General features: G+C 40.2%; 1 protein-coding gene across 1 annotated transcript; it reads right to left on the bottom strand.

Moving 5' to 3' along the window:
* Positions 1 to 41367: 41367 nt before the first annotated feature.
* PTN (pleiotrophin) lies at positions 41368 to 118957 on the bottom strand. Its single transcript, XM_053978138.1, has 5 exons — positions 118677 to 118957; positions 65358 to 65467; positions 63721 to 63894; positions 62504 to 62665; positions 41368 to 48132 (listed from the first exon to the last, which is right to left on the bottom strand). Exons 2-5 carry the CDS (start codon positions 65464 to 65466, stop codon positions 48080 to 48082), a joined length of 498 nt encoding a protein of 165 aa, XP_053834113.1. The 5' UTR covers position 65467; positions 118677 to 118957; the 3' UTR covers positions 41368 to 48079.
* Between the last annotated feature and the right edge of the window lie 2939 nt (positions 118958 to 121896).

A 121896-nucleotide genomic window follows, 5' to 3' on the forward strand; every position in this document is an offset into this window, starting at 1 on the left:
TTGGAACCCTGTTCAATTTTAGGACTATCTGTAATGAGATGCCAACACAAATGAAGGTGGATTCTGAACCCTTTTTCTCTCCTGAAGTTGCAACATGCAAATTTTTGAAAGTAATAAGATGAGGTGATTACTGCAGTCATCCAGCTGAGATATTTTTTAGATGTCACTATTTCTTTTAGAAATAAAACGATTCAGACAGACGCTCAGACAATCAAAAGCACATACTGAATCTTCTTTGAAACTTAATCCATTTGCAAGCTTCTCATTTTACACTAAATGAAGGAGTGTTCAAGGAACTGCATTTTTAACAGTGTGTTGGATTCACCACACAGTAAGAAAGCACAAGGGATGCCACTCCAGAATGCCATCTCTGTGGTTTTAGGTGCACAACTTCTATATATCCCTGGGAGCTTTCCTCATCTATGGCATGCTTAGTAGGAAACAAAGAAGTGGATATTTTGAAAGCAAATCATCAAATACTTATGGTTAAAATCTTCTTATAACCTTTGCCTTTCATCTCTGTGGAAATATTAATGAGTACAGAGAGCTGTCCCTTAAAATAAAATTATAAAATTCTCACTAGAAAAAGAGTGAAACTGGGCAGGATAATTTATTTCCTGTGCTGAAATCATCACTAATACTGGTGAAATTCAGCATTTGTTTTCTCTTTTAGCCAGCTATAACCCTATTTAGTAATGAGGTGGTCTGGTACTAATTAGCCTTCATTAGCTATTTATTAACCATAACTACTGAACATCTATGTAAATAACAATTTTCTGTAATCTCTCTAGAACTAAGACTGCTACTTAACAAATTCTCAAGGGAAAAAAGGGACATATCAGCCCAGGGCTTGCATGCCCTTCAGTATTGGGAAATGTAGCAGAGTGTGAGTTCAGATTATTTTCTCAAAACCCTAACAATTAAGCTCAGATGTTAAGACATAGATTCTTTTAGTGGTGAGATAAATAAAATACATATTTGAGTCAAGCAGAGGTATTTGTCAAATTTTTCTCAAAAATTACACACGAGGAAAAAAGGAAGTAAAAAATTTAAAGGAATAATTGAAATACTTTTAGGAAAATGTAAAAAAAAAAGGAATATATTTGAAAATTTGCCTACCTTATGGTTTAGTAAGTGGTAAAATTAAGAAAAGGAATAGGAAAACAAGCCTTGTTTCATTTAAGTAGATTTTAACAGAATGTCTAGTGAGAAAACATTTTTCTTGACCTATTTTTTTATTATCATTAATATTAGATTAATTTAAGAGGCAGGAAATAATTGCAAAATCTTAACTTCAATAGTCATCTACTCTGACCTTTGTAGAAGTGGTACCATGAGTTACCATCCAGAGATTCCTGCTGCAAGTTCAGAAATTCCACTTGAATTAAAACTGTTTTTATAGAAAAACTTTCTCCTGGATCTTGAGACAATTTAAAAATAATCCTGGTTTAGTGACAGGTTTGCTGGCAGATATAATCAATTTCTCTTAAAAATGCTTCAGTGATTGAATATTCTTAGCTTAAACATTTGCCATTGATTTCTGTTCTGAGTTTGAGTAGCTTCAACTCCCAGCCATGACAGCCATTTGCAGATTTTTATATTTTCAGAAGGTTAAAATGTTGTCTCCTAGTAAATCTGCTCTTCTCACAGGCACTTATCTACAGTGAACAGGCATCATTTACCTTTAAAGATAAAAGAAAAAGACATTTTACAGTAAAAAAAAAATAAAAATTCCAGGACTCCAGTATTCCTTGTAGCTCTTTTCTAGACTTCTCAGTTTGTCAATATGCTTTTAAAAGTATGAAACAGAGCTGACTGGGAACCCTGTTTTATTTGAAACTCCTTTCTCAATATAAAACAAAGCTTTCAATGGAAACACGTGGATTTACAGGAGATTGCCAAACTGCCTCAGAATTACACCAACAATGTAAATATTTTCTAGGAACATGGCTGATATGTATACAAGTCATCCAAGTTCAAAGCAGGGATCTCAAATCTTTAATTCTGGTAATCCAAGGGATTCACCTAATACAGCAGTGCTCTACATTGATTGTCCCCACTTGGAGTTATTGCACTTTTTGTAACTCACTGAAGCTCAGTGGACCCAAACTGAGAACATTGCAGTTCATTGTGCCTTGCACAAGTGCTTTCCTGGCACTGCTCCTGGCACAAAAGTCTTGGGCTCAAATTCCTGATCCAAATCCAGCAAAGCAGATACCCTCAAACCTTGACCCATGTCCAGGTGGGAAGACCACCATCTTGGGTGTCCTGAGGGACTGTCCAAAGGGACAAACATGTCCAGGCCCTGCTGCAGCACTCCCACAGGATGGGACTTCTGCCATGGCCGGGAAAAGAGTTGGCTGTGGCTGGGGACCATCACGGAGGCTCAGATGCACCAGGTGCCAAGGTGCACCCAGGCTCCCTGGAGGCACCCCTGGAGTTTGAGACACTCAATCCAACCACTGAATTTAAGTCCACGATGTCCCAGGGGAGTGAAACTACTACTTAGCACAGGCTGCTTTCAATGCCTTTGAGTTCTCTAGCTTTCACACAACAAATATCAGACAACTTTAGTTTGCAGGGCTAAAACAATGACTGTGCCTGGAAACACCCTGAGAAACACAATCTCTGCTTTTCAGATCAGGTTTACTTATAAAAGCTGTGTACAGTCTTGCTACATGTGGTGGTAACAGTGGCTCTGCTTGTGACTGATCTTTATTTACACAATCAAGGACTGCTTAAGTGGCTCTTGTCTTGCTAATACACCATCCTTAGAGCTCATGTTGCAAAGATATTCACCCTGATCCTTCAGCCCTTTATCTCAATCATGATTTCTAAACACAGCCTTTATCTTATATAAGTAAGGTCTAAAATTTTCATTCCTAGATGAGCAACCTTGCATTTAGCAGTACTGAAAAAAAGGTGGTAGTTGTCCAGCTGAGCCCCCTATGCCATCACCAATGTGCAGCTTTTGAACATTTCCACACACCTCATCCTTCTAGCTGGAGACAAGATTTCCACAGCTGCTGTGGTTGAGGGAACTGTACAAAGGGAAAGGGATCAGGACAAAGAGCATGTCAACAGGAAACCCAGGGAGACCCAGGGAGATTTGCCCTTACTTGCATATTGAAAAGCAACCCCAAAAATTGCCATGAAGATTTCTAGCTCTTAATCACCTACCACTTATCTTTTCCACTCAGGAAAACCAGACCTTTGAGAAATGTGGAGCATCCCAAATCTTCTAAAGTCCTCTTTTACTCTGGAACTTGGCATTAACACCATTCATTCCTCCTGCAGCTTCAGTTCTTCACATAGGCAGGCAGTTTCAAAAGCAGTCACAGCCTTCTCCCTCTCTCTGTGACAAGAAACAAGAAAGCAGTCCAGACAGGAGATTTTATATGTCTGGAAGGAGGGTTTGCCTATGTTTTTCCAAAATACAGATATAATTACTGTGCCTCAGGCAAAGAGGAAGAGGGACAGAGAAAGAATATGTGCCTATAGGCGCATAGCACACTAGGTCCTGTACAATTCTTCTAGGTAAAGGCATTCTTCAGCTGTTGCATGCCCCAAATCACATGAGAGCCAGGTTCTTATTTGTCTCAAGCACAGGGTAGCATTTAAAGTTTAGTGTGGATTTTTTAATGACTATCCAGCTTGTGCTGTTTATTTCACTACTCGTTCCAGCCTCCTAATATAGAGCAACTTTCCCAGAAAAATGTTAGGAGGCAGTGAAGTGACTCTATCCCAGGTAACATGGGTGTCCAAAGGAATCTCTTCTGTTTGGCGTGTACTGTATGAAATTCTATTCACAATTTCTCTCTATGCAGTGCAGTTTTTCAAGGATATACACAAGTAGTCTTATAGGATTACACCTCGTGCATGCAAGTTTCTGTAGAGTTTCTCTTTTCAGTATAGAATCCCAATGGCTCATTTTGTCAGAGCATCGTGCTAACACCAAGGTTGTGGGATTGATCCCTGGATGGACTATTCCCTGCAGAGCTGGGCTTCATGAACCTTGTGGGTTCCTTTCAACACAGAATATTCTGTGAGTGTGTGACACAGTAGAACACTTGTAATTTGTCAGCTTGAAGGACTTTCATCAGTGTCCCTTTTTCCAATTTATCTCTGAATGCACAGGAGACTTATTCACACCTCCTTCTTTCCCAAGAAGAAAACTCCATCTCTCAAGAAAGCAATTCCTGAACCATTTACTGTGCTGCTGACTCCTGCATTATCCCTCCATTTCAAAAGACAATAACTTTCAGTGTTGGGGTTTTTTTGCTTGCAGACACGCAAAAAGTTTTTCTTGGAAATGCAGTCTTCTGCAAAGTTCATTTTTGCCAGCTGTTTTCTCCTCTGCCTTTTGTTCATCTCCCTTAAGCCAACAGACTTTCAGGGCCAACAGAGCCCAGCCAGAAGGAGCAGGGTTTACCCCTGCATGGAAAAGCATGCCATGAGTACACAAGACAGTGTTTTCAATATATACAAGGGTTGTGATTACAGGTTAATCCAGGGTGTCTCAATCTCTACCGGTAACACTCTTACACTTTTCATTTAAATATGTTCCTGGGTAGTTTTAGAGATTAAATTTTAAACTGATGATATTAGGGATTTTTTTCTTTTAAATCCCAAATATTTCTATTCAGCCTCCTCAACACTATTATCCTTTAACTGTAGTGAAAGCTATCTCTTGGTTTTACAGGTTTCTTAATACATGCAAATAAAATTCCCAGGGAAAACAGACAGCTTCTATGAAAGCAATATTTAAGAGAGGGAGCTAACATACCCATAAAATTATATTTCAACAGGAAGATTTTCACTAAATGTAATAATTTCTTTTAAAAGTGGTTATATGTTCTTGGTCTCACAACCCACTGCACATGCAAAGAGAACACACAGCAAGGTGTGTACCTTCCCTGAGGTGGTGGTCAAAGGGAAGGACTTTGATGAAGTGCCTGAAAAAGACACCTAGACAGCTTGTACCAAACAAGAGTGTCTCTCTCTCTCACCCCTTTCACAACCCCAGCCCTGCACCCCCAGGTCCCACGGGCTGAGGCTGCTGTTACACAGGCACAACATCCTTCCTGCAAAACAATCAGCATCACAGCAGATTAGCATAAACCCCTTCTCTTTCCCAGAGTGGGGAATTTCTTGATTACCATAAGCTGTAACCTCATTAAACTATCACAAGGAAAATAATATTTCTGACATTCTCAGTGCTTTTGGTTTTTTAATTCGTTCATCCTCAGCAGGAGCAGTTATGGAGAGCGTGGGAGGACAACTCCTCTTAACCAGAAGCAGCCTTCAAGGGCAAACAGCTCTGATCCAGACTCCTGAGGAAGGGGGAAGAGGCAATCCCCAAAGGAAGTAAATCTTCAAAGGCTAGCATCAAGACTATTCTGGGGAAAAGCAAAGTGCGTTAAACTCAAGTCTAACATCCCTTTTTTCCTCAATTTTCAGCTCCTAAAACAAATAAAAATGTAAAATTACTTGGGTTTTTTTTCCTTTTTTTACTGAGCTACTCTTTTTGGACTCCTTTACAAACAAACTCCAAAACTGGTATTGATGATGCTGCAGAAAATGAACAGTGTATGAGTCAGGCTGAATACAAAAGGTGGGTAAAATACTGGCAACGTTGTGAAAGATGAGGTGGCAGCAGAGCAGTGGAAACACTCACATGCAGCTACTGGCTTAGCAGTTTGCAGTGGTTATGGTGTCTGTGGAGAGCAGCACTCCAGCTGAGTTGAGCCAATGAACCCCTGTTTACTTCAGACAGCTTGTTCCAAGCTTTCACAGAAAACAGGTGGTGGCTTAGGGAGAAATGTGATGAATTTTAAGTAGCAATACAAGTGCAGGTCTTCCTCCATTTAAAGTAACGCCTGGCTGCTCTTTCCAAACACTACATAAATTATTGGGCAGCCTGAGCTAGGGAGGGTGTGGAATCCAGCCTTGAGGTAGTTCATCTCCTCCAGCAATGCTCTCCTGATCAGTGGAATAAGTGGGTATCAAACAGGAATTCCATTTTTAGAAAATACCTTGTTTTCATTCTGCATTGGATTAAAGGCCAGAACACTGTGAGATACTCAGTAAAATCAGACAGATTGTGCTCAAAGATGTTCAGGTCCCTGCTGCTCTGGAATTTGTTTCATCCCAGGCACAAGCACCCCACAGCAAGCCATAATGTCATTCTCCATGGGGTTATCCATTTGGCAGCGCTGCACATTCCTTGCACACGCAGCAATTAACGTTTGAGCAAAAAAGAACATGAACCGGACAGGTTCTGTGCCTCCCACATGTTGACATTAGCTGAGAACCAAGAGAGTTCAAGTAACCCACCCCAAGCAACTGTAAGAGATAAAAAGAATTTTTGTTTGAAACTGCAGTGCAATGACTAAATAAGTAAATAGTACCTCATACATATCCTGTCTCATGGAGATATAAAAGGCTTGCAGCCAACAATTACACTGAAAAGTGCATGTGATATGAAAGATTATACAATGTAAATGTAAAGATTCTTTCTAAAGAATTTAATTTACTAGGGCAGAAACCTTACCCAAGCAACTTAAATTCTTGAGCTAGAGTCACAGAGATATTTTTAAGGTATTAAAAGATGAGAATCTGTTCCTCTGCTTAATGAGCATGGGATTAATAGAAGGACAGCATTTTCTCCATGGTGGTCTTTCTTTTATTTTTATTATTTGCATAAACTTATATCAATAAATATCTTATTTAAGGTGGCAAAATATCAGAGTATTCTTTTATCTTAATTGAAGCAATTTATTAAATTTTGATCAGCTGCTTTTTGAACAGACTAAACTCTTCTGACCTTTGTCCACAAAGTGTCCCAGTTATCTAACTTCCTAATATAATAAGTTTTTCTGGCATAAGTGGCCACTATTGCTTCCCATTTATATAAAATTACTATCACCATTTTTATCCTCCATCCATAATGGTTTCCACATATTATTTCCTACACTGTCCTTTAGAAGGTCTTACACTTTAGAAGGACCTACCAAAAGGCTTAGAATTGATTGATGGCTTTACTAATGAACACATTCTCTTTGACCAGAAGTCTGCTCAGTCTGATGTGCCAACTTGGCAAATCTTCAGTACCCTGCAAGAAAAAAAAAAAAAAAAAAAAAAAAAAAAAGAAAACAACAACCCATAAACAAAAATTACTCAGTTCTGGAAGATATATCTCAAATAACATTTATTCCCGTATATTTACAAATCATTAAAATAATGCTCTCTGTTCTGCTTTAGTGAGGCTTTGAATTTTTAAGTAAAAGAAAAACACAGACAGAAATAGCACAAACTTTTTAAAACAACTTGCTAACTTAGTGAATGCTTCTAATCAGCGGCTATGACATTTCACTTAGAATTAGTTAGTACAAAGTATCCAAGTCCCCTCTAGGATACTTTGGGGCTTTTATTGTCCTAAGTTTACACAATCAAAGAACAAAACTTGTGCCCTCAAGTCATCTAAAAACTATTTCAGTAATTTCACTATTTTCATGCAATTTTGCTCTTCATGCAGAGTGCATTTCTGCATTAATTGTGAATGAAAAATTAGTCATATTCAAATTCCAAATAGCCCACAGGCCTTGGCTGGCTTTTCTATGGTTCCTTCCATTAAGCAATCATGACAATTTTAGAAGCTCAGTTTTGGGTAAGAAGTCAGCTCTTTATCAATTAATGAACTGACAGTGAATCACCAAGGCACATATGTTATGTCCCTGAAAAGAACATGCATTTACATTGTCATGGCTGAGACCCCCAGTTAATTCAGTGTAAGGGCAGAGAATGCTCCAATTTTCAGTTTCCTCCAGCACACTGAGCAAGGACTCATACCCTAGGAAAACAGGAGTTGCTTAGCTCTGTTTTAGACTGAACATGCACCTAAGTCTATATTAGGTAGATGTAATTATTGCCATATATTAAAAGGGATTTTTTGTGTCCTTTTTGAACTGCTGTAAACAAATTCTGCTTCAAGACAGAAATGCTAAGCCCAAAAAGACACATTTTAGTGTCAGGGGTACATGGACTGTGGGCCATGCCCTACATTGGGGCAACACAAAGGACTCCTGCCTGCTAACCCTTGTGGAGAGCTCAGCTCCACACAGCTGCTGCCTCACACCCCAAGTGGGATAGGGAAAAAAACTGAGGAGTAAAAATGAGAAACTTTTGTTGGCTGAGATAAAAACAGCTCACTTGGTAAAGCAAAAGTTGCACAGCTAAGCAAAGCAAATTAAGGACTTCATCCACTACTTCCCATCTGCAGGCAGGTGTTTAGCCATGTCCAGGAAAGCAGGGCTCCTTCACACCTAAGTAGTTAGGGAAGACAAATACCATAAATCTGAATACCCCAGTCCCGTTTCTCCCCCCCAGCTCTAATTTCTGAACACAACATCATATAGCATGGAATATTCTTCCATGGTCAGCTGTCCCCACTGTGATCTTTCCCACCTTCTTGTGCCTCCTCTGGTGGGCAAAGTAAGAAACAGAAAGGTCTTCGATCCTATCCTTACGTTCTCAGCTCTGTTCTGATCACAAAACCCAAACAGCAATGTAGAAGCTACTGTATAGAATTTTTTTTCTATATTTTTTCAAGTTTCTAGCTGAAATGGAATGTAGAGGCATACAAACTTTGATTCAATTGTTTAATTTTATGTTGTGGATCCCAGGCATGGTTCCTGATTTTGCTTTGCCTTCCATTTTCTCTCCACACCTGCAAGAGGGAAGCTGATAAATTGAGATTATAAACATGAGCTATTTTCTGTTGGAAACACAGGCATGTCATAGGAAAGCACTGTAAGCAGGTGGCTTTCTGAAGCCAAACACCATGTAGGTGTGAGCTGCCCAGGCTGCCCTGCACAATTACTCGATCTCAGACCTGTCCATTTTCTGCCCCAGTGCAAGACAGAGATTGACAGAAAGGCTTGACTGGGCTGCTTGTGCTACAACTCATCTACTGTGTCAACTCTGAAGCTGATGGAGGCGATAATTCCTTTCCAGATTTTAATTAGAAAGATTGAAACCACCACCACCTTCTTCCCTAGCTTTCTTTTTTTCCTTTACTGGTGATATGAGGGAGAAATCAAATGCTGTCCTTTGCATGCAGTCAGTCACTGATTAAATGCAGTCACCTCCCTCTATGTACGTCCACAGTCTTAATACATTTACAAAGTGTCACACAAAACAAATATTAGCCCTAGGCAACAGAGGAAAGGAAAATAAAGTTTAGCAAAACAAATGTACTTATACTCATGGGTCCCAAAGACTTCTCCTAGCTTATTACAAGATCCAACAAAATCTAATGAAACTTCAAGAGGATTCTAGAAAACAATCATCATGTTGTTACTCTGCGGATAGTCTCAAAAGAATGAAGCTAACAGAGAAGGCACTTGAAAAGAAAATAAAACATCTCTTTTAAATTGAGTGTGCTAAATGTCACAAAGCCAGTAGGAGTATCTTATTTCCACTAAATGCAGGAAGAATGGGAAACACATTTTTCCTGATAAACAACCCTGGTGCTAAAGCAAGTGAGATAATTACAGGTACACTTGTCTTGGGGATGGCACATACCACGGGGGAAATGAAAGACATTCAGATGTCCCAGCTCATTCACACCTTTCTTCTATATTCCTGGAGATCATAAATTACAGGAGCCTACTGGGAAAGGGCTCTCTAAGCTCTTCCTTATTTTCCCTGTCTCCTTAGGATATTGCCAAATCTATACAATGCTATAACCCCCTTTCAAATCCTTTCTAAATGTTAACAAGTTGCCCCTAATAACACTGACATGATAAAGTCTAGCACTTGCCTAATTGCTCCTCCCTGTGTGGATATTAAATCCTGAAGGTGAGAAAGTAAAAAGATTTTATACATTTATGGTTACAGTGAAACAGGAAAATCTTCGCTTGCTCTTACATAGTGTGGAAGCATGTGTATGTGTGCCTATATATTGTGTATGTGTGCCCATTTATTGTGTATGTGTGCTGTGTGATCCCTGGGTGAGGGTTTGATTGTGGGTCTCTTTTTGTGGCTTACATTTCCAGCAGGTTGTCTGGTGGCATCTGATAATTTATGAATGTTTATTTATTGCGCACTAAAATTTTCCTTTGAAGATTCCCATTGTCCTGTTGTGGTTGCTGCCCATAGGAACTGCCCATGGCCCATAGGTTGCTGCAGGGAAAAGGGAGAGCTTGTTTCCAGTGTCAATTTATCTGCAATAAAACTGCTGTCACTGTCACACCAGAGAAATAAATCTGGAATTTGTGGCTACTATGCAGGTTATTATAAAATAGGTCAGTGACACTTTGACAAATGAACTGCATTCATTCTTGCCTTACACTAGAGCTGCAGGGGACTTCAACTTCCTTGAGATATACAGGAAATAACAAGGTGGAGTTATTTAAATATTATCAGGTAAAAACATACAGTGTGGCTGAAATCCATCTTCACCTTCAGGGTCTCCTTGCATGACATCTAAATTAAGTAAATTCCCCATCAATTGAGACAAGATTTTTTCTCAATGCAGAATCTAAGGAACAGTGGATACCACTCCAGGATACAACAAGGATGATGTCTCAGAAGCATCTTTGGCCTGTTACAGCCTTTCCTCACCAGTGTAATTGTTTCAGGAGTGGATTTCCAAGGACAGAGGAAAAGACATCACTTAGGATGTTGTGACACATCCCTCTAACTCCGTCCCGTGCACTCTCAGTGTAATGACATGCCCTGACGCCTTGTAAGAGATCACAATCAGGGAGTACGGTAATTGTGCCAAGACTAATTAAGAGAATTTATGAAATCAGAAATTTGAAGTCATTGCAGAGATTAATCCAAATTAGAAGAGTTCTAATAAAAGCTAGACTGATACAGATGATGGATAGCTAGTTTTTTTCCTCTCTCTTAGAGTTTTTTATTTTATTTCTTCATTCCCTTAGTTAAAGTCTAGTTCAAATCATTGAAAGAGATGCTTGTTCAATAGACTCTTAAAAATATTATTTTGTATTTCTTGTTAATTCAAATTATTCACCTTTTTGGGGGAGAAAGAGTTGTAGGTGGATGAGGAAAAAAAAAGCATCTTTATGTGTAGACACTAGTTTATCCATGCAGCACTTCAAAGATGGAGATACTGACCGTGAATTTTTGCTTTTATCTACAACATTGAAAATTTGAAAAACAAACAAAACAGAAATCCTGCAATCATTTCTTGAAAAAGCAAATTTTCCATTTCCCTAAGAAAGGCCATTTGGGAAAGCAAAAATAATGTAATGTGAATATGTCATGCTTTCTTTACACCAAGAAGACATTATATAAACCAGCATCACCATAAGTTTAGTCATAGAAGTTTTCTCCTTGAAATTTCAGAACAGTGCCAGTATTTATTTTTCCATTGGGTTCATCCTTAAGCTGTTGCTGAATATGCACAAATAAATTCCTGCCATATATATTCACCTTAAACAGCAACAGTTTAATTGCTCTGGCTGTAAAATACTATAAATCAACATTAACAAAGAAGTTGTGCCTTCATTGCAAGCATTCCTCAAACAAAAACACTACAAGCATTCAAGTGTAGTAGCCCAGGCAACTGGGTAGTAGCCCAGAATTCGGTTTTGGGGCACGCTAAGAAAAAAAAAAGTTAAAATAAAGCCCAGTCACCAATAAAAATTCTTCAACAAAAATGAGTGGCTGATTCTTCTATGAGCATTTCCTCACAGATACATCCATAAATAATCCCAGAGTGCTGCTGTGACAGTCTAGCATGGCCAACAGCACAATACAGATCACATTATTTTCAGGACTGAATTATCTCTGTTTGGACAAGCATGTTCTCTGTGGAAGAATAATAATTTTTAATGCTGCAGTTTTCAAGAATGAAGAATCCATCACAATTCAGTAGAAATTCATTCATGGTTTAAAATATGCTTTACATTTTAGGAATTGTCTTTCAGAAATGCCATTTGAAATGTTCGGGTTACTAAATGGCTTGAAGTTCAGAAAAAATCAAATATTCTTTTTGCAGAAGAGAACATATTGCTTTCCTAGAATACTTTTTATTTATTATGTTGGGTTTTTCAGTATTTCAATAATACAACTCTCAAACTGGCAGATCTGTCTGACCTTCAGTGTGTTTGAGGTGTATTATAGAGGCCCAGAGTACTTTTGCTTTTCCTTTAGTATTTGCACCACTTGGAACTGAGAACAACGTATGTGTGCTGGCTAGCACTCCCATGAAGGAACCTGGAGTGATGGGAATGTTTTACCTCACCAGACAGTAGTAAAAGCTGCTGTTTCTTCTTGCAATAAGGCACTTCTCCTTGTTTGACCCTGCATTTAATGTCAAAATAAAATCTTGCTAAGGATGACACAAGCTCAGTGTAATTTTTCTTCACTAGAAGCTCACATGCAGTCAAAGGAGGAGATGGCTTCAGAGAAGGAAAGATCCAATTAAATTGTAAATATCTATAAGATTAGTGTGAAATAAATTGGTTTATGTCCTATGATTAAAAAAGAGCTAAGATTTCAGTTTCTAGTGTAGCCATTGATCCTGCTGTGTGGCACAGACACAGCCCACACATTTGTGGGCTCCTTATGTATATGATAAGTCAAAGAAACAGCACAGCAGCAGCCCTATCCGTCCATTTCATAAGTATATTTGTGTATCTTACACCCCATACTCTGCACAAATATACTAAATGCAGCCAATATCAGTAATTTTGTAGACTGAAAAATGGCAGTCAACAACTACTGCATGCATTTATCTATTTCAGATTTTAAAAAAAGACAATTTTTGTCATGTTTTATTTTACATACTAAGGAAAAAAATCCTGCTTTTTTTCCCAGTGCATGTTATTTTTCTTCCAGTTTAATGCTTGCCTTTCAAAGCCCCTTTAAAGGGAAGTTTTGGCATGTTAAAAAAAAATGTGAAAAAAGAGGGTTTTGCAAAAATTTTAAATAAAATATAGCTCCTCTGTGGCAACACTAAATAGCTTTTGCAAAACAATTACACTAAACAGGCTTACCTCTCCTAATATTAAAAAATTGACCCAAGGATATTGACAACACGTTATTTCAAACAAATAAGAGAACTAATTGATGGTTGTGCTGAGCTTTGGTTCACCAAAGGATCTTGTGAGAAAGTATTTCCAGCTCAAGAGAAACTGAGTGCTGAGATTTTTGCCTGGGGAGCCCAGGAGGCCAGTGCCATGTAGGATCCAGAGCAATTCAATTAATTTAAACAAAATGACAACCAAGGCTTCTCTAAGATTTTGGCTTTGTCAGAGCAAGGGCTGCAGACAAGATACAGTCACTATGTTCTTCTTCACAGAAGAGAAAATATTGTAATCTCTAATGCAAGGAACTAATAATTGTTTGGAAACTTTTCAGATAGGAACATTTGGAAGAAGAATTCAGTGTATATCAGACTGATGGTTTTTCTCTGCCACCTCCCACTGTCACTGACAGTTGTTAGTGACAATGAAATCATCCAGCAGATGCTGTATTGCTTTAAACCCTCAGAGCTACAATGCTACACCATGTACTTTTAACATTTTAACATCACTGACATAATTTTCATAGCTCTTCATGGCACAGTGCACATCCACATGCCCACAAGTCAGACAGAAATCTCCCAGGTTTATTTACCCACTGTCATCCTTTATGTAAAGTGAGTGAAAATGTCAGCAAGTGGAAGAGTGGTGGCTACAGGTGACTACAAATAGCCCCATTTAATCCAAAACTTGGGTACTAGGAGGATTTACCAAAGATCATGTTAAAGGCATGGGTCTAACAGAAAATACTATATCTTCTTCACAATATTCTTCACAATATTTCCAAGTGGACTTAACATCTCAAGATGCTATCTGTGTTGAAACCCAGCACTGCTCAAATCATGTCTTGTTTTCTGAACCTGAACCATCCTTTTAAACACTCCCATAGTCCTTAGTTATACGGTCAAAACTCCTTGTACAGGTAGATATCACCAGAAGATCAACCTTAGAGAAAGAAGTCCTCCAAAGAAAAATAGTCACAGTAGAACTCAAGATTCAAGTTTTATTTCATCTCCTAAAATTGATTCTTTTATTGTTTTCTTTTTTATTTTTCTTCCCTAAATGTGTTATTTTCTTTTCATCATATTTCTTGCTACTATGAAAGTCCCTTCCCTTCCCTTCCCTTCCCTTCCCTTCCCTTCCCTTCCCTTCCCTTCCCTTCCCTTCCCTTCCCTTCCCTTCCCTTCCCTTCCCTTCCCTTCCCTTCCCTTCCCTTCCCTTCCCTTCCCTTCCCTTCCCTTCCCTTCCCTTCCCTTCCCTTCCCTTCCCTTCCCTTCCCTTCCCTTCCCACATTTAGTATTGATTCAGTCTGGAGGATTTTGTGCTAATGTAGAACAAGGACATGACTTTGAAGGTATCACTATGAAGGTTTATCACCATACTCTGTGGGCCACAATGTGCTAAAAGGCACAAATGCCTGAGGCTGGGGCAGCTTACATGGCACAAATGACAAGTCATAATAAATGATAGCCTGTTTCTAAGGATGAACTCATTTAGCTTGTCTGGCTGTGAGTTTAAAAATAATTATAAATAAAAAATAAACTGACATACTGTACAGCCAAAACAGAAATTGAGTAGGGAACAAAACAGCACCATATTGCCTGCAATTCCAACACTTTCTGAATTGACTTGAGATTACTTTTTTCAAACAAACACCAATTTTTTTCCCCTTTTGGAAGTGAAATCAGTTCTCTGTGGCTGAAGTTTCTTGTCTTTCCTCATTACTTTTTGCTACCATTTCAACAGCATGGAAGTGCATTGCTACTAGCTAGACATCACAAAACTGGGCTGAAGAGCCTGTGCCAAGAGGCAGATGAGGTATTTCCCTCGGAGTGCTGTGCTGGAGCTAGGTATGCAGACAGGAGGAACCAGAACTGCTGACTGATCAGGTAGAGCTGGGACACACAGGCAGAACTGCTGACAGCAAGGGAATGTGGCTAGAAGGTCTCTGACTGGAAAAAAAAAAAAAAGGGGGACCAGCCTATGGGCCTGTACAAGCTCTTAATCCAGCTCTGTTTTTTCCTTTATCATTCTCTTTTTCCTTGCAAAGATTTTTCTTCCTTTCTAAATAGACTAAATCAAAACTTGAAAGAGAGGAATGATCTTAAAGCAAACCCTCCTCTAGTCCCTGAAGGCAATATTTAGTAAAACCAAAAAAGGTTATGAAAGCAAATCAAGCCACTACTAAAAGTCTGAACAGTTGCAGGAATAAATATTATTTATATTGATTTGGCCAAAGCCTATGTTAGTGCTTCCAAATTGTCAAAAGCCACTCCATAAATTCTCTGTTGAACTTTCCTCTTGCCCTCAGAAGAAGGGCTCCTTCATTCACAGTATTCTTGCTACATTAATTCCTCCTTTTCTTTCTGTAACTATCCTGTAAAGGCTAACATCAACAAGGTAAAACTAGCAAAGAGGATCCACATCTATAAATTTAATTTAGGACTGGTTAGTCTCCCAGGCATGATCATTCCCTAGCACAGAGTTTTTACATTTTACCTAAGCTTCAATTAACTAGACTTTCTTCTTCTGGTGCACATGGAAAATGGATTCTTGAAAAAATATATAAAAGACTATTTATATATGAAAAAATATTTACTGTACAAGTAACTTCATCACTGAGGCTGACTCCTCTTAGACCACACCTGTTAGTGTTAGTAGGAGTACCACAGCTGTAATTTATTCCTGGTACAAATGAGTGAGCCCACAGATTTAGTCCCTGGAGGAGTATTTGTTTCCCTACTGTTGCCTTTGGAGATGGCAAAGTTGGTATGGCACAGTTCCTTAAATCTTCCAATCTGACCCTGCAAAGTCATATTTGAAGTGAGGATTACTTTCCTGTTCCAGCTGGATAAGACACCACAGTTGTTATATCAGCAATTCAGACATTTCAGGTCACCATGAAGAAGAACATACAACAAACCTCATTAAAGGCCTTAGTGCCTCCTTCTGAAATGCTGATACCTCAGAGATCAAAGACCCTACCAGGATATGGTCTCATGGTTTCAAAGCAGTAGGATTTCCACTTTGGAAAGCCCCTATTTGTCCACAGTCAATTGCTGTGTGCATTTTTATTGTCCCTGCAGTGATGCCAGCCCTTCTGTATTTACCAGCCTCTAATGTCAACTCTGGCTTCTGTATTTTTTCTGTATTTTCCCTTCTTCTATTTCCCAGCTTCTAATGTCAACTCTGGCTTCCATTAGCTATGGAAAGGTGGTTATCACTAATCCTACTAATAACAGCAGCTTGCCAGGCCTCACTTGCTTAATGGATTTGCAAAATGCACACAGCTACTGATTTCCTTCATTTGCTGTCAAAACTAAGGTCAAAAATAATCTCAGGAGACCCCAAACTTGACCTTTTCCAAATATTATGCTTGTCAAATTTTACTGCAGAAGATGAATTATCAATGCAAGCAGTGAGAGAGCAGTGGCTCGATGTGTTCAATGCCTCGCACTGATTCAGATGAAGGGATGTTTGCATGTCAGCACAAATCAGAATCAGAAAAGAGGGTGATCTGTCAGTGGTGCTCACAACAGACATGCCAGCTCCTGTCCAAAATGGACCTGTTACCATTAGCATTTCCCTGAATTTGTTCTTCACTTTCTATGTGCAAGAGCAATGAAGCACACAGGAAAGTAATGCCATCCATATTGCCTCTCACTCCACTACAATAAGCTTTGCTTTTAAAATACTATTACAGGCTCTATTCATTGTGGGAAAGAATTGAGAATTGTGCAGGAAACCTATTTCCCCTCAGGGAAGGAGTAAGACATAATTTCATTCCTTAACATTATAAATTATGATGTTTTTTCCTTTTCCTTTTTTTTTTTTTTTTTTTTTTAATTTGAGAGGTTAGAAAATGCTGTGGAGATTAATAACATCACTGTTATTAATTATAACCCACCAAAATACATATTTCTACAATAAGGAGGGAGTATTCTCAGTGGGAGATTATTCTGGAGAAGAGAAATTACTTAGGAAATAACCATGCCTGGGTCAATTGACAGAAAGCAATTAGTTTTTTCCCCAGCATGTAGGAAACAGGCAGTAGTATAATTGACTCACTGTACTTTTTGAAATAAACCAGTGAGATAATGCACAGAAAACAAAACTGTGAGAACTTGTGTCAAATTAGTCAAATCCTGAAAAATAAAATTATAGCAAAGAAATACATCAAGACTGAGGTAGGTAAAAAGACCCGACATCAGTAGCAGATTAGACAACTAGACTGACAGACCACTTATAAATAATGATGCAAATGTACTTACCATACACAGCATGTGAAAATATTTCACCTTTTGATCTCACCCTCAGGTGTTACATATTCTGTTTACTCTGGGCATGTACATGCATGAGGAAAGTGACACAGTTATTTTATAAACAGTCTACACATGTTGTCCATGTGATACAAGCACACCTGCATTAGAAATAGAATATAATTTCCAAACAGAATTACATTCTGGACCTAAAAAAAAATGCTCACAGGGAGAGGCTGTAGGGTGCTGAGAATATTTTTAGAGTTCACAGACAGTCTGGAATCCATAATCCATCTTTTCACTAGCAAAATAGTGAATGTAAATTGAGGCGTTATTCCACCAGTTTTTGTGGCAGGCCAGTGGCACCTGCCCTGGAAAGTCAGAAGATGAGTACATGATTTAATCTGGAAAAGATGTCAGTCAAACCAGAATTCCTTTCCTTACCACAACCATTCCATGCCCATGCTCAACCAAAAAGAAAAAATGAGGGAAAAAAGTAAAGAAATCAAACCCAATGTGACTCAGTTTTCAGACACTTCAGTTTCATCTCAGTGTATCCTTCATGGTTTGTGGCATTTAATTATGTTTCTAGTGCTTTGATGGTCGTTTTTAAAATAATAGTACATTAAATTAAAGTGTATAGTTCTACTAACTGATCTATGCTTCTTCTGTACCTTATATTTCCTGCAAAGTTTTCAGGCCACAATAAAAATGCATTTTTTGTCACTAGTGGAAATAAGTGATGCTAAATATTGTCTGGAACAGGAGACCAGTGATTTTCAATTAACATTAAATAGGAAACTGTTTAATATAAATTGTTATTAAATGGGCAAATTAGCTTTTAAATTAAAGCTAATAGGGTAGGCAAAGTTTTCCATTAAGCAAGCCAATATTAAATGTATTCAATCTTTTATGGTATCCACTATTCTGTTTCCTCAGCTGAAAGATGTTTCTTGATAAATAGGCATTTATGCAGTTTATGCCCCTTCAGCTACCAACTTCGTCTGATCTCTATTATAAAAATTCAGTGGATAAGGCATCCTTGCAAATTTTGATCGGCTTTAATTCTATGGCTCCTGCCAACTAATTATCCTCATTTTGAACTTCCTCTTTGAGCTTCATCTCACACGTACCATTAACTGCTTTTTGCTGTTCCACAATGAGGAGCAGTGAAAACATCATGTTCGATGCTTCTCCAGTTTAGATGAGGGCCAACTGCTGATGTTAATGAAACAGTACTGCATAGAGAAAAAACAAATGCAGAAAAAGGCTTGATATTTAAAAAATTCTCAGAACATAACCCTCATTATAGGAGCTGGTAGCTTCTAAGATTCAGGAATAATTTTTTTTAAAATGAGCAGTGTGTGAATCAAAAAATGGTCATGTCAGGATATTTATTTACTTTCTACCATCTGAATAATAAATGGATGTTGAGTTGCATGGGGGGAAGGTACATGCCATGAGTTTTACTCAAACAGAAAACCTAGCAGGAATATATGTGTTGGACCATATCTGAAACCTACATGTTTGGAAAGAGATGAGAGAGTACCAGACAAGTCTGTACCTCTGAGATTCTGAAGCTCCTCTGAAAACTTGTTTGTTGGGTATGTTAGGATACAGCTTGAAATCTGAATTATTCATAACCAAAAAGCCATGGATTTTTTTTAGCCCCTAGATGGGCCTTCAGTCATAAAGTGAACAAGACTTCTTGCAACTCTGACTCCCATCTCCTGCTGTCACAGAGTTCATGTTCTTAAACTCCTTTAACAACTTTATCAAACTAACTTGAAAGTTAGCATGGCAGTCTCACAAAAGAAGCAGATGTGTGTAGCTTCTTGAGTTAGGAATTCAAGTATCTCCCCAGAAGGGGACCAGAGACATAGGTGGTGTATTAATGAAATCAAAGCATAAATATACTTACATTTTAAAAGAAAGTTTTCATTTTTCTCTACCTAAAGATGGGGTGTTCCATAGCCTAAAATGTATTTTTCAGTGAGTTTCCAAAAGCATTCTGAAATAGTCTCACATAGGTGAGCTAGTTTACCTGCAGTAAGAAGCAATTCTTGCCACCTAAATGTATAAACATTTAGTCTTGCTGAATTGTCTCCGGAGAGAAAACAGAACTGCATTATAGAGGAATTTTGTGCAAAACAACTTGTCCTGTGTTTGTGAAGAGGCAGCATGTTAGAAAACTGGTGTGACAGTTTGATGGGTTTCCATGGAAACTGCTAGACTTGAATGCATGGGTGCACAAGCAAGCTTGCCAGGTGCCCATGATGGTTCAGAGGAAGGAAAAATTACATTTCCATGACAGCCATAGATTAGCTGAGCAAGTCTCTTTCCAAAGTGATGTACTTGCAAAAATAGATAAGCACCAACCAGACTAAAATTTGTTTGTACTTTATACAGCAAACTGTGTTATTTGATCCCCCTTTGAAAATGGCCAGATTGCAGTTTCTGCCCATTGAGTGTTTGACTCAAGAGTCTATGGTCTTCTGCTGCAAGGTAATTTTATGGAAAAAAAAAAAAATTAATAACCCAGCAGGTAGAATGAAGAAACCAAAACTGAAATGGAAGAATCATTCCCTCAAAGATAGCCGCACAAGCATTTCTGACACCAGTGAGATATGTAATAGAATAAACCAAAAATAGGGCTTATTTGATAATCCTTTACATTCATTGCACTTGTCTGCTGGCCTGTTTCTAAAAATCTGAACATAACTAGGCCATCAGCTACTGCAAATCACTATTACTTTGATGAAATAATGAAACAGTAATACAACAGTACTGAGTGTAATACTGAAAGCTTCTTTAAACTGGAGCTCTTACAGAGTGTTCTTCAATGAGCAGATATAGGTTAGGACCAGGGAAAAGGCTGAATTGTACCTGGTGGCTCCTCTGTGCTTTCTCATTGTGAGACTGCTGACTTTTTCATTCACTCTCTGAGCAGAACTTAGGACTAAACAATGCAAATACCAAAATGTCACTGTCACACCAAGAGAGAAAGGTGATGAACAATTCAGGAGATAATGGCAGGGAGCCTTAGACCCCTGAAAAATTATGTAGGAATATACTTTGGGATCCAAAAGGTAAGAAGCCTTTCAGATGCCTCTTTAAAAAGATTAGTGGTATCTGAACAAAATCTCACAGAAATCAATTCACCAGTTTCATCTGACAAGGAATTTAGTTTTATATACAGGGTAATACTCAGGGAGCAGAAAAATGGGCTGTATAGAAGATGGGTAAGAGGAATTATAGAGATCTTGAAGTATCTGGATTAAGTCCAAAGAACACAGTGCAAGGGTAAAAGCTCAGATGTTTTGCTGTTTTGCCTAGATCCATGAGTTTCTTGCACAGTTGGAAGTGAAAACCTTGCCAGTACAAAAGATTTGTCTAGTACTCAGAGTTTCTGAGAAAACCAACTTTTCAACAGACTGCCTTCAGGTATTGTGCTCTGGGAAACAGTTCTTGTGTGTCCACACACCTGGAGGATATAATTACATCCTTGGAGCTTGCTTCTTGAAGGGAGTCTACACGCAAGGCAGTTACAAAGGGCAACAAAGAAAACTGTAACTTACTGAGCCCAAAGAAACCTTACAACTACTTAGGCTTCTTCCTACAGGAGTCAGGACAGCCTAGTAAGTCACCAAGGTGTCCATCAAGGCATCACTGAACAAAAGCTAAGGACTCTCTGGGCTCTGTCATTGCCCAGAAGGGTCTTACTCTTACACAGCTGTTAGATAATGAGATCAGATTTTGGATCACTGTAACTATCAATTAAAGCCTCACCTATAACAAGTCCAACAACTTGGAACAATTTTTTTAATGGATCATCGGGCATATACATAAAATGGCTTTGTACCCTCCTCAGCTACAGTGAAGACTATTCTTCAGTCACTTAGATTATTCATTACACTCAAATTCAGATGTCTGAAGTACTACCTGTATGGATTTACCTGTGGTTCAGATGTCTGAACTCCCAGCACAGTCACTGGAGAGTTTTTCCATTTGTCCACACACTCTGTTTCAGTTATCCTATGGTATCTTTCCCAGCTTTCATTTATATGCTGAATAGCACAGGGCACCTTTGTGTCATGTGCCATACCTGCCAGTGCAATTCAGGTACCTTAAAAGAATTTCTGTTGGTTAGATATTCATAAAAAAAGCTAAATAAAACACTGATTCTCCTCTGATTTGGATGGATACTCATCCACCCAACTCACACAAGATCTCTCTTTCATATTCCTAGTGCAGGTGTCTACAATCTGGAGCTGAATATCATCCTCACTTCCAGCCTTTCTTTCTAAACCATCCTTATAGGTCTTTATCCTTGGCCACACACCAAATGGTATCTCCAGCATCAAGTATTCATGTCAATAATAAGTAATTGTTTAAAGAAAAAAAATGTATTCCACACAGTAGTCTCCTAATTTTATATGCATATGGCTTTATACTGATTCAATGATAACGGTGTAAAAAGACCAGGAGCAGAAAGATTAACAGCAATGCTCAATAGAAGCCTCTGCCCAAACATTTTTTTTTAAATCCTTACTTGCTGTTTAAAGCACAATTTCTTTTCAGAACCTGTGGGTCTTTCATAAAGGAGTGGGTTACCATAAAGAAGTGGGTAACTGCATCTACTTTAAAAGTTGATCTCAGCCTTTATGAAGGGCCCAGCTAGGAGTCCTTCAGAGGGGTGGCTGCTGAGACACACTAGTCCTGCTGCCAATGGGCCACTGGTGTTTTGGGAGCAGAGGAGGTATGAATGAGTGTTACCACCACACAGAGGGCAGCTGGCAGAGGTACAAAGCAGCCTGTGAGCCCCATACATTGTCCAGCGGGCTGCAAACAGGACAAAGTAACAGCTTCAAAAAAGGCACAAGTAAGTGTTCAGTACACAAGTCCATTATAGCACATTGTACTTTTCCATTCTTTCATTTGACTAAATCACAGCTTCAGGATAAAATGATGTGACAAAAAGAACCTTGTACAAATGTATTTAGTATAATGGCTGAATGAGCTGACTCCAGGAGAATCTTGCACGTTCTAGCAATTTTTTCTTTCTGGCTTTTCTTGACACTAATTCTGTCACTGGCTTCCTATAACACATAAATGATATGGAAATTAAAGCATGAGTGAAGATCAAACAAAAAGTCACAGTACTTGAACACTATTATTCTTACTTTCCTGGGTGAAGTAATTTGTATTAAATTATGCCAACTAAGTTACCCTAAACAAATGTCAATGTTGAAAACTAAAGACAAAATATTAGACAACAAGGTGCTGGCTAAAGGATTTCCAGGACATTTTTCAGTTAATAAGACACATAAATTTTCCATATTTAGAAGACAAAGTTCAAATCAGGAAGCCTCAAAGTACAATATTTTTGACAGGGAGCAAATACACAAGCTGTCAGTGGCACCCCATAACTTCCCTTTTGATTACATGCATGTAATGTTCACTATAGTTCTTATCTCTCTACTGATAAGAAGCCTTTGCCACGTAGAAGATTCACTAACTTACCTGCTCCTAGCTGCAAATGACATGCTGCAACCCTTTCAAACTTATCAGAAAATAGTGGTCACATAATGAGGTTTGAATATAACAAGAGCTTGTTCTACACTGGGTATAATCATTCTCTTTGTGGAATAAGAGTATCATAAAAGCATATGAACATAAAAATTATGAAAACAAGTAGGGAAACACAAAACAATTCTGGAAAATTGGGCAGTGAACTGGGTGGCGGGCATCTGAGTGTCAAGATTTTTAAACTCACATAGCATGCATTCTTACAAATTATTATCCAAATACTGCAGTCAAATGAGAATGTCTCAATATATAATGCCATTCCCTCAAGTTTTGTACAGGGTTGCTCAAAAAAGATCCTTAGAAAAGGTTTCCACAGACCTGGGACACGCTTAGAATTTAGGTTCTACACTTTTCACTCATGCTGAAACAAGACACTGTGAAAAAATAACTTTGGCTGAGTGACAGCAAATTAATGAGTCCTATGAATAATGCATCAACCAGAGCGATAACATTCTTGGCTTTAGTGAAACAAGACAGGAATCTGGTGAAGAGCTAAAGCATGTCATGGACTACTTGCAAGCCCTCTTTACTTTCTAAAACTCTCCTCAGCTGTTTTGGGTGTATTTTGCAAGGAACAGCAAACACTCCCAGCTGAAATAATTATCACTTCTGCAGATGTTGGGGGATTTTCCTTCTGGGAAGAACTGGACTCATAAGGTAGGAGCAGCTTGTATTTTCATGGAAGTTTCACTTGGAATGCAGATATGCTATGTTGTGAACCGGTAACCTGAATAAGGGACACAGATGTGCTCAATGTAAAATGTACATTCAGTTTGTCTGACCTAATTCTTCAGAGTCAGCCACAGCTGAGGTACCTCAGGAACAGAACAACCATACCAGGAGCCATCTAAGGACTTGCAAATCCTCTGCATTATTCATTATAGAATTATACACATATTTTTGGAATTTAACCAAGCAACAAATAGATGCAATGGTTTAAAACAAAATCTATACTTACATGTTGGCATGTCCTACAAGTCTTCCAGAATTGGGCCAAAAGCCAGTAAGAAAAGTTGCCCTCATCAGGGACTCATGTGCTCTGGTGCAGCTTTATAACACGTGTAGCACGAGTTGGGAAAATGGATTTCCCATTGTAGATGGAGACATGGCTCACTTCTCAGTAACACTTCATAAATGTAGGCTGTTCAATTAAAGCTTGACTGCAACAGGATTCTTTTAGATTGGCTCACTGCATCCCTCAGACTCACACAAGCATTGGCGTGCTGGCTGGAAGAGATCTCTGGATGCCTCTGGTCCTGTCCCACATAGGAGGCAGGGCTGTTGCCAGCATTAGATAGATCAGCTGTTGCTTTGCCTGGCTGAGTCCCAGGAACTTCCAAGGACAGACAGTCCCTGACCACTCTGGTAACCTGTTCCAGTGCTGCACCAGCCTCACAATGAAGATTTTTCCTAATGTTCAACCTGAACCTGCCAAGCTGCAGCATGTGATTTTTGTCCCTTTTTATACCACTTGCCACTGTTGAGAAGAGTTTGTCTCAGGCAAGTTTCTTTGGATTGGAACTTTGCTGTTCGGCATGTTAAGCATTCCCCCAGTTTAGCATCATCTGTGAATTTGCTAAGGGTATGTTCTGTCCCCAAAGTTGAGAAATTAATGTTAATACAAGCTACAGCAATTAGTACTGATTAGAGTTTATTTTGTGGTGCTCCCATAGCTCATGTGAGAAAAATGAAGTGTCCCAGTCAGGATTTCTAGCTCTCAAGAAACATCCAAGTCTGGAATGCCAGAGTCCCCAAAGCAGAAACATCTGCTGGAGAGTTCTTGCTTGTTGCAGCACATGTACTCAGGATGACTGCAAAATGAAGACAGAAAAATACATGCTCAAAAAGAACTAGTGACAGCAGAACACTAAACTGGCTAATAAAATGTGGATGAGAAGCAGCAGAGTAGACAGTATTTGCCATTTTCATTTGTCTGTATCAGGTTTTTTTTATCCTCCCCAATGCACAACGTAACTTTTGGTACCTCAGAAGAAGAAACTGAAAACAAAAGTTTGCATCTACTATTTTAGCCATAGGTTTCTACATACATGTTTAGGAATCATTTTTTCACTACCAGGAGAATGCAGGTGAGTGATAGCTGATGATATCTGGTTGGAAAATGTGTACATTTCTAGGGACCAGGCTCAGTCTGCACTCAGATGAGAAAGAAAACAAACCACCTCTTGTGCTGTGCACAGCCTAATGTTTTCTTAGAGCAGTTTTCCTTATTCATTCTTCTTTTCTCCTCTAGAAAAGGCATCAAACAGGCTATTTTCACTCAGCACGGGGGATTGTATTTCATTAGATTAGAAGATATCTCCATTTTGCTTGACTCTACCTTTCACATATTTTTCCTGAGGACAAGAAAGTTTCAGTGTGCAATATCACATCATATCTTTGTTGCAGTTTGGTCAAGGCAAGGGAAAAGAATACTTGAGATCCACAAGAGGGAAGTTCTTTGGATAGAACTGAAAACTTACATGTCTCCAGAAACAAACTCATACTTTTTTTTTTTCTCCTGAAAGAGAGTATTAAAACTTAAAAAATAGGTCCCTCAAGCCTGAATGAGAACTTGGTGAGTGACCAGGATTATTTTCAGGGAACACGTTGATCCTAACAGAGCAAGCCTCCTCTGTGCTATCAGAAAATACACTTACATGGTTTTACCACCAAGAGGCTCCCATGCATTCTTTAACAACTCCTATGACTTGAAAATCAGTGTTCCTCACATTATAAGCTAGCCTGTGATTCTGTAGGACCACTGAGGAAGAACAGTCTGATCCTCTGGTGACAATACCAGATGTTTCCCTGGGTCCATCAACATCCACTCTGTTCTTGCATGCTCAGAGTAGTGGCATAATCAGCCCTCCTTGCACTAATAAACAGTTAATCCACAGAGGTGGAATAGCTACAGCCCTTGAGATTTGTTTCTCTATTCAAATAATCTGATGCATGCAGTTCACTCTCTGCTGTTAATCAAGCTTATTTAGGCTCACACATGCTAGTGTTATAAATCACCTCGTAACAATTTGCGGGGGAGGGGGAAATTTTTATTTTATTTTATTTTATTTTATTTTATTTTATTTTATTTTATTTTTCTATTTTATTTTATTCTATTTTCTTAGAACTGGTTTAGTTGCTCACTAAACCTGAAATACCTTTTTGAAACATCTCCACTCAAGCTATGTTAAAAGGCTCAGTGAGCACCTGGAGGGAGAAGAAGCATGAAGTGATCACAGTAATTTAGCCTCTTATGTTAAAATTTGACCTTCAATGTAAAGCTTTGACTACCCTTGAGCCCTACACAAAAGCATTTTACCAGAAAGAGCAAACCCGGAAAGAAGTATCTCTCCTCAGGATGATGTTTTTCCTTGCAATTCTGAGTCAAGGAGAACCTGAGAAATTCTCCTTTGGCACCAGGAACGCACTGATATCTACTTTCCCAGCATATGGTGTCTTCACTCATTTTTCCTCCTCTTGTTCCACAGTGTGGTGCTAAGCTGTGCAATCCTTCCTTGCAGTGAAGAGCATTTACTCAAGTGGGAATTACACATGCAAGCAAGAACTCACTACCAAAAGTAGCTGTGGCAAAGGGTTGGTTTACATTTGTGTTCACTCCAGGCTCAGCTGGAAGAGCAGGGCACGTTGTGGATTCCAGCTGAAGTGCAGGGGGAAGTCACCTACCTTCTCTAGGCCTGTGCCTCACCAGCTGCTGTCAGAGTAGGCTTTGTGTATTTGATTTGGCCTTTGCCATCAATTTGTACAAATTATTCCTGAGCTAAGTGTCTATAATGCATGAACTCACAGGTCCATTTCCTTGCAGGTGTGTGCTCAGCAGAGATTATCTATAAAAGCTGCCATCAGCTATTGTCAAATCAGAAACCAGAAATATTATTAGTGAGAATTGTGGTTCTTTTTTCAAGCAGCTATGAATCAATGCTCTATTGTTTGTTTATTGAGTTAGAGGATATTGGCAAAATGATACCAGTATGCCCAAGGAATGTTCTTTGCTCCTTTTTTTTTATAATGCCACTGCAGGCACTGTTATTTTGAAACCTCACTTCCTCTGGATTAAGACAACCTGCACTGCAGGGCATCTCAAAAGAACTAAAGTGATGAGAATATCTCAATACAATGGTCAGGCAGAATGGAGAAATGTCCCTTGCTCTAAAAGCTGCTGGAAGAACTGTTTCTTGTACAATTTCTGCCCTGCCACCAGCAGCTCCAGGAGCTCTGATCTCCTGGCAAAACAAAACCAGAGCTCAGGAGCTGGGGACAAGAGGACAAAGGGAAGGTAGTGCTCATCTGGACACGAACTGGGGGAGAAGAAACTGTAGCTGATGAAGAGCCATAACAAATTCCCCTGGTGGCTGCTCATCCAGTGACAAGAAGGCTGCATAAATGTTTGCCAGAAAACTGCAAAAAAAATCTCTGGAGCAAGATGGCTCCTGAGTGATTTCCTGCTCCTGAGTGAATCTGCTATAACTTAGGAGAAAGAGGAGTTCCTACAGCAGCTGTTTAAGAAAGAGTTTGACAACTACTGAAAATTAGCTTGGCTCCTATCTGCCATCTAGAAAGGCAGCAACTGAGAAAAAAGATGAGACATTTTTTCCAGCTGTAAACTCAAATGCATATCGAGATAGTGGCAGAAGAAAGTCTGTTTATGTTTAATCACAGTGCATTTGTATCCCTGGGTATTCTGATGATTAAATGTTACTTATTACTTGCTACGTTTGGCAAAATAAAAGGTGTCAGAACCAAAGAGGCAAATGAGCTGAAATTTTGCTGTTACAAAAGCAGATTGCTTTCTGCAGATCTCTCTTTTCATCACGTCTCTTCTCCCCACCTTGGTTGCATAACCCATAAAACACTATCTTTCATCCTAAATACGCCAACAGTTGTAATTGCACCTGGTAGGGAGCTGGAGACCTGCACAAGAAAGTAACAAATCCAGAATGCCTCTCCAAATCTCTTCAGTTAAGAATTGCCTAAGTTATATGAAAAGGTAAAAGAAGGCACTGTCTGATTTAGTGCTCTCCTGATGCAGTCAATGTCTGAATGACATCACTGGTGTAGAGAGGTCTGCTTCTGCTGCTGAGCACTGACCAACAAAACTTTCCAGCTTACTTACTTACCAGGGGTTTGCATCTTGCATGGCAAAAGAGAGAAGCTCCTTTTCCTTCACTCACCCTGCAATGAGAGCTTTTAGACTCGTTAAAATATTTTTATCTCAGGAACAGAGCAGTCTCTTGTAGCACCTGTTTACCAGGCAGACGATGCAGAGGAGCAGGCCAACTGGAGCCATGGTATTAATAGTGGTGAAGAAAAGAACATTATCATGTCTAATACAGTTATGGACAGATGGCCTGCTTGTAGCACAGTAATCCTTCAATCCAGTTTCAGTCAGTAAAGTAAGTCCTCTGCCTCAAAATAAAACACTCCAAAGAATGACTCAAGGACCTCCTGCTTCCTTTCTAGGGGCAAGTCTCATTACAAAAATAAGTTTTCACTTTTTTGGCTGTTTAAATCAGTAAAACTTTCTTACATTGAAGTATGCAACTTACCATCATATTTTTCTATGGTTATACTGCTTTCCTGTTGAATGTGACTCCCTCTGCTCCATTTTAGCTGCCTGCCCTGCCTCAGTTGCAAGGTGTCTGTGAGAACCCCTGCGGAATGCAGCAGCTTGCAGCAAAACCCTTACAGGAACAATTCCCCTGCTCCCTCCCACCATCATTCCCCCAGTGTCTGTGAAATCTCAGCAGTTAGGACTTGTCAGGCTGCACTACAGCTTTGCATAGCTCAGTTTGAAAGAAGCCAGACGAGGTTAAAAAAAGGGAAAATTTTACCATGTACTCTCTTTTTTGACAAGTTGATGGTTTTATATGGGAAAGATAAGAATGCAATGATTTTTTTTTCTTTTTTAAAAAGGAAGCAGTAATTAGAGAGAATGTATGGGGGGAGGTAATCACGTGGCAGCCGAGAGGCAGTGAATCACTGCTGGCATGTGTCATGACAGCATCTTTGGACTGTGCAAAAATGCCTTACATTAAAAAGCTCTGTGTACCCTCGAGTTGCTTGGTGATGGGCTGGGCACACTGGCCATTCTGAGACAGGGTTGAAGGCAGATTGAATGTTTTTGGACTGCTTTTAAATCTTATTGGCTTCCTAGCAAGTGCATTCACACTGTACAGTTTTAAATATGACCTTGGAAGGGCAAAATGTAAGGCACACTGTGGCAGGGTGCCCTCCCAAACTGTCACAGCTCCAAGTTCCTCCATGCATTCAAATCCAACAAACCAAACCCTGAATTCCCTGCTTTCCCTGCTCCATCTCTACAATGATTAATAAGAGCAGAAGTTTCTGTGCTGTCTTCTCTTTCATCTCTCACACAGACTTGTATTTAGATTGTTGCTAATGGCTGTTGCTGCTGTTTCCCCAGCACCTTAGAAATCTTTGCAGAATCCAAAACTCACATTTTCCTTTCTACACCTACTGCCAAATCCCTTTATTACTGCTTTTTCTGGCTGGTACTGCACTATAATTCAGTGACCTACTGTTTGGAGCATGCTCACACCTGCATGGACTATAACATCTCTCAGGTAACCTCTAAGCTCTGTAGTTCAGCAGCAGCCTTGCTATTATAAACAGAGTAAATAATCCATGTAATAGTGTAGCTGAAGAGCTGCATTGGCCAGTCTATAAGATATTATGATTAAAATTATCTCAGATATCCATATGATATTTTCAAAGTACAAAACAAATATAATCCTAATTTACCAGGGATCACCATGCGCACGTATTCCCTCCTTCCCATGTACCTTGTTTAGAAATAAAAAATCAGTATGTTAGAGCTGAAAATTTAAAAACACTAAATCAGAAACAGAAGATACTCATCCCTTGGCAAGCTGTGTCCATCTATAAAGAAAAATAAAGATTTCATGTGCTGAAAAGTGCATGAGACTGAACTCTGTACTAAGGTGGTTAATTTTCCTCTTTGCACCATTTCCTGGTGTGTTTTGGAATCATGGCTGGTGTGAGGATTATAATTTCAATCTCTTCATTTTATGACTACCACTTATTTAAATCCTCATCTGTGAGGCTGCACGCAACTTCACCTCAGCCAGCTCCTCTGCTTAAAAGTGTGACCCTTGCCCACTGCCACCCACAGCAGCAGAGTGAGGCAGTGGGGGTGAAAAGCAATGGCCCCACAAAGGGGACCAGCCCAGCCCTGTACAGCTGCCATGCTCAGCCAGGTTGCTGCTAACAGGGCTCTGAAAGGGCTGGCTGGAGCTGGGACTAGAAGGTAGCTCTGTTGTCTGATAAAGTAAGTGGATGTGCTGCATGTCCTTGTGATCTGTGATGCTGGATTCCCCATCTTTCATGATTCAATCAATTTTTTGTTGCAGAGAATAGGGGGTGGAGAACAGGAGGGAAGAGCCTGGATAAAAAGCTCTTTCATTCTTCCATCCTTTGGACAGTCTAGTTTGGTTTATTTTATCTTGACTGTAGGAAAGGATAAAATATCCTGCTTTGGGACTTGTGTAAACATTATTAGCAAAAAGATTTTGTTTGCTCTTCCCTTCATGACTGAAAGATACAAGCCATTAAAATCAGCTGTCAATTTTAGAAATGCTCTTGACTGTGCATTTTAGATACAGCTGCACCTAACAGTTGTCATTGTTCAAAAAGCCAGGCACCAATAACAGCCTGGCCAAAGAAGTATACAAGACTAACACAAAGCAGCAAATAAAATACTGCTGATGTAAAAGTAAAATACTGTTGATGTAACAGCAGCCACACCACCCTTTTTCTTCCCTCTTCTCTTCTTTGTTCCGCCTGGACCCGGGCTCATTCCTGTTCCCTCCCTGGCAGCACTGAGTACCCTTCCTCCCTAGAGATGCCCAGTTCCTCTCCCTGTTGACATGTCTGAGCCTCACTTTCAGTTGTCATTGTGATCTCTTTCCCAGTAAGTGGGACACTGACCTGCTTCATGCACAGCATGTTTGCTTGACTCGGGATGCTGCAACCTCTGGTTCTGCCCCTGTGGAAAAATTACTAGATATAGAATTATAATTATTCCAGAATAATTCAACTGATTGAATATTTCTGGAGCATCACTTTGATCTCAGAACATTTGCTATTTAACTAAAGCAGGTTTTTCTGGAGTCAGTTTGTGCAGATGCAAACCTTTCCTCTATCCTTGAACAGTTATTGCACAATTGCTTTTTCTCAGTAACTGTTCTTTCAGTCACCCTACACCATCATGAAATAGAAAAAAATAAAAAAGAATAAAATTCACCACATGAGGAGACTGTGGTCAGACCATTCCTAGGGAAAGCTGGATTAATGAAAAAGCCCTACTCCAGCTTCTTTTTTCTTTGCTGCTCTTAGGAGAAAACTTCCAAATCAGAAAGTGTTTTATGGATGACTTTCACTGCTTTGCTGCCAGGCTGGTAACTGATTCTACCACCTCATTAGCTAATCCATTCCCAAATTAAATATGGACTGGATTCAACAGACACATATACAGGAAGGGGTAAAGTAGATGAGTGTAATGGAAGTGTAATTGGTTTTAATGTGATGTAATGTCAGTAAATGCTCTGCATTAATTAGTGTCCCAGGGCAATCTTTCTGGTCTCCAACCTAACTGCTCATAGACAATGGAGCTTAGGGAGAAATACATACAGAGAAAGCTTTTCCATTATTCCCCTGGTATAAATGACAAATCAAATGACATTGGGATATAAAAAGGACACTGAATAAAGCAAAAAGCCCAGGATGATAGTGTGAGGTTTTTTACATAGTCCATAAGGTACATTTGCTCTCACTTGCCTAAGGTTTTATCAGCTCAATACGATGACTTGCAGCCCTGTTTTTTCCCCATCATACTCTCTTAATCTTCACTTGATTTTCCAGTAAAGATGTCAAGGGATATTACTGTGGCAGATGCAAAAATGGCATGTAAGTCACCACATCACCTGATGGCAAGTACAGCAGGAAATTCCTGAGGGTGGTCAAGCAGAAGAGCTCGGCCACAAGTGCTGCCAGATTAGGGAGGACCAGAAAGGATAAAAGCAACTATGAAGTTGTCCCAGCTAAAAGTTGCCCTGAGCAGTGACCCTGCAAAGTACTGCACCATGTGGCAGGGACCCTTTGGAAAATCAAAATAAAGGTCTGGTGCCTGCACAACAGGCACAGTCTGTCTGGCACCAAAACATCTTCTCTAGTCCACCTAGTAGCTGATCTTTTCTAGCCTTTTTCTTCTGTGGAGGAGAAGATGGCTGTGCTGGGAGAGCCAGTCAGCCCTTAGGATTCCTGCTGGATGCCTGGGAAATCACAGCAGACTGTCTTGGTGTCACTGTTTGCAAAAGGATACCATCTCCAACAGCAGAGACAGCTAAAAGCTGGAAATGTGTTTTCACAGCTACAGCAGTAAGAGGGGATAAATTCATGGAGTTCTCTCTGTCTTGAAAATTGCACGACAATGTAAAGAATGGCAGTAATGAAAAAAAATCAGTAATGATGTATTCAAAAGGGAAATAAGCAAGATCAAATCATTTCATTATAAGCTAATGATGTGTCTTTTGATTGAGTTCACTTGCATCATAGGCCAACTGTATATATTCTTAGCCATAACTGAAGAGAAAAGCTTCAACTTATTATTAGTCCCCTGAATTGCCTGGATTTTTTGATTTTCCTGGAGAGCTTTTGTTCTCTTCAGCAGTGTATGGACACAGTAGTACAATCTCATTGTCTGCTCATGGGGTCAGAGCACACACCAACCCATCAGCAATGGCTGGTTTGCATTCAGAGTATACACCAGTACCTTACAAACAGGTTCAAATTGCAACTACACTACAGGAAAATAAAAATAGATAAACACATTCCCTTGGCAGAAAGACAATTCCCATTTATGTTTCAGAGTATGAAAAATAATTATCTGTGCAGGGGTGTTCACCTGTTACTGAAATTTCCCAGCTTCAAATAAAGAATTTTGTAACTGTTGAAAATGAGGGCATGATGGTTCAATTCCTCTGATTGTCAGGCTTCCATGTAGTTCAGTGGAAATCTAGCCAAAAGCAAAAAGACATGGAGTCTCAGATAAAACCAAAAACTCTCATTAAATCAAAAGTAAAATGTCTTCCACTAATAGTAATTCAGATTATAAGTGGGTTCCCTCTGAATGCATAGATGCCCTTTTTCTGTTAGCTCCCTGGAAAGAACCCAGCAGTGTGGTTTGCTGACAAAAAAAAAAAAAAAAAAAAAAAAAAAAAAAAAAAAAAAAAAAAAAAAAAAGTCAGAATAAATAGCTCATCTATGTCAGTTTTTGAATCTGAAAACGTTATAATTTTTGCCAGCAAGGCAATTCTAATAGTTTCACAGACTCACTTAGAGGTAAAGGCTTTTTTCATGCCATACTGCAAGTGCATAGCTGATAAGCCACGAAGAAGTCACACAACAAATCCCTGCAGGAACAACAGAATTATAGAAGAGTGGGAACAAAAGAAAAAAAAATGAGAATTATTTGCTCATTTAAAAATATTAGTGAGTATAGGATAAACATGACAGCTTAAAAGCACTAAAATGGGACTGATACATGACATTTCAGGCTTTGCTCAATTCTGTGACAGGGCTCCAGAACAGAGGAGGGCAGAAGAAGACATGAAAGGATGGCAGCAGCACTCACCTTCATGGTGTGCAGCAGCAGGACACACTGCCAGGCTCCCTGGGAGTGCCTCTGAGTGCTGGTCCCTCGGGGCTCTTTACTCTCTTTGCTCTCCTTGAGCTCTGTTCCACTGTGCTCACTGACACCAGATTGCTGTGGCAGGGAAACAGAAGGAAATGTTGTTTAATAAAATTGCAGTATGAGACTCAGTGTCTTACAGTTAAGCTTTGAAAACATTACAAAAAACACAAACAACCAGGGCAAACAACCAGGCAGGTGGTGAAGTCTAGCAAGCTCTGTGTGCAGCCTCTACATGGCCAGAAAGTTTTGTGTTCTCATCCCTTTCTCTTTTTCTGGTTATTGTCCCACAACACTTTAGGTTTAGCTGCTATTTTTTGCCTTGTTTTGCCTGTTGGGGCTGGTACTGTGAGGCAGTTTTAGAGGTCAAGCATCATGTCAGCCTTCCGAGTTGTCAATACAGACAGTGACCAGTGGCATCAGGGGAAAGAACAAATTCAGGGCAAGGAAGGCAACCTCTTAACTCCTAATTAAATTGTACTTCCAACTTAGCAGCTACTTCTTGGAGATTTCTTAATTTACAGACAGCAGCTCTGTATTTTTCAGTCCAGAAAGTTTTGGGTTATTTTTCCTATTAATTTGTCCAATCACTATTTCAGCCTGTTTAGATTTTTAACTATGATGGTAACTTGAATAGAAACAGTTCCACAACTTAAGCATACACTGAGTTTTTAATAGAGAACCCAGAGAATCCACATATAAGCCATGTAAAAATATATTTAGATATAGGCTATATATTAAAATCTATAGATGTATATTAAAAAAATTATGACTGGCATAAACATAGTGTAAAACAGTCATCTCCAATGCATTCTCTGCCTGGGACAGATAGAAAATGAGCACTGCAGGGCATCATTAACACAAACAGTGAATAAAGGAATAAAGCAGGCTGAGAACATAAACTGTGTTTCTCTTCACCATCCCACCTCATTTCTTTACAGCCCACTCTTGGGGGAAATGGAGATAAAAGCAGTTCCAAATGCTGCTTGTAAACATGATGCCTCTTGGAGAGCATCCCGCCCCTGGGATGCTGCTGTTGGGTGAAGAATATTCAGGATTAGGTCAAATCCAGGCATTTCCCAGACGGTCAAGAGAGAAAATATCTATCTGAAGCAGGGCTCAGGGCTCTTCCAAACCAGCTTTTTGGAAAAGCAGCTAGTACTAGCTCTTCCTTCACTAGGTTTCCTTTCAGTTGCATAGAAAAGAAGTCGAGATTTCTTTCTAAATATTTCCAACATTCAGGCAATTAAAAAAGGTATGGAAGTTTCTAATTAAAAGAATTCACACATAGAAAGCTAATGAGTGGAGAAAAGCCTTTAGCTCCATCCCTTGACTGTTAAATATGTGTTTTGGAGCCAGCCCTTCTAATGAGGTGAAGATTAGAAAGCAAGTGGCTTGAAAAGGCATAATGTGCTTTGACAGAGAGCAGAGAGCTCTCACCACAGAGGTGAGCTGAAGTCCCTAAGGTCTTGGCAAGACATGAGCATGGCATGTTGACATCTTGCTGGGTGTTTGCAGTGATGAATGATGCTAAGCAAGAGAGTTTATTTCAGCCTCTTCTTCCAAGCCAAAAGGTACCTGCAATCCATTCTCCTGCCCTTTGAAATCTGTCGATGCAGAGCTGTTGACTGTTTTGAGCAGTAGTCTGCCTGATTTTGTGAGTGCTGTTTTGCAAACCTACCTGGCAGACTATGAAAAAAACTTCTCTTTCCCTGGCAAGAGGCCAGGGTGTGCACTGCAAGCACTAGATACACGTAGGAAGAAAACTTATCCTGTCATCTCTCCAACTTGCCAGGCAAAACCCTCCTCCAAACTGTAAACAAAGCTTAAAAGTTCAGTTTACTTGTAGCTCATATTCTTTGCACACTTCACTATGAACCTGCTACCTTTCTTATCCTGTGTTTATTAGTAATTTCTCATTTTGTCCTTTCCTCACACAGTTTAAGCTGTGTGTAGATAGTGGCTATCCCTTTTTGTCACTGAGGTGGAATGACTGAAAATGACCAATCATGTCCATGAATTGTCCAACTCTGTTCCCACAGCATTGCTGTGGTTCAATGTCAAAGACTTCCTTGTGAATAGAAAGTTGTTGGAAAGTTGTAGGAATGTCAGTTTAGTAGTTCCTAAATTACATGCTGGTTGGCAATACAAAAAATCCTATTCTTACACATACAGTTGTTTCATTTTCCATGGATAGGTACAGAGTGTCTCTGCATGTCTAAAGGCAGCTTCTTTTAGTTTAAAATCATTCCCAGTTTACCTATCACTATCTGCCTGTATAAAAAGTCATCCTCTCTCTTTTTTATAAACCTACTCTAAGTATTGAAAGCACAAGGCAAATTCAGCACCCCAACCCTTCTGCTCTAACTTGTAGATGTGGCCTTTCCAGATTAAATGGCTGGATTTGGTGGTATAAAAGGTCTTTTCTAACCTCAATGATTCTCTGGTTCTCTGTGCTTAATTCTGTTTTTCCAAAGCTCTCGGGCACTGGCTGACCCTCTGGATCAATAGCACGGCCAGCCAGCCAGCTGCAGCCCCAGGCCTGCTCTCTTTGGCGTTCACACCTCCCAGCTGGCACTGGCACAGAGAGCTAAATATGTGATTTTGTCCTGGCAGAGGCTCCCACACGCCAGGCATTTGGCTGAGGGCTCCTGTCAGTGCAGCTGCTGATATGGGAGCAGGGGGAAGAGCATCGGGCTGGTGACAGCTCACCCCCCTCAGAGAGCAAGTGAGGAACTGGAGTGTGCAGAAGAGGGGCCTCTGGGTGCTGGGATAATTTGGTTTAAGTTTATGTCGCCCCTTTCAACTGAAGAATTGAAAAGGTGTCCAGATGAGCTTTTCATGGAGAAAAGTATTTAAGGTACAGGTTTGAGGTCTCTCAGGAGATGCTGATTGCCTTGTGGGACAAAGCCCTGAATCTGTCAGCGGGAAAAGCGAGATAAGGAGTGGTCCTGCAGAGCTATTCCCAAACCATCCCCACTCTCACTCCACGGCCCCTTCCTGTGCTCACTTGTTTCCAGGAATTCCTGGCTTGCTGTTGAGAAATGCGGCTTCGCCCTGGTTCCCAGTGGGGCCATGAACGGAGTGGGGGCTCCGCGTCCAGCCGCGCATTCACCCGGAACCTGCTGCATTCCACAGAGTGCCCGGAGCTCGCCGGGGACACGGCTCAGCCTCCCTCCCTCAGCTGGGGCAAAGTGAACAAAAGCAGGGACTTTGGCTCCCCTCTCCTCCATACCAACACCAGGGCCACGGAGGAGGCAGTGAGCTCTCCACTGTCACCTCTCTCCCACCCCTCCCAGCTGTGCTATGTGGGCACTCCTTCCATCTGGAAGGGCAGTTTTGCACTAGGACTTCAGATAATTTCACTCACTGCCACAATACCTGGCTGTAGTCCTCTTGCCTTTTACGTATTCGGGTCCCCACATTCAGAGTTGTTAAGACACTATAATTTTTAAATTCCTGAACACTTTTGAAGTGCTGCCTTCCAGTTTAGCAGCTTGCAACCTTACTGGAAGGGCAAACTACCAAGCAAAACTCGTCAGCCTCAAACACTTCATTTCCCTAAGCTCCCTCAGCATCTAGCAAGGAAAGAGGCCCTTTGTGACATCTTTCAGATTGCTAAACTAGCCCTCTAGTCTGAATCACCTTCTGAATGGACTTGTCATGCTCCATTGACTACAGAGGGAGCTTAAGGACAGCCTCTGAGATTAACCTCTGACCCCACACACAGGGGTGGTGGGTGCTGAGCACTGCCAAACTGCATGAAAGCCTCTGAATCAAAGGTGTTAACTGGGAGCGTATCACTAAACTACAGCATAAATCACAATAATGACTGTTACATCCTTGTTGTAATTGCTGCTAATACATCAGCAAACAAAGTATATTCCTGGATTTAAGATTAGACTGTTTTTCATCTCCCTTGATGAAGACTCTAGAGACCTGTAGGATAAATGCTACAAAGTAGGAATGTGGCTGCCTTTTCCATTGCCTTTTTCTTACTCTGTTGTACCAGTTTATTGTAACCCTTATGTGAAAGGTTGCAGGGCACCCTGCACTAAAAGAAAATTGACTTGTCTTTTTTCTTCGCATGTAAGCAGATAGAGCAGTAGCTTATTTAGGGAGCTTTCCTGATAAGACAGCAAGCAGCAGTTGTGATAACCCAGGCCCAGTTCAAATTCAGCTACTTACAGAACAGTGTTTATCAGAGGGAGTGCATGTTTTGTCTCTGAGACACTCAGTTATACAGGGGGTGTGATGGACCCCTGTCTGCAAAGGAGGACAGCAGCAAAGAGAACAAACATGGCACTTCATTCCCAGCTAAGGATAAATGGAGACCTGGTCTTGCCACTCCTTTTGGCACTGGGAAGTGTCCTGTTGAGTCAGTAGGACTATGTGCACAGCACTCATGTAAATTGTTACAGGACTGAGATATTACATACTTCAGAATCTTTGCACATTATATCATGAGTCTCACCACATTTTCCCATGCTGAAAATGGGCCAGTTCACATTTGGAATATATCCAAAATCAGGTCCTGAATTCAACATAAATCTTTTTTAGTATATCTTGTCAGATATACTAAATATATGTGTGTGTGTGTGTGTGTTGTGTATGACCTGTATCTTTTTATATGTCAGATATACTTGGCTTATCTTGCAACCACCCAGGCAAACCTATATTTGGGACAGGTTTCTTCAGTGTCCTAGTCTGTGTCCCTTCTTGTGTCTTTTTCTAATACGTGTACCCAGTTTTTTGTTGTGTTGATCTTTACACCAGGGATTCTATTCCCACTTTTCAAAACCACTTTTACCCAGAATTTCTTCCCATATCTACTAGTCCACAGACATTTTAAGACTATTTACAACAGTGACTCCATGTAATTGCAGATATAATGGACACATTTCTTCTCAGGTAATCACTTAAACCCTGAATTCTGGGTCAGCAGTGTGAGTCCTAAGCCCAAGGAGAAAGTGGAGGAAAGGAAGAAAGCAAAAAAAGAAAGAAAGAAAGAAATGAAAAGAGAGGAAGGGGAAAATGACAATAGGGATAATATTGCCTTGTGTACATCTCTTTGGCTACTACTTCCACTGTAAATGCTTTGAGAAGGAGTTGGAAGCTGGTTCACCCTTCCAGCTGGAGATTCCATTGCATCAAGCACATCCCCAGGTAGCCACTTCAGCCTGCTGAGCCCCACTGTGCACCCTGGAGCAACACCCACTGCATTTGACCAAGGCTGAACATCTAGATCCCATGAGCATCTCTAGTGAATTGTAGTAAGTAATATTTTTTTTAAAAATCAATGTAATAAAAAAGCTTTCAACCAGAAAGTCCCCACATAATTATACAGGTGCAGAATGCTTTCATTAGGAACAGTAGGGTTTTTAAAATTGAATATCAGGGGAAAAAAAATCTGTATCTCAAAATGCAAGGGTAAGCAAGTTAATTATCATTATGGAAAGATCTTTGCTTTTCCTCCATTCCCAACATAAAACACTTTTCTCTTACTCTGCCTCCAGAAATTCCACTAATAAGCACCAGTAATAAAAACTCCTAAATAGCTGTTAATTAATTGAAAACAATCTTTTTAAGACAGATTTTTTTGGTGTCTTTTGGTCTTGCAAGACTTTATGTACTGAACAGAACAAAAAAAAAATTGTTACTGACCTTTTCAGATCCAAGATTTCATCTTTTGCTCCTGTGGTAGAAATGGTGTAAAGCAGCAAATGAAAAGTGTTAACTAAGAAAGCAGAGACTAAATAAACACAAACAAAAACCATTCTTTGCCAATGAAGACAATAATTTCAGTGATGATTGTGTAGCAACAAAGCCTTCTGTAGATCAGGGTACCCAGTAAGGATGGAGATATTTTTCTGTAAAAGATACTCTCTGTGTGTATGCATATTTATATTTAATGTCAAATCTCATTTGACCACAAATGTAATAATCTTTCTTTCAGAAATGCTCACAGTGAAGATTTTATAACAGAATTGTGTTTTACTACAAGATTACAGGGATTTTTGCTTCCATTTGGGTTTCACTGGATACAATTAGTACCAGCTAACTTAAGAAAAACAGAGAATCTCATGTAGGCAAATTCCCATATCACTATAAAAGAAAATAATGGACCAAAATCTGGATTACTACTTTGTGAGAAGATTTCATCCTGAACATGAGGAGTTCATTTTGCAAATTCTCTGTTCTCAGTGAAAATCAGGCATTGCTGCATCATCTACAAGGCAAGGGATGAAGTGAGTGTGTCTCTGTGTCTGTGCAAGGATGACTATCAGGCATTTGAGTTTTAATTACAAGTCTATCCTGTGCAAGGTCAGAGGGATGATGAAGTGCAAAAAGGCTTTGAACTTCAGCTGTAGTATTGCACCAGATTAGTTCTGAGGTCTCAAAGGTCTCAAAGTGGCTTTGTGCTGCTAGAAGATACTTGCCTGCAGACATCTCACTCTGGTGATCCTCCTTCCATCCACACCCACCTGATGAACCACCATTCCCAAAAGTTTGGAGCACAAATTGGTAGCAGAACTTAGGTCTCTTCTGCATGAAGTCCTCTCCATTCATCTACTCCATACATAACAAACCAAAAAGAGGCCATGTAATGACAGAGATGGCCTCCTAAGACCCTGTTCCAGGAAAGCAACCCAGCCAAAAAGAATGTGTGTAAAAGCTCTGTTCCATGTTTATAGCTCAATCAGCATCTGAGGACAGAGGTGTGAAGGACATGAGAAATCCAGAACTGCGTCTCCAGCATGACGGAGCTTAGGGAAGCTTACCATGACTTGACACACTCCTCAAGCAGCTCACATTTACTGACAGGATGAGATACCTCACATGGAAGTACAAGAGCATCTTAAAAGTCTTTCACTACCCTGTAAGCTAAAAATGTAACTAACTGCCAAGCAGCATATTAAAAAGGAATTAACATTTTTCTTTTGTAATTAAACAATACTGAGTACTTGGTCTCCATTCCAAGGATAGGATTTAAGCTTCTGAGTTCATTAGTGGTTTGAAGAATGTACTGTCAGTTTCCATACCTTACAATACTTCATTTTCTTCCAAACAATTTTAGAAGCCTATCTCAATCTCCTCATCTTGTAAAAAATGTGAAGCATCCCCCTCTTTTGAAAGTGACTGATGGAACATTTTTCATGGAGTAATTAATTAATTATTCTAAGATTTTAACTAATAGTTGGCCACAGGAAAAATCGCAGAGAAATTGTTCTTTGTTCTACTCTTGAGTCTTAATCACCTCTCACCAAACACACACATTAAAGTCACTGTTAAAGTAAATCAGCTGAGCATGACTAGGCTAGGAATAAGGGTACCACTGCTTACCTGATAGCGTAATTTTAAAAAAAAATCAAACTCTTCATCTGTAATCCATCATTGTGTCAATATCACACAGGTTGAAATAACTGTATACTGAAACAAGCTGCTTAAAAGAACTGAAAAGTGCCAGGAAATTGGGACAGACAGGCTTTAGTGGGCACAAACCAAAGAAATGTTTCCTGCTAGATTCAGACCTCTTTCTGGCAGACCTCTTTCTACACACTAAAACTTTTTCTACATTTACAAATCTGTTTGTGTGACAAGCAACACCTATAGCCAACGAAAATTAGTATAATAAAGAGATACCATTATATACTTAGAATTAATTTAAGAAACTCCAGAAACAGTTTCCACAACCAAATGAGGACACCACATGTCTGTGTATTAGTTTATTTAATTCTTTATCGCCACTAAGAGCAAGTAAATTACGCTGATACAATTGGTAAACATATACATTCGCTAGAGCCCCCCAAAAATCCCACAGAGCTAAGGGAAACATCAAGGGATGTTACAGGATTAATGCTTTCCTTCTACAATATGGATATATGGCTTTCATACAAGTTTTAAAAAATTGAAAAGGTAACACACTGCTAGCTTACAAAATCAATATACAAACTGGAAAAAAAAAGGAAAAGGAACAGGAAAAGAAAGTAACCCATAAGAAGATATCATATAGCACTGGTTTAATAGATATATACAGAATTAGAAATCCATTGAACATGATATTCAGGCTTTGTTATTTTGACTTTCATTTCTCCTTTCGGTTTACCACTCAAACTACAAGAATTAATATGATTTCTCTCTTACTTTTATTTTTCTGTCTTATTTTACCCATTTTCTTCACTTTTTAGTGGAAGAGAAAAAGACTTTTCCTGCCTGTGTTTATATGTTCACACTTAACTGAAGCAGTTCGTCCACTTCAAAGCTTTGAACAAAGCCCTTGTGTGTACTTGGTGTGACAGAAGAGAACGTCACTGTGATAGTAAGTAATTTTTGGTCATTACATTGGCATGTGTTTTGCATTTCCCTTGGACACAGCTATCCTTAAACTCAAGTGCTTGCAAGTTGGAAGAAATCTAGCTCCTCATCCTACTTGTGTATCCTCACTTAAACAACAGCACAGGACAAAAAGCTCTTTCATTTCAACCACAGCCTGAAAACGTGGCAGCACTGGTCATGATTCACGTTTGGACTTATGTATGCACCTTTCTAGAGTCTTCTCCCATATATGAATGTATATATATATATATATGCAGTATGCATGTGTGCATATTTAGAGATCAGCTGTGTCTGATGCTGACATCTGTATTAGGTGGATTCTAGCTCCAGGTTGCAGCCTGTCTCTACTTCAGCCTATCTCAGCAATCACAACACACTCTGGACTATCACAGCCATTTCCTTCAGCTTAACAGTCTAGATGAACTACATGATTGTAATATGGGGAGTGCAATGAATGATCTAATGAGAAAAGTTAAATACTGTCTTGCTGCCAGATAGATTAGAGTGAGGGAGTTCGAACAGCAAAATTAATTGAATGAAACTGGCTGTGGGTAAAACAGCCCTGAAGAGGCTACCCAATTTCCCTAGCTTTCCATCACTGAATTCAGGGTTAAAGGTTTTGTACAGTCTTTAACTTTCAATGACCACCTGCAATGGGAATACTTGTGCACCTCCATTTTTAGCTCATCAATAAATCCACTCTTTGGACATGTTTTCAGTTTTGTTGCAGGTGGTTTTTTGTTTGTTTGGTTGGTTGGTTTGTTTTGTTTTGTTTTTTTTCTTTTTGTTATCATGGTTTTTTTAAGAAAGGAGTCAAATCTGTAGGTACAACTTTTACCTATACAACTCACTCACAAAGCCAAATGGTTTAAAGGCTAGGAGATACTTACAGAGTTCTTTAGCCATCTGTGACTCCAAGACATCCAAATTTAAATGGCAAACTGCAGAAAGGGCTAAAGTACAACCTCACCAATGAGATAATAATAGTTGAATTCTCATGCTCAGTTCAGAGTGATGAGGCCACAAGACAGCCATTTGTGAAGAGTGGCAGAAAGGGGGCCATTAGGAAAATGATTTGATTTCAGCATTGTTTAGTTTTGGTCCAAAAGCAAAGTTTGATGCTGCTATGCATGAGACTACTGACATCTTCTCCAAATGCAAACACCCATGGGTGGAAGAGGCTCTCTTCATGCTCTACAGCTGCTCAGGCAAGTCTTTCACTATCCCTGAAACTCTATGCACCACAATAATTTGATGATAAAAGAGGACACATAAAGGATGTAAAGGATACAACTGCTTGCCACTATTTATCTAGTTAAGGTGGTTTTCTGTTTTCTGTGTTTTTTTGTTTGAAGGCAGACACTCCTACATCAATGTCTCTAATTTTTGAGATGATCATTTGATCATTTCTGTCCCCTGAGAAGCCATTACAAGGTCAAGTTATGAGGAAAGTTTTACCAGCAATCCATCCTCCCAGCAAATCCAGGGACTCTCTTTGCTCATTATGATACTTCCTTGTTCATTGTCACACAGTGATTAAAAACTTGCTACTGTATCTTTTAATTACAGAAGGATGCAGATGGAGGAAATCTGTGGTATGGGCTTCCTCAGGCTGTTTTGCAACAATCCAGGAAGAAATGGAAAATATAGTCTCAAGGATGAGGAAAGACCAGCAACATCCACAGAAGATTAACTGAGAAGTAGAGTGCCTTAGCAGAATTGACAGAATAAATGCGATCAAAATTATGGATAAGTGTGGGAAGGCAGGCAACAGGTATAACCTGTCTCTGCAAAACAGAGAACTCAGTCTCAACTTCAGAGAAGTGCTGTCCTAGAGAATTAAAATGGATTGAATAGAACAAGACACCTACCCCCACTGGCATAGTTTCCCCTTAGTAGGATTTGAGAGACATGAAATGTCTCCCAAATGGGAAACATTTTTCATGTGGAGACATGAAATCCCGCTACTGTGGGATATCAAAATGGTTTCCACCTCACCCATATATTGCTTTAGAAAAGTGGTGAGTTTACATTGTTAATGTTGCTGCAGTTCCTAGACTTGAGGTAAAATTACGTTATTGTCCCACCCTCAACATTGACATTAGCCTGTACAGTATTTTCTCCTTTTGACTTTGTCTCCACTTGAACACTTTCTTTTGAGGCTGAAGTGGGACTTTACTTCTCTGTAACACTTTACATTTGATTCATTTTAATTAAGGCACAAATCCGGGAAAGTATAAAAACAAATGTGCCAACCAGTAGTTCTGCCTTCTGCATGTAAGGAACAGGCAATAGAAATTTGTATAAAATGCTCCTGACTTTCTGTCTGTTCTTAACCAACTCTCCAAAGCTGCCTGTTTATACATTTTGTAATTGTTATTCTTTAATTTCTTCTAACTTTTCTCCTTTGAAAAGCAGTTCAGCCCAGAATGTCATTATGGAATTAGAAGATGAAAATCAGTAAATTACCATTTAGTATCTACCTGCATGTACAACAACATTTTCCCTTCCTGGAGCCTTGCCCAGAAGTTTTACTGCACTTAATAGACTGTTAAATAGGCCAGTCTGACAAGCAATGACTCTCATTCACTATGGGAATTTCTGTCAGAAGATATATCTAAGTCAGAAAATGTCCCAGTCCTCAAATACTATTTTAAATCAAGATATAGACAGGCCTAACTGAAAGCAACATTGCCTCAGCTTAGTTAGAGAAAGGGAAGGGAGATATACCCAAATACACCCAAATATATTCAGGTTTAAACTCACTGGAGTCCAGAATCTGGATGCAGATTCATCCATAGCTGATGTTCAGAAACCCACCCATCTCTTTTATAACAGATTTAAGTGCTCAGAAAAAGGCTGTCATATGGGGGATTTTTATCACCTCCCCATTCTCCATTACAGCTGTAGCAAATGAAGATGTAAACCACTCCTCAAGAGGGACATTCATGACGGAAATTTCTGTCCTTTAAACTAGGTAAGCAACACATCTATACTAAGTCATTTTTCATTGTAATAGGATAGCACCAAGAGGGTAAACATGTTTTTCATCTGAAGTAGCTGCTCCCACAGCACTGTCAGACCAGCTTACCCTCCCAAAGCAGGGAGGGTAGAAGATTAGAAAGCAAATATGGAGAAGTTTCAGAATGACTGAACGAGAAAATGATCAGGATGGGTGGGAAGAGGTTTTGTTCAGAATCTTGCCTTTTGCTTTCTTGATAATGTCACTAGTGAAACAAGGGCTCCTTTTAGATACCACAAGCCTCCTTTTAGAGCTGACCTGACTGACCTATTCAATCTTCCTCTGTGTTCTGCCATAAAATACTTTATCACCTCCTGCATAGCTAGACTTTCCACTGAATGTTTTCTTCTGGGTTATTGAAAATTTTCTTCATTTTAGGTTTATAAACTATTATTCCAATTGCTATCAACAATAAGATGCCAATATAGATCCAAACATATGTGTGGATGAGTTGCACATAAGAAATGTTCTCCTATTTCACACCCTTTGCTGAATTTTCTTCTGGTCCTAACATGATATTTTTTGTTTTGTTTCCTTGTTTTCTGTAAACTCTGTCCATGAAGGCCCTATGCCACCACAGGAACCTGACTGGCTTCCTTCAAAATCTATTAGGAATGTTCCTTGAATAAGCCAGATGTGCAGTTAAACAGAAGGACCATGAGGCATCAGAGGAAACACAGGGGAATTTAATTTCTTTATACTCACAGAAGTGGAAATAAGAAGTCACATCTAAGGTTTGCTAAAGGACAATCAAAGTGTTGGTCTCAACATCATTCCCAGTTCCTGCCAGCTCCCTATGAAACATGGACTAGATTAACCAGTGTGAGACAATGGTGCAACAGTGTTGGCACTCAAAGTTGAGCCACTTCAAGTGAACTGATGCAGCATGTAGACAGACAAACCTTTGGTGAGTGAAAAAAAAGTTTCCTTCTCCCTTTGCTTTCAACCAGACCTACCAAACCATTAGTTTAATTCTGAGGCACAAGCACAGGTAGACCTGATTAGACCATGAACAAACCAAATAGCACCCAGAACCACCTAAATATGAGCCTTTATGATTTTAGATTTGGTCATTGCACCTCCACCATGTGTGGGGGACATTTTTAACTATACCACAGACTCAGGTATGTCTAACAGCATGGTCAAAATAACAAGGACATCAACACAGACTGCAAAACACACCCACGGAGTCTGGGAAATAATTGTGAGGCTAGTCTACCTTAAGCTATGTGCAGCCTTGGCTAGGAGGCTTCAGGAGAGTTTGGGAACAGAAGCACTTGCCTCACCGTGAGTCCAGATCAGCCGTACCCTCTGCATGAGAAAAAAGAGGGCAAGCTCTACAGCTGTTACAACTTTTTCTGTATAGAAAAGGGGAGTGATGTTAGTACGAAAAAAAAAAAAAAAAAAAGACTCTCTACTTGTCTACAAGCTAATCCCAAGAGAGAAATGTGATTTACTCAGATGAACAGAGCCTGCTGCAGCTTTACTGAGGTTAGGGTACCATGCAGGAGTACAGGGGAGACTATTCCTCTTGACCAGCAGGCAAGCCTGCAGCCTACAAAAACAGCAAAGTTTATTTCTTGCTGTTGAATTTTAGGATTTAGAATTCTGAAGCATTAATTTTAACTTAATTTGGGCACTGAAATCCCTTATATTTCCTCTAAAAATGTTGGTCTGCTCGTTGTCAGCTTGTTAAACAACCCTTTACTTTGAGACAGACCAGCTATTTGTCAGATCTTTTTCTACTTTGTGACTTCCCTCAGGATTCAGAATAATTTAAATTAGGTAAAACTGAACAAACTGAAAAACAGCTGGTTATAATTTTTCTCTTTTTTTTCCCCTGCAGACTACATTAAAAAAAAAATCACAACTAATTTTATGTTGACTGAGCTTTTCCCAAGGTCTTTTGCTTATATAAAAATGGAAGAAAGCAAAATATACTGGTTTTGTATTTCCCTTCTGTTTTACTAAAAGATAAACCAAAAATTATTTCATTCCTATTGGCTTCAGGTCCCACAAATTGTCCCTTTTTTGGTCAAAAATATGAACTACTTCTGGTGGTTGCCAAGCAGATTTCTCCTTTTATTTCCCACCAGATATACTATTTTTTATCCACCTATAATTAAGATCAACAGGAATATTGCCACTGATACAAAAGAGAGCTGGGTTAGGCAGAATCACAACAATTCCAACTAGATCTTTTATGAAAATTATTTTCCCCTTCTGTCAAAATGAACAAATAAAATACAGCATTTTTCAGCTTTGATAGGTGAAATGGAGGACACTACCATCCACCAACACTGATATGCTGAAAAGTGGAAAGTTCTGTCATCATTCCACTTTGAAAAATCATTGCTAGAAAATAATGAAAAATTAGGACTCTTTTATGTCCAATTGTTGAAAGATTTTAGATTTACTGCCAACATTCAAAATATGGTTAAGGAAAGGAGTGTTACTGTTTTTCACCTGTAGATGGTGACATTTTGGAATGAACATAAAGCACACATCCAAGAAAATCTCATACTTGTAAATACTCAACAAAATGCCCCCATCCTTTCCTTAAACAGTTTCATACAGTTATGCAGATGTAATCAGATATTAAAAAACAGGTCTCAATTTTTCAGATATAAGATCCTAATATGAAATATAAATGCATCCAGCCAGAGTGCTATGTTCACACAGGGTACCACTGGCTTCAGTAGAACCCCACACAGGCTCAGGTTCTGCTTGCATGTACTAATTACCAGATTTACTAATTACAAGACCTATGGCAAGACTTGATTTAAAAAAATTAAAAACCTCTACATTGTTCAATATACAATAGACATAATTTTCTAAATGAGTTTGGAGTCCTTTATTACAGGGCTCTAAAAATTGATATTAGGGTTATACATTAAAAATACTAAAGTAATAAAAAAAAAGGATTTTTTTTTCTGTGTTTGCTTTTTTCCTTCTATGGTACCATTAAGCTATAAATAATTTTAGAATAAAATGCCTAGTATAAATGAAACTGTTAACTGATCATGTTTGCTGATGTCCCTTTCTCACGTTGCCCAAGTTGACTCCATTAATCCAGCATCTTCTCTTGTTTCTTGCCTTCCTTTTTCTTCTTCTTGGATTCTGTCAAGATATAATAAAAACAATAAAAAACTAGTGTCTAGCAGGCACTGCAATAAATTTCATTTAACACCCGTGGAACTTCCCCTTTTCTCTCCATGCACATAAGAATTGTCTCCCCATTTTGAACAAAGACAGGGAAAAAGAGAAGAAAAAGAAGAAAAATAACAGGAAAGGTCACAGCAGTAGAGAAGGTGGAGAGGGAGTTGCACGTTCACTTCAGAACCCTCCCTATCTGAGGGGCTGACTCTGTTTGGCATGCAAAGCATTGTCTCAGGAACTTGCTTGGAAAATAAGAAAACAGCAGGCATCTCCTGGAGAAACCGGGTCACAGCTCAGTGGAGAGCTGGAAGAAAGCATTGCACACACTACCCACACATATACCCTTCCCTTGCTTCCTTTCTGTCTCATTGTGAGCCTTTGGCTTTCTCTGAATATGTGAGCAGCTCCAGAACATGAGGAGAAAGCTCTCTTGTTTCTCCAGCTCCTCCACTGCCAACCCTTCCCCGTTCCCCTGGGACAGACACCTATGTGTGCACTCAGGAGGCAATGGGAGCTTGTCCTGGGGTCCTGGGAGCACGGCCTGTCCAGACAGCTGAGACTGATGGGATGAGCAAAGGACTAAGGAGATCTGCTTCTCTAATTTGGGTTAAATAAGGGAAGGATGGGAAGGCACAAGTAAAAATTTGTGCGTTGTACTACCACCTGCAGAAACTTTCACTGTACTAGGGTAGTGTGGTATTCGACAGGTAAAGGAAATTCACAGAGGGACCTTGGAAATTAAAACAAATTAAGAGGATTAGGTACTCTTGTGTCACATGTCACCTTGTAATGGGGAAAATAACAGCTCTCACTGGGAACACGAGTAAATCCCTATTGATACCAGCACAAAACAGCACAACAGGTATCACAGAGAGATGGAAACAGAGCTTCTGTGAAGTATCTTCCCTGGAACCAGAACAGCATGCAAGCAGACCCGAGTTTGCCTTAACCCAGATTTCATTAATCAAACCAAGCAAAACTATCAAAGAATCACAGAATATGCTGAGTTAGAAGGGATCCAGAAGGATCACTGAGTCCAACTCCTGGCCCTGCACAGGACCACCCAAAAAATCACACCATGTTGCCTGAGAGGGCTGTCCAAGCACTTCTTGAACTTTGCCAATCTTGTTGCCATGAACACCACCTCTGGCTAAATAACAACTATCACCTTGAATGAGAAGAAAAGCACTTAGCCTTTAAGGTGGAACTGTTATTTGTGAATATGATTCTTTTCCCTCTGACTCATTTACATAATGAGTCAGTCTAGGAATCATCAGTTGTGGTAAAAAGAACTTGTTCTCATGAAAGCCAAGGCAACTACACCAACTTCTTTCAGGTATGGATAGGGCCAGGTACCTCCAGCAGAAGGCAAATTTAGGCTACCACATTTCTCTGATGGTTATTTTTCCTTTTTTTCTAGTGTTTCAAACCAACATTTTTTTCTTCACCTGTTATAACAAAACAAAAATTACTTCCAATAATCCTTTAGTCAAAGCAAAACATAATACTTATTTAGTCATATAAGCTGCTCTAAAATCTCTTTCCCTTAAAAACTTTGCTTAAATTTCAAAGGGATAATAATAATTTAATTTCAAAGAGATAATTTAAAAGAAGCAATTTTTTAAATTTAAAAATGAATCTCCCCCCCGTTTTTGCATGTGTGGTGTGCTTGCCTGTGTGTCTGAATGTCTGTAGTCTGGAGCTATTCACAGAATCTGACACTATTTCATAACTTGTCATTAGAAAAAGCAATCTTTCATTGTCTTAGTATCTAATTTGCTTTCAGCTACAGCTTTCCCTCCACCCCTGCAAATTTCCTGCATCCCCCCTCAACCTCTTTTGCCCGCATCCTCCACTTCCTCTAATTTTGCCACTCTGTAAGACTAACCCTCCTGGATTCTGTATTGATTGCACTCTCCCTTATACTTTTTTATTCCCCACATAACACTACTTTCTCTGAAAGAAACAGTGGCATTTTATCAATCAGACTGGCACTGGAATCTGCAAAATTTATTTAGAGCCAGAGCAGGCAGCAGGGTGCTATGCAGACTTGAACCAGATTTACTAAGAGCAAAGGAGACATATAAATGCAGGCAGACTGCTAAGAGGACTCTGCTGAAGAGTCCAGGAGAAGACTGTGGTCTAGAGTCACATGAATGCACCAGCTCCCCATCCTCACTTGACCTGAGGTACCAGACAACCCACTGCTTATTCATTTGCACTTAATGCCTGTGGGTCCACATCTCTTCCTTTCTCAATTCTTCCCCTTTGTCTACCTTGTGCTAATTTGTACATCATCCAAGCTACCATCTACCTCCAAAGACAAATGACTCTGCTTTGGGCCTCAACAGAGTAAAACTGTCATGCGAGTACTTTCAATGAGGGAGGAATTCCTCCCTCATTAAAAGTACTCACATCAGCAAAGCTTCATCTTTCAGACAGGTAATCTGGATTGATGCACAGCATATTTGCTCCATGAAATGACATGCATACACACAATCATGGGAGTATTAAAAAAAAAAAAAAAAAGAAAAAAGGAAACTGCCCAGCCCTTAGGCTCTTTTATAATTCCCACCACAGACACCAATACCCATGTGCTGACCCATGAAAATGCTGACATTCATATGTTCATGCACAAATCTGTTCACAGCTACACTCCACCCGTTTTGATTATGATCGGGCTATGGTATGTCCATGATTAACAATGTATAAAGTTGCCTCAAGATGCACTCTGTTTATGTTTTTTCATTTCTCTACATATTCTTTGCATTTGTGTCATTCAGGCTTTTATTGTCCTCACCTTTGTTCACCCTATGCTACGATTTCCACTTTTATGACAAGCTGCTGGGTCACAGCCACACTGGGAACCACATCACCCTGATCACCCTGCCAGTGCTACCCTCCCCAGAGTAACCAGGAATGACTGAAAGGGTCACCATGCTCAAAAGGCTGACAAGTTCAGAGAACAGTGAGAGTTATCTGCCATCTCATCAGTCCCAAACTCCAGCATCAGCTGTAGCCATTTACCAGTTAAGTGAGGCAAAGATCCCCTAGGTACACTGTCCAACCGTCCCCTTCAGTTTCCTGTTCCATATATGAAAATGACCAAAATTCAATTCGGGTTAGCACAGATTGGATGTTAAGACCTTCAGTTCAGCCATTTCCTACTAGGCATCTTAACATGGTCCCATCAGAAAGTAAGTGACTAAGCAGAGCCCACTGAGACAGCCTTTCTGATGGAGAAGCCACAAAGCTGATTCCACATCTCGCTGGCACTGCAAAGCAGCATGAGCCCAGCAACACTCATCACTGAGCCAGAGGGGAGCAGGAAAAGCTGCCCAGTAAGCAGGGACTGTTCTGAGCAGAACCCTGCCATTTTCAGGAGCTTTGGGCTTACAGCAGCCTCCTTCACCTCACCCACCCCACTGAGTGCAGTATTTCCACAGGCAGAGCCACAGAGCTGTCTACCAGCTGTCCTTTGCCTTCAGGGAATGTGTTTGCTGCAGACAAGTGCCTCCAAAAATACAGAGAGACACTATGGTAAAAACACTTAACCAGATGAAACTCAGGTTCACACCAGCCCACACAGAATTTGAATCTAAATCTACTCACTGCCCTATTTGCTTTCAAGTCAGGCGGCCCACTTGTGCCAGACACCAATTGGCAGTATCTTTATGAGCTATCTATGGTAGAATTCAGGGTTCAGAGAGGCAGAAGCAAAGCAAAAATAAGGATGATAATCCTGGATTTCAGAAGAGCAGATTTTGGTCAATTCAGGGACCTGCTCAGCCAGGCTAAATATCCTGGACCAGGGTACACGCAAAGAGCAAATTCCAAATGCCTGGTAGTCCCTGCAGCGTGCAACCACCAAACATTGCACAGCCACTCTGCTCCCTTCCTGGAACCAGTGGACTTCCAGCAAAATCAAAACCAAACAGCCCTGCAGGAGCAAACTGTGTCAATGCACAGGCACTGGATAATCTAATCCTTCATCATCAGAATAACCCTACAAATTGCTGCAGGACTTAGAACTATTTACAGGATTAAAAACTGGTCATGGATTAGCACTGGACCCACTTTCTGTGGGCCCAAGATGACCAGTAACAAAAATTTCAGTCAGGGTCTTAGAGAGTAAACAAGTTAATTTGATTAGCAGAACTTTCTCTATGTAATTTGGAATCGCAGCAGTCCTCTTTAAACAGTCATCTTCATTCCAGAATCTCATTCTTACTATGGAAGCAGCAAATGAAAATAATTCAGTTGAGCAGGAGCCACATACCATTTGAAGCCATTCTTAATGTATAATGCACAAAAGGGAGGTAATTACATTTTAATGGAAGTCAAGCTTTGTAAACCAAGATTTGCAGGTCTTTATTCTCATTTTTTGAAAACAAGGTAACAATTCACTCATGGCACTGCTGAATTTCTGTGCATAAAAGTCAAGCAGTGTCCCCAAAAGCAATATAAATCATTCAAAATAGCAAAAGCTGTGCTGATAGAAGTTCAGAGTAAAAAAATTCCACATCAGATACAACGTTCAGGATACAATTTTCCCAGGGCCTAGCGCTCACTCAGTCTTACCAAGCTCAGAGGAAGGCGTGTTTTAGAAAGGCCTCTCTACCTCTCAACTGGAGCAAATTTTCCAAAGCATCAGGTTTCTGTGATGGTAAAGGGCAATAGTGCCATGGGGTGCATGGAGCTTCTGAATTTTGGGGATGAAATGCCTGTCCCTGTGGAATGGAGAAGTCTTAACTTTGGTATAATCAAGGATTTTATACCTTGGCACAAAAAATCTCACCTTACAGAGATTCACGCTCCTGTCTAGGAACATAAACTGTATTATTTTGTGATTTCCAGGACTGTAAAAACAACTACCTGAATTTCTGAAAACCCTTTAAACATAGTATTTCTTTTTCTTGTAGAGGAAGAGAACATTTCATGGCTATCTAAATAATTTTCTTCCTTTTTTCCTGTACTATACACAGCATTTATGTATTCCAAATGGTTTAAGATGGAAAAACTATATTATGATAGCAACTTTGCTCCCTAATGAATTCTTCTGAAAAGCCTCTTTGAAAAACACAGTTCTACTGGATGGGGGAAAAAAGCAATAATCCACCAGGTGAACAGCAGCAGAAGGCACCTCTCCAATCAATGAATGACCCTGATGTAACTTTTACGTCATTAATAGATTACAATTGATTGCATCCCTTATATTTTAGCCTCTGCATCTTACCAGCTTTCTCTAGTTATCTGTGTTTCTCAATTTCTTCACACTTGTGCTCACTCCTCTCCATCAGGTTTTGTTCTGCTTCTCACTTTACTAAAGTTTTGTTTAGGACAGACTTTCATTTGTTCCCAGTTGAACACAAGAATAACTTGATTTAGACCTAAAGGCTGCAGCTGCCCCATTTAAGTCACAAAGTCATGCTGCAAAGTTGTGTTAGGAATGGGGAATAGCCAAATTTACATTTGTAACAAAAACTAACATATCTGACAAAGGAATGGAATCAAGTCACCACTCACAGAAAATCTGTCAATAATTTTTCTTTCTCATTGGGACTGCAAGAAGAAATAAGTGTAGGGGAAAATAATTCAATTTGTTGTAATATGAGCCACAAAACTCTGAAATGATCTTAGTCAGAAGCCATTTCTTGAATCTGACATACTGATGTAAGACCTTTAAACCCTTTCCTTTAACATCCCAACTGACCCAACCAGTCAGGATTTACAGGGAGCTTTTATTTAAGAGATAATTTGCTGAAACCAAGGATTTTCATCAGAAAGGTTTCCCTTTGATGATTTTCTTCCATCAAATATTTGGGAGAAAAAGTTTCAAAAGTGCCTATGCAGAGGCACTCAAAAGACCACAAGGACACACGCAATGTCTGACTTTGTTCAATGGCCTAATAGCCCGAAGGCAAAGAACATGAAAGTTTAATCTCATTTTCTTTACATCTAGGTTAGCCCTTAAGATGTTAGCTCTTAAGAGTAAGTGTTCAGAAGATTGCAGTGGATAAACTTTTCAAACCAAGGCTGTTTTGCAACTGGAGTCTGCTCCAGGGGTCTGGCTAACGCTTTCAGAAGTAGTTCACTTTGCTCTTCAGTTGGCTTCTCATCTGCCTCGGGTACATTCACACTACTGCTTCTGTAGGGTAGGGACTTTCTCACTGTTCTTCATCACATTCTGAGCTCAGCACAAGAGGGACACAGTCCCAGCTGGCTCTTCAGCCCCCTCCCTGTCTATGCTGCACACAAGATCCCCCTTAATGCCAGCAAGACAGGTGCAGGCACAGGCTGATATATTAAGAGTTTGCTTGCTGCATTCACATGTCTGCAGGAGACTGGTGGAGACAGAAAGCTTTAATAATCCATTGGGACTTTAGTATATATCTATACTGAAAGTTATTTGTGGTATAATGTCAATAGAGAACCTATTTTATTCAGTTAGCTCTTGAAAAGCAGGCACATGCCCTTTTCAGCTGTGCTTACTGCATCTGCCCCAGATGAGCTCTACCCTTGGGGCATAGGACATGGGGCTGGCTTTGATCAGTGCTCCCCACTCTGCAGAGTCACATGCAAAAGTCTTGCAGTAAGCACAGACAGAAGGAAAGATAGAGAGATGGCAATGTGGAAAATGAGCTGGAGGGATAAAAATGGGGGTGGGGGTGAAGAGAGCTTGAAAGGGAAGGAAGTGAAGAAATAGAAAAGGAAAAGAACAGAACGGAAGGAACAGGACTTTCTTTCTGTGTCACTGCTGGGAACAGTAATGAGGGTGAACATTTGCTGATGGCATACCTTTTATCACAGCAAATCCCATAGCTTAAGGCATTTTCATGGCTCAAGGGCACTAGCTAATGCCAAGGAGGCTGGACTGCTCTTACGAGCCAAGAAAGTGAGGCAATGAGCACATAACAGAATTGACATACACAAGGCTATTTAAGCTTTCACCCACAAAGATCTGCATTAAACCCTAAAAGAAACTCCTGCAGGTACAACAGTGTTAAATGAGAATTTGTCAAATACAGTTCTTCATCTTTTGGGGCAGAACAGAAAATGAAAAAATAATCTGAAATACAAACCAGGGGGTCAGAAAAACATGGAAGTTTAGGTTTGCATGAAACATCCCAATGTTTTTCTTTTCAAAAATACCTATGAAAGATGCAGAACAGCTAAAAATTGAAAAATATTTACTTAAAAAAATATTTCTTCTCTCCCTCTCCTACATGCATTTCCTTCTCCCTGGAATTAGAGTTGTGTCAATCAGATTGATATTATGCTATGATCTGACAAGGCATTCAAATTATTTATCCAAACAGTAAAATTTTTCACAGGTACAAAAGCAATCTCAAGGGAAACTACAGCACAAAGCCTCCAAGAAACATAAGGAAATGGAAGCAGAAAAGCAGCCATTAAAAGACATCCAAACTTTATTAGTTATGGGCTGCACTGGCAGCTTATAAGCAGCTTGAGGCTGGTCCACACTGTAAGCAATTGTGTTTTGTTTTTCTCATATAGATAATTCTCATTCCCACTGAAATTGAGAAACATCATATTTCCTCCTGTCATGGCAGCAAGGAGCCAAATGACAGAGTCATGTCTCAAAGCCTAAAGTTTCCAGTGAGTTTTACTTCACCTTGAAACACAAGCTTTGTCCTCAGACCAGCACTGGGAAACACAACCAAGCATTTAGTGCCCAGTCTCACCCCTCTGGACCACTGTTTCTTCTCTTGGTTTTCACATTTCCCAGCACCATAAGGCATAAATTATTCATGGCAAAACTGTTTCTCACAATGTTTATGCAGTGCTTAGTACAATGGCACCCTTTTTCGGCTGGGGCCTCTGGGCACTCATGCAATAGAAATAATCATGATGATAGCAACAATAATAACAGCCAGCTATGCTTTTTCCACTGGGCACACACTTCCAGTGTCCTATCCCACAGAGCTCAGATCACTGTACTTCACTACAGGCTCCTGGTCAGTGCCAGGGGCTATTCTTCAGTAAACCTGTCTCACCCTCTAGAACAAGAGAAAAACCTCCCAGTTTTACCTTTCAGGTTTTTCTGTAACTATCACAGCTGTTTCCTAATATGAGAGAATCCCTCATTTTTATAACTAATTAGTTTGAGCAGATTCTATTATTCTGCCTCCTGTAATACTAATTATTACACTAGCTGCATGCCTGCACGACTAATGAGTTACATTAAAGCTGGGGAATTCTAAAACCTACAGAGGGAGATACAGCATGACTGTGAAGCCAAAACAGGAGACACCAGCATCTTTCAAACAATAGAAAATCACAGCCCTAACAAGTCATTTCCTCTCACTCTGTGTCCCCTCCAGCTGCTTTGTGCTGTTGCACAAATGCAAAGTTGAGGGAGGGCACCCCAGAAAAAGCAACTTGTCCAACATGCAAAATGAAGTGGTCCAATTTCATCAGTGCAGCGCCCAGTTTGTCTGAGGAACAAATAGCTCAGGAGAGCAAGTCACTCATACACCACTGTCAGCTCCTTGCAACAACTAGCAGTCAAGCCATCCTGCCAAAGCTGGTCAGTCTGTTCTGGCAGCACACTGCAAGATGTTCTCCCAACAGGTAGGTATCTGCCACTGGAGTGCTCAAAAACCACAGGCTGTTTTCTGTTCCTGCCACTGAAGCAAAGACAACTCGAGTCCATCTCTATGATTTGACAAGAAGCTTCCTAAGAGGACCCAAGGTAAAATGGTGTTTAACACTGATGGGAGTCCACTGAGATGACTGACATAAAACCAAGGACCCTGATTAAAGACTGCAGTTCAGACACTCACCTTGAAGTCAATTGTAACATTCTGATAATTTTATTTGCATTATAAAAGGGAGCAGCAGCTACTAGCTACATGCCTGGACCTGCCACTGATACTTAGTCAATCTGGGAAATCATTTAGCCTTTCTGACTTTCAATTACTACTTTTCTTCTAATTAGACTTCCTGAGCTCCAAGGAGTGAAGCAGGACTAGGTAATTGCTGCCTGTAAAGATACACAGATAAAAGAAAAAAGGTAGGGCAGATGATTAATACTTCACTCAGCTCTGAAGTAAAACTCTTCAAATTATATGAAATGATTAAAAATACAGAGTGCAGAAATTTCCTCCATGCAGTAGCATGCACACTGTGCCAAACACAGGGAACTGTACTGACACCTTGCTATGCTCTCAAATGCTAAACCTGATCTGAATGATACAGAAGAGATTACAGCCATTAACAGCTCAGTTAGGTCTTGCCTTCATGTGGGAAATCTTTCCAAACGCTGCATGTTGGAGGATGTGATCTTTGGTTGGCACCCCAATTACTAAAGACAACAGTGGTGTGAGCAGTGTTAATATTTGCCAAACTTAGCACATATTTTTCCTGTGTGGCAAGGACTGAGCTGAGACATGACAAAGTAACTCATAGATGTGATATACTGTAAACTGATAAAGAGTTGGGAAGGGAGATTTATTAAAAAGAGCTAAATACAGCCAGGTGAAAAAGTTACCAGAAAGGAGCATAATTAAAAACAATGAAGGGTACATTGCAGAAAGGGCAAGCAAACAGCTTTTTCTATTTAATTTTATCTTAATCAGAAGAATAAATATCTGAAAGTACAACCATTATAGGGAGAGAGAGAGAAAGAATGAGAGTGACAGAAAGAGTGTAAGAAGAAATAAAGCCCATCAGGCAACCCAGCTCAATGAAAATAAATTCCTCCTCTCTTAGCAGTTAAAGCAAAACGTTTCCTGAGTCCTGACAATACTCCATTCTTCTGCTTTCTGGCTGGCTGGAACCTGAACAGGCATCAATCAAGTTTGGGTGGGTGTGAAGCTGGCCAGATGGAGGATGTCGGAAGTGTTTTGTCCTCCTCAGCGCAAGCTGGCCATTAGAGCAGCCACTAGACAGAAGTGCCTGAGTCTGTCACATCTGTCAGGACAGTTTAGGGACATCTTCAACATCACCAGCCTTGCACACACTGATTAGAATATGCAATTGTGTGTGCTAGAGAACAGGTGCCTGCCTCCACTGGGATTTTTTGATAAAAATCATCCTTTCATCATTTCTAGACTTCGTGACAGGCTTTCTCATGACCTCATTTGTGGACTAAATACACAACAAACCGTGGTGCCTGGGACATCACTATCACACTGCTGACAATCTGTCTGTCCAAATGCACAGTATTCAAGAAGGAAAGATGTTTTTCATCCTGTGTTACCTACACTTTAACCCAGCAGCCCAGGACCAAGCCACTGTCTTTCAGTCTGAGAACATGTTAGCAAAGCTATGGAGAAAAGAGCTTGTCAGGAAGCCAGGTAAGATTAAAACTCCTGTTTCATCATCTGCTCTCATCCTTAAATAAAGTTGTAATCCATAAGACAGCTGCTTAGAAGTAAAAAGTACTTCTAAGCACTTAGATCAGTTGCTAAGAAGAAATTTTTTTGTTTGTTTGTTTCCAAAATAATGGAGAGTGCTTAAAAAGGTTTTAAGCTTTTAAGCTTTTCTATGTATGCTTACTAAAGATAAAAGAAATCCATTAAAACACTTAGGTTACCAGTTTATGAAGAAGGAATTGATTCCCAAAGTTTATGAGCATCTCCTGCTTTAACTTAGCATAAGTTTTGTCAGAGATCATAGAAGTCCTGGAAAACCAAACTATATTTTATCAACAAATCTGTAAAATTATAAACCCTGAGATTGTTTTGCAGGTATGATTTTCCTTTCTGTTAAGAACAGATCCAACTCCTATGAACAGCTGTAGTTTTTGAAATCGTTAAGTGAGAGGAGGGAGACTCATCCTATCAGCAAAGCTGCCATATGTTGATGGGCTGGAAAGGTGGATAAGCAACAGTAGAGCAGCATCTACACTTAAGATCCATCAACTGGCACTTTCCTCAAAGAACAGAGAAAGTGAGGAGGAACTTTAGATACCACATCCCATAAAGGAAATATGTCAGCTGAAATTTGATGCACAACGCTTCATTGGTCAGGCTTAGACAAGATAACCTGTCTTACCCACACAATTCCTGGGGTTCTAAAATAATCACATTAATATTTTTTTTAATTAGGGAGAATTTTGAAGGTCTCAGATACTGCCCATGCAAGCAATGATCAAAATTTAAATTATATTTAGCTAATTTAGTGGGTGTAATGAACAATAAAGGTAGTATTACAATGCTATTTTCTTCTTTCAACACAGATCTGTAGAGGACATGCTTGGAATACTGTTTACATTCCAGTCTCTCCACAACAAAAACTCTTTCGCAATAATAGAAGGAATTTAGGTAAGTCCAATAGTGAGCATGCTTATTGTGGATAAATTCTTACACCAAGAAATACTTAAGTCAGAAGCTTTAAAAGATGGCAAGCGACAAAAAATTAAAAGAAGATATATAAAAGTACCATTGATTGGAGAAGCTAAATAGGGGCTTTTACGGACCTCATTTACAGTATGAAATCAAAAGGAAAATGGATATAATGGAGAGGTTACAAATACAACCTAATATAATAAAAATTTCACCTCACTGGAAAGGGGGTTAGTCAGGAAAATTATGAAAACTGCACTTTATTCTGAATATACTGGTATTTTTCAGTGCAATATTTTCAGTCAGTTCACGTGAACTGACTGAAAATACAGGTACTCTCAGCCTGTTGCTGTCTGAGATGCATTCATTGGTGCACCCCTTGAAAGAAAGACCAGTCAGAGAAGTGACCATTCACAGTGAAACACATTCCTGAACTGCTGAGCCCCTGCTCTGACTGCTCTGCTGCCAGAGCACCCAAATGTCAGAAAGTCCCTGCCCTGCCCTGCTCAGCCAGGCAATCCCAGTAGGAATGGCCAGCCCTTGATCAGCATCCACAGATCTAGCTGGATATCAGTACAGACCTTTCAGACTTCAGAAAATGACCTACTGCTTCCAAATAATGCAACATGGGCCTTCTTTGTTATACTCTTGAGGCACTGATGAAAAGTTAGGGTTGAAAAAGGAGCCTAACATATAACTGTAGACCATTTGAAGTGCTCAGGCCATAACCCAGTTCTTCTCATTTCCAAATAAGGAAATTCATTAAGATTCTGGCTACAGATTGAATGCAGTTTAAATCTTTTCCTTTATCTTAGTTGTGGGTTTGACTTACCTCCAACCTGTAATATCCTTCACCTCAGGAAGAAAACAAATTCTCTCATTCCAGCCAACATGCCAGCACTCCAATTTTTAACTCAGAAATAAAGTTCAGTGGGGCAAAACTTTTCACACAGTACTAATCTGCTTGACCTAATTTCTTCCGCTAGTTCCTCCTCCTGGTGCCAACACACTGCCCAGTGTAGCTCCCGTGTAGTTATACCCACAGATCTGCAATATGGACTTTGTTAGCTCTGAGCCCAGGCAGGCTGTATGCGTGTGACTCCCATGCCTGCTGCTCCTACTAATGCCAAGAGCAGATGAGTGAGCAGGTGGCATGCAGGAAGATTTCTAACGCAGATCAGGAGAGCAGAACTGCCCACAGTTATTATGATTAAAAACCGACATTTGTACCTATTTCTCTTTCTGCATTCCTTCAAATCAAATAAAGCCAGATCTCGTAATTAAGTCAAACCCCACAACTGGTTGCTGTAGTCAGTCCCAATCCAATTTTCAGTCTCAGCTATAACTCACTCCTAGACTCTAGAATCAGTTAAAGTTGACTCCAATCCAGCAATTTCTCAAGCTCTGCCTTTAAAACTCTAATTTGAAAATGAGCCTGTACCACCCAAGAGCACTGCTCTCACAAAACAATGCTGCACCAGTGCTCTGCTTTGTCCCCTCTCCCCCTGTTCTGACAGCCACTGACTGACAGAATATAGATATATGACTCAGTGGAAGCAGGACAAGGCAGAGGCTCGAGGGGCAGAGGCCTTCTGGCAGCACAATAGGAAGCCTCATTCAGTAAAATCCCAAAGGCTACTTAGGCATGGAAACTTAGTGAAAAAAAGAAAACAGCAAAAACATGAAAAAAAGTCCTGCCCCCCAAACTGCTAAACAATAAAATCACACATCTCAAAGCCCTTCCTGCATTCCCATCCAATCACTTCAATCTCTAAATGACGTTTATTGTCACCAGCTCAAGCAACTCAGGTAGTCTCTGAAAATCTAGTTGTGACTTTGCTGCTCCACAGCCTGTCACTATCTGCATAGGTTCCAGACTCATCTGATAACTCCGTGGATGGTGTGCAAGGAAAACCAGTCACATGGATGGATGGATGGATGGATGGATGGATGGATGGATGGATGGATGGATGGATGGATGGATGGACACATGCACACACACACAAAGTGCCTGCAACTTCTCTGGTTACTCAAACAGAGCAAGCCACCTGCAGGTACTCCTCTGATCAATGGTGCACCACAGCCCACAAGTGGAAAATTGCTTGTCCCAGGTGCACCTGTCACACCTAATCACATTTATTTGTATTGCTATCCAAGCATTCAGAGCCTGGAATGTGTCAAACCCTGGTGGTTTTAAGTAAACAAATGTCAGGGTAGCATAGCTTTTATAATCTACTTAAAACACATTACTTTTGTTTCTCAAACAAGATCTCACAGTTTTAGCTCCCACTATAAATCATCCTATACACATAACACCTGCTATTCCACTAAAAGAGTACATTAAAAGGTTTTAATGATTAGAAAAAAAAAAGTTTTTCTAAGGGCCACATGGTAACACAAATGCAGGGCATATGTCTTTCTATGTACCAGGAATTATACTGTCAGTCACACTTAAATAAGACATATATATTCTGTACTGTTCTTCTGGCTATGTTTGAATAAAGAATAAACAGCCCCAAGGGTGTACAGTATTTTCATATTTCAGTGTGCAATGAGAAGAATATCCTTTCAATGCTACTTGTCCAGAAGGAAAGCAGACCTTTTTTCAACTAGTCATTATCCAATACCAACCAAAACCTATATAAAATATGTCTGTATCAGGGGATATCTTTTCATGTTGTTATTATTATTATTCTGTTCCCATCGACGAGTGAGTTACAAAAAGAATCTTTACTCTGGAAGTCTAGGTGTGTAAGCAAACTGGTAACAGTACAGGTGGTCTAAAGTTAAAATTGGAGCTCTAATCTTCAGCTTACTTTTCAAGTGTGAGACAGCCTTGACTATCCAGCTCAGGAATATTCCCTGCCTGAGCCCTGACAGACAGCAGCAGTGCGGAGCTGAGGAAAGGCCAGGAAAGTGCAATATCCTGTACAGCTGAGCTCCCACTGAAGCATGCACGACATCACAAACCCCAGTGATTAAAGTGAACTATCATGCATCTTTCAGCAAATGGAATTTACCTTGAGGCTTGGGTTTGGTAAGCTTCCCACAGGGCTTTGAAATTGTGACAGTCTTCTGGCAGTCAGCGTTATGAAGGGCTCTCTTTAGGTTCCCAGTCCGAGTCTTCAAGGCCGTGTTCAAGTCACATTCTCCCCAGGCCTGGAACTGGTATTTGCACTCCGCTGCAGCAAGGAAGAAAAAGGCAAAATTTAAAACACAATGACTGAGTGTGAAAACAAAAACATTGTGAGTCTAATAGGATATCACGGGCAGTTGGTGCTTACAGACAAAAAGATGTGCAACTGAAGAAAAGAATCACAAGAAAACTTTAAAGATTATTTGCAGTGGTAATTGCAGTCTCCTCCCCTCCCCAGTGCTTTAAAATTTAATCCTCTTGCTTTTGCATGGATATTGCATTTTTTTGGCATATTAAGGGAAATCCATTCAGCTGTGAATATGAACAGCACAACAACAACAAAAAAAAAAAAAAAAAAAGAAAGAAAGAGCAGTTTGAAATGTCATTTACATCCTATATGTTTGTTTCTCCATTTGTGTGATGCCAGAGGTTACCAAATAATGCTTGAACAGTTTCTAGAATGTATGTGCACCCATAAACTTCTCAAGTCTGAAACTGCAGCACTGATTGTATTGGTAAGGTCACAATAATTTCAAAATCATGCAAGCTGTTTACTAGAAAAAAACGCCAAGTTTGCAAGAGTAATAAAATTTGAGTTTTGGACAGACATCTTGTCCAGGACAGATCTGACATATCTTCCCAAATTGGTACATACAAACCTGCTGAACTGAATGGTAAAAATGAAATACACTGGTCTGGAATGATAAAAATACACTGGTCTTCACTCCCTCCTTTCACTGCACACACGGGTAGCCAGCCCCCCACACTCCACATCACACATTGTGAAGCCTGTGATAACCATCACAGAGGTTCACAGCTGTGAACTTGCACTACTGCCCTAAACAAGGCTGAACACCACAGAGAGCAGATTCCAGCATGCAGGAAGGCAGAGTTTATAATAAGCAGCTTATAGGGACTGTCTGCAGAGGAGCTCTGAGGAAGCTGCCTTCTGACACTCTGCATGTTCTAACACTGATGAACCTGAAATACAGGGCTAACGCCTTCACCAAGACATCTGCAGAACTAAGCAGGAAAAACAGGCTTCCTGCTCCACACTCAAAATAAAAACCGAAGTAAACCCCTTAAGAGAGCGATGCTGACCTCCAAATTGCTTCTTCCAGTTGCAGGGAATCTTACACTTCTGAGTCTTGGTGGTTTGTTTGCACTCAGCTCCAGTGCGGGTGCCCTCACGTGTCCCCAGGCCGCAGTCACCACTGGTGGGCACGCAGACACTCCACTGCCATTCCCCACAGTCAGACTTCTTTGCCTTTTTCTCTGGATGAAGACAAGAAACCAAGCAAGAGAAGTGCTCAGTGCCCAAAGCCTATGGAGAAGTTGCCTAAACTTAACCAAAGTCACAGGACCTGGAAGGGCAAGGAAGACATTTGTAACACAATTGCCTTTAAAGCAAAAGGTGTGACATCCTCTTCACAATTCTGCAGAGACAGAATTTGAGTCCAAAGCACGATGGTCATTAAAACTCAGTCCCACTATCATGTTTACTAGTCCATTCAGATATCCTCAAGTGCATTCTCATCTCCAGAAAACTAAAAACCCACAGGGATCACTGACCAAAACATGCAGGAGGGCTCTCACTCAAAAAGCTCTGTCTCCACTAGCTGGGGGCATGCAAATATCCTCAGTTCCAGCTGAAGCACTACACACTAAACAGTGAGAAATGTATGCGCTGAAATTGTGTATCAGAGGATTTGAGCACCTCCAGGAAACAGCTGTGGAATTCAAACTTCTGATTTGCTATACCATGTCACGTTTTATAGCAGAATACTTCAAAAGTAAAGGAGCTACATGGAGAAGTGTACTCAAAGTGCTGTTAATTCAGGTGGGTTTGTTGCTCAGGGAAAATGTAAGGATCATGACTTTATTTAGATCCTTAAACACAAGTCTTATGAGAAAAGATAGCAATGTTATCAAACCCAGGGATTCACAAAAATAATTACTTAGGCCCCTAAATCATCACAAGTAACTGTAAATATACTTATATAATTTTTTTTTCTTCTAGGTCTTGCATGTTTATGTTACCATTTTCTCATATTTCCACAAAGCCAAAATGGTTAAAAAGTTCCTTTTTTTTTACTGGGAACACTAATTCTGACGGATTCACAGTTCATATTATCTGGTATATAAGTTGTCTGAAAATAATAAGACCTTAAGAAAAACACCAAAAAATTCATTCTTAAAAAAATGTCAGAACTGAGTTTGATAGATATGAATTTTCCACCCTGGGCCAGTTTCTCTTATAATGAGGTCTGAGTTCATCACTGACAGTGGATGATGTACTGCTGGATGTCTGGCTGTCTGTGCAACAGCAAGTTAGTACAATTCTTTGTCAGAGGATTTCCATATCACACAGCATCAGTGTAGCACTGTCATATATAACACTGAGTAAGTGACATAACTGCTCTTTCATCACTCCTGTTTGGTTCCCCCTAAGTCAAGCATGAAACTATTCACGGAGCACATTTTAAGCTGCTTTGCAATATCCACTGTGTGATAAACCAAGGATTCCAGTCTCTGGTGCTGTCAAGCTGCCACTTGACATGGAAACCCCTTTCTGCTTCCCTATTTAACACAGAACTATGTGTCACAGCCAAAAATCCTACCCTGATGTCAAAAGGTTAACAAATGACCTGATTTCATAACAAAATCAGAAGCATTTGACATTCTCACACACATGCAATCTATCTTGGAGATTAACTCTGAATTAGACTGGACCTTACCTGGTTTCTCTTTCTTGCCAGCCTCAGTGTTACTCACGGCTGCCAGAAGGAAAACGAGTGCCAGGAGGGCAGCTGTGAACATTCGACGTTGCTGCTGTTGCAGTTGCATTCTGCAGATCAATGACAGAGAGGAAAAAAAAATGGTTAGTAAGATTGCAAAAAGAGGGACTCCAACTAAAGCATTTTTGGGAAGCTCTGCTTCAGGACCACAAGACACAAGCAGGTCAAACATAATTAGCTATTGCCAGAATGGGCAATTATCTCCACTCCAGAGAGAATACAGAGATTTTTAACTATTTACCAGCCTGTGTACCAAATCCCTGATCTACGGCAAGGACGTTATTGGAGGAGTTTTGCCATGGGAAGTTCTGTAACTATTGCTTGCCTTCTAGAAACCTGTTAGAGAATCAAGCATCCTGACAGGTCTGGAACTCCTCTCCTCTTTTCTGACCTCTGTCTGTGTAAATATAAGCAAAACATACACTTCATTTTTCACTTTACCAATTCATATGAGGTAGGGAATACTTTACTGTCCATCTTGCAAGGGTTGAAGTTCTTATTAAGCTTAATTGACATCTGAAAACAGCTTCACAAAAATTTATATAGGTGATATGTGATGCATTTTCTTAATTGTCATTGGCATGTTGCTACATACTTCTTCCTTCCCCTCCAATTAGTGTCTCTTCATAATATAAATTAAGCTAATTGTTTGATGTGCAAAGTAGGCACAGAGATAGGACTTGCACACACTGCTAGAGGCTATCCACAGCATGTTAATAAACCTGAAATCTGGATTTGAAAAGCAAATATTCAAATACAAAATGGTATTAAATTCATTTGCTTGGGATTGAAGCATCATTCACTAACCAGTCACCAAAAGTCATTCTGAGCTTTCCCTTTCCCATTTCTATAATTTTGGCACTGTTTATCAGAACACAAGGCCTTCAATACATAATTTAAAAACAAGCAACCTCCCCCTTTCCTAGAGACATCTCTCTAGTATGCAGCCAGGTACCAACATAGTGGACTAGAGATTGCTTGGATGAAAGGAAGGTTCCTCCAATCTTTTTTTTGTTCTGTTTTTCTTCAAACCAGAACCCATGACATTCATGTTACACCAGCCTTCAGAGGAGGAGTAACAGTGCCACAGTTTTAAAGACAGTCTTTAAAACTCAGCTAGACTGATATTTACAGAGAGTTTAATGGCAGCCTGCTCTCATTTTGCTGAGCACAGCAACCGTGGAGGAAAAATATTTCTGAACATGAACAAAGAACAAAATGTATTTGAAATTTAATTTGGCACTCCCCAGTATTCTCTGCTGGCAATCTCTTGCTCAAATGCAACATAATTATAACTGACATGGAAAACAGGAGAGGAATCCCAAACATGGAGACTTTTAAGTATCTGGCTTTAATATCATTCTAGAAGTCAGATGAGACAACTTAATAGCTGTGTTGAAATAAAATTAATTTGAAGACTGCAAGAGGCCTGGCATTCAAATGTCTGAAAGATCTGTCATTAGCACCAATTACATTTACTTCAAAAGAAAGTATCATTTCCCATGAAAAAGAAAAGACCACCATTGTTTCCAGCAAACTCAAAAAGAGCCCAGAGTAAAGCACGTGAGTTGCCAGAGAGCTTGGATTTGTTTTTGCTTTTCTTCTGCTACATGCTTCCACTCAGAGCTTTTCATGTTTCACAGAAAATTAATAAAATAAATAAAACAGATTTAAAAATACATTAAAAAAGGCAATTAAAAACTAAATATGCAACCTGCCCTTTAGCTCCGCTTACTTCAAATTGCTTTTCCATAATCAAATGAGCACCTCTTTCATGAGGAAAATGCTGAGAGAATTGTGTTTATGCAGTCTGCAAAAGAGAAGGCTTGGGGTGACCTAATTGCAGCCTTCCAGTACCTGAAGGGAGCTCCTGAGAAAGATGAAGAGAAACTTTTTACAAGAGCATGTAGTAACAGAACAAAGAGAAATTAATTCAAATTGAGAGTAGGGTTAGATTAGATATTAGGAAAAAATTCTTTACTGCACCCATGGTGAGGCACTGGAACAGGTTACCCAAGGAAGTTGTGGAAGCCTCATCCCTGGAAGTGTTCAAGGCTAGGTTGGATGGAGTGCTGAGCAACTGGTCTAGCAAAAAGGTGGTTGGAATTAAATGATCCTCAAGGTCCCTTCCAATACAAACCATTCTATGATTCAAATACAGTTGCCATACTATTTAAAAATCCAACTCCACACTCAGTTCCTTGTCTCTTTCCTTCGGAGGAGCTTTCCCACCAGTAACACTGCACATCCCCTAACATCCCATTTTCACTATAATTTGTCTTCTCACTTCATCTCTTCCAATCAGCTTTCCAGAATCCTTTGTTGAAGGAGAGAGTTAATTTCATGGAAGCACATATAGCAGAAGATACAAACACTTTCTCAAGTCACTGACTGCCGGGTGTCAGAAGCTGAAGCAAAGGCAGCACTAGTGGTTTTACTCTGCAGGATGCCACCAAATACAAGAGATGGTCACAGTTTTGGGGCTGCCTCCCACATCCTTGCTGCCCACCCCAGGGACCTGGGATGTGGTCACACAGACCCCAGAGGCTCTCCAGTCACTGGGAGTCATGGATAACTTACTAGGGAAGCTGCCTCATATAAAGTTGACAGGGACTCAAATTTAAATCAGACTGACATTCTTTTCAGCAAAACAGATGGGGAAAATAGTTAGGTTTTGGAGACTGAAACATTCCAGAAGCCCTATAAACAAAACCCCGCAGAGCCTTAATATAGCATCTTTTCCTAAGACTCAAGACTCCCCTACAGCCAAAACACTTGCCAAATGTCTAATGCAAACACTGAACCTGTAGAGATATAGATATTTTGTCTCTCTGGAGAGACCCAGGCTGCTTCCTGCAGTGCCTTTCCTATACCTACAAGTGAAAAGCCATGCTGTACAAATGGAGACCTTGCCTCACACTACACCAACACCTCGAATATGATGTAACCAGAATAACCATAGAAAACCATTTAACTGTTTTGCACAGTTTGCATGGTAAACAGAAAAGGTGGGAGCTCTCACAAAATTACAAGCAGCCTATATGTAGTACTCACAAAATAGCAGGTATTTTTTTCAAAAGGCCAAAAAATGCCATCTATCAGCAAGTATGTGAGTCCAATCTTCAGCTCTTCCTGCAAATATTTTAGTTGGCAGTTAAAAGATAGATTAAGATAACTCACCAAACAATATATTCTACTGTAAATAACTATCCTTTTTTTGTTTACTTTTTCAAAATTCAAAGGGTTGATTCTTCCTTTTTATTAGATTCTTTGATAACATTTTCTGTTCAATCATTGATTTAAAGAACTGCCAGAACTGGTAATAGCAATGAAATAAAAAGTGTTTCACTATATACAAAATGGACTCGTCCTGGATATTTTGATTTTTGTAATGAGCCCTCTGGCTACACCAACAGTAACAAGTAAATCATGTGCCATGAGAGGAAAGCATCTCTAAAATCCTGTATGACAGCCCCTAAACAGAGCAAGGTGGTAGCATTTAAACAAATGGCAGGGGTATTTACAACCACAGAAAGACAAAGATAAAAGTGAAAGAAAGAAAGGAAAGAGATTTTTGAGGTGTGGGCTGCTGCAGACAGCTTCAGAAGAGAGAAAAGGTAAAGAGAGAGAAAGAGAGCTTAGAACAGTTTAAATTGGAAGTTGGAACAACATGAGGAAAAGAGAGTGAGTAATCACATAAAGAGCACCATAACAGGAAAAAGAGAAGAGAGATGTGGTTAATGACAGTTAAACACTAAACCAGAGAGTGTCAAAAAAGCATGAAGTGTATAGTGAAGGGAGAATTTAAGAGCAGTTGAGATACACCATAGCAAGTAGCTTCTTGCAGCAACAATAAAGCATAGGAATTACTTCAGGCTTACAGTTGATTTCACAGTCAATCTCTGCTTGGGAGTAAAAAATGAAAGGAAAATTTTAAAATGGCAGGCAATCAGAGAATTAATGACTTCATCAACCATCCATCCATGGTTTCAATTACATGCTGAGCCTCAGAAAGAGAACCAGGCAGAAATCACTCCATGGCTGCAGTTTCAGGGACCTTTTGAGCAGAGCTTGAGCCTCCTACTCTAAATCCCACACTACCCCAACCTGATTTTACAATCCCACTCAAGTGGACAGCCCAGGCGTATACTTAAACCTTTGGATCTCTGCTAGTGCAAGCCAAGCTTGGCAGAGGGACTCTGCACTCACACAATTAATTCACACCCAGGTACTCCTCAATCTGAACCAGTCTTTCCTGAACACAAGCACTCAGAACAAAGCAGACAACTTTGGATGAAGCTCTACTGGTGAGCAAGAGTTTATTTTTCCTAGCCTGACTGAAGCTGGCATATGTAACACATCCCAGGATCACATATGCCTTTTGCTGTTAATAACTTTTATGCACAAGTCTTTCCTTTCATCTGTTTTTTCCAAAGCAACTGGCAAGGCCCCAGATTACAGAAGCACATATTTCATTATTAGTCCATATGAGTGCAATCTACCACTCTGAACAATCAGGTCTTCTCACATAATTCTAAAAACCTGCCCCTACCCTCCAGCTCTTCCAGTATAACGTGCCAAACACCAGCTGTGTTGATGATACTGTTAAGCTGCTGAAATAGATATTTTTGGGGTTTACTTAAGTTAACAAAATGAATTAAGCATTTATATTTTAGCTTGTAGAGTTATGTATTGAATTTTAACCTTTCACTTAAGAAACCTCTGCCTGGTACAAAGGGCATAAGAAAATGCAAATTTCTGAAGCTTCTTGCATAAAGAACAATATCAGAGGAAGCAAAGAACCCAGATAAAGAAGCTCCTCTGTCTCCAAGCCTATCAAGACTGACAGACGTACTCAGATAAGCACCAAAGGAGCGAAAGCGCACGCGCAGAGAGGAAAAGTTCAAAAGTTCAGTCATGAGGAAGACCACAATCTTCAGCCTCAGGACCACTGAGAGATCCCCCCGTATGACCACCACAGCAAACCACGCGTGCCCAGAAGGGCGTGGACCTATTTAGCATGAGAGGCGAGGACAGGCGGGGCCAGGGGTTGAATATGCATTGAAAAGTTGTGTAATGTATTGCATATGGAACACCTTTGGGAATAAAAGTGTGGGTCAGACTGAGGCTCGGAGCACAAGTTTAGGAGAGCTATCTCACTTGTGTCAGGCGCTCACTTGTGTCACTTCATAACTACCCCAGGTTGTGGAGTCTATTTATTTATTCCGCATATCGCTTCACTGCATCTATAGCAACACTGAAGGTATTGCCATTGCTAATGATGGGCCATAGGCTTTGGAGTGAGTTTGCCAGGGCTCTGGACCAAGGTTTGTCGAGGTTCACCTTTTCTGAGCATTCCTTGGCCTGTCCACAGCTTTGTCACATTTGTTTAGCTGCAACAGCATTTCTTCTAATTGACCAACCAGCTGTGGCTGATTTGAGTTACTTTTCTTTGTCATTGTATGGAGCCACACAGGGTTTGTGACTCTATTATGATAATATCTTATAAAGAAATGCAGGGCTAGTATGTTAGCAGAGGCCTTGAGAAGTGGAGACATAGGATACAGTGCAGAGGAATACAGACATGGAAGATATCAGATGGGGCACCAGCTTATCAACAGAGACACAAACACTTGCTATAAACAACTGTCCCAAGGTCAGATAAAGTAATTCAGACATGGACCTGGACAAAACTGGATATAGGGGTAAGAAAGAGAAAGCAGAAATAGTTTCCAATATACCTAAAAGGTATCCTCTCTAGAAAGTTTGGATATAACAAGACTGCAGACAAATGAAGAGAGAGAAAGGCATCAAAGCATGCTAGCAAACATTAAAAAATAAACAACCCCAGGTTGATCCTAGAGCAAGGAAAAAGAAACCAGCAACATGAACATCCTCCTGGACAAGGACCCCAGAGGATGACAGGTCACCATAACCATCTTTACCACCCACACAATGAAATCATCAACCTGAGGGCTAAGAAGAGCTGGGGAAGGGTCAGCATAACATCAGGAAAAGCAGTTGAATCTAAGTGTATGTATAAAAATTTTACCTGTGGTGGCGGCATTATTGTTAACATTATTATAACACCTGCATAGATACAATCTTTTTCTGCAATAATTACATCTGCACTAATAACAATCCTTGGATTAAACCATTAAGATTTAAATTTTAATAACAACAAATCATTGACTTAATATAACTATATAAAAAAGGTATGGTTCCTCTTTTTCAGTAAAGAATATTTTGAGCTATGACTCCCAACTTCACACACTATTATTTTCATCCCATGACCACAAATAAAAATGCATCCCAGGTGCAGACTTAAGAAGTTCCTGTAACCCATTATTTTTCTTAAAAACACCACTCATTTTGAGTTCTCTTTAAACTTCCTGTCCATTTTAGAACTAACTTTTGCATTAATCCTTCTTTTTTCCTGCTTGAATGAATAATTTCTCATCAACTTCCACAACAATATTTTAATAAATTACAGTTTGATTAGTGCCAGATTAGTCATATCTACAGAATCAGTTTTTAAATGAGCTAGTTTGGGACATCAGTCTCCTTTCAGTAAATACATGCTGTGTTTAATGAAATTTAATATTTAACTCCAGTTCTTAAATTATTCCCTTATTCAAAATGTGCTCTACTTTGCAGTCCATCCAGGGCAGATGCCTACAGCTACCTGGATCTGTTTCTTTCCCTCTTCTTAAATGTAAATATTTTATTTGCTAAACTCTAGTTGTACAATAACAGGAAACAAAATTTGATCCATGGTTTAATGCATCTGAAATGTCACATGCCATTTTTAACAGTAATCAGAGATGTAAACACAAGTTTTCTCTGTAAAAGAAAAATTAAGAGCAGTTGGCTCTTAGGACTTTGGGAGTTTTACCTCAGAAACTCTTGAAGAATCTTTTGCTTCTCCAGGTCTTTATCTCATTCACCACCCAATGCCTGCCCCTGTGTCCTACCTGATCTCCCATATGGAGAACTGAGGCAAAAGCGTACATACTTCTGGAGCCAGACCTTTATGAGCCATGATCTCCCAGCTGTACCATGTTCCCTCTTCCTTCACACGCATACACATTTCCTTTGTTGTTTTTATTTGTGCTAGTAGGGAAATAAAATTTAAAAGCTAGATTTGCTCTTCATTGCCCTTGCAAGATTTAAGTCAGCTTAGTTTATGGTGAGTCTCAGCAATCTTCCATGTCTGGACTTTCAAGACAGTACTTTATAGGATGATCACTGCCAATTGTTTAAATTTCTTCAAGCTCACAATAGCACTTCAGTGGGCTGATCCCCAGTTAGATACAGAATTCTGCTCTACAGCTTTTTCCCCCACTCTTTTTCTTGAGGAAACAAATCTCAATTTTATTTCTAGCTTGATAGAAATAAATTTTAATCAGTCGTTTATTAAAAAATTTGCATCAGTCCAACACACATCACTAGTTTACTTAATTTCACAAAAGCCAACTTTTAAAACTTAAAACTTTAATCAGATCTATATTCATGCTCCTATGCAATATAAAACGAATCAGCTTGCTAACACTCGATACAAATGGTTATTTTTAGGGATAAACTTTAAGATGAGATATAAGATCACACTGAATCAAATTCTAAAATAGCTCAACTTTTTAGAGTTTTATATTAGGCAGTAAAGAAATCACATCAACAAATTTTAGCACCTATTACTATCAGCACCTTTTACCTTCTAATTTAAGTTGTGAAAGATAAACCTTCCTGTTATAAAAGATCTCCTGTTTTACCCATGTATAATCACACAGGGGCTTCTAACGAAAGTTATCCACATCCAACTTGGGGATGTTTTTCCATACTCCTCCAAGAGAAGATTCATATGACTCAAAACTGTCTTATGTATCACAGAATGACAGAGTATGCTGAGTTGGAAAAGACTCATCAGGACCATCGAGTCCACCTACTGGTCCTGCACAGGACACCCCAAGAACGACACCGTGTGCCCCAGAACATTGTCCAGACACTTGAGCTCTGTCAGGCTTGGTGCTGACACTGCTTCCCTGGGGAGCCTGTTCAGTGCCCAACCACCCTCTGAGGGAAAAACTTCTTCCTGATTATCCAACCTAAACCTCTTCCAGCCAACCTCAGGCTGTTTTGTCAAGTCCCATCCCTGATCACGAGAGTGAAGAGAAGCAGTACCTGCCCCTCTGCTTCCCCTCATTGAAGACCACAATGTGGTCTCCCCTCAGTTTCTTCTCCAGGATGAACAAAACAAGTATACCAATAGCTTTTATTTATTTATTTATTTCGTATATATAATTAATTTCCAGCTATATTTCCTTTGCTGTGGTTTCTCTATTTTTGGAACCTTTTCTGGACCTTCAAGTTCTGTTAACCAGTCATGGCTACCACTGCAGAGTGTGTGGGGGCTAACCCAATAATTTTTATTTGCAAGTACTACACCTCTTTCCAGCTTCTCCAACTAATTTCCCAGGCCAGGTGTGGACCTGATATTTCACTCTGTTCTCACCCAAATGTGTTTCAGGTTCCAACTTCTCCTTAACTGCTTTCCATCCTGACTACTGTGGTTTATAATCTAATTTAGTTCTTTGCCTTGTCTACTCTGCCAGTGTAGTGTCATTCTTTTATCCAATGTAAAGTCTTTATTTACCTTAGTTTTCCTTTCCCAAGTATGAAAAGCAGACATAGACATCACATATATTTCTCTGTATACTTTCTCAAGAATAAAGCTCACCAAATTCTTCTCAGAGCTCAAAATCTTGAGTCTCCATCATTTTATCATGCCTTCATGGACCAAAGAAATGCTGTGTTCATTTAAAACTATTACTATAGCCTTAGTGGTCTAAGTCCAAGACTGAGCCAAGATTTAAAGAAAGAAAGAACCTTTAATTATAATAACTGACTGTTCAGCCAAATGGTCTCTCTCTGGCTGAAAAACCAAGTCTTAATCTCATTTATAACAATGGTGATCTTTCAGAATGATTTTGTTAAAGAAAACCTACTACGATAATGATGAAACATTGAATTTTCTTCTTTGGACAAATTAATTAATGCAATTATATTTTCCACTTGGGTGGGTAGGGATGAGTGAGTTGGTCAGTGTATCAAAAACTCCCCCATATTAATTCAGAGACCTTCAGCCACTGCAATTCTGCCCAAAGCAAAAGCTGTGTGCTCATTTTTCATACTTCTGTGACTTTTCTGAGCATGCTTGGTTTCCTTTTGGCCCATAGTAATGAAATTTTGGCAGCTCCACCTCTAACTCCAAACACTGGATGCCAGTACTCTGAACCTGTGTGCTAATAAGACAGTTCAAAGCCATGTAGGAAACTGAAAATAAGCTCCCTGCACTTCAACTCTGGAGCAGAGCCAGCATCCCAACAACAGCCTCCAGGTCCCCATTTCGAAACACAGAACCCAGTGCAGCTGACTGGTTGTCCTGTCTGGGAAAATGATAAGAGAATCAGGGAGTTTCAACTAGCAGCCACTTGTGGGTAGAGAGAGGGGCCACCACACATGGAAGCTGCTCCAGCATTGCTCTCCCTCCACGCAGAAGGGGAAAAGCTGGCAAGCAGCAGCTGGCAGGGAAGAGGCAATTGCTTCAAGGTGAGCCAGTGCTGGAAAGAGTTGGATAAGCAGCAATTTATTCTGCAGTACAGTGGCAAATTTGAAAAACATAAATTTGAGTGTAACTGTCTGTTTGTGACTACAGATCAGCCAGGGAGATGTGAGAAAGGTCTAAAAGGCTGAAATTATATTTGGCAAACTTTCTGTATTTTTAAATTAGCATTTATGCCCAGCTACAGCATAGACTACCATAAGAATGAGCAAGAATTAAACAGTTAGCTAAAAAAGGAAAAAAATCATAGCATGACCCCTCTGATAAGCCCAAGTCAAACACTTCATTTCAAAAACTGCAGTGTGCAGCTCAGCGACAACATTTTTCAACATGTAACCAATTCTATATTCTCTTTTCAACATGGACATTATTAAGGGCCAGAAAAATGAGCAATGAGGATAGCAGTTCCCCTAGTCTTTGATATTTGCTTAGCTGATTGCATATTTGTCTCTCACATCAGGCTAAGGCCAATACACATACTGGGGATATTTTATATTTCTAGTTCCCCAGACACAAATGAATAGTTCAAGTTGATAACAGACAGTTAATAACATGAGTTCTGCCTTTAAATGCTGAGCATAATTTAGATTGGTGTAAGACTCAAGACTCAAGAAAATGGACAGTACAAACAAATACAGATGGAACATTTCTTTCATTTTTTCCAAAAATGTTCCATGGGAGAGCATCAGTTTCCACAGGATAGTAAGTCTTTGAAAGCATTCTTATGAATTAAAACAAATTTATGTGTGGTTTTATGAGCTCACTAATATACAACTGCATTCCCTTCCATTAAAAAAATTAAATAATTAAATAATAAATGTGTAAAGCATTTTACACAAGCTACACAGAGGACCCTAGTGCTTCTTTTATCTGATCAAAGAATAATGAATCACTTATAAAAGGTGCCATTTTCAGGGGTCAAAATTTAGCATTCATGCAGTACAGTCATGAACAAGACATAATGGTAGCAAATAGTTTCTTCCTCAAAGGAAAAGTGCAGTAAGTGGAAACAGAGTGCTAAACAAACACAACAGGCAGCACCTTGATTAAAAGGCCAAAGAATTAAGAATCTGGAGTGGAAATGGGCAAAACTTTCAAGGGGATTAAAAATGTCATGCTTCTCTCTTCCCAGATCTCCAACATAAGATTTTTAAAAAGTTATTTTATTTTTCAGAAAGCCTAGGAAACACATCTAATATTTCTAAATTGTAATAATTGAGAAGGGAAAAATACCCAACTAACAACATAGCAGCAAAAAAAACCCTGATATTAAGAAACCAGTCATGTCTATAAAAGGATGAAAAAACATGCTGTGCTTTCAAAAAAAGCATTACATTTCTTTAATGCAAAAGCGGTGGTTGCTATTTTTTCTGTTGGTCCCCAGTGAGTGTACAGAGATCATTTTCTTAGCCCTGGACTTAAAAAATTTTCTTAGAAATGAGATTTTTGAAATGAACATTGCTGTTGAAATCAGTTTCCTCTCATTCCCTGAGGTCTTATTTTGTTCTCATCCACAACACACATATTTTCTTCCCCTCTTTTGCTCTTTGTGGGTCTGAGCAAGTCTGAATTGATAACTAATACAGTTCTGCAACTTCCTGTTCTATTGACCTTCCACTCCTACTGCTCCAGCTGTGAGGCTGGAGAAACAAAACAAAAACCCAAACCAACCCATATTTCAGTTCATTCTACTATGTTTCCAGATCTTAACTGAAAAAGACATTTTAAGCCACTTGTTATTTCAATTCTTTTCCCCTCCCTGCTCTTCCCTCAACAATCACGGCTGTCATCTCAGTATCGACAAAATCACAGTGGGTTTCTTAGACTTTCATTTCCCTAGGACTAAAGATTAGACACTCCTGGATCTGCTCACCAGGAAGACACAGGAGACTGACCTCCATTCCCTCCAAAGGATTTGTCTCAGTGACAGCAAGGCCAAATTCTGACTGAACTTTCCTCTGCATCCTCTGCATCACTGTTTCTCCCCTTGTGCTGTGGTCAGAAGTACCACAGTGACTGGCAAATTCTCTCTCTATTCCCTTTCAACTCTGTTCTCCCAAGGTGCAAAAGATATAATTACTTGATGATAGCAGAGGGAAAACAAGCTCTTAGTAGTTATTCTTTCTGCCTCTTTTCACACCTCAAACTACCAGTGGTTTTGCTCTACGTAATGATCTTCTGGTTGCCTGAGACTGTTAGAACGCAAAGAATTTTTTCATGGTTTTTCAAAGTCTCTGATAAATGACCAGATCCCAACTACTCCACTACCATGACCATAAGACCAGAAGAGGAAAAATAAATACTATTAGAGAGAGCGTTCTGATATAAAGAATATTGCTGACACCTCCTTGGCTACCTAATGTGTTTTCTTCTACCAGAGATTAATTTGGATACCTCCTGAAAAATGTTAGAGTAAGGAGGGGCATATTCCCATTCACTTGCTGAGCAGAATGCAGAAAAGAGCCTCTCACTGTCCCTGTCTATCCAAGAGAAAGTTTTCTTTACTCATATAAATTCATTTATTGAAACAAAACAAGCTTATGAGACCACATTTTCCTGTCCATTGCAGTTGCAACAACGCCCTGTGGGTATCACAGTCAGGAAGGAAAAAAAAAAAAAAAAAGAGCATTGAAGGAGCAATTTTTGTAACTGAGTCCAGAGCCAAAGATTATTACTAATACTGTGAGGACACAAGCCATGTGCAGATATACTTTGATGTCACCACAGTCCCAGTGGCCACACCACCATTGTGAAAGAATCGTGGTTTGAGAGCTGTTTAAGCTGTGACATGATTTGCATAATGAACAGCTGTACTGTACAAGCCAAACAGATGCCTCCACTGTATTTTTATTTTAATTTTCTCCCTCTGCCCCAATGAAGACATTTTCAGCTCAATGGCAGTAGGAAAATCACAGCATCTGTCACTATCCTCACTTCTGCATCTATGGAACAGGGATAATAGCACTTGCCTCCCTTAAAAGAACACTGAGAAACCCATGATAAAAATGATTATGTGAAGAGGGGATAATTCTATTAGCCAGCATCAGCTGCAGTTTGCTCTACTTTCCTGCATCTCATGCCTGCATGGTTCCAGGTTTTGAGCAGGGTAGCCAGACTCCCTCAAGCAGAGGAGAGCAGCAGGAACACTGTGAAAACTCCCAGTGGCTCAGCATGTTGCTAAAGGAAAGCTGCCAGACTCAGCAAAACCTCCTTATCTTTGATAAACTACCTTTCCTCAAAAGTAAACAAACTTTGGCAAATATTTGAGTTTTGACTTGCCTGAGATGACTGTCAGGTTGGAGAATTTTTACTAGTTTGTTTATTTGGTTTTTTTTAAACTTCAAATCAGGCTCTGGGAAATAGGCCATACTCATAAAGAAAATAACCCTTTTTATTTCTTTTATTCAATATGACTCTGTCTCCTTTGCTGTTTGTCCATTCAGATGACATTCCAAAATATGCAGTACAGTCAGAAAACTAACCTGAAAGCACAGAGCCTCTCACCAATGCTCTATATTAATCTTTCCAAAGTACTCTATGTATACTTTTTTTTTCAGAGAAATTCTTTCTGCTTCAAGTGACAAACATCAGGGCATTGGGACAGCTATGCAAAAATGAATTAGGAAAAAATTAAATAAACTGAAACAAAGGCTATGTGAAATTAAATCTGTGTCTCAGCCTTGTTGTGACACAAGACTAGAATGTGTTTTTAAATCCTTCTCTTCCAAAAACAGTGAGCAGAGGGCAGTAGCTGTGTGGCATGTTATCTCATCTTTGCCAGTCAGCAAACAGCATCTCCAAGGCACAAATGCCCTCCAGTGTGACACCAGTCAGCAAATAAAGCCGAGCCCAGACCTCATGTTCTGCAATTGATTCATGGGAACACAGAATATTTTCGGTTGAAAATACCTTTAAGATCATCAAGTTCAACCATCAACCTAGACTGCCAAGACCACCACTAATCCATATCTCTCTCACGTTACAGGGATGATGATTCAACCACTTCCCTGGGCAGCCTGTTCCTGTGCTTGACAGCCCCTTCAGTGAAGAAATATTTTTTAATACTCAATCTAAACCTTCCCTGGTACAATTTGAAGCCATTTCTACTCATCCTATCACCTGTTACTTGGGAAAAGAGAGTGACCCTGACCTTGCCACAACCTCCTGTCAGGTACTTCACAGCCCTTCCCACTTAGCTAGAACTTTAGGAACTGCCTCACTTGTTCCAGTGCAATTTTATCAACTAAGTTGGACCCTCCCTCAAATTAGTGAAAGAGCATTCACCATATAATTTAATAGTAGCAGAAATGAGTTGGGATGCACTGCCATTTCCTTTTCAGCTCTTGGAGACAGGCCAATGCTCACCGTGACCTTATCAGTGCTAGAAAGGAACAACCTTTTGACAGCTGCAGTGAAGCAGCTTTAGGATGTTCACTGATGGTGTCAGCACCACAAGGTAGTGCTTCCATCCATAGGAGATTTCATGTGTCCTAGAAACAAGCAAGTCAGTGGAAGAAAGTACAATCAACTTCACTTGGCAGAAAAGAAACTGAGGTTTATAGATATAAATCTACTTGCTTGTAATTATCCACAGATGTGTCTGACAGAGAACTTTTTTCAGAGAAAACAGTCTTTCACCTTAATGAGGAAAACACCTTAGACAGAAAAGTCCACTTACAAATATGCCCAGGAAGACCAAGTTGTCCCTGTCCACTCTCTTACCTTATTGGAATAAGTTTCATTTTTCTATCCAAGGTAAAATATGTCAAATGATGCTGTAGCTATGTCATTTCAGCTGATAGAGGATGAAGTCGTACAGCATGTAACTTACCTGAGGTGACACTTCAGTGCAGCCTTTTTGGCTTTTGGACAGTTGATCTTTTTTGTTCCATTCCATAAAAACCTTTCCATTTAAGTCAATACAAAGCTGCATACTTGCAGCAAAATTTTGGTAGCTACAGAGTAAGGCTGCAGTCTGTATTACAACTGAAAGGACACTGTGCCTCAGCTACATTCCAGCAATGCAACAGGTCAAAATACATTCAATTCTTTAAAAGTCTATTTTCATCTACCCAAGCAGGGTGGGAACATGTCTTCATGGCTGATTAGTCCTCTCTGTTATCATCCTTATCTGGTAGAAAGTTGTGGAAAAATTAAGAAACTCTATTCAAATGAAAAATTCTTGTCATCTGACATCTCTGCTCTAAAGTGAGGGACACCATTTCACTCTGTCCTTTCAGTTACCCTTCCAAGTCTCATCATCTCCAATCACAGAAAGTCCTCCCTTCCTCTTTGTTCCTTCACCCTTGTCTACACATTTTTAAAGAGAATGTCCTTATCAGTTCTTCTGCACCTTATGGCTGCTTTAGGTTGCAAAGTTCTCTCAAGACTACTAAAACAACCCTGTTTAAACAAATAAAATAAGATAAAAAGTGCTCCCTCCAAACTGGAAGGTAGCATTCACCAAACCACTGGAAGGTGAGAGCTCCTATGGGAAGTTATGTTCTTCCAAAACCAGACACATATTCTATTCCATCTATGTCTCTGATACTAAAAATAATTTCTAGCATTGGGAGAACATAACACCACAAGGGAAAAAAAAAAAACTGGAGGAGTTATTTATGCTATTAAGTATTTAACAAATTATTTGATGGGAAGATCATACAACAATAATCAGAAAACTGAAATTTCATTGAGTAATGCTAATTCAAAATTTGCAATGCAAAGGTGGAATTCTTCTTAAAATGTGGGCAGGCAAATACACATTTCACACTGTTCCCATTGTCTTCATTTTGCATCTGCTGCAGATCTCAGTATTCAATGTGCAAGTAGGAGACAGAAAATCTGAGGGAGACAAGAGGAGACTTTGGCAGCTAACAGGGAGAACCAGACCCATTGTAACCCTGAAAGTCCAAACAGGAGAACTAGATACTCAAAAAAAGAAAGAAAAAAGTATTGAACAGTGACATTTAAGATCACTATCTTTGGTGGAGAGAGTTAATAGGAAGCTGAGAATAACAAAATGACCCAAGAACTACTTTTCAGTTTACTCAAGATTCATATAAATAAAAATGCAACAGGTCACATGTGAAAAGCTTTCTACAGAGTTGTCTTTCCAAACTACAATGGCTAAAGAGATATTTTAGTTCATTTTTGTTTCTTTGATTTTTTTTTTTTTTTTTGGAATGGTGTCCAGATTCTGCACAGACTTGTGTGATATAAGTCATACTAATGATATAGTGTATCATGACAGTATTACAGAATCAGCCAGGAGATGCCAGAAAGATAAGATGGCATTTAGGAAGGAAGAAGTTGGCATTTTTAACCTCCAAAGGGAGACTACAGCCTGGAGGATGTTGAAATACTGCTGAAAGGCAGGTTTTATTCAAATTGAGTTCTTATTAACATATAAAAATGTAATTTTTTAAAGTTGCATCTATACTACATATCCAAATGCAGTAATAATTAAAAGTAAAAAAGGGAAAAAAACACAGGCTGAGAAAAGCTCAGATTTCTTGATGATCTACTGACTGATTTTTTTTTTTCCCCAGACAGTATCATTTTCCACATCTTTCCAAACCAGACTGGTTTTCAGTAACCAATCTCTTGATGAAGCTCTTTGAGAACCACCCCTTTGGCACTTTGAACAATCAGTTAGTCACACAAACTTCGTGCTAATTTACCAGCAAAAAGTAAAAGAAAGAGAAAAATCATTTATGGCTATGCTTAATTTAAAAACAAAATTTTAAAGCTTGGAATATCTCTCTTCTGTAATTGATAGCTGATGTTTTGATTACTGTTTCCTACTCCTCAAAATAGCCCTAGCTACAGCTCAAAGATTTTTCAGGCAGGCACCTCAATCACCCCTATAGAGAACGTGTTTTATACTACAGATATTTCTGATGGCCTCCAAGGCATTTTCCTGGAAGGTGAGATTATTATGCCCTAGGGAATATTGAAGTATATACCACATGTCTAGGTTGCACAGGAGATGTGGGAAACTACTACTATAAAGTGTCTCATAGGACAATATTTATGGCATTCAGATATGCCAGTTTTGGGCTGAAAAGTCTTTCCCCCTCACTAAATATCATATTCAAAAGACTGCCAGAAAAGGGCAAGGCAGTATGATATAGAGCAGCCTCTCCCTTGTATGAACATACACTTTTAAACTTAACCTGTAGTCGTGCATAGCTACATTGTGTAACTGCATTTCTCAGTGAATAAAATATTTGCCAAGTGCTATTCAACAGAATTTTCTTCAGAATGCATCTCCCAGCAGAGCTGCAAAACAGTCCTGTTTGTCATGAGTGAAAGAAATTGCTTGTAAGCACTTCAACAATCATAGAGGCAGGATTCTTAGGAAAAAGTTCCAAATTTTTCTGCTCTTTGCATGATGCATGCGGGGATACTTAAGAGATTCAAGTGGTAAAACTCCGTAGCCAAATCCATGTTTTCAGACCATGTTTCTAAAGCTGAAACCCAGGTGGTCTCTTTAGAGCCTGCTGCTGAGTGGAGCTCTAGGGATCACAGTGTTTACACCATTTGGGATGTACAATTTTTTCCCTTCCTCATGCAAACTGCCACTTCTCCTCCTCCCAGACTTCTGCACTGCTAATACGTGCAGAAATTCAGTACTGTATTTCCCCATATGAAGAACTTGGCAAGGAAAGACCCTGTGCTCTTGGCAGAAGTTTATCCTGGGATTATGCCAATAAACAATCATTTTCTAGTTGCCACAAGCATCCCATTATTTCGGTTTAGCCATTCAGTCCACTCCAGTTCAGCTCTGTTAGTGCTTCCTTAATAAACCCTTATTATCAGGGGCTTAGGCCTCAGTCATTTGAATTCATGCTCAGCCGGGACTTGGTATTCAGAAACCCAGTCCGAATGTCCTTTAAAAAAATACAATTAAAACCCTTACTTGGCCACAGAGCAGAGACAATGAAATTTCATTGGCTGCAAGCTATATTTGCACTCTTAGAGACTTGAGAAAAGCTGGATATTGAGACTTGTTTTATAAACACTTGGAGGCTTTAGTTCTCACTGAAGAGAAATGCCATGGCAGTCTTTTTGCCTTCATCCTTCTTTGTATCTATAGCCTGTTGTTTACTACACAAATAAATATCTTTCTCTCATCAATTTTTAACACCTGTTCTTGGGGCTAGATTTGGTGGGGGCAGACAGGACCCAAAACCCAAAAGCACCTTGAAGCGCTCATTGAGGTAGGTACAGACTGGGGACAGCACCTGAGACAGCTCCTCCTCCTCCTGGGACACAACCTGGCTGCTCCACGGGTTTGCTGCCTACTGAAGAAGTAGCTCAGGACACTCATCAGTACGGCATGGGATTTACAGCTCTGATCCAGGAACTCCAGTTCTCCTATAAAGTAGCAGGCAGTCTGTAGCACTCAGGGCACCACCTATGCACTGAATTTGTGAGGGGACTGGCTCCAGACTTTGAATTTTAGGTCATCTTCATTTCTGCACAGATCAATTAAGAAAAATAGTTTGCCTGGAGATTAGTTATAACTCCCAGACTGTAAGGTTTGTCACTGAAAAACTCACAACTACCTCCCTCATGTAATCCACTGTCCTAAACCCCTTAAAATTTAATTTGTTCTTGATTTTCTATTCCCTACAATAATGGTGTATAAACCATCAATCACAGTGTTTTGCTGCTCCCAATGTCCCTGTGTGGTGCCTGCTCAGGACAGGAGTAGCAGCATGAATCCCTCAGACAAAGCAAGGGTGGCATCTCTCTGCTCCTCTCCAGCAAGTTCTCTTTGTTCAATTTGGGTCCTCCAAGACACAGTATTTAAATGCAAAAAGGTGTATCACCCATGGTTCAAACTAGTAAGGCTTTACACTGTGTTCCTTCCCTTCCAATACAACCTCCCTCAATATCACACCATCCTTACCACCACAGAGGTAAGCACCAGCGAAACAAATCCTCATCCCCTCCACCCTCTCCTCTCCTTTGCTCTCTGCAATTATAATCAAATATGCAAACCACAGAAAATGGATTTTCTGCCCTGCATCCTAATAAATCTGGCTAGTGCCCTAGAACAAACTGGCTCACAAGATGGGGAATCCACTGATGACTTCTTTTGGAGTTAGGAACTGGGAAAAAATACAAAGTGTGATAAAAAACATACACATTTTGGACATCTAAAGTGAAATCCTTCTCCATTTGGTGCTTCAAGCCTCTCTGCAGGTTACTCCAGAGAATTGTGTGACCTGGGAGGATAGGAAAAGTACACAAGATTTCTCAAAGAGATGCTTTACTTGAGACAGAATCCCTTGTGAACACTTTTTTTTTTCTGTTCCCATAAACTTAACTGAAACTCTTTACTGCTACTGCTGACTGAGGAATTTGGAGACTAGCATGGCAAAAGCAGCTTTCCAGGGACTGTGCTACTACTGTGAGCCGCCAGAGTGGTAATAAAGACGAGTTAGTGTGTGACTGAAAGACCAATTTCATGGGCTCCTCTCTGGGCCCAGGGACCCTTGTCAGAGCAAAGAGCTCCCGAAGGCTCTGGATTCTTCAGTTAGAGCAGAATTACACACACAAGAATCCTGAGACAACAGGAGTGCCATCCACCTCAAATGAAATCATTGTCATATAAACCTCTGAAATTGAAGCTGTCTAGAAATGCACCAGACCTTGTAAGCTTTCAACTGCTCTTTATACTCTTCACGAGGGATTAGAGAGCTGAATATATTTGTAACTCTAAATGGTACTTCCCATTGATCCTTTGTTTCTAATTTCTTCCCAGAGGTTTAATAAGCAGAAAAGTATGCATGATTTTTATAATTTCTGTAAAAAAGGAATTCCGTTTCAATGAGTCTCCCAAGAACACAGTCTATTTTAACTGCTGAGTTTTGTCATTTTTCATTTTTGTGAATTTGCAAGAAATACAGATGGAGGCAAAAGGCCTTAATAAAATTGCAATAGCTGAAGTTAACGGGCAGGTACTGGGGGGGTGGGGGAAGGAAGGAAGAAAAGGTGAGGGATGTTAACCCTTGATAATTTTAGTGAAAAGTTATGACAAGTCTTTACTGGTTTATTTCTGCACAGCTCAAACCTGCAATGTAATCAGTCCATTCTTATACTGGCAACCCCCAATGGGAGTGATTTTTCCAGAAACGCCTCAGGACTTTATTGCAAAATCCCAACCACAAGGCTGGTATAATCTGCCATGAATTAAATGCATGATTTCTCATTAGGGAAGATAACTCAAGGGTCCTCGAGGTAGATGCATTTGCAGTTGCTGTATAGGTGCAATACAGCATTGCCCTCTGCTGGATTTTAAGCTGTCTACTCATGCAAAAGTTGCCTCTGGCTGAGCTAGAGAGGATGATTTTTAAACAAACACAGTGCTAATTACCATAAGGGAATATCCTGCCACCAAATAAGGAATGGAATAGTGAATGAATGCTTATTCCTAAGCATTTTTCCCCCACTGGGCTAGCAGAGCTTCACACAAGGGGTGGTGTTGACTTATTCAGCCCTTCCCTAGCACAGCAACAGTCACAGACTATTATGCATCCCCCAGAGCTCAAGTACTGCAGAGTGACTTGCACACAGATACACAACATCTAAACAATCCAAAACTGAATTGTAGGTGAACTCTGGCTGAATTCTGGTACCTACAAGAGTGGTCAGTCACACATGACTGTCACATCCAACTGTGTGTTACCCAACACACAGCATTCCTACTATATACAACTTCTATGAACTTTTCTGGGCATCTCCTGATGAAAACTCAAGGGCTATTTCCAGTCTCTTCATAGCTATGAATACAGAGTCTGTGGACTGATGTAGGATGCATGTGACAAGAATGAGGAAGGATCTCCTGCTTATGACTAGGATAATTTTCTTCCTAGCAGTGGGTACAGTGCTGCCTTTTGGGTTTAGTATGCAAATAATGTTGATAACACACTGATGTTTCACTTGTTGCTAAGTAGTGTTTATGCTAAGTCAAGGACTTCTCAGCCTCTCATTCCCTGCCAGCCAGCAGGCTGGAGGTGCACAAGAAGTTGTAGGGGACACAAACAGGACAGCTGACCCCAGCTGACTGAAGAGCTATCCCATACCACAGAATATCATGCTCAGTATATAACATCTGGAGAAATTGGCCAGGAGGAGCTTATCCCTGCTCAGAGATTGTATGGGCATCAGTCAGTGGGTGATAAACTATTGCTTTGTGCATGGCTTGGGTTTTATTTCTTTGTTTTGTTTCTCTCTTTTGTGCTGCCTCATTTTTCATTACAATTATTATTATTGTTATAAGTATTATATTCTGTTTCAGTTGTTAAACTGTTTTTATCTCAACCCATGGGTCTTGCCATCTTTCCAACTATCTCCCCAACCAGAGAAAAGGTGAGCTACTGGCTGCATGGTACTTAATTGCCAGCTGGGTTTAAACCATGACGAAGAGCAAACTAGATGCAGCACAATGATACAAAGCAAATCTTTTTGTCCATTCGTGCTTTTCATCATCTTATCATTTGCTGACTGTTCCCTATCTAATTGACTTTTTGGTGTAACCAACCAAATGCACACATACATACAGGTATATAGGCACACCTATTTATGTAAATACTTATTTGAACACAGCTGGCTGCAATGGGTTAATTATACTCATATGACCTAGATAAAGACAACAAACCCCATTTCTGTATTTCTTCAGTTATTATTCTTGCTGATCATCTGAAAGACACAGCAGGGCCTTTTGCATCCTGTAGCTTGATGCTGTACAGAATGGGACCCCATCCAGAGAATTAGGACATCTGCTAATTCAGACTAATATACAGGAAGCTGAGAGTTAGCAAAATACTGTTTCAGATAAAAAGGAAGTGCAAAAAGAAAGCTCTTTTCCATTTATACTAATTTCCAGAGTCTACCCTTGCTCTTCTTAAGTGGTCCTTTATTTGGTTTCTTTCTAACTTTGCTTTTCCTATCATTCTTTTCCCTTTTCACTCTACCTTATTCTCTCATTTCAATCTCAATTTACCATTTGACTTATTTTCCATCTTTCACCAAAAATACATGCAGTATATTCTTTTTGGAATACCTAGTCTGCAAAAGCTGCTTATATCCCCAGTTTTTTTTAGGATTCCAACTCTGTTATGTCACTAGGGGCTGTGGGAGAAACCCACTTTTCTTCATGGGTGGTATTGTTAATAGTGATAACAGCAACAACAATAAAAACTTCAGTTTCTAAAGATACTTTCTTGCTTCATTGCTTAATGAGAATATCTGCACTCTAAACAGCCCCCTTTAGCCTGTTTCTCCCCGCAAAATATTCACAGTTCTCTGTGGGAGGCTTCTTCCTAAAAATAAATGTCATGATTTGTTTTCTCTTATCTTACAGCTAATTAAATTTTGCCACCATAACATTTCACCTTTTCATTGTGCTGCATTTCCAAAGTATCAAACTGCACTTTGGCCTTTTCCTGCTTCTTTTTTTCTGCCTGTACTGGCAAGCCAAGAGCAATGGCTGGGGTTTAATTTAAAATTTTTCAACCCCAGCCACATGAAATGGAAACAAAAAACAAAGCCTACATTGTTTGATCTCTAGAAAGAAGTTAGTACCACAGGTCAAGGTTTGATAATCTAGTGATTTCAGCTTACAAACTGTGCAAAGTAGAAAACACTGATTAAAGGTCTGCATTATTACATATGAAAACATTCAGACATGAAATTGCTAAGAATTTACTGAAAGAGTGACAGATGGAAGATAAGAATTATATACATAGTAAAAAAGAAAGGTGATAAGGTTCACATTATCTAGAAATCAATTCTTAAATACAAAGTCTACCTAGGTGCCAAAACAGACTTTTATGGACCAGGAAGACATTTAAGAACACAATTCACAGCATCAGCTCAAATTTTCACTGCTTTGTGGGGTTATTTTTAATTATCTATCCTCATTCAAACGAGTAGGCAAATGATCCATTAATGTTTCATACTCACCTTGAACCAGTGACTGGACAACATGCGAAACTATAAAATCATTCCTGTAACGATGGGAAACACCTAAACATGCAACAATTCCAAAGCAGTACCAGCTATTATCAATTGTTTTGGAACCATCAGTGGTCACTACAGCCAGTGATGCAGATGATGGCTCCAGTTTAAGACTGAGGGAATAAATCACAATGCACATATTTCAGCAAAGTGATCCAAGGTGCAAGGCAATGCATATAAAATTCTCAATGTGTCACACTCAGGTTCATTCCCTACTTTACATTCTAAAGCACAACCATTCAAATGAAAAAAAAACCAAAAACTAAAAAACAAACCCAAACACGTTGCTGCTTAAAACATAAGTTACAATCACAAACTTACTTAAGACTGTTCTTGATCTTTGGGCACACTGCACTTCATGACTGGTTGTATTTTCGATTAACTGATTAAATTGACCTTTTTTTTCCACAACAGTAGCTATTCATGTTTTATATTGGAAAATGCTTGGTGATGATTATATATCAGAATGCAAAACATCTTCATATGACCACTGCCCTGTCCTGAACAACCATGGGGAAAAAAAAAAGATTTTGCAAGGCTTTAGATGGCCACAAATATAATAGTGATAGTACATCCCTGATACTTTTCATAGCAATGTCAGAAAATCAATGCAGGAAAACTATCAAATGGCTGATCTTCTTTTCTCTCCCAGGGTGTGGGTGTCCCAAAAGGTCTTGGCACATTCCAAAGCAATATGCAGAGTCCCTGCAGGACAGAACTGGAGTGGGAGGACTCTGACAACATGCAGCCTTCTTTTGAGTTTAATGTTGCCAATAGGGAAAGGGGGAAAAATAGTTTGTTCTCTTTATAATTATACCAGATAATTGCATTTGGAAATTATTGCCAACAAGAAGATAGAAAAAGCCCAATGTAGTTTTCAAAATATCTTGCCTGAAAGAAACAGTGTATTTAAGCTTTCCTGAGAATGACTTTTAGTCCCTATCAGAGAAAATACCTATGAGGATTGAGTTCAAGTTACAATTGCAATAAGGCATGAGTAAGGTAGCACAGTCTAAGCAGAAACAGAAAGACTTACATTCAACTCGGACCTCATGGCACCATAAATCCTGATGAAATTTGGAAAATGAAAGAGTAATGCTGACAGACAGGCAAGGAACAACCTTCCACTGTCAAAACTTTCTGAACATTATGCTATTTGTTATTGTTCATCACATGCCAAGAGAAAGCAGAGCCAAAAATTGTTTCATTTACAAACAAAGCCTAAAGTACTGGAAAATTTCATGCATTCATCATCCCTTCCCACTTCAGTTTCTACAAAAATAAAAATAATAAAAATATTTTTAAAAAATTAAGCCAAAACAGAACAAAGCCCAAAACATTCAATGGACCCAGCATTGGATCTTTTCTCAGATTTAAAACTGCAAGATCACATGTTGATGTCTGTAAGGCTGCATACTTTAGAAAGTAAACACACATTAAATGAACTTGCTGCCTTTAATAAATGTGTGGATCTCACAAACTCCATGATTTTTTTCTGGCAACTTACCAATAGGGTTAATCAGGCAAGTGCTTGCATATTCAGTCCTAAGGGACTTGGGATTTTACTGGTGTGTAAGATACCTAGACTCGCGAAATATGTATCTTCTATACCTTTGCTCAGTGCTCAGCAAGTGCTGATAACTTCTCAGATGGCAGTGAAGTTTAAATACAGCTAAACATCACTGCAGCTCAGCTCCAACCTGAGTAGCTAGAATATTGGACATCTCTGGCTTCATAGGGCTCATTAGAAGCCAACTTACCTCATTAACTTTTTGTATTACTGTAGCCACACAATCTTCAGCACCCAAGCTACCACTCAGCCAGCAAGCCTTTAAGGATCTCAGCCATACACTCTTCATTCTCCCTGTACATCATCAATCTTAACAGTTCTCAATCCCACTCCTGAGCAATTAGCTCACTGAGGCTGAATGCACCTTCAGTGATGCATGCCAGCACAGGAGGCAAGGGTTCAAACACCAAAATCCAACTTTGCCATGTTATTTTTTTCCTTTCTGGATAGTTTGTGATACTGAGACCTGCTGGCTCTGTTCTACTTTTACATTTTACTACAAAAAGAGAATCTGTATCTGTTTGCATATGAGATTGCTTCTGAGAACATTTCAGCCATTCCTTGTTCTAGCAACAGGAGAAACAAAACAACACAGAACACAGAAAGAAGACAAGTTGAGGAAAGAGGATGAAGCATCACCCTGTTTTAAATTCATTAATATTTATATCTTCATTTACGACAGAAAGGAGGAAGAACAGCTTATAATGCCAAGGATCATAAGACCAGCTTTCTCATGCCTTGACTGCTAATCACATTAGCCAAAAGTGATGAGAAAATTAGTCTGATGCTCTTCCTAGATTCCCAGAGTAGCACTGCTGGTTACTGTGATGCTCTGATGCACAGCAACCTGCAATACATCCTCACTACCACACGGACAGGACTGGCCATAACCACAGGCTGCCCTTGGAACAGATGGAATAAAGCCAGTGCCTCTTCGATCACTGCCCTGCTCTACCCCTAGGACCATTGTGGGTCAGGGCAGATAGCCAGCTTCTGATTCACTCCGTTGATCTGCCCTCCTACTACAACAGCACAAAGTAAAGAAGAGTAGTAATCATTTGCTTCATCTTTTCAGAGTCAACATTTGCCCGTTTTTCAGTTTTCCAGAAGAAAAAGGTCACGATTCAGTCACAACGAACACAGTGAGAAGTGGACAAGGACTTGGATTTACATTTGTCTACTAATTCTTCTAAATATATATTTAAAAAGCAAATATATCACTGCATTTTCACATGACCTGTCCCCTGAGGTCTTATTCATTCCTGAAGGTGGGGAGTAAAGTCCTAGCACACAGATATTGCATATACATCTTATGAGAAGCAGTTTCCAAAAGCTGAGAGGGATGCCACAAAAGCTGTATGTTAAATACACTGAGAACAGAAATCAGTCCCAACTCTGTCACTCAAGGAAAAAATTCTGTACCCTTTCAGGGTAGAGGACTGTGTCACAGATGGCAAAGGCCTAAAACAGATGGTAAAAGAAAGGACTTGGAAGAAAATGACAATCAGGAATAGGATGGGCCAGGAGACACAGGGACAAGCAGGCTGTGAATTGAGGAGGAAGGCTGATATAGAAAGTCTCTGAATGTGAAGCTCAGCCCAGCCAGCTGGGATGAGGACACTGGAACTGAGGTAGTAGCTCACCTGAGAGCACGTGAGAATGGGCAATTAGTTTGTGTGACCTGAAACTCAACAAAGAAAATGGAGAAAAATAATTCCTTCTGAAGATAGTCTTCTTAAGCCAAAACAATGAAAGCTTAATTATACTGGAACTTACTAAGGGTTAGACTTTTAAAAAAGCACCCTGTAAGACTTCAAAGGATGGAAGCATAGAATTTAATAACTGTTACTACTAAAGCTTACAGAATTTAAGTGAAAAGCAATTACCTGTAGATGTCAGACTTTCAACTGCTAGAAGACTGGAGTAATTTGATTTCCCCTCATATAAACATTTACATAAGCCAGAGGCTGTCAGGGGATTTAACGATGGGAGTGCTACGTCAGAAGAGTGGGATTTCCAGCATCTATTTCCAGATCTGTGATCCAGGCCACCCTATTTCCTTTCACTCCACCTCTCTCCCAGCCACAGCATAGGCTTGTTGTAAGCAGCTTTCTGCCAGAAGAAGGTTGCATGATTAAGGTAACTACCTCACAAGGCTCACAAGGATTATATCTTCATCTTCACTGACCCAGAAATAACCTTCAAATAAAAAGCAGGACTCCTAGTGAAAAAGCCTGGAGACTGGGGGCAGGAAGGAACAAAACCATCCCAGGAGTTCAAGCCATTTCAGGGGCCAGTTGATCGCAGACGATTCCAAGGCACTCCTACCAGTTTTCCTAGCAGCAATTCATCCTCACAGGTATCTGGGAAGCTGTATTTAAACAGTTCATGTTATCAGGACCTCTTCACACCACCCAGACTGCACAAATCATCAAATCATTCCTCTGCATTTACTAGAGGTTTGGAGTTTCCTCCAAAGCAAAGATAATTCTGATTTAGATGGCTTCCTACCAAATGTAGCCCTTATTAGGCTACTTTGGCTTCCTGGCTCTGTGACCAAAGAAGACACACAGGATGCCCAGAAAGCATTGGAGTCTAAAGTGTTACTCTGGTATAAACCACAGCAGAGGACCAATTTCCCTGCAGCTCCAGGCTGCCTTCCACAGCAATTATGTCTCTTTGAAGGAGCAAGTACATGGTTCCTTCAGACACAGAACTTTATCAGGATGTCGGTGGCTGCACATGACTGAGACAGCAGCTGAAGTGGCAATGTTGCTACTCTTAGTTCCTACAAACAAAAAGCTAGTTTAGTACCACTTGTCCCCTTCTCTTTTAAGATAACACACAGTGCATGCTCTTCACCTCACGCATGCTAACAAGTTTTACAGTCAACATCCAGCCAGGCAGGGAGAGAAAAGTCCCGTGATTTAATGTATTGCCATGTCTGCTCTTCAGCAAGAGCAACACCTCTAAATGGAAGGCATGATTATTTCAGCTTGCAAAATGCTGTATTCCTGCATTTTGATTTCCAAAATGGCTTGACAGGAAAGAAAACTTCTTGTGCTTTACTCAAATCAGTACTACTACACCTTCTGCAAGGCAGTGTACTCTCGCTCCTCAGATAACGCACAATTAAGTCAGCTTCCTCTTAGCACTAGCTTTTCAAGGCAGAGCCAACATTAACAAGTGGGTTTGCTACAGAGAGGGGAGGAATGTGTTCCAAGTATATACGAAAATACAAAGAAATTTAATAAGACCAAGCAAGGCAACACCCTTGAGGGTGAAACTATGAGACTGTCACATGAAGGAAAGTGTACCTGGAAAAGGAGGATCTAAGATAGCAGAATAGATAAATCCAGTCCCTGCAGCAAATCAAATTTCTATGCTTTCTGTCAATTGTCTTAGTTTTTTGTTTATTTCAGGTGAGTGGAATAGAGGAATAACAGAACCTAAAATCCCTGCAGGAGCAGATTTGTTCCAAACAAACATCTCACCAACAAAAGCAGATTAAAATAGGAGACAAATCTCTTAAGAGGAAAAAGAGAATAGCCCTGGTTCACCAGCCAGTGCACTCGGTACAAGTGCTGCTCCTGAGGCAGCTCAGAGCACCCTTTCTCTGAGGTGATGCTGCATCAAAGTCACCGTCCTGCAGATGCAGGGAGACCTCCCATCAAATGCCACAATTACCAACACGATAGCAGCTCCCCTCCTATTCATGTGCTGCTAAACACAGTCTGCGTATGCTAAAGTAGGCCAATATCTTCCTTATTAACAAAGAAACTCTACACACGCACTCCCTGCACTGCCTCCTTCTACCTGTCATGTAAAAAGACCTCCTATGCCTTTATTCTCCATTCACTTTGTCTCTGGCCTATTTCTGGGGTCCCCTTGGCCTGAGTTTGCATACCTCTGAACCAGTGGCTGCTGTTGCAGGTTTGATCCTTTCTTTCCCTGCCTGGCTTAGCTGCCTTTATTAGCTGCAGCATTTCTCCAAAGTTAGAGCTCTTTCTCTCAGCAGTCTTTCCTTTAGCATGGAATAATGAATATTACAGCTGATTCTTTCCCTCATTAGAAGAATTTTAACATCTCTAGAGTTACCTTTGACTAATAGGACTCTTACTTATTCAGTAATGCAAGCCTCCATTCTGCCTTTGGTTGTCAGTTTAGAGTATTTCTGACAAGTCAAGCTGTTCCATCCCTATCTTCCCTAGCCCCCAAAACAAACAAAAAATGCTCATGAATGTCACACTTTACTAATAACTTTCCTAGTACCTCATTTTTACCTCCTGTAGTTACTATATACAGTCTCTATTCTTACTTTTACTCCATTGCAAAGATGCAGGGTTTGTGCAAATTAGTCTGAAAAACCCAGTGTTCCTTTTGCTACAAGTCCTTCTTTATTGCTTTTTAAACAAGTGAAGAAATGCTTAAGATTAAAAAATAATATGCTACATTACTAGACCAATTACTGGCTACTACTGTCTTATGTACCACAAATCAGTAAAAAAACTCAATGAAAATACAGACTTGGAAAATAAAAAAGAATCATTAAGATTATTATTTTACAAGAGTCCCGAATTCATTTTTGTATACGAAGGAATGCATAATAAAAAAATACAACAGCAAGAGCCTGTCACAGTCGACTTCTAGCAAAGAACCCTAACAGCCTCCAGCAAAATAAGTCCACCTTTCTAGCAAAATAAAAACCTCTGAATCCTCCTCTACCTTTAACAGGTCAAGCTGTTCATTGCAGGGCCACAGGGAAGCCCAGGGATGCTAGTGAGCAGCAAAATAAGCAAAATAAGAAACCATAATTACAAGGAAAACCTTCCCACAAAGTGTCAAGTACCCTGAATGAGAAGAAACTGAGTATTTCCAGACATCCCAACTTGATCTGGATGCTGAAGGATTCATATCCTGTATTATTCAGAGTACAGAGAGGCTTTTATAAACTTTGGTTGCTGATCACACAGCACAGATTTTGACAGCAGCATACTCAGGACTGGTAAGAACAGTATTGCTCAGTCTGGGATCTAGATAGATGTAGCAAGCTGAGAAACATAACACTGGGGCAAGGTTTCCGAGCAGGTTCCTCAAGGAGTTTAGCACCAAACATTTTTATTTTCATTTAGTACAGAAAACTCAAGAAATCAAGCATGTCATTTTTTTTCCACTCCACAATTAGCAGGCTTTCCTGCTAGTTCACATTAGGCTCAGGTCATCATACAAGAAGAAGTGGAAACCTTGGAGATGGAGGGATAACAAGTTCTGAAACTCAACAGTATCAGAAGCAAAATCCCACAACACTTGGAAACTAACAGAAAATTCTGCTTTGAACCCCTGCCTCATCAGACAGAAGTGTAAAAAGGGGAATCTTAGCACAGTCTTGATTACCACCATGATGAGACCATTCAAAGAGGGGATGTGAATTCAGAATGTAACACACACAGCATGAGGTCATGGTGCATCCTTCCAATTCCTCCCCTGTATGACCAACCTTCAGAGAAAAAAACATCTGCAAATGTCAAAACTCTGCAGGTTTGGTTTTTGTTTTTTGTTGTTGCATGTTGGCTTTTGATTTAATATTGGCAAGTTTCCTAAATTAAGGTGTTTAAAACACCTAAATTTTGGATATTTGGAAACAGCTTGATACGCTTTGCTATTTCACATGCTGTCTTCTGGGACACAGACTTTCACTCAAGGACTGTTTGTATGATGCCAAGAAAACATCCCTCATCTTTGTGGGCTAAGTCCTCCTGGAACCTCTTTGAAAGAAATGTAAAAATAACCTAGTGAAATGCCAAAGTAGCTGGGATTCTTATCTACACTCAATTTCCCCCTCCCATTTCTCAGAGGAGAAGGGCTGTTTACTTAATCAGAAGATTACATTTGTTGATCAAAGGATGAGGGGAATCCTCCCTAGCTCACACACCCCATCCACATGCAGATTTCGGAGCATGGCCTCACTGAAGCACAGTGTATGGCAATACAAATGAACTACCCTTATATTAAGTCACCAGATGTAATCCTGACAGCAGCTCCAAGCTCTTGGTTTCCTCCTCCTCCTCTGATCTCTCTCTTTCTCCTGCCTCCCTCTCTCCTTTGCTTTGATGACTTTGACAGCCAAGTTCTTGGAGAGTTACTCCAGGTTACAACGTGTCACCTTTAATGGAATTCAAAGCTTTAATTCAGAAAGTGGCCACTCTTGACCTCTGGCCCCACTGCCACCCACTCTGCCACCCCCCTCCTTTCTCCATCGCCATGGAAATGAATAGCTGAGTGAAAAAATGGGAGCAGGCAAAGTCTAAAGCTTTTCACAGAGCCCCCAAAAGAAAGATGAATGAAACTCATTCATCACTGAGCAAGGGATCCAGAGAGCAAGCCAGAGGCAGAGCAAGCAAGGGAGAGAGACAGCCTGAGATAGAAAAGGTTACCTCATGCAGGAAGTTATGTGATTTGAAAAAGAAAAGCACAGGAGGTGTGAGGGAACACAGTTCACTTGCAAAAACTACAGATTCCACCAAGAAAGATGCTGGTTTGGGGAGCAGGGGTGGTTTCCTCAGCCCCTTCCCAAGACAGAATTTCTCAGGAAAGGATTACTAGGAAAAGGATAGAAATTTGAGGGAAGAAGGGAGAAATGCCTGAAAAGAAATCTCTGTGAAAGTCTGAAAGATGGACCATTCATGGAAAGGAAAAACTATAATTGGGAACAAAGTTGTGTTTTTAGTGTTTAAATTCCATCCAGCAAATCTTCTGCTTTAGAGAGAAATATTTTTCTCCCAATGCATACACCTGCCTTTCCTTTCCATCACCTCTGCATCACATAGCTTGATTTGTCTTCATATGTGATATCAATCAAATTCCAAAGCCATTTTTTGCACTAGGGAGTAAAGCACTCTAGAGGCAATAGCTTAATTCACTCAGACATAGCACCGGTTTTCTGTTGTGTTCCTCCAATTTCCCCATTTCTTGCAACCTCACTACAACTGCAAAGAGCTCCTTCTTTTCAGGGCATGTGAATGAGGTTCACAGTGAAACAACAATAATTAAAAACACAGCCAAAGGACACCACATACCCCAACATCAGACGAAGGAAAATGTGCTACTGCATGCTGTCTTACAGATCTGAGGGAGCTTGCTGATGCCAGTGACAGAAAGAAAGGGAGAAGGACAGAAAGCAAAGTCTAAAATGCAGCAGCTCCAAAGAGCTTAATTTGCCTGCACCACTTGAAAATGAGATAAGCAGGACAGAAGGAAGGCAACAAGCTGTGACAAGTGATTCCCTAAAACCAGAATCTTTTGCAAAGGTATTAGAGAAGTGTCATAGATTATACTAGGATATTTATATAATTGATGACTTCCCAGAATATCCAGTCAAAATTCATCTCAAGCATACTAAAAATAAGGCAGAAGCCAGCAGGGCCCTTGGGGATGGTTATGGGAGAAAAGCTGTAAAGGGCAGATCTCAGTAAGAGGCAAATTCTTACCTAAGCCTGCCTTCCAGCCTTATCCCAGCAGAGAAATAATAATGCAGTTCTCCTTTTCAGTGAAGGCCAGTCCAAAGCTTACCCATTAAGCACAACTCAGAAGAGAGACTACCTAGAGATTAAGTGATAACTCCAGGAGATAGCTGCCCCTTGCAGAGTGATTACCATTTTAAACCATGAGATTCTTTTTCCTGATTCCTAAAGCTAATCAGGCATGATTCTCTTTCATTCCTCCAATCCTTTTGCCACAATTCAATTCCTTTTTCTTAGCATTCGAGTGAAAGGGTATCACCTAAGAGGCAGGAATCATTAAACTTTATCCAGTGTTAATTCAGTGAACTGGATGCCAAGCCAAGCTTCCTGGGAATGACGTTAGCACCTCTGCTGGCCAGTGAGCTCAGACCCAGAGCTCATACTCAAGCTCCAGCTTTTGGTTAATCTGTATTACCGTCCATGGTAGCTCATACCCTGCCCCTGCCTGAGCTACCCTGAGGATTCCTCAGGGAGGGAAATTCAGGCACACAAGCAGAAACACTCCCTTCAGTGAATATACAATATACAGCCTGGGAATCACAGTCAGGGGGAGCCAGTATAGCCACAAAGCTTTCTGAATAAAGAAAAACAGAATTGGCAACTTGTATACAAATTAACTGAAACTAAAGCTGCCATTCTCCATTGCGTCCAAATCTCTCTCCACAGCTATCAAAACACATATCAAAACCAGAAGTAGGCACAGGTACCACTCCTTTTCACCTGCAGAATGCCTACGATTGAGGTGATGTTTTTGCCTTCATCCCCTGTTACTAGGAACTCAATCCCTCCAAACACACAGGGAGGCTTGCTAAGACCACAGGCATTGCCTATTAAAGCTGGTGAGGCACATCTCACTACAGAGGGATGCCAGCACTGAAGGCACAATGCAGATTTGCTGCTACCCCTCTGTGCCTTGTCCTTCATGAGAAACAGCTCTGCTAAGGTGGAAAAGCTACAAGTAATGCTACAGAATCACAGGCTGAGGACAGAAGGGAGAGTGCCCTGCAACACAGCTGAGGGGAAAAGGAAAGAGACCAAGAAACCCAACAAGGATATTCCTCACATCCTCACACCTTGCCTCATCTTCCCCAGGCCTCTGACCCGCAGACCTCTTCCTCTCTCCCCACCTTCATGTAGCTTTGCCTATTCAAAGCTGGCTTGCAAACAGAAAGAGATCACTTAGGAAAGGTTTTGCTAGTTCTTAAAAAAAAAAAATAAATCACTGTTTATTCAGGGCACGGCAAAAGTTGATAATGGATGATGCTATCCTACACAGACAGAGTAAACACACAGCTCTGGCATAACAAGCTTGTGTTACTGTTAAGAACAGATATCAGTAATATTTTAGAGTTACTCTCTAAATGGTTCTTCTCTCTGGTGGCCTCAGGCTAAGGCTTTGAATTGTCCTGAATGAAGATGTCTCTGGTTGATTCCTGCTGTAGGGCAGTTCAGGTCATCTCTGTGCTGCACATCTGTTTAACATAAACAGACAGATTTTAGAAGCAGCAAATTGTGCCACAAATGGCTCCACAGAGGTGGGAAGCCTCATTTGGTCTTCAAAGAAACTTCCTACAGTAAATTTAAAAACTTCAGTGCACCAAACATGAAGGACACCTGCATGTCATTAAGTACTTACTGCTGAGCAGACAGCTTTCTGGGTCACCATCTGTTCATCAAGAGCACCAGCTCCTGGCTGCCTTTCCCCAATTCAGTGTGCTCCAGGCTTTGAACTCTCAGCCTTGGCAGCTCACAATTACTCAAAAGGTAGCATGGATGGTTCTTCTGTGTCAGCAACACAAATCAAAACACAGTGTCCCACGAGAGAACAATTCAACCAGGCACAGTTCAGTAAAGTCTGTTTAAGGATTTTAGGAGCTAATCTGAATAGCTCATAGTGTATTATGCCTCTGTTTGCGGTATCTACTGCTGCCCCTCTAATCTCATTAAGCTGCCTGCTTATCTGTAGTTATCTGGCTCTGGTAACACTTATTGTGTGTGTTGTTTAAACAAATGTCCTCTCCTGTGCTAGGAAGTTTGCTATCTAGGCAACTGCTCACAGAAGAAAGTTCAAAATTAAGATCCCTTGGCCTAAACAACACAACTTGTTGAAAACACCTTTTGTAGCAGGAGAAGCTACCTGTGTAAAGCTTGAGAAAAAATATCTCATCAGCTCTAGAAATCTAGAATTACTTTCCTGTCACTCCACAGAACCCAGGTTGGCCCAATCCTGGCACTTCTATCCAAAGTTTTCAGCCTAAAGTTTCAGCCTTTTGAAGTTGAATCACCAGATAGTTCCACAAGATCAACACAATCATCAAAACAGGCAAAATTAATCACAGAGACAAAACAAAAGGGTCCTAATGGATCCTAATGTTCAATGGGGAGAATGACCCTTGTGCAAAACAAAGCAGGACAAAGAGATCACAGTCTGCTCCAAGGTCTGTGGAACTGATGTATAACCACCTTCCACATCATAGGCTTAAAACTTCTGCTTTCTTGCCCCATGTCCTCCCCATCCAAGCTGTATTACACAATTTCAGGACTGGCAGAGTTCCATATTCTCAGAAAGAGGAACAAACAAATTTTCTCATTTGGGAAAATCCTGCTTGGTATTTGATGTTTCAGAATCTTCTTAAATGAAGCCAGCCATTTATTATAGCAATAGCCAGTGCTCAGATTGAACTAGAGTTCAAAGCTGCTAAGCTTCTTCACTCTTCTCAATGAGAGGAAAATCAGCATTTCCCTTGATTCTGGAAACAGAACTGGCTTATCAACATGACCAGAAAAACCATGTGGTGCTCCCATGAGCAAAGGAAGCCTATAAAGCTGACACCTCCTCCACCACTCCTAAACACAGTCCACCTATCTCAAAAATGCATGTTTTTCTTCATTCAGATTCATCTTTCTAAGAGACTTCATATAGGTGAGACTTGAAGAGAGGAAGATAATGCTTGGATGGAGACATTTTGTGTCTCAGGAGCTGGGTTTCAGGAATAAGGGCTGTGTCCTGCCTGTCTGCTGTCAAGAAAATATCTCTTGATTGGAAAGGAAAGCATGCACTTAAGCTAGCATTCCAAAAAAACCAAAGAAAGCAGGAGAAAAAACAGAAAACAGAAAAAACTACCAACAACCAAAATATGTCTAGAAAGGAAAGAGTAAGCAACTCTCTACTTTGCTGGTAAATGACCTCTCAACCCAGCCCTTTTAGTTTCTATGATGCATGTTTCTCTGTTCCCTCTGCTTTTGACATAATGTTTGACTCTATTTCTCTAGGTTTACAGCAGCCAAGTTACAAATTGATATGATAAAGGGCAACACAAGAGGTGTGACTTGCAACATGTCACAGCCTTTGTACGAAGCAAATTGGCACCTAAATTACAGTATTTGCATATTACAGTTAAAAAGAGAACTCAATTACTTGCTAAAGCAGGACACATTTGCTATCTCTTAAAACACAACTTCTGCTTCCCTGACCTGCCCACATTTCACCTCTGAGAAGCTGAGAAAAACTCTTCTGTCAAGACAAAATGGATGTTCTTAGGCAAAAGCCCCAAGTTAGTTCCTTGTACCAATCTTCTGGTATCCACAACTCCACATTTGCCATTTACACTTTGTAAGATGAGAGATCCGCTGCCTTCTAAGGAAAGCTTTTGTGAAATCATCATCCTGCCTCGCACCATCAACACTGTAATATAGTAAATTAGTTTGTAATTGAATTTTTCTTATCATAGCTTTCCCTAGCAAGTTAAGAGAAGCCTTTAGTACTTGTAATTTTTCTTCCCTAGGAGATATTTATAATGTGGTTATCTGTTCTTCTTGAGTTTGTCAGGCAGACTAAGCTCTTTAAGCAGCAGAGCAAACTTTCTCCAGACACTAGTTTGCTGAAGAGTTTTTCCTTTGCTTTAATTTCTTTCTTTTGCATCTTTTGATACTAACACTGGATGCCTTATCCTGGCATCTCCACCATCACCATGGTCTGACCCTCTCAGGCATATGCCTAAGACCTGGTTTTAAACTTTTCTCCACAGCACTACATCCAGAGCTCATCTGCCAATTCCTGTTTCCTGTGACCCCCTAAAATCCTTTTTAATCACTGCTTTCCAGATATTTCCACTACATAGGTTTCATTCATACATATGGAGATAGAAAGGACTAAGACATGCTGTGCTAAGCCACTTGCATAATTTTTTTCAGCATTGAAACACGACAGGGAAAATGTCACCCAACCCTAAGACACAGACATAAACACAAAAAGGAACAGGTGGAAAGAGGCTCCCTGCCTTTTTTGGACATCTTTCCCTCTTTCCAGAAAGGTAGAAAGAGGTCCTCAGCAGCCTCAGACTGTTAATAATTACTCCAATGCTCAGTTAGAAATGGCTTTTGCAATATTTAACATTTTCCTTGTAGACTAAAGTCTAATTCTTCATTAATTTTTAAAAGAAAAAAATTGAAATGCGTTTTCAGTCTTCAGCTTTAAAGAAAATACTTGAAAGTATGACCATCAGGTTACATTCAAATAATAAAAAAACAATGCAGAAGACCAGAACAAAGAATCCCATCATTGTTTTGGATTTCCTTCATCTAGTGATTTTTAGGCAAATATCCTGACAGGAAAGGGGGAGGAGTGGGAATGTCAGTACTGTATTCAGTGAGTATAATTACACTGAATTAGTGCTAAGGCGTTTAGAGAGAGGGGAAAATACTATTCCACAGAGTTAATATAAAGTGGGCTTTCATGTACATACAAACCCACAAGGAGCAAGCTATTGCCTGCTGAGACCCATTTGAGAGCCAAGGGATTGATCGGACTCGGCCAGCCCTTGCTCGAGAGAAAAGCTGCAGTTGTGAATTACTGTAAAGCAGCATTCACATGATTGATGGGTTTACCCCCACCACCACATTTGTTTCAAAGATCCATTCTGTCTTCTGTGGTGACGGTGTGAATTAACCACACTCACAATGGTTGGCTGGATTTCGCCAGACCGATCCAAGGTCCTGGAGTTCGACAGAGCTTTTATCTTATGCAGCCTGTGTGACTGGAAAATGGGGAAGGGATGCTATTGAACATCCAGGCTTCTGAGGAGCACCACAACATCAACCTCCTCAAAAAGTTGGCGAACTTTCTGCCATCACACCAGCCAGCTCACGCTGGGGAAGTGTCTGAAGAAGCTCTGCCTCTGATTTCCCTTGCAGTCTGATACTACCCCCACTTATCCTTACATTCCAGGGACCATAAGGTGTAATTATTTCATCTCTTATCTTCTTAACCCAATATGTTTTCAGCAATAGATTTTTTTCCTCCTTTTCCCCAATGAAGAGCAAGAGAAAGCCTGAACTCTGTATCTAGTAAAAGATCCAGAGACTCCACATAATTTGGGATGGGATTTCTCCTCAATGCTCAGGTGCTGCAAATTAAAAGTAATTAGGATAGCAAAGGGAATGGGAGAGAACAATCATACATGGGCCCAGATATTGACCAGCTTTTAAAAATGTCCTGAAATCTTTTGAAGGGACAGTATGACACAAGAAGCTAGAATTTTTTGAAAGTCCAAGCACACGCCTGCTTGGGACTGTCTCACAGCATCCCAGGAACTGATTTTTCAGCCAGGAATAAATAAATCTGTGTCAACTGCAAACTGCACTGGACTCCTCCCAGTTCCCTGGAAGGTACTACATATATGAATAACATTTTGTTTTCCTTTATGTGGTAAACACATTGCTTAAGAGAGAGAAAAATAAAACCTAAAAAAAAAAAAAAAATAATAGCATTAAATACTATTAACTACACCAAGTTTGCTGCACACAAGCAAAATGTAATCTTCCTACACACAACTTTGCCAAAGCATTTCACACTGCATCATTTCATTTCCCTTGCCCTGGTCTTCCATAAAAACATGTCTTATCCTACAGCACTTCCTCTGTACTCACAGTCCTGTTCTAGCCACAAGGACGAAAAAGAAAAGATGCATTGCTACTGCAGTCCTTGGTGTCCCTGTACTTGCACCATTTCTTAACCACTACCTGCAGCATCCACTGCTCCCCACGGTGTGAGAGCCCTTTTTCCCAGCTCCACCATCCCAACAGCTGTCCCAAGACTGGCCCTGGAAAAAGGGTCTAAGAGCAGGACAATGCAGCTTGTTTTCCAATCAATGTTAGGCCTGGGAGCTTCCCAGAATGTCCTGTCTAGGTTTGTCATAGGACAACAAAGTCTTCTCCTCAGGTTTAGAGCACCCCTGCAACCAATCCTCTTTGGTCCTTTCTTGGACACCATCTTCATCTGCCTTTCCAGCTAACCTGGATGTTCCAGGAAACACAAAGTCAAATGTTTTGAGAGGTCTCTACCTCTTCAGGAGCATCCCCAACTCCAAACAAGCAGATGCTGAAGTTGCACCAAATGGGGTCAAGCACATTTTAGCCACTACACCCAGCCCCCACTCGGAAATTCTCACACCAAAACGTGTCATAACTGAAAATACACAGTAACTAGGTTAGTCCCTGTGCACCAAACAACTCACAAACCACAGTTTGAGCTCAGCTGTCCTGGAGTGACTGGGTTAAAAGATGAACACTCGGCATTCTTGGCAGCAAATAGGAACTGCTCTCAGACGGTCTCCTGCTATCATACATTTCCAAATTTTCTATGTGCACGTTTTATTAACCCCAAAGGACAGTGTGTTCCATTTTACAGTGAAAAGCTCTCTCAACTGCAGAGAAACTGATTTGTCCAGAACATTCTGACTTCTCCTGACCTCAGCTGCTGTGATTTGCCTGTCATACACACATGCTGTGTGCTCCACCACACACACAGGGAGAGAGTAAAATGGGATCAATAATAGGTTTCTCTGGGACCTCACAGAGCTGCTGGAAGCCTGCAAAGCACACACATGGGAAAGCACACCATAAGACAACATCATGGATGCTGCGTGAGCTGTGGTGAACACCAGAGTAGCAGAGAACACACTACTGCTAACAGGGCCACCAAATCCCACAGACCAATCCCACCAGACCAAGCTGAAGGCTCACTCCAGTCCCAGGAGGCTGGCAGTCCTGTGATATGACAACAACATTTCCACTGAACTCTGATCAGCGCACTTAAATACTTCCCTTCCCTACAAATCCAACTGTGCAGTTCAGTGCAGCGGCATTAGCAGCTAGATGTCAAACATGGGTGTGCTATTAAGAAAGACTTTTTATTTCACTTCCAAAGCCTTTGCACAGTGGAGCACCATTGAAACCAGGCATGTTTTTCGTCAAGTTCCACCTAAACAATGACTGACTTTAAATAAAAGCTATTTGTTGTCACCCCTTCATTTGCCACACTCAGAGGCACGGTGGGCAAATGTTATAAAAGCTCCACCTTTAGAAGCAGGAGGTTATCTGCAACCTCACTTGGCTTCTGTCACCCCTGGTGCTGAGTGTGTCACAGCAAAACCTGTAACGCATTTAGTGACTCACATGATGACAAGGAACACTAAGCCCTTGTGCCCATGCTCAGCACCCTCCATAAAAGCCACTTGAGCTCATCAAGATTAGGAATGAGCTCTTTCTTAAGTCCCACCCAATCCAGTTAACAGGCTTATATGGAAATGCTGAGAGACAGGGCTGACAAGTGGCAGTGCACCTAACCTGCAAACACTGGTTTGCTGAAAAGGAAGAACATGTCGGTGCTGCCTAGCTCAGTCTCACAATTGCCTCTTTCCTCTTCATATATTCCTTTACAGATGCTTTTCTCTAAAGATTTGAATTTAAAATGGCTTAGGTGACCTTTGAGATTACTAATCACTGTTATAAATCTTGTTTCAGTAGCACAAAGAAAGAAAACCAACTGTTAAAGACAAGCCCATTTCATACTTCCTGATCAAATAGCCTTCCCTTCCTGCTCTTGGCATATGTTTGCATAAGTTGATTTTCTTCTGCTAAAACGATGCTGGCATGCATCAAAATAGAAAAAAAAATGCAGAGATGTTTCAAGACTGCTTGTTGTGACATCAGCTAGTGATAAGATACTACATCCCATCTCTCTCGTTCCATCTGTGCACAGGAATGCAACCTGGGAGAAAGGGTTGCACATGACCTTCTGCTGAGGAGCAAGCACAGTGGCAGATGTCCAAGCCCTGCCCTCCCCACCACTGCTGAGCATGCAGGAAAGTTCCAAAATGAAGGCCGAAACAAAAGCTTCCTCTCTTTCAAAAAGGAGTTGTTTTGGGATTCCACACTTAAAAGGTAATAATATTAAAGTACCTGCAACCTCAACTTACTAAGACTTGATTTTCCATAATAGGAATCAGAAAGGGGAAAAAAAGAGAGTAAACATCAATTTTGCAAATAATATAAATAATTCTAGGAGTTAAATGAAAGACATTTTAGAAGTGTGTTACTATGAGAAAGTTAATATTAAAATAATTTTCTGTGAGATGCATGGAGACTAAGTCAGCATCAGATAAACTGAACACAGTCAGACTTAAGGGAAAGTGGGTACTTTGCACAGGATATTTCACTCCTGACAACATATTTGTTTTCAAATAGTTATCCATTTACCACAGCTGAAAAGCACCAGGGCAACAAATTAGATGTACATGGGTGCAATTAGCTCACATTTCTAATAGCACAAACAGCTTCCTGGAGCACAGTTTGCCTAGCTGTTAATTAAAAAAAAAAAAAAAAAAACACCCCCACCACCCCCCAACAACAAGAATATATACATTTACTTTTACATATATATTTAGTTACTTTGGTGGACCTTCAGATATTTCGGATCAGGCTTTTAGTTAAAATGCTTAGAGGGAATTCTTCTGAAAAGGCAAAACCATACAATATTGCACACATGCCAGCTAAGGAGGAAGAAGCCAGAAGGACAAATAGGACTTTTCAGGCCTTCCTCACAGGGAGGTACAGGAGGGGAGAGTTTCCAACTAGAAATGTTGAGCTGCAGATTTGAGGATGATTAATAGACGAGCCTTCAACTGAGACCAGGGCTGATCAATGTGAAATAGTCGGTGATCAAATGATGGCGTTACCATTTTCCATAAAAGTGAAAGTGGGATAATTTTTATAAATTATTTCTTGTCAGTGTAACCAACTCACATGGTGGCAGTTTGAAGATTGCAGAAGGGAAATCTACAATAAGTAAGCCCTAAACAATGAAAAAGAATTGATAAGGAATTAGGGCTGTTTCTAGACTTATTTCTAAAGTGAAGACTGCAACAGTTCAGATACATTTCCACAGGATGTAAACATAGAATTCTCTCACAGTCATTTGAAATCTTCACACCACAGTTACTGCCTGATTGTGGTATAAGACTGGGAGGTCACTATGAGTGCTAAGAGAACCAGGTTTTAAAAAACACAGAATCTGGGAGTCGCTTCTTTCTGTTCCCTGAGAGCCGTCCTTTCAAAAATCATGCCAAGAATGCGCACAGATATTCTGAAATTATGCCAAAGTGCAATCACTGATGATACTTCAGGTCAGTCAGAAAAAAAAGAAAAGAAAACAAAATTACTTCACAAATGCCGTTTAAGAATTTATTTACTCACAGAATATCTTTAAGAGAAAGAAAATGGAAATGCAGCCCAAGTGAAACTAATAGGAGAGAACAACTTTGGCAGGTGAGATGTAAAATGGAGATTAAGAGGTCCAAGAGCAAGGCTGAAGAACAAGGAAGCAAATGCATTGTGACAAGTAATAAGGCATTCCTTAAGCACATGGGAGACTGGAACTCCAGAAGAGCCAGTGGGTCCTGCAGACTCTCCTGATGCAAAGTCAGTGAGGGCAGAAAGAGAGATTGCACAGAAGTTAAATGGCTCCCCTGCTTCGGTTTTCACCTCAGAGCAGGGAAGGGAGATGCACGCCCCAGGGTTATACAAGTACAGAACTTGAGGCAGAACTGCCAGACAGAGTTAGGAGAAATAAAATTAAACAAGTGAAAAAAAAAAAAAGAAACTACTTGAGAAATTTGATTGCACCAAACTGCATTTCCAGAGCTGAGAAAATTCAGTTAAAGGCAAAAGTAAACTAGCTAGCCTGAAATAGGAGCCCCACAAAATAGAGAAGTCTAAAAAAAGCACATTTTTCCAATGATAAATCATAACCTACAAATGACAAGTCACTAACCTACAAAAGGGTTTCAAAACCATACCCTGGCTATTTTTTACCAGATATAAATTGTTCAGATTTTCAAAGACTTTGGAACTGTTAGGAGAGCTCTTGTCATCTTGGGACAAGAGGTAACTGTCACTCTTTCAATATTAGCCAAGGAACAGCGACTCCCAGGATAACAATAATATTTTTTTCATACAAAAGGGAGATGTTTTAGCACCTGAAGTCCTGCCTAGGATCAGTGTTGCAGAAGACATTTGTGAAGTATCTGATAGAAAGAATGGAAAACAAAGCCACAAAACACACTGCCCATATAATGTGGTGTTAACCAACAGTATGAGGATGCTTGTTCTCATAACTATCCAGGCAACTGGACAACACCAATACCAGATAAAATTCACCACAGACATATTGAAGTCTAATGGGAAAAAAAAAAAAACACAAACAAACAAACAATATATATATATATTTACCTGCTTCCAGTTACTACTGAACTAACTTCTAGACATCAAGAAAGTTCTGAAGACAGATGATGTCACATGCCTGTGCTTAGCAAAATAGTCATTTCAGAGTAGCAAAACTTTGGAGCAGCACTCCTAAAATTGCAAGCTGTAATATGAAAAAAAGTTTGACTGTGGAAATTAAAATTATAGAATGTTGGGTTAAATTTCAACTAATGTGATTGCTAAAATAAGGGCATGAATTGTGACCACACTTAGAAATAAAGAAACTGAAATATTCTTTTGATTTAGAACTAGGTATGGGGCTGTAAAAGGCTACTGAAAATGAGAAGCATGAAAGAATGTGTAATATTTATTACCTACTGCACTATTTAAATAGAAGAGAGATAAAAGCAGAGATAAGTTGAGGTTATGAAAATAAAGACATTATAGACACATGAATTCAAAATTAAGATTCAGGAAACCTCAGCTATTCAGAGTAATGAAAATACATCTTCAAAATCAAAAGAGATTGCTTGTGGCTTATCTGTCCAGGGGAAAACTCCTTCCAGATCTGTCCACATTTAAAGCTAAGGAAGGTGAACACTATTTGCAAAGAGTTTTAAGAAATCCACATAAGCCTGGTTTTACAGAACTCAACCCATGTTCTGCCATCTACTGTCACACCTTTTACAATTGGACTGAAGAGAGTGGTCCATGCCTAGGGAAAAGCCAGGCCTAATTCACAGACTGACCCAGCTGCTGCTCCAGAAACACTTTCTGCCTTCGATGGTTTAGCTCTGCAAGGCAGCAAAGCTGGGACTATACAGGAATCTGAGCAAGGAAAGCAGAGTTCACCTGGGATGAGCAGCTGCAGCTTGGAAGTTCTGCTACTCCAAAAAGCATTTAGGCCTAGAATATATCTTTTAAACCTGAAGGAATAGAAGACAGATACAAATGAGATTAAAAAAAATATCCCTTACATTTCATACCAATCACACTTTGCATCAGGCAGTGAAAACCAAGCTTATTGTCTGCTAACAGCACTGATCAAAGGCTAAAATGCTTTTTGCAACAGAAGTTATGATTATATGGGGAGAATAAAAAGAAAGAAAAAAGAAAAAAATATCAAAACACCCTGTCCTGTGAAGCAATTGAAAAGGACATGCACAAGTTTGGGGGGGAAAAATGAAATAAAACTTCTATTTTTGTTCAATACTACAGTAATAGTAGTAATAATTATAAATAACAATTACAAATTATTTCAACTGTTTACAATTATTTTGTAAATAGACAACTTTATAACAATTTACAATTATCACAACTGTTTAAAATGTTTACAAATACTACACTTAGATTCTAATTCTCAAAGGTATGCTTTGAAGAAAATTTTAAATGACTCCAGAAAGAACAAACTTGAGAAAATGCTCCTTGTTGCCCACTGCTGTGTTCTATAGTACTTATTTCTGAGACACCATGATCATAAAAATGCCCTAATGAAGAGCACAAGCTGGACATCAAGAAGAGCTTACTGTAGCCAGTGTGTCTGTCTCATATGTAGGCTAAGTTCTTGTTTCCATTCTCTCAATGCCCATTAAGTGCTGGAAGTGTTCAGATACAAACCAGAATTCCACTGACCTGAAATCACAGATTCAGTTACACAAAAATTTCCATTTCGATAAGCCTTAGATGAAATATTTCAACCTCAATTTTTCTTGAGTTAAGACAGATAATTTACACTTCACAGACTTCCCCTGCTTTGAGTTTTTTGTTTGTTGCAGTTTAAATAAGACAAGAAATTCCCATCCACAATTACTTGAGAAATTTCAGTTGGTAAAATCCCAACAGGAATCAGAGCCTTACTGCACATGCTGAAAGTGTCAATGCATAAAGATGTGAACTTGTCATTTACAGTACATGTTGCACAATTGGTAAGTCTGAAGTTATCTAACACATTTTTGCTATGCATCCCTACATTTTTTAAAGTTTCTCCCAGCAGAGACCTGCTTTTGGGGTGTGTGTAAAGCATGATGTCAGGGCAAAATCTCCACACATCTCTCTCTGTTCCTCTATAAAAACACACACCTGCCATACCCACTCATCAAACGGTTGTGGTTAGCACAGGAAAGAGGGGCTCTTATTTAAAGGACTTGCAGACACAGTCATAAATAATTCAAACTAAAATATAGTACATGGCAACTAAATGAACAAAGTAGATGCTGTAAGATGCCACCTTTATTTTTTAAATCCTTTTCTTGTGTGGCAGTATTCAACCTACTGCCGCTCTCAAAAGCTCTCACCCTTTGGGAAAACCAGTACAGAGGAGCTGTATTTGGGTACAGAGGAGCAGCCAAAGAAAGGCCAGGACCATGCAGGACACTGTACCACCAAGAAAGAAGAGGTGCTTGTAAATGTTAACTCAGTTGCAAAATACTGGAAGTGCCTACAAATATTTCTGAAAGCAGCTTCAAAATAACTTTTATGGATCAATATTATGAGTAAGAACAGGAAGTTCACACACTTCTCCTCCCATTCCCATCCCTTTTTGAACTTCGGATTTGTTTTTTTTTTTCCATCATGAAAACATGGCAAGTTTTCCAGGTAGTTACAAACAGAGAGAGAAAATGTTCCCTTCTCTCCTGCATTTCTGATTTCAGCCAACTTTACAAAACATTTCAGATGTTAAGCCCAGAAGATTTCTCCCTTCAGAGACAAAACCAAGGGTTGATCCCAATGGGAAGATGGCAGCCCCCACCTCTTATCAGGATAAGCTCAGAACCTTCACAGAACCATCTTGTCACCAGGTTTGGCAAGGGGATAAGCACCCATATGGCCCAGACTCTGCTTTGGAAAGTTATGGTTGGTAACATGGACAAATAGAAGCAGTTCATGTTGGAAAGTGGAGGAGAAACCCAGCTCATCATTAGCTTGACTTTACCAAAAAAATTAACAGAAGAGCAGCTCATGCTTAAACAGGTCTCTAGAAATATACCAAGTGAAGCTTGGCCACATGGTAATTGTATTGCTAGAAAACTTTTCATAAGAGCTTTCATCCCACCCACTCACAAAAAGCACGACCTGAACACATACTGTGTCATCAGATAGCTTTATTTCCACTAATTATGTTAAACTTATAAATTAAGTTTGCACGATCAAGCAAAGATTTCACATGCACTTTTACATTTACTCTAAGTAAATCCCACTGTTCTCAGTAAGGTAACTCAGAGCCCATAAAGATGTTCCAGCAATGCACAAGACACACACAGGCTATAGCTCAAATTGGAAGCAATGGAAAGAAGAGAACAGCACCTCTTAAAACACATACACTTATAATCCAAATGACCACTCAATATTAATGAGTCCAAAATACAAACTAAAACCCATGTCCCATTTAATGACAGACTCTTAAACTAACAAATATGAAGACAGAGGAGTTTGCCTTTTCTTCTTTACCACACCATAAATACAGTTTCCCATGGGATTTGCAAGCACAGCAAAGATCAGATTCAATGCAGATACCCCTACTTAGGCAGCCCATAATCCCTGTCAGCTCTTTACAAATCCTCTGCTGGTGGATGGTCTATTTGGGATTAGTACTAGAAGGAAAATGAGAGCGACCTTCAGGCTCCTCTGAACTCTGCAGATCTCTGGTCAAACAGGCCAGAGGATCATTGTACCATAACCAGCTCCCACACGGGTTTCTGATTTGGTTTGCAGGGGTTTTTGGTTTGGTTTGTGGGCAGGTTTTTTTGTCCTTCTGCTGCATAAATAAGCCTAGAAGAGGAGGAGGCCCAGAGCACAGAACAAGTATGCTAATGCCATATCATACCAACTGCCACGCTAACAGCAATCACACACACACGCCTGCTCACACGCTCCTGCCAAATAATCACTTAAGCAAACATCAACTACAGAGATTAGCAAAAGCGTCTGACAACGCGCAAATCGGACAAGAAACATGGGCTGAAGGGACAGCTTAGCAAAGTGAGGATTTACTAAGTGAAATGACATGAAGTTCCTGAATCAAAGCTTGCACCATTTTTGGAAGACTGCTGAAAATCCTATCTGTTGGCTAGTAGATTTTTTCCATCCACCCATCCCTACTGCATATCAGCTGCAGCCAGACAGGCTTCTAATAAAAGCAAGTTACTCTTGCACAAAGGAAAATATCTTTCCGGCCTCTGGGAAGGCAGCAATCCAAGCAAACAACCAGGCACTCAGGTGGCACAAGCCATTGGGAAGCAACCATGGCATCTCAGGGGCTTTTCAGCACCAAAAAGCAAGATAAATCCCTACAGGAAAAGGTTGGTTTTCCAGGTGAAACCATCCTAGGCAGAAAAAGAACTTCAAATTATTTCTGTTCAATAGATGGTGATAGTGATAGGGGCTGGAGGAAGGCTAATTTTAAATATGTAATTTTTATTGTGCAAATTAAAGTGTTTTTCTATCAGATTTAAGGTAGACTATCAGAACAATATATTATCTCTAATTTACTAAAAGATGCTTCACTCCAAAGACACTTTCAATGAAAGCAATGAGGTTTTGCTGCAAGAAGCACAAGAAGAGTCACAACCATTTAGCAGCATTATAGGGCATTTGTGTCTTATTTTGAAGAATTTGTTGTCAAAACAAAGGAGGAGGTACTCTTTCTAAATCTTAGACTGAACCATATATTCCTTATTCTGATGAAGCTCTTGCTGAAGCATCAACTTTGCCTGAATCATGTTTGGAGGATGTGTGCCTGGTTAAATATTAATCTCTTCTAGACAGGAAGAATGTGATTTCTAATGAGCTGAAAAAGAACTAAAAATTGAAATGGAAGAAGCTTGGTTGTCTGAAAGCAAGTTGTGACTTTGTAGCACCATTGCACAGATACCACCATATCAGAACTGCCATCTTTCTACCAAGGCTATTTCCAAATCAATTCCTATCTTACTTTCAAAGATAACAAATCCTCCTTAAGAGATCCATGCCTTACCATCTGACAAAGTGCCTAAATGAGCATTACAGAAATGTTTAAATGCACATTTTGAGACAATGTCACTCTTTCCACTGCTGCTCACATGTCATAAACCTGCAAAAAAAAAAAAAAAAAAAAAAAGACAGAACACCTAAAATAGTTATCTTTAAAAAAAAAGTTTTTGCTACAACAAATACCCTTACACAATGTATTAAGCACATTTTGGATGCTCCTATCACAGAAGAAAAGATGCTACAGACTGTGAGCCTTCTGTTGTTGGCTACAGATGGGTGCATGCATTTGCATTCCACTACTAAGGATCCTTTGCACTTTGAGATACATGATGTGTGAGGAGTAGAGTTAAAAAAATAAATACATACATAAATGACTCTGTTGTTCTAGTAATCCAGTAGAAACAAGGAAGCTTTAAATGCAAAGAGACATATCATCTTTAGTTGGTTATGAAACTAATGCCATTGTTTGCATGGCTCTGAGGAAAAAAAAAAAAACCAAAAAAAAACCAAAGAGAACAAAACAGGTTTTGTGCCTGATATCCACTGGAACTGAATCTGAGAAGTTAATTCAGTTATATCTGTGCAGGGACAGTCTGGCTTCCACAGATACATATATATTTACTGTTTGTATCAACGCACAAGGAATTCCAATGTACCCATGGAGTCAAATTATCTGTTTTTTTGCCTTTTTAATCCTTAGGGACAGAAAAGGCAATGGGTAGATGCAATTAGCAAAGTCAGATGATGAGGACAACAGCAGAGCTGTCTCTGTGTCTTAACAAGCTTAGAAGATCAAGACCAACTTTGCAATCCAGCCTAAGAAACAGTCTAGCTTCACCTCATAGTCCTGTGCCTGCCTCCACTCAGCTGGACCAGCCTCCCTAAAATATATGAGCACCAACCAGCCAGATGAGGCTTTTCAAAGGAAAGCAGAGCCCATCCAGTCTTGTCTTCCCTTCCAATTGTTCTGTCTGGTTTTACTCTTGAGAGGAGAGGTTTTTTTTTCCCTGTACAGACAGGGAATTCCTCCAAAAATATTGTTTGAAGATGGCAAAAATTCTATTTCATTTATGTGGTTAGCTACCTGTAGACCAGTGTCAAAAAATGGATTTAGACTGGTATTAGAGAATTTCTCCTCTTTTTCTTCCCTCCCCACAGCCATTTGATGGTGGTTTCATCCACAACTAAATAGGGGACATTTACAAGGTCCAAGCTATGCTGAAACTGTGTAGAAACTAATGAGGAAGGAAGATTTTTATAATGCTCTTGTGAAACATTTAATGAGCTCTGAAATAGTGCTGGCAGGCCTCAAAGGAGAAAGGCCCAGTTTAAAACCAAACTTTTCAGTTTACTAAATGGCAGTGTGCAGGAGCCCCAAGCACTATTTATTTTCGAAGACTATTTTTATCTGAAAATACCCAACTCCTGTAATCCTCTTCTGCTCCAAAAGTCTTTACCCCTCTGTTGTAGCTGCCATGCTATCAGTGGCACTTGCCAAGCAATGTGCTCCTAAGGCCCAAAATAACACATTAATACATTTTTCTTAAAGTAGTGGAACTGGATTTTGCCTCAGATATAGTTAGCTCATCTCCTCACCTCCAGAGGTCACCCCCATTGAAACCAGAATGTGCCATTCTGGGAAGGCTAGGAAAGGCTTTTTGGAGTGGAGGGAGGGTGAGGGTGAAAATCCCCTGGCTTTATCAATAATACAGCTCTCTTTTATTACATTCCCATTCCCTCTTCTCATCTCCCATCAAACTGCCTACAGCTGTGTTCTCTCAATCTTCAACCTGGAAGACATGAAAAAGCAGTCTGCAAGACAACTACAGTTTTTCAAAAGTCACTCCCACACATATAGACAAGGAAACAAATAAAAAAAGTTTGAAAAAAGAAAATTATCACAGAGCCACTGCAGAAGGTAGAGCTAGATATTTTAAATGGCACAGTGATTCTGTTCCCTGGAATTAAAGGAGGTGAGACATACTAGCCAAGAGAGAGTCTAGTTAGGTGAAGTCCTGCTGACCCTTTCTAGCATGGTAAGGTGAACCAATGCTGAAAATAAACTGAACCTTCAACAGGTCCTTTTAAGTCTTTGAGGTCCTTATTTTTCACTTGGGAAAAAACTGTAGGAGCCTAAAGAGAGTCTGAAAAGTATTGATGAAATTGGCATCACAAGATCACTTTTTCTGACAAGAACAAGAAAAATATTAAGAAGCAAATTCCATACTGACTGCCAACTCTTATTTCATGGGTTGGATCAAGCTCATGTTAAAAGTAGCGGGATTAAAGAGATCTTCAGCTGATGACCGCTTCTGTTCAATCTAAAATCAACAGCTTGCAAAGCATATTTAATTTTTTAAAAAAAATCTATCTGGTCTTTATTTAGTGCCTAATACTGCTGACAAGAGTAACAAGTAGTCAGTGCCCTGGAATTTAGTGACACACAGAAGATCTGCCTTTTCTCATCTGGTTTCCCTGCTGCTGTGTCAGTCCACAGAGACACCGCCATACCATTTCTAACACAACAACTCATCTCTGTGGGTTATTGTAGTAAAACAAAAGCATCCACATTACAGAAGACATTGCTGGCTCCTCTAATTCCATTTTTCCACAGTGCTTCTGCTGAAGAAATTGATGTCAGACAACTGACTCAAATTTCCCCGAACTCCCCTCAAATACACATTGAGCACTTGACAATGCCCACTTTTCTATTTTCCTCTCCACGGCTCCACTGGAGAGGACCCTCTGTGCATTCAGAGCAGCACAATGAAGAATGATTTCCAAAGCATTAACTTGGAGCCATTGAGACTTGGATGTTTTCAAAATGACTCTATTGTGCTCAAAGGATTCTAGACTACCCCAGCTACTCTAGAAGAGAGTCTTTTTCCCCTTTCTCAAAACATCCATCCCTTGAGCCATCCCTGGAGTGCATTGTTGGGCCGATTCCTTAGTGCGGCAAGTTCCATCAGTCAAAGCTCAACAGATACAAATAATATCAGGATATGGATATAAATTAGTGCGACAGACCCTAAATAGTTTTGACAGGTTTAGTAAGTATATATAGCGACACAGAATGCTATTCCTGCTGTCAGACATCAATATGTAGACAGAAGATTGGGGGCACCATGGAAACTCAGCGACATAAGAGTGGTATTGATTGGATAGAAAATGAGGCTGCAATTTAAGCTTAAGGCTGCCAGAGATGCCAAGAATGGAGAATGACCTCCAGCAGTGAATTTTCAGCATAAGCTCCCTGTGAACAAGCCAGTCCAAGAAGGATAAATCAGGGACAAGCTCACCAGGGATATGGCTCAAGCGAGTGTCACTACCCTGAGCAGATGAGAATCGCTCTATGTGTGCACGCGTTACAGTGACCTAGTTCGTTCAAAGACAGCATTTTGTATGGTTTATTATGGAGCCCTGGAACAAAGAGATTTCCTCAATTAAAGTCCTGAAATGCATCCTCTAAATGAAAATGCTTTTGATACACTGACCAGCAAGATGTTGTAAATATCGAAGCAAAGCAGACATTGTTAAAGACCAATTCCCACAGAAAATGCCACAGTTGGGAATGTAGGTAATGAGGGGGCCTGAACAGAGCAGAAGCAATGAGCCATGCCAGCTCCATCCCTAATGCCCTAGTCTTACACTAAAACACTTGTTATACCATAACACTAGATAAATTGTATTTTCCTTGACAAAAAACCCCAACACACACACAAAAAAAAATAGTATGAGTTAAATGAGTGCATTTTCAGAGCTCCTGTGAAGAATTATTTTTAATTCTTATCTAAGGAGTCGGGAACAACCATTCCCAGAATGATCAAGAAGAAATAGAGGACATGTCAAGGAAATACCTTGCCGAAGCCACGAGTGCTGGAAGTTCACTAAGTAATAATATTCACATTCGTGGCAGAAAGATTAATCTACACAAAACATCCATCAGTACAGCTGTGTCAGGAATAAGATAACCCTCCAAAGTGTCCCCAGTGTCAGGCATATGGTACTGGGATAGCAGCACTATGTTTTGTAATCCTATAGTGAGACAAACCTTCTGCTGGCAAGGATACATCAGCCACAGACTGCATCTCAAATACCTGGGGATAGGCATCTGGATAACTGCAAAAAAACTGTTTTTCTTAGGCCATTTCTACACTATAAACAAATATTTACCATTTGTAAAAGAAAGGTTTGTTGCTGGCGTCTATTTTCCCCACCCAAGAGCTGACTTGGGAGTAAAGTCAGTGAGTTTCTGTCCTTCAGTTTCACCCAAAGCTTCATACATGAAAAATCACTGAAGAGTTTAGCTCAGCCCAGAGACAGGAGTATATTAAATCTCCACATTTATTCTCTTTAGCAAAAGTTGCTAAATTATGCAGCAGGAATTGGTTTTGCTGCTTTTTGGGGTCAGTTATGGGGTTTGGGTTTTTTTTTAGTTCAATTAAGTACCCTCTCCATGCACTTCCAAATTTCCCTTCCTAAGCAAATTAACAAATTTTGTCACAAATGCACTGGTTCCTTTTTCCCTTCAAACTATTTCTCATGATCAAAAGTTCAGACTTCTTTTTTTAATTCTTATTCTTTTTCAGGGAGGAAACCAAAACGAACAAAACACACAGAAACACTAAATTTGTTTTGTAATCAGCTCAAGAACACTGCTCAGAACACATAAAAACCCAAATATTTCTTTGTAACAACTTTTACTTTCCTTCGCTCTCTCCCTCTTCATCCCTTCCCTCCTTCTCCCTAATACAGTCAGTTACACACATCGTTTATTTCTTGTTCAAAAAGTTGAGCTTTGCTAAAAGCTCAAAAAAATCAGTGCCCAGAGGGAAAACAAGGAAAGGACATCAACTCAAGAGCTGATGAGCCACAGGTAAAATGTTCCTCTACCGTAATACAAGTCATTGCAAGCAAACAGGATCTAGTTAAAACACCACTATCCATAGCTCCAGGGTTATGTCACAGAGAAAGATTTAACTCCTGTCACAAACATTTCCCCAGTGCTCCCAAGAACCAGCCAGTCTCTCAGATGGACATCCTAGGAGCCAGCTCCCAAGGGTGCCACTAAGTTAAAGTGCAGTAGCCATTCACCACCAAGGCAAAGCCACTGGCAGCGTGAAAGAGGTGCGACAGCCAAGTGGAAGATGTAAAAGGAGCAGATAAGCTCCTGCAGAATGAAGACTACCACTCCCCTATGAAAAGTTGTTTTAAAAACGGGAGAAGAAAGGAAGGTAAGGAGTTAGAAGCACCGAGGGTGGAGACCATGAAACATTTGCAGACTCACATATACGTTCAACAAAGAGGAAACTGTGTTTTCACCGTTGTTAACTCAGATTTTCCCCCAGCCTATCCCTCCCGAGGAAGGGGAAGACACGAACTAACGACGGCAGTTGCTAGATTTAGTTGTTTCACCAGGAATAAATTAGGGATAAGAAGGCAAAGTCCCAAGAAAAATATCAGCCGAAGCGCTCGGTCTGAAGATACAATTTAAACTCCCGAGTTCCAGCCGGGACGTTCCTGGCACAGGGTAACTGGGACCCGCAGCGGGTTTGCCGCTCCGCTGCCCTTTTGTCCTTTCGAAACGGACCTGCCCGCACACTCCTGCCTCCCTTCCCCGCTGGGTCACGACGCTCACCGCCACCGCTGTCCCTCTCACCCCGCACTGGCATTTAAACGCTCCCAGGGACCAAAGCACCGCGGCAGCGCTCCCCACCCGGCAAAGCGCGGTCCCGTTCCTGCTCCTGGGCACTCCCAGACCTCACCCACCACCTCGGCCAGGTGTCTCCGGGGGCTCAGGTGTCCCCCTCAGGTGCACGCCTGCTCCCACCCAGCCCCACGGCCCCTCTGGCCGGCCACCCTCAGCGGCGTCCTGCTGGGGCAAGTGTCCCGGAGCCGCGGCAGGGACGAGGCGAAGCGCTTCCCACCCTGCCCCGGTGGAACAAGCGCTGGAGGTACCATCCCTCGGGCAGACCCGGGAGTCCCCGCCGCTGCCTCGGACTTACTTCGGGCGTCAAAAAGCTCTTCTCCCGCAGCTGAAAGGGGCGAGCCGCGACCGTCCCCGGTGAGCAGCGGCTGCTTCTGCCGCCGCCTATCCCTGCACTGCTCACGGACGGCTCTGCTCTCTTTCCCACCGGAGCTTTCTCGCCGAGATTTTTATACTGGAGGCAGGGAACCTGATCCGCGCTTTGACTCGGCGGAGCCCGGGCTGCGGCGAGGCGGCGAGAGGAGGGAAGGCAGGCGGGCGCCGGGGCAGAGCGAGCGGCCGCGCTGCCCCCTCGTGTGATGCGGAGGGGGCGCGCCGCCGGGTGGGTCACCCGCGGGGCAGCCTCGCCCCCGCCGCGGGGCTGGGCTGGGCTGGGCTGGCCTGGGCGGGCGCGGGGGCGGGACGGGACCGCTCCTCTCCGATCCGCCGCAGCTCCCCCGGGAAGAGCGCACCGAGGAGAGCCCAGTGGGGAGCTGCTGCAGCGCGGTGCGCCTCAAGATCCCTACCAGGCTTGCTAGCCCAGGCAACTTGCCCTCCTCTTCATCACCCAGGGAGAGGGAGAGGCATCTCGCCCTACATCTCGCCCCCGACCGGTGGGGGGCTTCAGCTGCTTTTGCAGGTACAAACGTCCACCGCAGCTTTTGCCCCGGTCGCCTTTGGCTGTCAGAGTTTGGGGAGCTCTAACTTCGGCTTCGCTGACTTCCAGCTTGCCATTTTGACCACGGGAGTGATAGGCTGGAAATACTGCTAGGGAGTGGGAAACAAGAAAATAAATAAATAAATAAAAACCCACAGTCGACCGCTTCTCCCCCCCCAGTCCCCCACCCCCAGCTTTTAATTTCAACTTGGCCTAAAAGCACTATGAGAACAACTTTTGCCATGCCATTTCAACATTTCTGGTCATAGCGGTTGCTGGAGTTGTATCAGGGCTTTCATTTAGTGGCAGGCTTTTCCAACTTTTAGGTTCATTACATCCACTGAATAAGAGTGTTCCCCAATCCACAGCTTAATTTAAAACTACGTGGACTTGTTCCAAACTCCAGGCAATTTCTGTGTAATTCCCTCTCCCCAGAGTAAGTCTCTGCCTTCACTTGAAAGACTGGGCCCATTCACTGCTTAGGTCTCAGCTGGGTTTGCAGCTTGCAGCTCCTGCTCCAGGTTTGCACAGAAATCCAGTTCAGATTCCCCTCCTGTTTCCAGAGGAATGAGCTAAAAAAGTAATTTGTCTGGCACCGAACACATTGCATCATCTAACACCTACCATCTGTGACAATGAAAAGCACTGTACAGCCAGTCCCAGAGCAGGCAATTGCACTCACCTGGAGTCCTTCTTAGTAAAGTAAACTAACCCTTTCCATCCACACCTTGACATCTTCTTTTCATCACACAGTTATGTGTTCAGTCCTGGCACGGCTGTTCAGGATTTGCACCACCAGCAGGTTTAATGACAGTGATGTAATTTAAAACAACAATTTTGATTTGCAGTGTAAAGTGATGGCTTGAGGTGGAGAGAATATCCTTTCTAGCAGCTGGATGAGTGGAAAGGAGAACTCAATGGCTTTCGTGTTTCAGAGCATGCAAGGCTGAATGAATGCTTGCTAGCCAGCTCGCACCTTCCTGAGGTCTTCTCAGTGAAATCCTGGCAGCACTGTGCTAAGCACAACAAGCATCTAGAGAAAGAAACTTTCCATCAAAAAACACCTGGTAGTGGTTGACACTTTGCAGACCCAAGAAATTCTCCATACAACCACTATAGCACATGTCAGATGATCAATCCTTTCTGAGTAACTAAGTAGGAAAGAGAACAATGGCTCTAAGTTCACCTTGATTGAAACCAAAACGGATTGCATCAGAATGGGCCAAGAGGTTTCTTATTTTCCTCACAGAAATCCAAGTCTTAGCCAAAACACTGCAAGCTTACCATTTTGATAAAACAGTGGAAACTTTGCAGAAAGCAACTGCTTTTCACAAAGATGTGCATGATGTTAGAAGCCTCCTTTGACCTCTAAATTTGGAAGCAATGTCAAGACCACATTTGCTCCCAGATTTTCTCCCTACCTAGTTTTTCATGGCTTAGACGTTATTTTCCTGAAACTGAGTTTACATGCAAAAAAATAGTTTTGTGTGTTATTTGACTCAGAATCTCCAAAATAAAACTGCTAACAAGGTTAGCAGAGCTTCTCAGGGGACAGATCATTGTTCAAAGCACCTATGACTGAAAAACAGAGTTTCTCGGTTTTTGATTGCCAAAAAAGTAAATGTTTTTTAATGTTCGTATTATTTGTTTCAATGGCACCTTGAGGCTTAACTGAGGTTTCCATTGCAATAAGCACTGTACAAATACAGGAAAAATATTCTTTTCCCCAAATTGCTCACTGTGTTGTATACGTTTGATATTAATGGGGCATAATGCTTGAATTTCTTGACTGAACTTTTGCTATTGAGATAGAACCTGTTAAGACAGAGAAGACAATGAAACAGTGAATACAGCAGTCTTGAGAGGACAAATGTAACTTCTTTTGCCAAGAAAAAGGTCACCAACTATGTTATTCACAGCCTCAAAGGTGCCTGTGGCATTGGTTCCCAGTGGGAAACAGCAGTACAGCATGGAGAAAAGGGATGGATGGAAGATAAGCTATGACCAGTTACTTTCAGGCTTGCCTGAGCTTGCCTTGTTTTCCTTAATAAAAGGATATTAAGGTTGGAGAAGCTTATCTCCAGATCTTCTCTGCTGTTTGGTCTCTCCTGAGATTTTTCTCAGACAATGATATAATTGCTGCATGATCTCTGGAACTGCAGACCAGTCAACATTTTTTTGTGACATATAGGAAAATCCCTACTGGAAAAAATACTTTTTAACTATTACTTTTCTACTCTGAACACAAAGGAAACCAAGAAAAGAAACTTTGCTCACAGATTGTCAGGGATACTTACTTATCTTTAAAATTCTTAGCATTTGTTTACAGTTGTTGGTTCCACTCTGATCAAAAAGCAGTGGTGAGGAATGGACTGGCAGCTGTAGAAGTCCAGTTTCTGTTTTCACATATCCTCTTTGCTACCTGGAGCAGAAATGCACAACCTAAGGAGTGAGCCAAATCTGAAATATCTCTTAAAGAGGAAAACTGATGGTTCAGGCCAAAACAAGCTGTAAAAGGACCTTTGATTAATGCCATGTGCAAATGGTCTCATAAACAATCCAAAATATTAGATCCTAATTAGAATCTCAATTCAATCAGTAA

This window comes from Vidua macroura, chromosome 5 (assembly GCF_024509145.1).
Source record: "Vidua macroura isolate BioBank_ID:100142 chromosome 5, ASM2450914v1, whole genome shotgun sequence".
In the NCBI taxonomy this organism is placed as follows: domain Eukaryota; kingdom Metazoa; phylum Chordata; class Aves; order Passeriformes; family Viduidae; genus Vidua; species Vidua macroura.

Coding starts and splice junctions, on each gene's coding strand:
- PTN (XM_053978138.1), bottom strand. CDS start 65,466: ATGCAACTGCAACAGCAGCAACGTCGAATGTTCACAGCTGCCCTCCTG. Junction 63,895..65,357: donor TGGCAAGAAAGAGAAACCAG/GTAAGGTCCAGT, acceptor GTCTTCATCCAG/AGAAAAAGGCAAAGAAGTCT. Junction 48,133..62,503: donor TACCAAACCCAAGCCTCAAG/GTAAATTCCATT, acceptor ATATCTTGACAG/AATCCAAGAAGAAGAAAAAG.